The sequence below is a fragment of the Vicugna pacos genome, chromosome 3 (assembly GCF_048564905.1).
Source record: "Vicugna pacos chromosome 3, VicPac4, whole genome shotgun sequence".
In the NCBI taxonomy this organism is placed as follows: domain Eukaryota; kingdom Metazoa; phylum Chordata; class Mammalia; order Artiodactyla; family Camelidae; genus Vicugna; species Vicugna pacos.
In genome coordinates this window covers 15,215,612-15,358,805 of record NC_132989.1, presented here as the reverse complement: position 1 = coordinate 15,358,805, position 143,194 = coordinate 15,215,612, and the positions used below count along the sequence as shown (strand labels likewise).

The following is a 143,194-nucleotide window of genomic DNA, read 5'->3' as shown; positions in this document are numbered from 1 at the left end:
GACATGGTTCCAGGGTTCCATAAGTGCTAAGTGGCTACAGCAGGAAGCAAGCATCAACCCCGCACCCGGGCCAACAATTTCCCTATATACAAGCTTGGATAGAGGAGTGTCCAACCTGGTCCTCCAGTTCCTGGAAGATTCCCAGCTGCCTGGGCTGAGAAGAAGGCCTGGGAGACTTCATCCAGCAGTACTGATCCTGTTACACCTACCAACATGCTGGAGGTGCCTTCTCCTGCCTCCTGGTGGGCCCCGAGGGACTTGGCACCCCTGGCTCAGTGGAGAGGTTTAATTTCCTGCTTTATGAAGAAAAGTTCCTGAAGGAAAAAGGTTCCCTCAGGCTCCCTGAGAGCTGCGTCTCTCAAAGCAGGCAGTAAGAAGGGCACCCCAAGATTGCTCCAGGATGTGGTCCAATGATACAGACAAAGGAGGTGAAAAGGATTCCTCTGGTCCTGAAAGAAAAGCCACCCACCCTGAGGGAGCTGGAGGGAGCCAGAGGGAGGCCATCTGGCTGTAGGGGATCACATGCCTCCAGCCCTCCCGCGGGCCTGGCCAGCAGCCTGAGCAACCAAGCTTATTGCTGAGAAAAGGCAGTGGCCTAAGAGGGGACTCAGGCCTGTCCCTGAAGTTCAGACCTAGACAGCCCCTCTCGGGGTCATGGGAGCAGGCAAAGTGGAAACCAACCTAGCAGGGAGGGGATAGGTCCAGACTTGCTAATTTTTCATGGAATGTGGGGATGGCATCCAAGCGGACTCACTCTGGGAACAATCAAGGGCCTGTCAATTGCACTCCAACCTGTGGGAGGCTGGAAGGAACCACAGCTACATTAACTTAAAGTCTGCCCCCTCTGACCCAAGCCATTTACCACTCTGACATTCCAAAGTGTGTGTTTCCTTTATCTGCTCATCCCAGACCAATTTCTGACAGAGGGGCATGCACATCTGCTTGCATACCTCCAGTGACAAGGACCTCACCACTTCATCAGGCAGCTCTATGTCCTTGGTCAACTTGGATTGTTAGGTAGTCCTTCTCCTGTTGGAATGAAAGCCCTGTCATTTTCCTTGGTTCCTTTGCTGCCCACAGAGATTTACAAACAGTGGTCCTGGCTTCCTCGGGCTCCTCTCCTCCAGACTAAACATGCTCGGGGCCCCCAGTGGGCCTCAGAGACTGAATGTAAGCTTGTTTCCCTTGCTGTGCAATCAAGGCTTGATTTTAAAACCCTTTCACATCTTTGGGGTCAGTACCCTCTTTGAGAACCTAATAAAAGCAGTCAACCATCTCCATGGAAAATAACACACTCCCACACAAAATGTTACCTACTACTTTAGAGGGTCTGTGGACTCTGAGGACCCTTTCTTTAATGCATGTCAGTTTCTAGAAAGTGGTTGGCCTTTAGTACTGATTTATGTATTCAATAAATGTTTACAGAGGGCCTACCATGTGCCAAGCACTGTTTCCAGTGCCCAGGATGGAGAGGTGAATAAAACAAATCCCAGCTCCAAGAATTTACAATCTGGAGCAGGAGACAGACACAAACAAATCAGCCACCACTTGATCAATTTTATATCATGATAAATTCAAGGAAGAAAATGAAACAGAATGGTACGATGAGAAGTGGCAGGATTAGGGGATCTGATGACAGGAAGACAGTGGGGACAGTAGGGTTGGGGGGGTCAGGCAGAAGCAAGGATGGATGTCAAGAATCTAAGGCAGGAGGAGTGTAAGGAGGCCAGGGGGGCTGCAGCCCAAAGTGGAGGAGTGGGGTGAGACGGGGTCGAGGGGCACAGAGCCAGGCCAAGTGGGGCCCTGTGGGCCATGTGAAGAGTTTGGGTCTCACCTAAGTGCAGTGAGTGAAACACAGCCAGTTATGTGTTTCAAAGCTCACTCAAACAGGCAGGAGAATCAAAATGTATTCCCCTTTCTTATTTTCTTATATCTGCAAAAAGAAATCCTGGAAGAATACAAAAGAACTTAGTAAGAGTGCTTACCTAGAAAAGCAAGATTTCTCAATATTTACACGTTATATTGTTTTGACATTTGAATGACATTGTGGCTGCCATAGCAAATAATAACAAACTGGGGGGCCTAAAACAAATCCAAAATAGTTCTAGAGGTCAGAAATCCAAAATCAAGGTGTTGGCAGGGCCATGTTACCTCTGAAGATGCTTGGGAGGTTTCTGTTCCTTGCATCTTCCATCTTATGGGGGCTCCAAGCATTCCTTGGCTCATGGCTCCTTCACTCTCTGCTCTGTGTTACCGCCTTCTCTTCTGTCTGTCAAATCTCCCCTATGTGTCTCTTGTAAGGACATTTATCATTGAATCAGGGCCCACTTAGATAATCCAGGATGATGACTTTATCTCAAGATCCTTAACTTAACCACATGTACAGAGACCCTTTTTTCAAATAAGGTCATATACACAGATTCCGGGAATTAGCATGTGGACTGATCTTTGGAGTCGCCACTGTTCAACCCACCACAATACCTATTCCATAAGATCAAAGTGAACATTAAAACTTTGTTGTAGCTCTGGGATGGCAAAGGGACTGAGGGTGACAGACAGAAGAGAGGAAGGAGGTGGAGGGAGGTGGGTATGTGTGGGAGCGAAGACCCAAAGGACTCCATTCCATGTAGGATGGAAGCGGAAAGCAGCTCTCACCCCACCCTCCGCCCTGGGTATGGCTTGAGCAAAGGGCAGACTTTGGTGCCCACACTGAGGCTGGAAAGACTGGAGGACAAGGGGGTTCCAGGGAGGTGGGAAGTGAGACTGGGTGGGAAAAACTGTAGACATTTAAAGGTAGAAGTTACCATGTGGGTAGCTGGATTTATATGTAGTGAGGCCTACAAAAGCTTTTAAGGGAATGGGAGCATCAGGTGGACAAAAAGCCCAGGCTGCAGAAAACCCATCACCAACCTCCTGTTGAAAGCTCAACATCCACTGATGCAAGCCGGGGCCGCCACATCACAGAGGTGGCTGTGACTCATCTTGGGAAATCTAGGTTTCTCCCATCCTACACTTATGCAACCAATTCTCTGACTCTAAATGCAAGACTTCTCGTTTCCAATGCAAATTTCAGGATCCCTATGGCTCACCTTTCCACGGAATTCTGCCCCCAAACCAAACAGGACAGCATGCATCATATGATCCCAATTTCGTGGGGGAGAAATCGACTCTCTTTAGGTGTGTCTGTAACGATAGCTAATCTTCACTGAGGCATTATGCTGAGCACTGCAGACTTTATTCCACTTAATTCTCTCCATGATACTTTGATGTAGGTGTTATCATTATTGCCTTCTTACAGAGAAAGATAATGAGGCTCAGAGAGGTAAAGTAACTTGCCCACGGTCACCCAACTAGTAACTGTTAGGGCTGGGACTTGCACCCTGGCAGCCTTGGCTTTTGTGTCTATAATCATTACTGCCCCTCCTCATTCTTGCCCTCTTGTGGATATAAATGCATATAAACAGTTGATGGAAATACCTACAAAGCTGTTAATAGCATTTGGTTCTGAGATGGGTGTGAAAGGAGTACACATTACATTGTTCTGCCTTGCTTTGAATTGTCTTCAAAGAACAGGATTTTTCAATTTAAAAATATGCATCTGTTTACTTTTCAAAAGAAAAATCTGGAAGAACATACTTCAAAATGTCAACAGCAGTTACATCTGGGGAGCACAAACAGGAAACTGTCTACCTTCTACACTAACAGTTCGCTGTTGTTTGAACTTTATACAATGGGCGTTTACTGCTTTTGTAAGCAGAAAAAGGTAATTAAGACAAAAAAAAAAAGAAAAAGAAGGATATAGAGGAGGAAGGTGACTCAGCAGCTCTTCTGGGATCCCCAGCAGCTCCTGACAGAGGCCCCGCCTACCTTCACAGGCCCATTTCCCACTTCTGCCCCACCCCACCTACTTTGCACATCCTAACCAGAAAAACCTTTTCCCCTGCCAGCCGGTAGTATCTGTCCTGCCCCTGCCCCTCCCGGCCTCTAAACCAGGCCTCTGGCGATCCCAGTCGCACAGAACAACAATATCCCCTCATCCTCCATCAGCAGCTCTGTAGTTTATGAAATGTCTTCCCATGCCAGCTCCCGTTTTATGCTCCTGACGACTGTGTGAGGTGGATATTCTCATGCTGATTGTACAGATGTGGAAGCTGCAGCTCAGCAAAGCTCAGCTCCTTGCCCAAGGTCACATGGTGAGTCTGGGATTGTGCCTGGGCCCAGATTCCCAGGCCAGGCCTCTCCAATGCTGCATCAGTACAAGTTCACATCAGGGACTTGAGTTCTAGGACCTAAAGCCGACCTGCTGAATCTTGTTTAGACGCCTGACAGAGCAGCAGTACTCCTGTTCTTTACAGAACTATCCCTGCAGGCTTCCTGGCATGCTTGGCCACAGCTGGGCACCTGAGGCTCACCGGAGCCTTGCCCTGCACTGCCCAGGCCCTGGTGCTGAGCCTGAAGTGAGGGCAGAATGGAAGGGTCTTTGGGCCCAGATGGAGGAGGGTGGGGAAAAAAGGGCAGACAGCCAGCATGCTTATAAGGCAGGAGCAGGCAAACCCTGCAGTCTAGGGCAGCCGGTCATGGGCTGCGGTGGGATCCTGGATATGACTTTGATCAAATCGCTTAGTATCTCTGGGCCTCGGTTTCCTCATCTGGAAAGTGGGCATTATAGTAGCCTCACCTTAGAAAGCAGTTGTGAGGACAAAATGAGGAATCCCTGTAATGCACGGAACACAGTGTCTGGACAGAATACATGCTGACCAAATGCTTCTTATCATTTTTAACAAGAGTGAATTGGTTTGCCCCCAACCAACTTAGTTCTTTTTGGTGAACATTTACTGAGAGTCCACTTATTTAGCCCACTGAGGTCCTGGGCTAAGCACTGAGGACAAAGAGATAAAAATTGACACAGCTCCAGCTCACTTAGCTCATGCACTGTCAGAGGAAACTGGCCCAGAAGGAAGTAGATCGGTCCTGTTGGCCTGCAGCATGAAGGGATAATGTCTGGAATGGCACTGGGGCAGGATGGTGTGTGGCCTTGAATGCCAGAGTAATCTGAGAACTTCGCTTGTCTGCCTGGGAGCCACGGAAGGTCTTGGAGCAACAGAGTGGCTGACCCAGTTACCTCACTTAGACATGAAATCTTAGCACCAATGACCCCACAGGGCTTCTGAGCTGTCACCAACCAAGGCAGGCACAATGGGGAAAGGGACAGCAGAAGAGAGAGGGGCATGGAGGCCGACCCTGGGGTGGGGACAATCTGGGCTGGAGTGAGGGTTGCAAGCGGACTGGGTGAGGCCACATAGAGAGGTCAGGGAGGGGTTCAGTCCTGGAGGAAGTAGCCAGGGAGGAATCCATTTGACTCCAGTAAAGTTAACTCCAGCAGAGTTAACGGGCCTATTTGGGGAGTGGGGCTGATCAATGGGACGGTCTCTCAGGTGGTTTTGCTTTCTCTCTGCTTTTCTATGTTTTCCCTTTTCCTACAATGAGCAACTAGAAGAGAAGGGAGCAGCATCATTGTCTGGAAGTCCTGGGATGGGGACCAGGTGGCGCTGTCTCACAGAGGGACAGCTGGAGTGAGACTCCTAGGGGAGCTCCAGGGTCTAGTGAAAGAGACTTGCAGGTGCAGAACGGCCTTTGACAACTCTGGCCTCTCTGAACCTTGGTGTCTTCCTTTGGAGAGGTAATGACGCCATGGTGGAGGCAGTGGGTGGGGTGGAGATGACTGGGGCACCTCCATGCCCTCTGGCTCACGGGCGTGTCTGTGTCAGCAGCATCATCCGCCCAGGTGTGGGCCAGCTCAGCACAATCAGGCAGGACCAGCCTGGGTGCCCAGCAGAGGCAGGCTGGCTTCCAGACCCTCACCGCCCACCTCCCCAATCTGAGCCACTTGCCCCAATGTGGGGACAACCTACTTCTCCTAGGGCAGCCCCAGTCAACTGAGAAAGTCTGACTCAGGTTGAGCAGGAAAAGGCCAGGACTCGTTCCCGGATGAAGCTAAGGCAGAAAAAACCCTGGGCACCTGGCGAGCTCGGTATGCTTCCTGCATATGCAACCAGTTCACTGTGTTCCCTCCTCAGGGCCTCAGTTTCCTCTTTGACTACTGAGCCAATCCATGAATTCATTTTCTCTTGGTAGGACATCTACTGAGTGTCAGACCTGCAGGAAGCATCAAGGAGACAACCCAGATCCCAGGCCTTGGGGAGCGTCCAGCCCGGCCCCCCTGTGCCCTGTTGGCAGCAAAGCTGGATGGAAGCTGCTCTACGTGGGGTACGGATGTGAATGTGGGGCTGGCGTCCTTTTGCGCCAGTCGGCGGGAGATGACCAGAAGAGGGCGGCAGAGAGCGGGATCCCTGAGCGAGGGAGCCGTGACCTTGGCAGTCCGAAAAGGCGGAGGCCTGGGGATTTTCAGCCTCACTGCTGTCCGGAAAAAGTTTCACAAGGGCCTCTGGCGCAGCAGCATTCTCTGGGCCGTGGGCCCCGGCCCAGCCAACACCCCATCACTCTCCTGTCCCAGAAGGACCCGTTTTAGGGCATCCTTGGGTCTGCCGCGGGCAGTGCAGGGATGAGGCCGGAATGACCAGCTGTGACCTGCGAGGGGGAAAGAGGAGGGGAGAAGGGATGACGGCGGAGAAGGGATGACGGCAGAGAAGGGCCAGGGAGGGCCCTGCACTAGGATCTTTAGTCAGGGCGGAGTCACATGTCATAGGGCGGGGGGGGGGGGGGGGGCGGTCCTCAGAGCCCTGTGCACCTAGCAAAGTCTTTGACTAGGTTTTCTAAAGATGGGCTGGTGTTGTGAGGGTGGTAGACTTACACACACACACACACACACACACACACACACACATTACCTAATCACACTCATACACACTTTCACACCCACACATGTGAATGCACATCCATTTCCACCCAGCTGGCACACTCACAAGCACTCTCACACTTGTATACACACACACTCACACACATTCATACACTTAATCACATGCTAGCACACACCCGTTTTTCACACGACTCTCACAGGTACTCACATACATGTCTTACATATATTCAGTCACACACACTCACATTTCTACCTATTCATACACTCACACACCCTCATACATTTGCACACCTGAGGGCCTCCCCGGAGAAGAGTAGGTGGAGTCAGGGGACAGTCTGCCAGCTCTGATCCCTCCTGCTGTGTTCCAGGGATAATCCCAGCTCTCAGGCATCTGTGACCCGCTGCCTCCCACCCACTTCCATAAAGGATTTGAGATGATTTGGAAGATTAAATCCCAAATAAAACAGGATAATGAAAAAGAAAAATAGGCAGGCTGAAGCAATAAAGCATAACCCTTGCTTCTCCAGACTCGGGGTCGTCTAACCTTGTAGGGACCCAGTGATCTGTGATTTCAAAGCTCTAGCAGTCCAGCCCTGCCTGTTTCTAACCATCCCTCTGCACTTGCTCTTGCAGGCTCCTCTCTGCCCCCAGCTTGCCTCTCAGAGACTGTGGAAGGGCTTACTCCCTGCTAGCATGGCCAACTCTGCCTGCGGTGGCTGGGTGAGCCCCCCTTGCCACTCCCCAAAGGTGGCTGGGCCAAAGGCTATTAGAATGACTACCTGTCGAATAGTGTTTCCCATCCACCTTCAGTCATCCTCCTGAACTGAAACCTCGGCTTTGGCCTTTTTCCCCCCTCAAGGTGAGTTCCCAGCCACCCAGGGCCCCCCAGCACTGAAGCAGAGTTCCTCTCCTCATTGTCCTAGAGTCTCAGTCCTCAGCCTCCACTCATCTGACCGTTAGCCCCAACTCTTCCCTCCACCAGGTCTCAGTAATGCCTTCATTCAAACAAGACACCCGGTGACACATCCTGAGATTCCAAAGTTGCTGGAATGGAGTGGACGTTTCAGTCAGCTATTACTGCATAACAAGCCAACTCAAAACTTAATGGCTTAAAACAGCAATTTATTTCTAATAATCCTGTGGTTTGGCTGGATTCATCTGGGTGGTTCTGCTCTACACGGTGTTGGCTAGGACCACTCAGGCTGCCGCATTCTGCTATATCCAGCTGGACTGCCTTCAGGCATGACTGGATCCAGAGGCTCAAGTAATGACATCAGGAACATACGACACTCCCCATCCTCTGCCCTGCTTGGCTGGGGCTAGAATGTCCAGGATGGCTTCCGTCCCATGTTTAGTGCCTCCACTGTGGTGACTAGGACACCAGGGGCTGGCTAGACCTCCTCTCTCACATGGTTTCTCCAGGAAAATAGCCAGACTTCTTTATACAACAGCTCAGAGCCTAAGAGACAAAAGCAAAAGCTGCCAGACCTCTTAAGACCTAAGACTGGAACTAGCACAGCATCAGTGCAACCAAGTTCTATCAGTCAAAGAAAATCATGAAACAAACCGAGATTCATGGTTCAAGGGGAGAAAAATGGATTTCACCACCCAGTGGGAAGAGGCGCACAGGTGTGCGGGGATGAGAGAAATCTGTGGCAAGCACTTCTGCAGACTCTCCGCCACAGCGGGCATACTCACTCAGCTCCCAGCATGTCTGCTATGAGAGAAGCCTAGCAGCAGGTATGTCAGGCAACTGCGATAACTTAATGTTGTTAATCACAAAATTCTTATCTCCATTTCCAGGCAGAATTGCATTTTGGTTGGCACATTATTGGGGATTATTTCATTTGTAAGTGATGGGAACCTAGCTCAAACTGGCTTAAGAAAGAAAAAAAAAGAGACAGAGGATATATTGACTCATATACTGGGAAATTTAGGGAAATACTGGGAAATTCAGGGATGGACTGGGTTCAGAGTCTCAGTTCATGTCATCAGGAATGTATTACACTTTCCATTCCCTGCTCTGTTGTCCTCTGCGTTGGCCTCATTCCCACACTCTCAAGCACGCTCTTTCTGCAGGGTGCAAAAATGACCACCAATAACTTCAGATTTGCATCTTATCAACTTAACACTCACAAGAAGATATGCTTCTCCTCAGTAATTTCAGTGAACATCACAGGCGTGTCCTATGATGGCCCAGAGGAGAACGTGACCTAATCTGGGACCCAGTCACTGTGACCCCAATTAGCCAGGCCTGCATATTGTGCCCACCCCCTGGAAGAGAAGAAAAGGTGGAGTCAGCCCCACCAGAACTACGTGGACTGAAAGCTGGTGTGGGGGTGGGGGGCCTCCAAAGAAAAGGAGGTGATTTAACCAAAAGGAGGAAGAGGAGTCATAATGCTAAGGCAGCAAACACAACAGAAGGCCACTGCGTTATCTGATGTGTTAACAGAGAAAGAAAATCATGTGAACTCAGCTGGAGATAAGCATTTTCCTGATTCTGAATTCCAGAAAGGATCCCTTCGCACAAACAGGTAAATCCAGGGCATTTCCTGACATAGTGCACTGCAGCTTCCCTCCATTTTGGGATAGATATGGAAACATCCTTCAAGTGCTCATTTAGTAGGTTGCCCACCTGTGAAAGCTGAGAACAGAACATTTCATTGCCCCAAGGAAAGGCAATTCTGTAGGCTGCAGAGGTCATGGCTTCCCTGAGAGGCTTCCAAATATCAGGGATGGTGCTCAGTCAGCATGGAGAACAGAGAGGCAGTCTCCTCTCTAATATAGCATTTCTGTGAGCCTTCCCTGCCTTCCCTTAGCAGTCTCATCCTGTTCCACTCAGATATCCACTCTGGGTCAAAAGCAAGGGTTCAGACCTTGGGTAGAGGGTGATAGAGGGTCAAGAATCACAAACTCATGGACTTTTAGAGCTGAAGGAGATAGGAAGCACCATCCTGATTACTCCTTAACATTAATTCTCTCCTTCCACAGGTGGACTTATTAGGGGGAACCATGACTACCCAGTATAAAGACTACGTTTCCCATCCTCCTTTGCCACTAGACATGGCCAAGTGACTAAGTTCTGGCCAGTGAGATATGGCTTCTGAGAGTCTTCCTCTGCCCTTTCCATCTTTGTCCCTTCACCTTTCTGATTCTGTTTCTACTTCCATCTTGCTTCCTGGAATGTGGGAATGACGGCCACCATTTTGTACCAATGTAGATGAGGGCCATACCATGGGAAGGTGGGTGTGAACCAGAGGGTTAAGCAGAGTAGAACCACCACACCAGCCTTAGACCCATCTTTATACTTTCATGGGAGAGAGAAATAAGTGTCCATATTGTGTAAGCCACAGTTTTGAACTTGTGTTTCCTGTAGTCAGATCTGAACCTAATTGATGACATTATCTCTTCCAACTTTCCCATATCCTTCACCACCACCCCCCGCCATACCATCTCCCATCCATTGCTTAAAGGATATTTGTACAGCTCACACAATTACTACCTGTCAAGATCATTTCATCTTTGGAATTGAATTGTTAGGAATGTGTTAGAAACTTCTTCCCCATCTTCTTTCATTCAGTCTGCATACAGCCAAGTTCTCTCCCTTAGGACGGTCAACCAGAGTTCTGCTGACAGAGCTCAGGGCACCCAGGGCTTCCCTTACTGGCTCTCTCCCTTCCTTGCAAGGCCTGCCTTCTTCCAGTGCATCCCTTGTGCCATTTCCCAGAGCCCCATGGGACAAGAGACTTAATGTCCACAGCTCCTTGGCACATGGGTGAGGATTTGCAAGGATCTTTTGGATCTGTGGTGCAATGTATTATATACCAATGCAGCTTGAGACACTTGAAATACTTGTTAAGAATGCTTCACATTTGCCTAGCAGCTTACATACTTTCTCTCACACTCTTATTTTATTACTATTATTTGTAATAATAATAATAATAATGTCCTCTTTACAGAAATTTAAAGGAATACAAAAAATGTAGCATGAAATTCCAAATTAAAAATAGGAGCAGAAGGAAAAAGAAAAAGAGGACTGGATTATAAAATATAATCAGACCAATAGTTATAAATTATATATGCACAGGGCATAACTAGATACTTTGCTGCCATTTATTAAGGATGTATTCTTCATAAACCACTGAAATAAGCAGGGGACACTATGTAATTAAATCCTTGCAAGTTAGATATTTCGGCTAATTTGCGGATGATAACAGTGAGCCTCGGGGAGGGAGATCAAGGGCACTTTCTAAGGTCCCAGGGCCTCTAATGGTAGAGTCAGTTCCTTGACTATATGTCCCCCACCAGTCTTGCCTCCTCACTCCTTGAGACAGTCTGGCTCTGCAGCCTGAGTGTTCTTCCATGGTGACACTGGCACCATCTCCTCCTCCACACCTCTACTTAAATGTCACCGCCTGGGCAAGGACTTCCCTGACCCTCCATCTCTTGCCTCTCTGATAGCTTGTTAGCAGGGGGTCTGCTTTTCACCACGATTACATGTTTTTTCAACTGTCTCCCTCACTGAGGCCAGAGATTGCATCTGTCTTGTTTGCTGCTGGACTGTCAGTACCTCAAACAAAGCCTGGCACATTCAGGCACTGAAACCTTACTGAATGAACTATCACCCATGATTCCCATCAGATCACCCTGCCTTCCCAGGACATCTCATGGAGGCCCTGACCTGGGCCTGAAGGGTCTGTCAGAGCTTCTTACCTCATCACATCTCTGCATGATAGAAAGGGGAAACTGAGGCCAGAGAAGGCCGGGAACTTGTCAGGGGCATCACAGTGGTTAGACACGTAGCTGGGGGAGAGAGGGTCCTGGTTCCAAGCCGAGGGCCAGACATCAGTGGGTGGCCCCAGCTGGTACAGGTTTAACTATGAAACAATAAAGTGAGACAGGAGAGCCCTGAAATGTGGCTGGTAGGAGGGGCTGCCCAGAACAATGTGGCCAGCCTTGGGAGGAGACAGAGAGGCCTGCTGGCCTGCCTGGGAAGGAATCCAGTAGGGGCCTTGCTCAGTTTCCTCCCAGCACAGGGGGAAGTAAACACATTCCTCGGCTGTGCCGGCATACCCCCCTCCCTGGCTCCAGCTGCCCCACCAGCTGCCAGGGCCTCAGGTCCCTGGCCAGTGGTCTGTTGCCCTAGGGAGGGGAGGGTCCAGAGAAGCTGCATGACTCACCCAGGGTCAGAGCAGTGTGTGGTGGCTGGTACCCTTTGCCAAGCTGCCTCCTGCCCCAGCGCATAATGGTGAGAAGGATATAGTGTCCCTCTCCCCACCCCAATCCTGTGTTGGGCTGTGCAGAAGCCCAGGGACAGCTGAGCTAGCTCCCAGCCAGGCTGAGCCTCTCTCTGCATCTGGTCCCCTCCACCAGCTGGGACAGTGAGGAGTGCACTGGGGACCCTTGACAGGGCAGGAATGGCCTATGTGAGCACCGGGGTTCTGCGTCCCTACTGTACAGATGGGCAAGGACTTGCTCCAGGCACCACAGCCAGATTGTGACTAAGCCAAGATCAGAATCCAGGTCTTGTGGACAATGGCGTCATGTCATTGAAACCATGAGGATGGCTGCCGCCTCCCAGCCCCTTCAGCCCCTACCCCACCCTCCCTTGTCCCTTCAGCTCTGTCTGGCCCTCTGCACGTGCTGATTCTTCTGCCCAGAATTCCCTCCTTGAACTCTCTTGACTGGGCACGCCCCTACCTGTACTTCAGAACCATTCTGTGCTTCCCTGCCAACCAGACCGCCGGCCTAGGGCAGGGTGGGCCCTGCAGCAGCAGCAGCAGCTGTCATCGGATGCCAGCGCCAGGGCTGCAGTCTCAGCAGCTGAGACTGCCTGGTTCTCGGAGGCAGCCAGGGATGATTCATGGGGAGCGGGAAGACGGGAAGGCTTGGGTGTCACCCTATGTAATAAATCTGAGTGTCATGGAAAAGGGCCTGGGATCCAGATTGGGAGATCTGGCCCTGGCCTGCTTCTGTCTTCAAGCCCTAGGACCTGGAGGGGGTTCTTCAACCCCTCGGGGAGACGTCATAGAAGGTCTGAGCCTGGGTCTGGAGTTGGAGCAACAGGGCAATCTTTATCTCTTCTGCCAGCTCCAATCGATCAACAGTAGCTGTAGGGCACTGTGGCGGGGATGATTCAGAGGAAGGGAGTTTGGGAGTAGACCCGCCATTTATTTCATGCTCCTGGGCTGGGATGTCTCTTAGGGCCCTCCCTCCCTAATGAACACACTCCTGTGGTCAGAATCAGCAGCTGTTCAGCTCTGGCAGAGCCTCAGGACAGGCAGCAGGGCTGGGTCACAGCACTCTGCTGGGCCTCCAGTCAACACACACACACACACACACACACACACAAACACACGAGATAGGGGCCCTTCTTAGGCAAAGGGCTCTGGCTGTGGGCTCCAGCCCTCTCCCTTCTGTTGGCCCCAGATAAACATTCCTTCCAGCTTTGCCTCCTGAGCTGCTGCTGGCTTATTCCGGTCAGATCAGCACAGAACAGACCTCAGCAGAGCATCAGGCTAAGCTGTTCCCTGCCTGCTGCGGGGAAGGACTGAGGGTGGTGGGGCTAGAGGAAGAGGGGAGGAGGGCTGGGAGGCTGAGGTCCAGTCCCTGGGCTGATAAGCAGCCTTGGACATTGCCCTGAGAAGGATTTCCTACTGTTGCTTCCTTCTTCCTCATACACGTGTCTCCAGTCCCTCCTCCAGCGCCCTAGCGTCTGGTCACTGTTAAGGACTCAGAGGCCTTTTGTAGGTCAGAGAGCAGGGTTTGAAGTCCTGCTTGCTATATGGCCTTGGGCTGGTCTGTGCCTTAGTTTTCTCATCTGTAAAATGGGGGGAAGTGCACCAAATTCATTCTGATAGGGGATGCCTAAGGAATTGTACTGGGTTGAATAGTGTCCCTTTACAATTTACAACCACTGGCAGCTGTGAATGTGACCTTATTTGGGAATAGGGTCTTGGCAGATGTAATCAAGGTTCTTCCCTTGAGGTCATACTGGATTAGGGTGGGCCGTAAACCTAATATGACTAGAGTCCTTATGGAAAATTTGGACACAGAGACAAAACACAGACACCCACAGAGCAAAGGCTGTGTGAAGACCGAGACAGAGATGGAGGTGATGCTGCCGTGAGCCAACAAACGCCAGAAGCTGCCAGAGGCCGGAAGCAGCGAGGAAGGATTCTCCCCCTAGAGCCTTTGGAAGAAGCATGGCCCAACTGACGCCTTCATTTTGGACTTTTGGCCTCGGGAGTTGTGAAGAAATAAATTTCTGTTGTTTTAAGCCACGGGTTGGTGGTAATTTGTTACAGCAGCCCTAGGAAATGGACACAGGGATTTCCATAAGCGTGTACCCGCCACACCATGGCCACTCAGCAGAAGGAAGCCCCACAGCTGCTCCGGTGGTGGTAGTGTTTCTTCCTCCCACCCCCAGCCCTGAATGCCTCCCTCCCCTGGAGCACAGGCTTGGCCACTGCCAGGCCTGGCCAGGACATGAGAGCCAGCTGGGCGGGAGGGTTGAAGCAGGACTGGACATGCAGGGGCAGATGTCAGTCTCACCAAGGCTGGCGAGATCAGGCCCAGAAGAGACCAGTTTCCCCACAACATGGAGGCCCAGGGTGGGCAGGAGCCCTCAGCGGCCACTGAATTCTAGATTTCAGGCTTGGCGAGTGCTGGGGCCAAATCTCTTGGTACCCTCAGCGCCTGGCACAGGGCCTGACATTCAGTAGCCCTTACTTTGTGCCAGGCCTTATTCTCAGTGTTTACCTTTATCCCAGTGGTGTCATCCCTGCCCCCATTTCACAGCTGAGGAAGCTGAGGCACAGGGAATTTACATGATTTGCCCAAAGTCATGCTGACGGTAAGTGGCAAATCCAGGTGATTGGCTAGAGAGCCCAGGCTCTTATCTGCTCATTATCAAGGTTTATTGAAGTCGTGAAAGACTAAAACCAGGCTGCAGCCAATGATGAATTCACACAGGTTGTCTTAAGCCCCAATTCCATCCCTTCCCGAGATGGAGAGCTTTACTAGGCCCTGAAAGTGAGGGCAGGTGTCACAGGGCAGGTGCTGTGCCCGTCGTGGCCCAGGAATCCGTCTGGTGTGAGTTCTACTTGCAGTTGGCTGTCACTGTGACCAATTCCACCCATGACCTTGCTGACCTGCCCTCCGGAGCCCACCCGGACAGCCCAGCCCTTGGGGAAGGAGAAGCCCCTTTGGCCAGAATCTGAATCTGTAGGTTATAGGGAACTGATTGTGGATAAACCGGCAAGCATGGCTTTTGCCCCTACACACCCTGGCCTAGGGTGACTCCCAGCACTGACGTGTCAGCTGCAGGAACTGGCGGTGTCACTCCCGGGTGCATCACTGACCCTCCCGCGGCTTCTCTCCTCCCTGCAATTCTGTTTGTAGATCCGCTTCGGTTTTTGTGGCGGAAACTGTTCTGCTCTTTGCCTTCGATTTACATTCCCTAGGAGATCTACTCGGTCCAGTTCATTTTCCCGCCGGGCTACTCAAAGGCTGGCGAATCACCCTACAGACTGGGCCCCCAGCCCCCAAGTGCAGTCTAATCGGCTGTAACCAGGAAAGTGCAGTCACACAGCACCAACATGACTGCTCCTAAGAAGGCGGCTCGGGGAGTGGCAGGCACGCTGAGGCTGGCTTGGACAAGGTCCTCCCAGATGGCTGTGCCCTCAGCTGTCTCCTTCACGCCTCAGCTCCCTTGATAGCCTGGAGAGCCCAGCTCCCTCTTATAGTCTCCCTGCAACCCCAGGAAGGGTCTCTGAACTAATCCACAGACAAGAGCCAGGATGTTAACCTGGAGCAAACCCACCACTCTTTCCTTTCCAACCATGGCCAGTGTTACCAATGGATCATAGCGTTACCTGTTCACTGAGCTGAGTGCTGAATCAGACTCACTCAGAATCGACAGTGCCCTCCAGGAAGCCATCGCCAAGCTGACATGAAAGAACTAGACTGGATGGGGTGATCTCTAGAGTTGCTTTGGGTGCTGGCGTGGCCTGAGTCAGCGCTCCTACCTAACACAGCACGCAGCCTGGGAGGGGCCTGAAATCAGTGGTCAGTGGTCCTGAGGAAGAGATCTTAATTACTGATAGCTCTTAGGATACTGGCATTATCCAGGCTTGTGAAGGGACGCCCAGGCCAAGGTCAAGGCAGGGGGTAAGACACTGACTCAGTGGCTCTGGGTTTGAAGTTTGTCACCTGATCTCCTTTTGTCTCTGTCTCTGTGAGTCAAACAGGCAGGCAGCATCCCCCACATCACACAGGTGCGCCTCAGGCAGTTCATTGAGACCTGCCCAGTGCTCTGAGAAGATGCCAAAGCATCAACCCTGGCTTGGGATGGGGGCAGGGAAGGGGAGGAGGGTCAGGCTGCCCCAGGGGGCTGCCCCAAAGACACAGGGACTGTCTGAGGAGGCATCCACTCTTTGTCTGGGGGAGACACCCATTATGTCAGATGGGGACCTCTATGAAATTGCAGGACTTCTCAGAGCCTTAAATGTTCATGTGGTCTGTGCATGAACAAGAGCAGGTCAGAGTGTGCATGGCTTCCTCAAATTATTGGACTTATTTTGACAGTTGGACTACATAGACGTTAAAAATTCGCCCACAGTGGGAGTGCATAGCTCAAGTGGTAGAGTGTGTGCTTAGCATGCACAAGGTCCTGGGTTCAATCCCCAGTACCTCCATTAAAATAAGTAAATAAATAATTACTTCCTCCCTTCCAAAAAAAGATGGAAAAAAAATTCTCCCACCTGTGGAAGGTGGCAGAAAACAGAAAAGAGTGAAGTGGGCTAGGCATAAGGAGAATGGGCCACAGTTAGAAAGATCCTAAGTGAAGAGCTTAGGGCTAAGTCAGGGTGAGGACCCTCAGCTGCTTCTAATTTTTCCACACAAGAGCCCAGTGCTGCCAGATTCTCCAGTTTTTCAAAAGAAAACAAAAATCCACATTTTAATGTGAATTTTACTTTTAAATTGTGGTAACTAATTCAGAACACTCATTTTCACTTGCGGCATTTGATTTGTGTGTGTTTCATATCCCTGGAGAAAGAATCTCAGGTTTTTTCCTCCAATATTTTCCACAAGCTTCCTTCATGAGCAGGGCTGAATATGTCAGCTCCCCAAAACCAAACTGCGGGTTCTCTCGCCCTTTGGCCCGAGCTCGATGTTGTGCCGGGCTTCTGGGGTGCTGTGTCACTGTGCTCAGATGCCTGTGAGGACTAGAGAGGCTTTCCCAGAGCCACGCTCTGCCAGGTGCTCACGCACCAGTGCCACTCGCTTTGTCACCATAGAAACCAGGCAGTTTCTGACCAGCCCAGAGCATGGATTCTCTTCTCGGTCTTCTCAGAATCCTGAGTGATGAGCCAGGATGCACACACATACCCTTGTGGCAGTGGCTCCAGGAAATGACATGGTAGGAGGGTAACATGGGGCCAGCACAGGGAGTGCTGGACAATTCAAATATTTCATAGCATTTTCAATAAATCAAATGTGAGCAGGCTGACAAGTGTGGCTGTGGGCCGGGCACCGTGGATCTAGCTTGGACCAGCTGTGGAACTCAGTGCAGGAAACCTTCTTTAGAGAGACTGCCCAATGCAGGGCTGGGTGGGCTGCAGGGTCCAGACACCAGACACACCTCCAGGCCGGGCAGGCCCTTTGAGAAAGAGCATACCTGAAGGCATCAGAGGGTGTCAGGAGAGCCTGGTGCCAGGTAAACACACAGCATCAGGCAGCAGTCAGTCGGGAGCCTGCAACCCAGGGGGCCTCGTTCCTTGGGAGGCCTGGTCCTGGTAAACTGGAGCACCGGGTTGACCCTGGGCAGGGGAGGGCCCGCGTTACAGCCAGCGCTGCATCCCTTCCCAGGCCGGTCAGCGCTGTGGCCAGTGCTCAGAGTGGGGCTGGGTGGGGCGAGGGCAGGAGGGGAGTGGGGCCTGCGCCTGGTCAGGCAGCACGCATATTAAAACCACACCATCCCTTGACTGCCTTCTTCCCATGATGAGTCATGGCTCTGGCACAACTTCCTTCCACTGTGTTCTTAACACCATCTTTAAAAATTAGTCAAAGAGGAGGCATTTCTGGTGAATGTGCTCAGGAAAAGGGCCCAGTTACACCCAGTGTGTGAGAATGGGAGAGCAGAGAGGGCTGGGGCGGGAAGCAAGTTCCTAGACAAAATTACAAAAGCATAAATCCCACCTCTGTTGGTTACCAGCTGTGTGACCTCAGGGACGGTAATCTGCCTCTCTGATCCCCAATGTCCTCATCTGCAGAATGGGAGAGTAATAGTAGCTGCCTCCTAGAGCTGTGAGGTTTAAGCTGATAAAGTGTGTGAAAAGCTGTGCCCCTGGTACACAGTAATCACTCAGTAAGTACCTACTGTCATTTGAGGTAGGAAAGAAAATCCAGGATTTTATCACTGGAAAGGAACAGTTAGTTTACATGTGGGGAGATATGAGGCCCCAAAGAGGCAAAGCATTCTAATGCGAGTCCAGGATGAGCCAAGACCAAGTCTGCCAAGTTCAGCCCCTCCACCACACCCCATCTGGGGAACAAGCTAAACCCAGAAACATTGGCTCCTGGAAAACCCCACTCTTTCTGGCACCCAGAGGAAGGCCTCTGCACCCCATCCTGCTGGCAGCTATTCAGAGCCCCGGATGCTGGCAAAGCCCTGGCCTTGAACATTGGAGAATTGACAGGGGCCCCCTTTTCTTCCAGCCTCCTACTACAGAGGCTGCAAAAGCCGAAAGCCGGCTCCCCCAGCCTCCCTTGGACTCAGTCAAGTTCACCCAGGGATTTGTGGCAGAGCCAGGGGGCACCCAGGCCTGCTAGCTGGCTGCCCCAGCTCTGCCTCTCTGTACAGGACAGAGACATCATTCTCGCCACACCATGTTTATTCTCAGGATTTGCTCAGGGTCATTCCTATAACAGTTATTAAAACAGCCACTAACACTGTGCCCTTGGTCTGTGCCAGGGGCTGTGCCAGGTGAGGGTTTTTTTTAATTGCCACTACTTTATAAGGTAAGGCTGTAATATCATTATTTCCCCAGTCAGTGAACGAAGAAAACAGAATTTGAACACTGGTGTACCTGGTCCCTCTTCACCACATCTCCACACCCTCTAGACAAAAAGACCCTTTCCTTTCCTGGCTGGGCCCATGCTGTTCTGTGCTGTGGCCTTGGCAGGGTCCTCACCTCCACCAGAGGTCTGTTAAGGACTTTGAAGAGTAAAGAGAGGACATGTGGACACGGGCTATTCTGGTGGCTCCTTCATCCTCAAGCCAGATGCCCCCATACATGTCAGGCCTCTGCCCCTCCACCCTGCAGCCTTGGGTCTGTATTGGCAGCTCCTTTCCCCAGCCACTGACTTCCTTCTTCAGGCCTTAAGGCAACAGAGAGCTGAGCTTGGGTGTGAAACCTCCTGCTGCTATAGGAGCGGACACCCATGGTGGGGGGACGGCGGTAGGGGGCTTCTGCTCAAATGTCAGGGAACAAACAGCCCCTTGGGAACTCTGCTGATCCCACCTCAGTTCCCTAGCTCTCTCTAAAGCCCTGGCAGACTCAAGTTTCAGTTTCCTGTTTGCAACATGTGAATAAAAACAGTCCCCACCTGTGATAGTTTGTTAGGGCTATTGTAACAAACAAACTGGGTGGCTTAAACAACAAAAGTGTATCTTTCTGGAGGCTGAGTCTGAAATCCAGGTGTCAGCAGGGTAGGTTCCTTCTGAGGGCTGTGGGGAGAATCAGATCCAGGCCTATCAATTAGCTTCTGGGGTTTGCTGGCAGTCTTTGACCTTCCTTGGTTTTTAGACTCATCACCCTGATCTCTGCCTTCATTTTCACATGCCCTTCTCCGTGTGTGCTGTCTCTGTGTCCAAATTCCTCCTCTTTCATGAGAACACCAGTTGTACTGGATGAGGGCCCAATCTAATGACCTCATCTTAACGTCATCATCTGTAGTGACTCTCTTTCCAAACAAGGTCACATTCACAGATACTGGGAGTTAGGATTTCAGCATCTTTGGAGGAAAGACACAATTCAACCCACACCACCATCTCACAAATCTGTTGATTGGATTAAATGAACTAAGGCATGAAGCGCCTGCCACAGAGTCATCACTCAACGAAAGTTCGTTATTATCATATTATTTGCTGCACAGTGGCTGCCAGCGTGCTGCAGCGTGTCCTGCAGGGTGACTGCCGCAGGGACAGTGAGAGAGCCCTGGTATATGGCTCTGAATTTCACTGCAAGGAGGACGCTGAGGAAGGAGGGGCTAAGCACTCGCTGACAGTGCTGAGATCTCTCACCAACAAGGACAGCCACAGTTCCTAAGCCACTCCGTGTCCCACTTAATCTGTGACTGAGAGACTGTCACTTGTCACCCATATCAAATACTACTGCTCTTGTTATCAGTCCTTCGTGATGGTTCCTAGGTCATCATGGGTGGCGGGTGGAGTGACTAAACGCTCCCAATGCACCCTTGACAGAGCCATGGCGTGTGCCACGCTGCTGTGTCGTGGCCAGGCTGGTAGTCCCAGAGGCTGAGTCATGGAGTGACGTTAGGAACCCCACAAGACGCCCAGGCCCCCTCTGTGGGGCTGGGTCTTACGTGTGGCTGCGTTGGTGCAGACGGCAGCTCTCTAGCTGGGAGGCAACAGCTCCTTGTGGGTAGGTGTGAGTGGCCTAGGCGTCTCCGTTCAGGAAAGCAGATTGAATCTCAATTTGGGGCCAGCCTCCTGCACTTAAGCTACCTCTTCACTTAGCACTTTGTGAAGCTCAAGTTCAAAGTCCTATGGGAAAGGTCTGATAATGGATCTTATCCAGAGAGGATACAAAGCTTTCATTATGATGCTTGTAAATGTATATGTGCGTTTCCTCGTGTTTCTTCTGGATTCCGGTTGCTCCCCTGTGCCCATTTATAAAAGTGCTTTGAAAGTTGGGGAAATTGAGGCCTCAGCAGGCAGCCCAGTAGAGGTGAGGCGAGATGGCCAGGAAATAGCTACGGATTGGCCTATTGGGCAAAGATGCCAATAAAGACCATTGTGGAGGAGTGTCTGGTGGTATAAAGCCATAATAAAAAAGGACCAGCATTTATCAAGCATCTACAATGCCCTGAGCACCAGACTCATGGTCATTTTCTTTAATATTCACAGAAATGCCACAGTCAGTAGTATAATTATATCTGCATTATACAGATGAAGAAAAGAAATGAAGGCCTGGGGATTTGCCCAAGTTCACATTGCCAAGAAGTGATGGATGAGCATTTTGAACCCAGGCCTGATTCCAAGGCCCAAGCCCTTGCCTGTGAAGCTGGTCTGCCTTCCATGGCCTGTGATGAAGTCTCCAAGTCTGGAGCCGAGCAACCGAGTCTCTCTCCAACCTGTGTATTCATGAAAAGCCACAGACCAGAGGGATAAGCGAGTGTAGGGCTCCCCGTGTCCTTTGTGAGGCTGAAGAAAGAACTGGTCCAGATCATGTAATCCACACTCAAGAAGATGTGACAAGGAATACATACAGCAATAAAAAAAAAAGAAAAGCAAACGCCTGACAGGACAATGCAGGGAAACCTCACAGACAATGTTGGGCAAAAGAAGACAGTCACAGAAGTGCACATGCTGTATGATTCTATTTAAGTGAAGTTCTAAAACGGACGAAGCCGATCCTACGGTGACAAGGTCAGGAGGGTGAGGACCTTTGGGGAAGCCTCCCATGGTGACAGAAATGGCTCAGATCTTGAATTGTGTGGCAGTTACCCAGGTGGGCATATATGTAAAAATTCATCAAGCTGCATGCTAAAGATTTGAGCCTTTTATAGTACTTCCAATAAATATGAAAGATGCAAAGAAAGTGGAGAAAATGTAGTCAAGAATGACAATTGGGACCAAAGGGGTGGATTAAGCTCTCTCTAAAATATAAAAGAAGCATGTTTAGAGGAGGTGGCTGGGAGGAGGTGACTGCACCTGGTGGTTTTAACAGCCAAGATCCTGGCGCACAGCTTGGTCCCTTCTCTCTTACAAAAGGTCACATCTGGCACTTCCCAGGATTTCCAAAGCTGGGAGGGGATTTCCCATAGCTGGGAGGGGACTTCCTCTGCCCAGGAGGGCAAAATAGCATATGTCACTGTTTTAATTCATTTATGCATCCCCTCATTTATCCTTTCAGCGTTCAGAGGTGTTTGTGGAGGGCCTGCTGTGGGCAGAGCATGGTACTACATCCCAGGGATACAGCAGTGAAGACAGACAAAACATCTGCTCTCGTGTTGCCATCATCCTATCTGGGACTGAGATGACTGTTACTTTAAAATGATAAGTAAAATATCCAGTAGGTTAGCTGGAGAAAAATAAAACAGAGAGAGAGGGGTCTGAGGAGTGAAGAGCAGGTTGAATCTGCAAAGAGCGCGGTCGGGGAAGGCCGCCTCCCTGAGAAGCTGACATTCCAGCAAAGATGAGAAGGAGGACTCTGGGGGACATACAAATGCCCCAGACTGGTGGGCATGTCCTGGTGAGAGGGAAGCAGTGAGGTGTCCGGGTGACTGGAGGGGAGGCTGAGGGAGAGCCACATGGATGAGATCAGGGAAGTGACAGACGGCGTGAGTGTAGGGCTTGTGTAGACCTGGGCCTTACCCAGACTGAGGTGGGGTTTTGAACAGAGGGCTGACATGACCTGGCTGGGTATTTGTGAAGGCGGACTGGGCTGCTGCTGCTGCTGCGCTGGGAAGTCTGCATCTCTGCAGGGGGGCCACGGAGAGGCAAGTCCTGAGGCTCACTCACTGCCCTGCGCCTCTGCCCTCCTACCTGGGTTTCTCCGGATGGGCAATGACCGCCTTCCAGGGCAGTGGAGAGAAGGGGAAAGGCCTTGTGCCCCGCACTGTGTGTGAGGCCACCAGAACAGGGCAAGTGGGTGAGGAGCAGCGCCAAGCCTCTCTGGACAAGGAGTGCGAAGGGCTTCCAAGAATGCAGAATACAGGCAAGGACGGTTTCCTTGTGAGTGTGCTGGAGGCTTTCCAAGGAGGCAAAGGTTGCCTGGCAAGGCTCATCAGAAGCTCCTGACTGTAGCGAGAAGGAGAGACGAGGGAGAGACTGTGAAACCATGTCAGGCAGGGCGGCACCCTCCTCTCTCGGAAAACTGCTGACCTCACCTCCCTTCCCCGGGTGGGGGTGAGAGCCCGCTGGCTGTGGGGGCGGCGCTCCTCGGCCTGGGGGAGGGGCGGAGAGCGAGGGCGGGGACGGGGAGGCTGGAGTGGAGGGAGGAGCCCCCGCACTTGTAGGCCCAGCTCTCCCACAGCCTGCTGTGGGCTCCTGTACCTCCGGCTCCCAGTCTGGGCTGTTCTTCCTCCTTCACAACTACCGGGCTGGGCCAGGGGCTCCTGGCTCTCTTTCATTCTACACTGTATCCAGAGAGCCCGCGGAGCGCCCGGTCTCTACACTGGGCTTGGGCCTTGGGAGCTCAGTCCACGAGTCTCCAAGACCTGAGACTCGGGTCACCCGCTGGCTTCTTACCTCCTCCTCCAGGGGTGCAGCGTGAGGCTGACGACTGCTTGTGGGTGTGTCCCGGGTGGTAGGCTGCTGCTTTGCCTTGTCCTCATTGCCCATGTCACCTCCCCAAGGAAATGTGCCAAAACTTGCACCTGAAAACACAATATAGCGCTGCCTTCCAGTGCTTTGAAGGCACCCCTACCTCTGAAAATACATTTACGGGCTCCCTGTGTCCTAAAGTGTAAAAAGCTGTCTCTGGAATCGGGTCTTCTTGACCCCCTACACTTGAAGAAACCTTCCTTCACGCCTCCTTCCCCTGCCCCACCTCACTCGGCGCGGTGAATTTCTCGGTTGCCTCCTCAGCTCTCAGGAGGACATCACTTTCCAGCCTCAGCCCCTTGGTTCAGCTTTGCCTGGAATGCCTCCAACTCCATTGGCTAGACATTTGCAGAGATCTTTATCCTGAATTGTGTTTTTACAAAACATTATTGAATTCTCATGAAAACCTCAGGGGACAGATATCATCTCCCTCTTTAGAGCTGCGAGGCTGAGTGATTTGCCTAAAGTCACACAGCCAGTAGGTGGTGGGGCTGGAAGCTACACCCAGATGTCCTGAGACTCCAGCACTGAGCTCTTAACCACTAACACTGCTTCTCCCAGCTCCTGTGTGCATGGTCTCTGCTCTGGATGGACCACAGCTGTCTGAGAACAGGGCCTGGGCCTCCTCAGCCACTTCAGTTTGGGCCATTGTTGTCCAGCACATCTTTCCCTTGCTCCACCTGGAGCATTCCCTATTATCCACCTCAGGGCTGGGAGTGGAGGCTCTTCCCGGCAGTCACCCTGGGGCAGAACTGGCTCTCCCAGGTGTCCCCAGCCTTCCCTCCACTAGGCAGGTTGGGCTGCCCAGACATGCAGCTACCATGACTCACCCCATGAAGAGCTGTGGAAACCAGCGGGCTGAGTCCGAGCTGGCAAAGCAGCCTGTCCGCCCACTTTCCCTAGCAGCCCAGGCCTCAGCAGTGTGGCTCTTGGCTTTTCCCATTTGGATGATGGGCTTAAGGAGATAATGCTTTAACTCTCTAGGTCTGCTCACCAGTTGGAGCTCCATCTTCCTCTATCAAAATCCACATAATCTATGTTCCGTGAGATCATGAGAAAGATTTCCTTGGGAACTAGGCCGCAAATTTTGGGACTACCTTCCCCTTGGATATCAATATCGGTTGCTAACATTTGTCAACAGCTGTCAACAGCTGTCAACAGCTGATTGTATGCTTGGTACTGTTCTAAACATAGCAAACAAAACTTTTGCTTTTCCCTTGACCCTAGGTAGGCAGATAAGACAGGGCAAAAAATTGTATCCAATTGTTTACATGCAGGAATTGAGTGTCAGGGTGGAGGAAGGCGGTAACATGGGTCACTGTCAATGATAAAGTGAAGTCTAGTAACTGTGGTCTGTGGTCTTCGGTCTCCACCAGCTTCCTGGCTATTTCCAAGGCATCAAGCTGCCTCCTAGCAGCAAATAGGATTTTGTTTCTGTTTCAGAGCAAAGGTTAATGCAAGAGAAAGTTACCAACATACACAGCATTGATGTTGTGACTTCATCTTTATTGGAAATGGGAGCAAGACAAGGAGAGGGTCTTGGAGAAAACTGAGATAATTAATGTGGTCAGAAAGAGGCATGGATCCAAGTAGGGCCAGACACAAAAGCAAAGTTAATGCCCTGAGCTAAAATGCTAACAGAGGCAAGTTGGGGCCAGCACCGCCCAATTTTCTAGAGTGGTTTAGGGAATTAGGTAGAGCCTGCTGGTTCCCTACCTTGTTTAAGAGCTGACTGTACATGGCTCAAAAAGCTGACACTGAAAGCTTCCAACCAACTTGTCTTTTAAAAAGCACATCACTTTGAACCCAGGAGGTGAATGTGGTGGGCTGGCTTTCAGAGAGGCCTTCTCTCTGTTGATGTTTTTAAGAGCAGCACCATCATTTTAGATCACGGAGTTGATTTGCTAATTATACTAGGTGAGTCTTTGTCCTGCAGAGATAGTCAGCTCAGGGAGAGGGGTTGTTAGAGTGGGAGGCCGAAAACAATCCTGATACTCAGCTCAAGGAAGTTTCAAGAACCAGATCCAGAGATTCAAGCCTGAAGAGGGAAAGGAGTAAGGCGAGAGCCAGAAGAAAACTACTGGTGGCCCCTTGTGGGCTTAGGAGCCTAAGGCCTTGACGGCAGCCCTACCCCAAGAAGCTTCTACTCTCATGGGCCTTCAAACAGTGGGCATACAGTGCTCTTCCTTCAGGGAATCAGCTTTATACAAAAGAGGTTGCCATGGTACAACATTGAAGGAAGGTCTAATGGAATTGTTCACTGATTTTCAGTAAAAGATCTCTGAGTGATTTGGACATATATCTTGGAAAGAAGGCAAAGAATTAAGTGACAATGTAATAACAAAACTTCTTCTGGTTTCACATAATTATGTGAACAAGACTTCTAAACTAATACATGAATTAAAATGAAAAACAGGGATAGCATTGATGGTGATTCCTGTCTCAATCTAAGAATAAATAACATTTATCAATGTATATATGAACATGCATTTTAAAAAACCCATCTCAATAACTAAAATTTAACTCTTAATATTCAAATGGTTATCAGAACTTGTAATACATTTATGTGGCTTTGATCAATTAGGTCTAAAAACTGTAACAGCAACTCTAGACAGAAGATATAGCACTTCCAAGTTTCATGGTCACAAGAAATTAAAAATGGAAATTAAGTGCATATCTTTGTTTCAAAGAAATATAATATGGCAATCATTAAAAGACAGTAAGGCATGAAAATGAATTGCATGTATAATCAATTAAACCCTGTGGGGAAAACAGACTGGAAATAGGAGTTCAAGGAGAAAAGGGAATGGTGTAGAATTTCTGACTGGAATTTGTCCATGTGTTTTTTTTTTCAAAGGACAATGGTGAGCAGAGCTGCTCCGGAAGGGTGTGGGCCCTAGTTCGTCATTAAATGCCACCAGCTTCCTAGAGTTGTGTGAATTGAACAAGTGGCCAGATAGGAGGAGAAAGTGGAAGGTATTTCTAACACAAGAAGTACATGAAGACATGATGGCACAGTGAGTCCTGGGAACTGAGTGTATCTGGGGTGTAGGGTGTTGGGATGGAGACTGGAGCTGAGGATAGAAGCCAAGAGATGAGGTTGAATAGCTTGGTAAGCAGGGGACAAACCATGGAGTTTCATCATTATCCTGAAATAAGGGTGGCACATTCAGGAAGAATGAAGGGGAGAATGTATTGGAGAAATTAGATTGAAGGCAAGAAGACTATATTAGAGGCTACTGCAAGAGTTCAGAGAGGCTTTAAAGGCCAAATTTAGGGAGAACCAGTGAGGAGCAGATGAGTGAAGGATGGCTCCCCAGGTGTCCTGCTTGGGAGCTTCCATTCTTCAAGACAGAGAGAGAATTATAGGAGGAAAAGAAGGTTTAAGGAGGCAACATAGTAGCTTCATTTGTAGACATGGTGAGTCAATCAAGATACTTAGCTAACCATTGCAATGCATGAGGATCTTGGAGCTCAGGTTGCAAAAAAGCCAGAGGTGAGAGTTTAATCACACACTGTATGTGGCAAATCACTAGGCACACAATGTTAACAAAGCAACAAACCACCTTAAGTATGGGTTCTGAAGCTCGCTATTAAACAGACCCAAATTAAGTTTTCAAGTCATCTTTGAGGGCCTTTGGAAAGCAGAATGGATAGCAGGTTCTTGAGCAAAAGGCAAGCATAAAAAGGCACTTCAGTTTTCCAAGATTACAGAGAAATATATACAAGATCTTGTGGTAGCTCACAGCGAAAAAAAATGTGACAATGAATATATGTATGTTCATGTATAACTGAAAAATTGTGATCTACACTGGAATTTGACACAACATTGTAAAATGACTATAACTCAATTTTAAAAATGTTAAAAAAAAAAAGCACTTCAGTTTTTAAGTCCACTTGAAGGGTCAGCACTGTTTGGAGTAAGAAAAAGAATTAAAATTTTCCAATTTAGGTAGGCCTGCAACCCTGACCTTTTGAAAACATACTTAAACACAACACACACATACACAAGCCCAGGATCAAGTATCAAGTAACTATAAAATTCCTTTCACAGTTAGGGAGGAGATTACAATTTTCAAAGAAGCTGAATCTGGGAAGCTTTTGCTAGTCTCTTTTGGGGGTAGTAATGATTAATGGTGGAGCCATTTAAAAGCATTGAATCTAAAATCACCAGCAGGTTCACAGCAGCACTATTTACAATAGCCAAGACATGGAAGTAACCTAAATGTCCATCAACAGATGATTGAATAAAGATGTGGTATATGTATATAATGGACTACTACTCAGACATAAAAAAGAATAAAATAATGCCATTTGCAGCAAAATGGATGGACCTGGAGATTGTCATACTGAGTGAAGTAAGCCAGAAAAAGGAATACCATATGATATGACTTATGTGTGGACTCGAAAAAAATGACACAACTTATTTACAAAACAGAAACAGACTCACAGACATAGAAAACAAACATGATTACTAGGGGAGGGGGAAAGGTGGGGAGGGATAAATTGGGAGTTTAGGATTTCTAGATGCTAACTACTATATATAAAATAGGGTAACAACAAAGTCCTACTGTATAGCACAGGGAATTATTTTCACTATCTTATAATAGCCTATAATGAAAAGGAATATGAAAAGGAATATACATATATGTATAAATCACTATACTGTACACCAGAAATTAACACAACATTGTAAACTGATTATACATCAATTAAAAAAAAAGAAAAAAGAAAACCACCAGCAGCTAGGCAAAAAATAATTTTTTGTTTGCATAGGTCCAAGATAGATGTGGCCTAGCAACAGAACTTGAAAAAGAGATAATGTTTAGATTTTAACTGACCATAAAATCCATACTACTGCTGAAAGCTAATATTATCCTGGTCTGTATTAATATTCAACAGCGGTTTTACTGGTCACTTTCTTGTACTAGATTCCATGAACAAGGGGAAAAAGTTATGGCTTCTGCCCTAAAAGAAACTTTTCTAGCAGGGTAGATACATACTCTTTTCTTCCTTGTTCCTATGTCAACATGGAGCGAGAGTGCCCCAAGGGTCAAACAGCTGCTGGTCATTTATGGGAAAATTGCAACACTAAACCCTCAGCAGATAGACAGATTTCTTGCTGTGTTTACACATTTCCTAGCAACAGTGACTTCATGGCTTATTTTCCTATGTGACAAGCCCTGAAAGAGGTGAGGAGTCTGTGCCAGAGAGCCATCAGTTTATTGGCTCCAGGCTCTGCGGTCCTGGAAGATCTAGCCTGAAAACCTGAGGGTATAAAGAGCCAGAGGACATTCTGACACACCCAACTTTCTCTACAACAGCACCTGCAAACAATTTGTGCTCCAAAGTTTATAAGCCTCCTTTGCAGACAGATTGGGCCTGACTAGTTTTAGCCAATGGTCTGTGAAAAGAAAAAGCAATACATGTTAATCCCATGAGGCCATTCAATGCTGGTGTGCCTCCAGCATCTTTCCCCTGCTGCTTCAACCTGGGAGGCTGAGATGGAAGACTCCTCCACTCATATTAAGGAGAAATTTATTTTGCCTTGCTGTTTTCTTATTTATTTTGTGTAAAGAAATTATTCTACAGTTTGTTTGTTGCAGGAATCAACATAAAGTACCTTGACTGGTAATATAGCTTCCTTCTTGACATCTCCACATGACACATGACTTTCTGGATGCCCTCCTCTGTGACTGCTCTCCATTTTTCTTCAGTAATTCATCATTCTTTATCTTTGTATTGCCCCAGAGTTCTGTGTTCAAACCTCTTCACATCCAGATCAAAACTGAGTCTGGAAAAACTCACTGAGTCCTGGAGTTTCAACTATCACCTGTGTAGTGGCCACTCCCAAAGCAACATCTCTGGCTTGGGGCACTTCTGGCCCCACGCCTTTGTTACTGAAAATGTGTGTTGAGGGCAGGGAGGTGTGACACAGGATTCACCAATAACTAGTTTAGACAGAAAGTGAAGTCCTGTTAAGATACAGAAATCAGATCTCTCGCCTATTCTTTTTTTTTTTTTTGCCTTTTTTGGGGTGAGGGGGAGTTAATTAGCTTTATTTACTTAATTTTAATGGAGGTACTGAGGATGGACCCCAGGACCTGTTGCATGCTAAGCACACACTCTAGCACTGAGCTATACCTGCCCCATATTTTTAAAAAAAACTTCCAACTTAAAAGGGTTCTACGTCAATCATTTAAAAAGTAATTTTAACTCAAGTTGAGAGTCACAAACTAGGATAAAGAAATTTGATGAGCTTTGTAATCTGGAACCAGGAGTATGCTCATAAACCAATTGGGGGTGGTGGCTAAGCCCTGGTATATAGGATTTTCCAATTTCCCACCACAGCTTATTTTGAGTTACCAACACGTCACCAAATGTGGAGTTGGGAGGAGATGCACAGCTTTCATGAGCTAAGAGAATGTTTCAGCTTTCCATCATCTGCGACCAATCATTCACCTATATATGGTGTTTGACTTCATTCCACACTCACAACCACCAGCAGGTAACAATCTAGAGTTTATTTATAATCATAAATTTTTATAGATGAGAAAACAAAATGAAATCATAGGTCTCTTCTGGTTCACTCTAGCACCCATCTGGTGTCACTCTTTTGCCAGTGTTAAACTTTAGTGAGTATGAGAATACTCAAGGGGCTTCTTAAAACACAGATAGCTGGGCTCCATCCCCCAGAGTTCCATTAAGCAGGTTGGTAGCAGAGCATGAAAATTCACATTTCTAGCAAGTTCCCAGATGCTGCTGCTGGTTCTGGAACTCTACTTAGGAGAGTCACTGCCCTGTGCCTGGAGTCGCAGCTTAGCGACAAGAGGACTCAGCTAGGTTCCTTTTCTAGCTCTGGCACTAATAAGTTCTGTAACCTTAGACAGGTATTATTCCAAAGGAAGATCAGAGCTTCAAGATTCAATGACCATATTGTACGCTTTCCATGTCTTGCTGTTTTCTTATCCACCTTAGCCTGTTACCAGTCCATATACACTACCTGGAGACAAAAAAGCACAAGGGTGGGTATCTCCAGATTTTGCAAGCAGCAAAATCCCCTCTACAAGATTTAATATTCTCCTGGGTGACAATGCATGGAATAAAATAAATGTATGGTATTTTTCTTCCTGATGTCCAGTTATAACACATTTTCCTCTAAAGACAGAAACCGTGGACAAGTGGCATTTTAGGACACATTACATTGTATCTCATAGAGGCAGATTATCAGCCTTAAAATCCAACAAACACGTGCTTTAATATGTAATAGAACTCAAGGAGTCCTAACCACCACCAATCTATGATGCTGTTACTGAAGCAATGGTTAGGGTTGGATGGTGCAAGTGGACAAGGAAGATACTCTATTGTTGGGACTGCAGTCTGCGCTGAAAACTGTCCTGTCCTCTGCTCCCTGCCCAACACTCCTTAAAGTTTTTATGCTTGCTGTTTGCATTTTCTCACAACTTATCCTCCTCCTCTGCCCCTACCACTTAAGGTCATTTATCTTATCATTCTCAGATCTCCTCCTTGATGGCAGTGCAAGGGCTTGTAGACCTATACAATTGTCTGGATAGGGACATGGCTGCATGGGACTTTTCCTCCTACACTCCATACTTCCATATTATTCAAATTTTGTGAAAAATTAGTCATGATTTAGGTATTACTCAGGTATTCTCATCCTTTAACATGCAGTTCAAGAGATCATCTTCTCTAATTTCCATCTGCTCCACTAGCAATGAATCCATTTTGATAACATCCCATATTGCATATAGCCTCATGTGAACTGTCACCCCTGAATCCCTGGGGACCACCACAGTGCCTGGCATTTAAAAGACTCCTTAATTGCTAATCTACCTGCAAGTAAAATTAATCTCTATTACTGTTTGTATAGAATTTGCACTTTTGTACACAGGCTAAAAAAAAAAATCATGCACGCCATCACAAAATTCAAGGTAACACATTTCACTGTTCTGCAGGAGTCAGGATAGTCAAGCATATTAAAACTGTCCAAAGTATTTACCTTTGTGTTTTTTGGTGGCCACACACACACACACACAATCTAGATGCTAATTTATTAGTTTTACTGTGTCTAAATCTAGACTAAAACATTAGACTAAGCATGTTAGCACAGTACAAACCAGTTCTGCAATTAATAAAAACATATTTACTTAGCAACTGTTGAGAGCAGTTTCTAAAAATACCCACCTACCCCCTTCCAACCCTAAAAATCTAACGCAGCACTTCATCACCAAGATTTGTGCCACTGTTCATTGGCAGAGAACCAGCAGATGACTGCCTGACATCCCACAGAAATTGTTTCCAATGGTTACTTCAGTTATTTCTTCTCTGAATCAGTAACACTGCAGACTTACAATGGTAATGTTGAGAAAAATGCCACATTTTCCTAAGACATTCTACTCCATATATGATGCTATAAAAGTACTATTGTACTGGAGAGGCAGATATCTCAGTGAATATTCTAGTATATAACCTACCTATATAAACCTGGTTACATGCAACTACTCCAAAAGTATAAATGAAGTAGTCACAACCACAAGCAAAAATAACTTGATCAAATTTGATTTTTATCCAGCAGAAAGCAATTTTACTAATGTATCCTATGGTTGTATTAGATATGGATAACAGGTCTTAAGTCCATCCAATACCAACAATTTTAATCAACAGGTTTAAACTGACTGAAACTAATGTCAATTTTTAATAAGACTGCTCAGTAGCAAAACTAGCAGATACTTTCCTTTCTTGTCAACATACAGATGAGGTACTTAGTGATAACTAGGTAGAGACTGGCTGGTAAGTGAAGTATTTAAAAAATCACTCTGGCTTAATGGCAGGTGCCACTAGGAAGGACAGTTTTTTTAAATGTCAACAGTATTGTTTGGTCTGGGTTTTGGACCAAAAAACCCAGTCTTGGTTTTGGGAACTTGAATACATATGTACTGTACATCTTTTTGGCCTCACGTCCATCAACTGATCTCTGAGACCAAAGAAAAGTAAGCTTTAGTATTTGGTCCTAAATGTAGATTCTATTAACACCAAATAGTTATGTGGACGACTTGTTTATGAAAACCTTCCTATCACATCATTTTGAATTTTAATTCCTCCAAGGCTACCATCCTATTCAGTACTTTGTTGTTTAAGACACATGGGCAATATAAACAGTTTTAAAGGGGGAATAGTTAGTTCTCACTTAGGAAACCAAGAGAACAGGGAGAAGTACCTCCTCCAACCCTGTGCTTTGTTATCTCAAAAGTGAAATGGAGATGACACTTACCTAATGGGAAGCTGTGACAATTTAGGTAGAAACAGGTGAAGTGCTTGTAAAAGTGCCTGGCAAAAAATCACTCAATAACTAACATTATCAATCTCTGGGTTTGAAGTGGTGAAACACAGGGAGGGACACCACGGTTTAACAGTATGAAAAACTAAAGGAAATCAGGTTTAGGTTCTGGCTCTGCAAAACTTACTGTCTTGACTGAGGTAGTCCCACACTTTCCCCAGTTATCCCATTCCACACTTTCCTCCAGTTACCCAATGGGAATAACAGTAACTTCTGCATGATTATTAAGAGGATTGAGATGATGTACATAATCTTGAAAACTGTAAAATTCGACATGAATTCACATTCTGCAAGACTTCTATGAAAACACTGTTCCCATTTTAGAAACTTGAATACCATCTCTCTACTTTCCAACTGAGAATAAGGGTCAAAAATGTTAAAAATATTTTCAAGTGTTCAGGCACTCAGTAAAGTAGGGAGACACTTTTAAGACAATGTAAATGTTCTGCAAGTCAAAGTTTGACTTTTTAAATGAATCATTACTTTTACCTTTATTAGCTGACTTTCTACTTTAGCTTTCCCATCTCTTCATTTTTGTATCAGTATGGAAATCGTGTTCTTATTTAGTGAGTTATGTTGCTATTGATATTCTGATAATGTAACTGATAGATTTGGCCAGTAAAAACCTTCAAGTGGCTCCTGTGTCCTTCTGACACGTAACCATCACTTTTCAAGGTTTCCTTCCTTTCTGGCACATCAGAATGTTCCAGGTTCATCTTGTACCTTCTCTGCCTCAGCCCTGAAGTCAGACATTTCTCCAAGGAGCCATAGTTCCCTTTAGTATTTAGAAATCAAGATCTAGGTGTTAGGCGTGCTCACTGCTACTGTAGTATCATGGACTCTAGGCCCTCAGTGGACACAGTTGGGAAGTAAATAAAACGTTACACAGACACAGACACGTGTTATGAAAGACAAAGGGTGAAGAACTGTTTCAAACTACAGGACACTACACAGAAACAAAGAACAATAAATGACCCTTGTTTTGGATCTGTGACAGAGCTTGAAAAAAAATGTTATGAAAGACATTAGGCTGATGAAACTGAACTAGAACTAGAAAGTCAGGTCAATATTAAAATTTCCGATTTTGATAATTGCATAATGGTTGATATTAAGAGCATGTCTTAATTCTTAGGAAACCTACACTAAAATACTTAGGTGTAAAAGGTTATGATTCTCAGGGAGGAGCATATAGCTTATTGGTAGAGTGCACGCTTAGCACGCAGGTCCTGGGTTCAATCCCCAGTACCTCCATTAAAACAAATAAGCAAATAAGTAAACCTAATTACCTCCACCCAAAACAAAAAAATATATATATATTTTAAAAGGCCATGATTCTCAAATGGCTTTAAAGAGCAAATGTACATACAGTAAAGGGGGCAAACTGTTGAATCAACTGTTTAATCTGTGTAAAGAGAATAAGGGGATCACTAAACTTTTCTTGTACTTTTGTTTTAAATAACGAGTTACAAAAAGAAAAAGCTTAAAAGCACACTGTCACCTAAAGGACTATACAAAACACAGGTCATTTCTAATAGGGGCCTTGCACTAAGATGATCTAGTATTAAGTTCCTGTTTGTCTTGTTAGTTTGAACAATGATAAATGAGCAATTTACTGTTTCATCAATGAAATGTTTTTATCCTGAGTACGAAGAGTTTTAAAATGATGTGTTAACATTTTGGATAGTATCAAAGAAATGTGGATATAAAACACCTAGATTTTACTATAAGCAAGTCATTTTTAAAGGTTAGTAAAGTAGGTTCACAGAGCTGCTTAATTTCACCTTAAAATGGGGTAATCTTTTTCCACTTCCTCCAAATGATATGGTAACCATGTTGAACTGAAATTCAGATATCAACCATATAAATTTCCCTAAAATGCAACCCGAGTCTTATAAACTTCAGGAAATAAAATGCTTCTGTTATTTTTCATTCAAAATAAAGTATATTCAGCAGATTTCACCCTCTGTCCTCTTTTCAGTACCAATGGGTGATCTAACCCTCTCTCACAACTTTTAATTCTATATTCCAATGGATTCTAAAGATCTCTTTGCTTGGACTCTCTGGATAGGTTAGTCTCTTATTCAGTCACAAGTTTTCCACAATGCTTTTCCTTTTGTGGAATGATCCTGGTCTCCGACAACAGCTTAAATGGGTTCCCTACCTCTAATACATCCCTCAATCAATACTTTGTGATCCTCCCAAAGAGCACCTCCAATATTGTCCACTCTTTCCAATGGTTCTGTAGCTATTTTATTCTCTGCCACACTTAGACCCATCTGTTATTTCAGAGCTTTCCTTTGCTGCTCTCATGTTAAGATATTTGCTCCCACATTAGTTTAGACTTCTAGCCTACTCTTCCAAAAACCTTAGACAACTCCAAGAGGATGTCCTTGCTAAGTCTTCCCATAGCATCCAAATGCTTATTCTTTACCAATGGTTACTTTGGGACACAAAATTGTGATCTCCTCTACTGCACTGTGAGTTAACATGGAATTATCTTAGTCACCTTTTAATTCCCTGTGGCTGGCGCAGCTCCTGACAATCAAGTCAAGCTGGAATGCACATTGTGATGTTAAAATAGTTAAAATCCTTTCTTCAAACTTGTCCATACACAAATATTTACCTATGAAAAGTGTACATGACTGGAGTGATAAATAGGCCAGATTAAATAGAAAAACTGACTTTAAAATAACTGATTTATATGCCCTTGTTGGCCTCCTCACGATGAAGGACATTGACCTATTGGTCTCCTACAGACTTTCTCCACCTCCATTCTACTCATCTACTCATGCAGAAGTCATCTGAGTCGGGTGCTTTCACTCAGGTTTTGGGTGGTATTGACACCAAGTAACTCAACATTGCTCCCATACTAAAAATAATCACTAATATTACAAACATTTCTTAATTTCAATCCAGATGGATGCACATGAAAGGCAGTAGGTAGGAGTTCCTCAAAAAAAATTTTAAGGGATCTGATTTGGTAACAGGTGTAACAAACCAACTCACCCCATCAAGATGAAAAGGAACAGAGACCAAACAACTGAACTGTGTGAATTTCCGGGCCTCTCCAACTTGCCACACCTTCATTGTAGAATTCTAGCCACCTTGGGTTCAATAGCCTCAACCAACAGACACAATGTATTTGACCAACAACTTGAAACCTCTCTTGGGGCAGCTAGCTTCTCTAGCAGCTCTGAAATTGCTCAACATTTTCACTACATAATCGTGTATGTCCTGAAAACTGACCTAACAGGTCGTTTGAGAAAACAAATCATTTCACTTCAACAATATACTGTCTGACGATTAAATACAGAATGCACAACCTCATTACTGTTACACTTGACTCACTGACATCTCTGGCCATTTCAATGGTTAGCAACGCACTAAAAGTTTGTCAATAAATAAACTTCTACTCCTGAAGGAGCAGTAGAGGGAGTGTGCTTTTTTTTGAGGGAGGAGATCCTCAAAATATTGTGAGCAATGGTAACATGGTTATAGTCTCACAAAATCTCCCTTTAAAGGAGACAGCACATCTGAGATACATAAATTCTTATAGTTGCTTGTAACATTTTACTATACCTCACATAGACCTATTCACCCATTAGTCACATGGTTATCAATATTTAGAAACCGACGAGAAAAACAAAAATACCACTAAGTATCAGTCTGGCTCGGTATCAACTGCCTCAGACTACTGTTGAATTTTTAGAAGCTGAAAATACCTAGGCCACCCCCTCTTAAAATTCCCATGGTTCACTGTAGTCAAGTTACAAGAACTTATTCTCGGTATTTCAGCAAATGTTAGGGAAAACTAGCTCAGTCACTGGCTTGGATTCTAAAATCCTTTTGCTAGTTATTATAATAATGGAATTAAGCTTGTAATTATTAAAGGATAACCTGCTCAAAACATTTAATAGTATTGGAAGGATTAGTAAAAGTAGGAAAATCTTGTAATACTTGTTGATGGAAAATAACAGTAAAAGCAACCCTCCAAAATTCCACTTTGTAGGTCATAGGAGCATGAGCACAACCGTATGGGAGGAGATAACCAGTCTCTCCCTTCATATATATTCTTTTTTATTTTCTTGTTATACCTTCCCAAAACAGAGACATTCAACAGTAGTTAGAATGGCCATCTCCCAACATTTAAAAAAACTGCACCCCCCAATGGGTGAACAAAGTAAAGAGTAGTAACCTAGAGTTCAGCTGAGTAAGCCACTGTGGAGCCTTAAGTGGTGAGGTCTTCCAAATTTCAGAGTGATGTGTCTTCAACTTGTATCATCATTTTACTGGAAAAACATAATTTAATTTTGGTGAAATGAGATTCATCTCCCGACAGGATTAGTAACAGCATTCACCGAATTTCACATTCTTCTTTTGTGAACTGTGAAGAAAATGAATGGTAGCTAGAAGATCATTGGGATTCCAGCTCCAGCTGCAGATGGAATGACAATATACCAGGACAAAAACACCTATTATTTTGATTTACAAAGCTAACAGCAGTTTTAAATCTGCAACTTAATTACAGACCAACTACACCACAACCTTTTCAAATGGCAAAAATACAAAAAAGTTAAGTGTTACAAAAATATTTCAGAAAAAGTGCATAGTCTAAGTGCATAGTAAATAAAAGCACTGAAAAATATCTTGCTAGAGGGAGTTCAGCTTGGAAAAGTTATTACCAGAGCTAAACATTTTTATTTTACACAAACTATACTCAAAAATAGCTTTATGAGACTGATTTCTGGCTAAAAGTATCAAAGGGTTTATTAGTCAAAGAAACAAATACCTTAACTGACATGGGTGGATAGAAAGGAAACAAAGAAGCTGCCTACCCCAAAGTTCATACTCACTAGGATTTCTGCAGTATGATGGTGCTAATATATCCGTTAATGGCAGAATGTGGTAACCATTTAATGAATTATTGCTAATGTAGTTTTCAAAAAAATCAACAAAAAAACAAATTAAAACTGACAATCTGACCAAACGTGTCAATTTACAGTTTCAAGGTTATTTTATAAAATATCTACATTTACACGATAGGCTCCTGGCGGCAGCATTTTCAGACAAAAGTTCTTTTAATTTATCGTGACATGCTATAAATGAATAAATTACACTAAAGAATTAAGTTTTTCTTTCTCTTGGGTCAGAAAGAGAAAAGAGCTGCATATAAAATTGAGAGAGGAAGTGCAGATAACTTATAGAAATGGGTAAGGGCCAGGGAGGGTCAGCAATCACATGAACCTCACATGGTGTAATGCTCTCCAAGGTTAGGAGTCTATCTGCTCAAAGCCAATTAACAAGAAATTTAAAGAAAAGCTTCACTTTATAGTTAAACCCTTTAACGCTTTCATTCTTATTCAAAATCAGTCCAGCTGTTTGTTAGCCTGAGGCTGCAAGAGTTACAATACCAAGTACTGGCTAGCGACCAAGTCCTGGCAGTTGCAGCCGCAGCAGTGAGTACTGTGTCTGTAAGTCATTAAAAAAAGAAAAATGACAGAATGCCTTTCCCCTACAGGAAAAAAAAATTTTTTTAAATAAAAAAATCCGAGGAAAAGTTGTAACACTAAATCTAAAATGATTTGCAAAGAAATACTATGTAACAAATGGCTTGAAGTAGTCTATTAAAAAATTAGGGAGATTTTGATTTGTGAGTCAGCAAGGCATTTTTTTTGTTGTTTTTAAAAAAAATCTCATTTCCTTACAGAAACAGTTTTTAGTTTTTAATGAACTTGTAAACAAAAAAGCTCCCATTTCAAAATAAAAACAAAATCCCAGATCATATAGATGTTTACAGTGATTACATTTATCTAAGCAACATACATACATGTTCAGTTGTAAGATGTTAACTAAATTTCTGTGACAAATATGCTTTTTTTTTTAATACCAAGAACATTATAGAGTTAATGCAGAGTCCTAAGGATAATCTAGTAGTCACTAAATTTTTCTTAAGTCTTCACTTTAGATGCTGTTATTTCTAGCACAGGTAAGCAGGCAGAGTCTTTCATATGCTCAAACACTGGAATCTTTGGTTGCTACCATATCAGCTGGCTTGCAAACAAGAAGCCAACCATTTTAAGAATGTTTTAAGTGAACAACTTGCAAACCCCAGGATGGATAAACCCTAAGAACACACAATTGTGAGCATTTACAACCATCACAACTGTGGCTGAAGACTGTTCATGCCGTTCTTCTGAAAGGAGATCTCAAAGCAGTATAGTTCAAAACAAAAGATTTTAACAAAAAATTGGCATATGCACAATTTCTCCACCAATTTGTGTGTCAACCATTTAGTTTACTTTTCCACTTGAAAAAATGCAATAGAAAACTGGACACCATGTTTCACTATCTCAGTTAATATTCACAATTACAGCGGCTACAACTCAGGACACAGCATCACCAATGCTGCCCAGAGCCAGTTTATACTGAAATTAAGTTCTTTACACCAAGTAAATGGTTGTCCACAACCACTGGCTAGTGTACATATGAACTAAAATTTCTAGATTTGGGGAGAAACAAATGCTGCTCCGATCATCTGCTCTGCTTCTTCTGTTCCTCGATTCATGCTTAGAAACCTATTTAAAAAAATTAAAACAGAAAAGAGAATGTTAAAACTCCAACTTAAAAAATTTCCTCAACCACACCTAAAGTAGGAAAATTACTTTAAGAATGACAACTCATGTTATTTTTATCTGCTTGAAAATCACTAGGTCAATTTTTATAAACAAGAAACTTTTCTGTTCTAGATGCTTCTAGACAGGAGTAGTGTACCGTGAACTAAAGCCTTCCAGTCCAGCATACAATTCTCAAGGTAGAGAACTATAGGTAATTCCAATGAGCCTGTTTGGTTTACTTCTGTATTTCTAGAACCTAGAACACATTATGTGTTCAAATATTTCTCAAATAAAAAATAAAATTACTTTATCAACTAGAAAGCACAGTTTTAAATATACCATGAACAGGAAATTTTCTGTACATTATTTCTAATACAAATGAGGAACAATAGACTTTAGTAATAAATGTATTCAAGGCATAATTATCGAGTTATTCCACTGAACACACATCTGATAAGATTTCTACACAGAAACCTTAGATCTTTAAAAATTCTTTACTTCTCTCAGTTATATTAAAAAGACTAGGTTTTATCACTGATTCAAAAATGTAAACAAGTGAGGTTTTTTGGGATTTTCTTCAAGCTTCCCCCTTATAAACACACCTTTCCCACAAATTAGACCTTAGGGTTTCCACATAAGGGCAGGTTTGAGTACAAGTCTGCTTCAGATAAATAATGGCTGCATGTTCTATCCACAGCTAAAGGCAATCAGAGAAAATACGACTCTCTATTAACTACAAGCTTTATCTGTGGCTAAAGGTAGAGAAAATATGCCTGTCTCTCAATATCCTGAAAATCTCATCAACATCTCTCACCTACAGTCCTTCTTTAAGGTTTCAATGCCCCTAGGTCCAACCCCTTCTCTTAAAGCCAACCTAATTTACAGCTCATTTTAGCCCACTCTGATTGCTCACTTCCTTTCGCACAAACCACATTTTTGTCAATCAGAAGATGCTTCTTTTCTTGTACTTCAACATTTGCCAGACTATCTCCAACGTGCTTTGTGGGAAAAATACTTCTGTAATTTACTTCTCAAGCATTTATGCCTTGGTTTTTTCAAAGATAATACCAAACAATTACAGATCATTTCTTGGTAAATATTCTCCCACTTGTTAACTAGGAGGTTTTTCATTTAAGGGCAGAAAGTCATCTTTGTTTATTTAGAAAATATAGTGTGACAAGCCTCGAGAACAAAGATGTGAGTATCGAACTTCTCTATCTCTCCATAGTGCCTAACAGGGTAGATGCAAAATAGATCTTTGTTGCCTGACCAAGTAAAGCAAAGGCCAAAAATGAAAGATAATGAAATTTTCTGAAAATGTACTTTACCACAGGAATATTACCTATTTGATGCATATTATTAAATAGGATTAACAACACAAGCACAAAGAGATTGTCAAATCAACCTGAATTAAAATTTAAAAATCTAACCATATCCTACAACTTAGTTCCAATGTTAAGATACAAGAGTATTTTAAAACAAATTAAAACTATGGATTAGCTAAATAACAATGACTTTATCCCAATGAGCAATTGGTTCCAAGTACTGCACATAAGAATAACTTATACATATATGTATTATATACACACACACATACACACGTAAGAATGTTTTCACAACTCTTAAACTCTTGGACTTTCTTTTCCCATAGCTTTCTTATACATTATACTGAATTATTTAATTATAGATATCTCCTACTTGTCAAAATTTCACCTTATCCCACTTCACTTTATACAAAAGACCTACATTATTACCTGTTTCACTAACTGGAAATCCAAAGGATACTTGATTTTAAGAAAGAAAGTAAAAAACGAACATAGTGTTCAGTGTTTTATAGCAAGTCATTACAGAGGTAGCATGTGCCCTGAGTAGTGAGTGGCACTGCCAAGTTCCTTCCCTGGGAAATACCCTCAGCCTCAAGGGGCCCACAGCTTGGAACAGTGTCTGTGAGCATCTGTGCGTTACCTTGATTTATTGGCAAGAGGTATCCTAAGGTAATTATTTCTTCACTTTACAGCATTTTAGCTTACAAAAAATTTCACTGGAATGCTCTATTTTCAGATAGCAGGGGAAACTTGTACTATATTGAATATCCAAACAGCTTTAAAATGGAAACCACTGTCATTAACAAACTAAAAGAAAACATGTTACATTTTCAGTTAAATATTAGAAAACTTTTGTCTTTAATATGGATAAAAGTTTTATCTAGGTAAGAATTATATCTGTTCATCTTTTAATCTGATACTTGAAGAACTATTGGGTCAATTAATGATTACAGTTGTTTAGGGGCTCATTAAAAGCTAGCCTAACAATATTCCTCGTAGAGAAGAGCGTCAAATCCAGAATTAACTCTTCAGATTGGCCAATGGTAGGATACTCCACCCAGAGATCAGTGTATCTCCAATGAATCAGTCCTAAAATGTTACTGATGTTTAAGAAAAATCTCAATAGAAGCATTCAGCAGGCATTCAGTATTCAATCTTCAAGTACTAAGCATTCTCTTCTCCAGTGTGCATCAGTCCTTGGCTTGTCTTGTAGTTCAGGTGGTGTCTCCTGGCTTCTAAAAGTCCAAAAACCCATCTTCACCGCAACAGTTAAAATAAGGAATGACTCCTTTTGTTCCTAAAAAAGAGAGGGGGAAAAAGTTAAAACAGGGTTGGAGGATTAATGTGACAAATTTAGGAGTTAATAGCTACATTTAAGTTTCTTTTCAAATCTGCAAAAAGAAAAGAAACGTTTATTTTCATACAACTAACCTGGAGATTCTATCCCTCAATCTGAAATCTGTAAAGTATGCATCTGCTCCTATTTGTGAATTAACTTCAGACGAATTTGATTTTTTTCAATAGAACCACAAACTCGTTCACAGAGATATTTACACAAAGTAAAGCTGGAAAGTCTGTGATGGACTTTTAAAATTTAGGCTCTTTTGCACAATATAAGGCATTAACTTTTAGAAATTAATTTTGACTAATATTCACATTCACTATGCAATGCCATTTATATTAAGTAAGTTTTCCTATAATATGCTAGTGTGGTTTTTTTTTTTTGGTTGCATAGAATCAGAATCAAGCTTGGAGAATTTTGAATCAGGTGGGCAGTATAAATGTTGATGAAAAACAAAAAAACTAGACTAACTCTTCCTTTTCCACAGTAACTAAAAATGTATCAAGTTGGGAAAAGATAAAGGAAAGAGATTTTATTTTTACAAATAAGATTAATGACAATTTAAGTACAGCGGGTACACATCATCTCTAAACTGCATTAAAAATAGACTGATGATCTGGTTTCTTTTGTCTTCCCTTTTACAGAATACATCCTGCTACAGATTTCTGAGGTTGTTCAATTTTAAAATACCTGTTACAAATGATTCCTTCCCCAACTGGTAGATGGTCTGCATTATACACCAGAGTCACAGCAACACTGTACTCTTCTAGGTCTTCTGATGGTTGTTGTTAATCTGACAAGTCGAAAAGTCTGATAGGTCCAGCAAGCCTTGGATATGTGGGCTTCAGATGACCACAAATCAACTCTTGAGCCCATCTTCATTTCCTGTTGGGTTATTTGGTTCTTTTCTCTCCAGCTTTATTGTCCACAGTGAAAAAAAGCTGACAAAAATTTCAGCAAGCAGATGCAGCTCCCTGGCACTTCTTTGGATTGAGAGTATTCAGAGCAGATCAGTCTCTCCAGATATTTCAAGGTCTTCCCCTGTGATTTGGGTTACATTGCTGAATGACCAGCCACGATCCTAGCAGCAATTGGTGAAGCCAGAAAAAGTTAAGCTAGACATAAATGGTAGGTGAAGCCCAGTAAATACTGGAAGGTAATTCAAGGAAGACCATGGACATGGTAGGATAATGTGATGGAAAAATACTTCTAATCTATTAAATGCCAATAACTTGACATCCATGTATATTATGATACATCTATGCTTAGTACTGATGGCTGAAATAGTGAACAGATGGGTTGAGATACTGAGAATAGAATCATGTGAAGATCCAACTTTGGCTCTACTACCTTCTGAAATTCTCCCCATCTCTGCCACACTCAACTAAAGAAATGGTGAACTTAAATGGATTCTAAGTATCCTAAAAATATTTCCTTTACTACTTCTTAAATTTCTTGAAAAGTACCTCCAGATAATCACATACAGTTGAACAAAAGAAAGTGAAAATGCATTTGGAAGTATCAGATGTAAAACTTTAATATTTCTCTTTAATGTGTATAAAAACAGTAATTAGTCTTGTGGTACCTGAACACTTAAATATAGTACTGATGATGGTGGGCATTAGGAGTGATGTCTTGTTCCTTAGTCTTTTGATGGGCTTCAGAATGGAATATTTCAAAAGATCTTTTCTTGAGAAAAGTAAACAGAAGTCTATTACATGTAAGAAGCCCATCTAAGCTGGACAAGTTGGACTTTAAAGTCTTTGCACATTCTTGCAAACTGTTAAGACAATTTATAGCTTTTCATGGAAGAAACATCAGGTATATAGATTTCCCCCCCAAAAATCTTATAAAACATATTAGTAAATGTCACTATTGAGGGAAATGATTTCCCCTCAGGAACTGATGTTCCTGCAAATTATAGAGATCTACCCTCTGAAGATTCTTCTAAGAAACTGAATTCTCTGATGTGGAAGCCCCTGAAAGTATAACTTGCAAATAACAAATCATATGATGTATTTTAAAAGCACTTCTAAAATCTTACCTAGAAAAATGTACTATTTTTTTTCTGCCACCCCCAAACCTGCTATGCTTTCATGGCTTTATATATGGTGGATTTTGTGTAAGTTTTGTTTAGGGCGCTAAGTTCTATGTCCAAAATAAAACAAGTCAGATTAAAATTTTGTTGTTTGTATTCTGTGGAGTGGCAAGTTTTAATAGCAAGCAATACTTTGTTTGGAGTCAAAACACAGCACTTAGAAATGCATTTCTGAAAGTAAATAATATGTAGTATGTTTATGAAAAATCTAATTCTTCAAAATGTTACAAGTCTGTGTTTATGTGATAATTTGTATAACTCTTGTATCTAATAATGCTATAAATTTTTTGTAAGATTTTAAGTTGCTTTTATGAAAAATAACTACAATACAAAAGAAGGATTAAACTTAAGTTTAATTACAGTTTCTTCCAAGGAAACATACTAACTCAGTGGATCCAACTTCTCATCTTTAAGACCTGGATAAAGCAGGACAAAAATTCTGCTTGTTTATTGAGTAAAACACACACAGTAAACTAACAATGGAACTAGCTCAAAACAAGGTAATTTTTTCTGAAGGCTGCCGAATGCCTGAAGTAAAATATTCTAGGTCAGATTAGATTTCAATCTAATTTTCAGTTCCAGAAACTGTAACTTGTGATGATCCTATTATCCCAGTCAGCTTTAGGAAAAAATTGGTTTCATTTTGTGAGAAAAAGCAAATACACTGTAGATGTCAAGTGTAGTAAGTTCTCAGTTTTGAGACTCTATGTGGTCTTACCTAAACGGTAGGACCATTTCTCAGCAATACTAGCTACCTACCTCATTAAGAACTTGTTGATACTAGGATTAGTTGCACAATGATTAAAACACTCAGAAGAGACAATTACGTCCCAGCTATGATGCAGAGGCAGAACACTGGGCAAACATTAGTGTTTGCTATCCTGAGCTCAAATTTCATCATCTAAGAACCCCACTACATTAAACCTTCAACAGTGAATCCTTCCCAAATACAGAAACATGATATCTCAACTTCATTCCTAATGGATGAGCTGCTGGGATGAGGATGACATCAGTTAATTACATTTCTTGAAAAGTATCCTGAGATTAGAGTTTCTTTTTAAATAACAGAATTTTAAAAATTCAATACTAAAAACATGGACCAAAGAAGAACAAGTTCAGACTAGAGCAGTCATTCAGAAATTAAGTAACTAGAAACAAAAAACAAACCGTACCTGCCCACCACTTCCAGGAGGCAGGCAGGTATCAGGAGGTAAGCCCCAGAAGGGGGAAAAGAAAAACGAAAGAATAACAGGAGTCAAACTGTACGGCAGCAGTGGAAAGAAATGGCACCGTGCACTAACAATTCTACTCCTTAGTAGCACTAAGAGTGCCACAGACAGAAAGAAAGGAAATAGGTAGCAGCTCAATGGTCTTTGCCCCGTTTGCCCCCAACCCCACAATTCGCAAGGACTAACTGCAGAATTCAGTTCCACAGTGGATCCCTGAATATTTGCATAATATAAAAAATAAAGTCAAAAGAAAAGAATCATTTTGAAATTAACATCTGTAGCTGAATAGCAACTAAAACAGGTTTATTTTTGTGACTAGACAAGATGTGTCAAGCTTTTCAGTTACTTGAGCATGTAAGAGAATAAATGAGGTGCTCTGCAACTGAGAAGATAGACACTGTGGGGGCAATGCCAGACTCACCTCCTGAAATTAGATCATATTCACAATTTTCCATTTTAAATGCTAATGCATTAACATGCAGAAAAATTCTTAAAACTGTTAGTCTGAAAGTCAAAATACCATGGCTAACCAGATTCATTATCAAAAATCAACAAGTGTTAGGTCTAGGATTTTGGATTGATTGATTATACCATATTCCCAACACCAAATGTTTATTTTGGAAAGGGTTAATGAATGAGTAAAAAAGATGCAGTTGTTAAAAATGACCCAAAATCCCAAGAGAAATGATATAATATACACACATATATGTATATACAATACATATACATATATATATGAACAAGGACATTTGGGTTTAAAGTTAGTAGTCAAATTTTCCAAGGACGTCTTTTTTTAAAAACAAAGAGCCAAATTCTTATGTATTTTAAAACCACCTCCTCGATCTAACACTGTTAGAAATGAATAATTACCCAATTTTGTGTTCAATTTTTTTCCCCTGTAACGTCACTTGGTTCTTGGCTACTAACCTTTCATGTTACTCTTGGTTTTGTCAGTTTGCTTGCCTGTGGGGGTTTGGGCCTGCTGACCCTGCCCACTTGAAGAGGCTGCCTGCTGTGCTGCTTTCTGCTTTAACATTGTCCAATCAAATGTGTAGTCATATTGGTGATTCAGGGTCCTGGAAAATACAAAATTATATACATCAATCCATTAGTAACAGGGTCCAGTTTAATACTGTACTGAACTTTCAAAACAATGAGAGCATTTTTCAGGGAAATGAAATCTTTTAGGTGTGGTAGCTTTTAAGAGATTTCTTTCCCTATAGATGACTGTTAAGTCTACTTTCTACATGTTATGATTGGAGAGAAATGATGTCACCACTTTGGTCTGCTGTATTCAAGAAGAATAAATCCTTCCCCCTTTCAAAAAGAAGCTGCCTTTAAACTTTCCTGAAAGGAGCAGGGGAGTGGGAATGAAAACATGAGCAACTAAAACCAAGTCAAGCTATTAATTATCCAGGGGGATAATGAGAATAGGAGGTACCTTCTAAAAATAATACGGAGTAGACATAGGACTGCAAGTCTGTGAAAGAGACATCTACGCTGGTGGCTTGGAAAGACTTTGCTGGAATTACAGATTACCTCTAATTCTTCTCTTCCAACTAAGATTCTGAGCTACATATACTCTATTTTCTACATATATAGTTTGTTCCAAGACCATGTGTGGGCTGCACCTAGGGATCCCAAAGTTTGGGCCTGCCCCTACGCTGTCATAAACTCTGTAACCGTCTGATACTTCAACTGCTCTTCAGCTAGAATTGAATAGAGTTCTCTATCAAGTTGGGGAGTCCCAAGTGCCACCAACAGCCACTTTTATCTAATGTGAATTGTGTAACTATTGTGGAAAACATACTCTACTTTGAGTCTGATTCAACAGTTTCTCCATCCCAAACTGAAATATTTCAACGACATTTGGAAATGGAAAAATGTCAAAACTTACAGGTTAACATTTTATTCATAAGGATTAGACATAATTTTACTTGCTACTTGTCAGAATAGATAATGTTGGGTGGATTTAACTAATTTCCCTCGCTGGAGTTTATAGTTTTAAAAACCTACCTGAAAAGAATGCGGAATAGCTGCCTCAGGTACATGTAATCCGGGGCTTCTTCAAAGCGCAGCCCACGACAATAGTTTAAGTACATGGCAAATTCTGCAGGAAACCCCTACAAGTTTAAGAGTTAAAACACAAGTAAAAAAAAACAAATTTATTTAAGACAGAAAAAAAGAGGTATTTAAATACAAGTGAAAACTGTATTTGAGGATGTTTTACTACTTTGTTGGAAGATCTGAGAACTTAAAAAAACTATACTATGACTTGGTATTCACATAAGTTTAACAAAATTTTATCGTCCTGAGCACCTTTTTATGTACAATATCTTTTAATACTGGTAGAAGAAAATAAGTATCCTTTTCCTGTATCATGTTTTTAAATAATCCAGATATCCCACTTGTTAATCTATTATTTTATGAGTATCTAATAATTGGATGGTAACAATGAACAAATGACAAAACGGAAGCCAGCAATGTTCTTTGCTAGAACAAGGTAAGTAATGGGTACTCCATTCTGAAATTACTTTTCTTTTTTAATAGTAGTAGAGAAATATATATACACAGAAAAATCAAATCACCAAGAGTGCAATCATACAAAGCAACTGCTATTATGATATAGATCAATCCAATGTCCTACAAACAGACCAGGCTTGTCTTTTCTTTTTCCCATAACTGTTACTAAATTCCATTCATAAAAGCCTGCTTTTTCCCATTAACAGATTGCAAGCATTCTTCTAGGTTATTTCCAACCTCTTCACGAACTTCAAAAACACTGCATATTATTTGATCTAGCAAATATATCATAATTAACCTGTTCCCTATAATTGGACATTTAGGGGATTCCAATTTTTCTCTATTATAAACAACACTAATAAGTACATCCATGGGCATGAACTTTTTCCTTGTCTGGTTTCTTAGGAAAGATTCTTGAGGATTTATATAAACATTTTTAAGGCTGTAGATATTGGTCACCAAAGGACTTCGCCCTCAGGAATGTAGAAATAAATTATTAAAACAAAAATCCATACAACTCCTCCCCTTGAGTGTATGTGAATTGTTAAGGGAGGTGAGTTAAAAGATGCAGTCTCTTCCCACAATCTTATGCTTTTGAGAAATTTTTCACATCCAGAAGGTAGAATGTATACACCTGCAACATTTATTTTTATTGATTGCATTGATGCAAATAGATTTAATTTTTACAAAATACTTTCATACTGTTTCATTTTTCAGGGGACAGCTAAAACTAAAATACCGTACATTTTTATTGTTTAAAAAACACTTAATAAGACTTTTAAATTCTGAATATATATTCATGGTCTGTATTGATGATAAGCAGCATTTAGCAAACGAACTTGCTTTTACACGTATTACAAACAGAGTTAATGACAACTGAAGAACTGAAGGTCAAATAGTGAATTTTATGCGCAGTCACATGAAAACAGGCAAAACCTTGACAAAATCACCAACACCACTTAACGTTACACATATGAAATAAGAAGTGCCTCGGGACCGTGAGATTAAAAACAATCCCACTACTTAAAGTAATACCTAATACTGCCATGTTCACTGTGCCTGGAATCAATTTTATGTTTCTAATTCAGAAATACATAGTATACAATTTTTAAGATCAAAATTAAGATGTAGCCCACAAGTAGAGAATGTACCAAATCCTCCCTTTCTTTTCCTGTAAAAATGGCTGAATTTCCCGATAAGGCAATGAATCTTTGGAAGTAAGTAGTGTAAGAAAATACAATGTTTTGCTTCCTAAAGTGTAAGATTTTTAAGTTATTTGGGTGGAGAGGACAATTAACATGAATATTTTATTCATTAACTTAAAACATATTTCATAATTTAAAACAAATCCCAAAGAGCCCCAAAAGATCATATTCTCCCAAACCATCCCCTCTTTTCCTGTAGGTGTGTAGGAAAAGAGAAAGCAAATTTGTGGATGCATAAAAACATCACCATATCCCCCCTTCCACAAAGTACTATTTCAATTCATGCCGATTTCTCCCTTCTATCGCCCAACTATATAATTTTGGTTTTGTAATCATTTCAGGTATGCAACTGTCACAAAGATGACCAGCGGTCTTCTTTCTATGAAAGGGACCATGATAATCCATCATGACAACAAGTATCTTTCCATTCTCAACTCACATGCCTCTCTATAAAGTTTGAGATTTCAGAGAAATGAACCTCATTCATCTATGATGCCATCTATACTGTCAAACACTTGCTATATTTCGACTGTTCTGATCTGCCTGCCTTTGTTTCCCTAACTCCTTGATATTCCAATTGTGGATATCCTTTCTTCTCTAGAACCAGTTTAGGGATAAGGGGAGTATTTCTTACTTTAATTTTCTCATGGATTGATATGGTTCTATTAGAAAAATTTGCCTGCCTTCTTATTTTTCCTCCAATTTCGAACAGATTAGATTTTAGGGCTCAAACAAACCAGAAACATAAAACAATTATTTAAAATGACTCATATGTTCAAGCTATTCTTAGAGATATCTAGATCATCAAAAATTAAATTTGAAATAATAAAATAGCTACCTAATAGGGTGCTTAGCTTCTGGAGCACAGAAGTAAAATGTTCCCTTTTTGGGGATCACTCATATTTAAAAAAAAACCAAAAAACTCATCATGTACACTGACCTTACATAAAACTTCAACAGGCGTGGACATCTTCTTTTCACTAATTTTTTCATATTTTTGCTTCTTTGTTGCAGCCTGTGGAAAATGAATTAAACCACACAGACATACTCAACACTACTGAGAAGAACCTTATTAGTTTAACACACTAGACATAAAAGTAAAATTTGATATTCAAGAGAAATCATAGCCTAGAATAAAAAAGAATTCCAAGTATAATGCATCTAAATTTTTCTTTTCCTAAACTGTTAACTTTTCACATGACTTCCTACTTTAAGAACGTTTTTAGTTATTAGGAAAGGGTGAGTCTAACAGGAACATCAAGATGTATGATTTAAGTAAAAACGGGTAGAGTTAAACTTGAAATGAGATTTTGGGGGGAAAAAGGGGGGGGAGAAATAAGATTTCTTAACCCACATTCAACAACAGGGCAAAGATATAAGCAGATCAATACCATCCCTCCAAAAAAAGTGCCCATGATTTAGTGACATTTATAATTGATGTTAAGTCAAAGTGTTTCTGCAACAAAGTATTCATACTGGATAATGTTACCTACACAACACTGAACTCAGATACTCAATAAATATAGGGACCATTTTCCTTTAAAGGACCAATAAAATATCAAATAGCCATTAAATTCTAGAACATAGTACTTCATCATTAACACACAAATACTCACAAAAGTAATGGTAAAACTAATTAATAGCAAGAAGTAAAATGTTAAGATAACTAAATAATACAGCTAGAATTACTAGATAAACCAGTTCCACTATACATAAAAGTATAGATTGTCAGCATAATGGCAATACATCAAAATGAGACAGTCTCCACTCTTCTTAGCCCATGTCAAGCTCTATCCCAAAAAGTTACTGGTTACCCATGGGGTACCTGCTTATTGTTGCAAAGGAAACTGTTCTTCAGGTGTGACAGTGGTAGTCTATTATTTCCTACTGAATTTCCTATTGAAGTAATCAGGTTTAATTTTCCCAATAAAAGGTAAAGATAAAGTTATTCACTCTCAGAAAACCTCATACTTGGAAGGGACCTTAAAGGTCATCTCCAATATATATTTGTATTATTAAAACAAAACCAAAACACTGGTAACGTCAGTTTGGCTTACCTTTAGTCCTTGCCATGGCAGGCTGGTTCTATTAAAATACATCAAAACATATCCTAATGACTCCATGTCATCTCGGCGACTAGAGAAAGAAAACGTAAGTTTGTAAGCTGGAATTACTGTAAAGAACATGTGAAAGTAAGTCAGGTACACAAGAACAAATATTCCCAAGCAAGGACAGAGACTAATTTGGTGTCTAGTGAAAAACTTACTTAGTTTATGGGTTACTTCTAAACAAAATTTTCTTATAGGATCCAAAACTATAAAACACAACATCATCCAGATATTTAATTTTTAAGAAAAACGAAAAGAATTTAGCCATATAATTTTCTAAATGAGGTTACTAATAAAGATGGAAGAACCACGTATCAGGACACACAAGTTTTGCAGAAGCTCACAAAGATAATTTAGGGATGCTGAAATAAATTAATATTTTAAAGCTAATTAAACAACTTTATGAATATATAAATGAACATACACTTATATTTACACACACACACACACACACATTCAGACAGAAACATGTATTTAAGGATTGGTAATACACTGGCTTACAGAAGATGTGAAATTATAGTTTAATTCAAGGTATTCAGATACTCATGGTTATTTCCTAAGCTTAAAACTCTTCTCATGAAGTCCCCTAATCTGAAAGCATGTAATATGTCATTTCTATGCTTGTTTTAAGAAAACAAAAACAAAAACAAGACTGATGAAAGATGAAGGTAGATGAAAAACTAGAACCCAGGTCAAAAAATAGAAAGCATAGAAATTATGACAATGTTTAAATCAAATCCTATTAATTTATGTAGGACTAGAAGAGTAGAACAGAAGCTAGTCCACCAATACCCTTTTGGTTCACTAGGGTAACATTTTCCTTGTAAAAAAAAAAAAACCAATACATTGTTCCCCAAAACTCAACTTGCATCACTAAAATATAAAAAGCCCAAGATCAGTATTAAGAAAATAAGAACTGTCTTCAGCTGTAAAAATAAACATAAAGTTGCATTTATCCTTTAACTTTCCATCATGTAATATTTTCTCCCCAAGAGACAACCTTCCAAAAAAAAAAAAGAGGCCTCATTTAATTGGCTTCTCTTTATTGTCTCAACCAGCAGATAAAAAGGATTAATGAGCATTCTTCAAATCTTCAGCCAAGAGACATCTTTAAAAATTTTAAGAATCTAATTAAAATATTTCTAAAACCTGTTAATGGTTTTTGCTATGAATTTGATAAAAGTTCAATTTTCAAACTCACCTCTGTTCAATACCAAGATGTGCATTGATGCTAGCATATCGAGCAGTGCCAGTGAGATTTTTATCTTCTCTGTAAGGTATGTGTTGCCTAGTCCTGTTGTCTCTGTACTTTTTGGCCAAACCAAAATCAATAAGGAATAACTTTAAAAGAAAATAAAGAGACATTAGGTTTCCAACCTTGTTCAATTAAACTGCTTCTTATTCATTAAATGGCATCTCTATTCTACTTTGTTCAATTGTATCAAAATAAAACATCATAAGTAGAACAGATAATGAACAAACTCAACACTCCAATCGTCTTTTACTAGTCCGTATCAAAAAAGCAAGATAAAAAAAGTTAAATGGTTGATCCTTGTCAGCGGAACAATTTCATAGGCTCAGTTCATTACACACTCAGGAGCCTGTCTTCAGAATTTCTAAAGTAGTGGGGAAATGTATGCATGGCTTGAATAGCAGAGTTGTTGACAGGTGTGCTGTGTGCCATAATGAAGCTGACATCCTGTTACTACTAGTAAACAAGCATGGGATTTTAAAAACTAAATGTAAAAAACTATCTGGAACTCTTCCATTTAACAAGGGCCACTCCCTAGTATGCAAACAGAATGTTGGTTATCTAAAGTAAGACAACTCTGGAAGTTTGATACTGACAACAAAACCAAGATTTTTATTTACTAAAAATAAGCATTTATAAAATAAGCATGCATTTCATTTCCAACTGACATTTAGTTATGCACATGGTAAGTTTAAACTTCTAGAAAACATAACAAGTTGATCTAAAATCTTAAAAAAAGTACTTCAGTATTTATTTAAATCAAGTGGCTTACAACAGTTTAAATGAGCTAACTAAAAACCAAACTAGATAAACAAACAAAAACACCAAACTAGCATTTTAGAACAAAATAATACTTAGAGCTATCTCATTTATATGGTACACAGGGAATAAGATACTCATTTTTAATATAGCTAATTGTTAAAAGCAATTCAGGTTTACTCTCCATGATTAAAACCTTTACAAGAGGAAGAAAAAAACCAAACAAAAGTATTCTTAAACAAAACAACAAAAAAACCCACAAAATAAGCCAAAACAAAACAAAACAACAAAAAACTACCCCAAACCCAAAATATATTCATATTTACCTACTTTCTAAAGCAAAATAAGCTTAACTTAAAATTTTAGACTTTTTCATTAATCACTTACTATGGGTTATATCTATAAAGTTTATCAAGCAAAGCAGGTCTCTGTGCCCTTATACTACATAGCCCTACACTATTTTTTTCTAGTTATACCTAAATTTTGTAGTTCTTCTCATTAGGGCGACACAAGGTCCCTTATGCCGAAGGTTACAGTCTGAGATGCGCTGGGAAACCTGATCACCTAGACTGTTAGGGTTTACATCAAAAAATAAATTAAGCAAGTTACTGATTTAGGTGAAAAAGATATGACCAAGTGCTTCTTTTAGGAGGATGAAAAATAACTAAGATACTGTCTTAGTTATCTGTTGAATGGCAAAGACTGAGGTTTGAGCTTCTATAAACCATGGTAACAATGAAATACTTATTTCTCTTGGTCTACTACAAAAGAATGAAGACTAAAGTTTTAGTAAAATGTAACTGGATGAGAGCTCTCTAGTATGATTAAACTCACTTTTAAAAACCCACTTCTTAAGTAACTGAGTTATTATAAAATAGAAATATGAAAGTAAATGTTATAAAACACTAAGAGAAATAAAGCTCATACTCTTGTTTCTTTTGGTATGAAAATTAGCTCAGTATACAAATATTAAAATGAGCAAAATACACTGTTAGGTGAAACAAAAAAAAGTATGACTAAGTTCAACAGATTCACACTGAAAAGCGAACAAAGGAAAACAAATATAAAAGGACATCCAGCGTTATGGTACTTTAAAATGACCCTTAAGAAATTATGTGGGTTATAAATGAAAAGTGATTCGGACATAGACTCTTCTCTAAGGGTTATTTTCTAGGATTGCTTCCTTTACTACCCCTAAAATGGAGGAGAAAAATAATAGGAACAACTTTGACATGATTATGTCTGACGGTAACATTCATGTCTAAAGCTACTTTTAGTAGCTCCATTTGCAACTCAGTAATCATTTTATCACAATTAAAAGACTACTTTATAAAAATTAGGTGTTCACTAGAGAGTTCTTTTCTTATACAACTCTAAAGGAAGAAATCTAACTTATTAAGAAAATAAAAAATGTAGACACTATTTTCCTTATGTATCTCAATTTTTAATATCAAAGCAAAAAACAACAAAGCAAACAAATTTTAAATTTCCTTATAAAAACTGAAAATAAGCCAGGAAAAGTAATGCTACTGCTAAACAAAGGTATCCATTTTAAGAGCAAACAACCAAAAGGAAAATTACTTAAAATAAAAAAATTTTAAATCTCTTGATAGTACATTATCTTCTAGCACCTATCAGGCTTCCTTAGTAACTCTTTACATTTTGAATTTAAAATAAATAAAACATATAATGAAAGTGTAATGAAACCATGTAATACCAAGGATATAAGCAAACAGCTACAAATATGCAAAGGTAAAACCAAACAAGGAAAAATCAGTATTCAATAAGTAGTAAAACAATATATTCTTATAGATTTGCAGATGCAAAGAGAAGTCTAATCTCTTTGGTATGTCAAGTTGCTTTTCTATGAATTTTAACTACATGTTCTAAGCAAAATTTGTGCCTGTTTTAAAGAATGCAGCATATTCTTCAAAGGCATGTAGAAATGAGTTAACGTTGGCTATACTGAGATAACTCTACTTATCAGAGGTGCACTTCAGAAACATTACTGCCAATTTTAGTTTTTGGCATTTGAAGCAGTTTTTCTCTTAACCAGGGGTCACATTTCCCTGTCCTTCCAAAAAATTCACAAGGTCACTTTTTCTCATAATCCAGATAAACTATATGTAAAGAGTATGACCAATTCAATACAATTTTATGGAAATTATTAAATGATTATGTTATACTTATATTTTAAGTAAAAATGTGCAAATGTATGGATAAGTAGAAACAGGGCAGTACAGATGCTTTACAGTGTACCTAATTACCCACCATGCTACACCTCTCTGCCCAACCAAGATCTAGGCACCACAGTTGGTATTTGTGAATAAAAATAAAATTGAATTTCTGAAACCTTTCTAGCAGCAGGAGAATGTAGTCCTTGAAATAATACTGGGCAGTATAGAAATGGATGAAATGATTACCCAGATGATGTATGTGATTTAATTAAGGAACTATAAAGTATGCTCACACATCAAATGCATCTTTGATTGCTCATGCCAATACTTCCTCAGTATATACTAAATTGAATGATAAAAATTCTTTTGTTTAGGAGCTTCAAAATTTACAAACCTAAATGTGTTTTTTTAAAGCTATTTTCCCTTATCTGGAAATTAATATAGTAATAAAGCTATATAAATCCTATAAAACTAAAATAAAATGTGAAGAGTTCTGCTTACATTAAAAAAAAATTAGAAAATTATTGAAATGTTTATCTAGCCTGCTAACACTAAATCAGGTTATGCATTTGTTTAATATATCTTATGTGCTACTAATGGGAATTGATAAGTGCTTCAATTATATTACCATTATTAGATATATATTAGAATACAATGTATTCCAGTTCCAGAACATATAATGCTCTTTAAGCATTTTTTGCCACTTGGTTGAAGGTGAGAGAATTCACATTGAGGTAAATCAATTCTGGAAACACTAGATCTGAAATCTGATCTACACTTACCTGAAGATCATTAGGGAAGGGGAAGATAGCTGAGGCAGAATACATTCATCACACAGCACTGATGCAACTGAATTTAGATGTATATAATTTCATGCATTAAGTTCTGCAACTCCAAATACATTTTAAAAAACTAAACAGTCTACTTCAAGTTTACCATTAGGTAAAGAATTTCAATACACCAACATATTTCTTCATGTGGATGTTAGAGATCTAAACATAACCCTGTTTTCATTTAGGTTTTCTCTAAACTTTGGAAGCTTTAAGCAAAAGCCACAAAGAAACATCTTAGTAATGTTATATGTTTGCCAAGTATGTCTGAATAATGCCAACGTAAGAGGTGCTTGCGTAAGATCTACATTCTCCAGAATTAAAACAAAACAAAAATAATCAAAATAAAACAATAAAAAAGAAAAGCACATGAATTTGGGATTGAGGTTGGAATAGGAGACAGTTTCAGACCTGGTTTAATCCTGAGAAAGATGGGTCCTGAGAAGTACTAACAGTCATGCTTCTTTTCCTCTTCCCCACTGGAGATTCTAAACACTAAACAGACAATAGAGGGTGGCAGTGCATCAAACAGTATTGCTTACATTGCAACAATGGCCGGCGCAGACAGGCAACACCGAGGCATTAGAGAAAGAACAGGGTAGCCAAATGCCATCCTTCTTCCACCAAGCACTGTAGCTTCTCAGTTTTCCAAATAAGAATCACATGCTTAAGAACATTTGAATTCTTTACTCAGGTTTTTAATGCCACTATATTGTGTCACTGCCTGAAACAGGGATAGCAATGGTGACATTTGGCTCTTTAATTTTTTAATCAAAAATGGGGAATTTGGATCTGTAATCTTTGGTACCACAATCTGCCCTTCCCCCAAAAAAATATTGTACAAGGGAAAAAATCTTCAGTAAGGAAGAGGTAGAAGGCATTTAGTCACCTTAAAATTTATTTTCATAAGCATGCAGGGCTGATTACTGGAAGAGATGAGTAAATTCACTAAGACTGGAGTGACTACTCCTAAATATCAAATTCAGAACAATTTTCCAAATAAGAAATTTGACTTTAAAAATCAACCTCAAAAGCACCCCCTCCACTCTTTCCCACAAACAGAAAACTACTGGAACGAGCTACCAAGAATCCAGTCTCATACAATTGGCATTTTTTAAACTACAATACAGAAAACACTAAAAACCAACTACATAAACAAACACTAATCCAAAATGTTCAAGAACAACATTTAGAATCTGAACCTTAGGTAAACACTGCATTTTTACCACTGGGTCTCTCTCAATCTGTATGGCAGCAAAGCAGCTTCACAATATTCTTTACTATCTCTAAAAGAGGACACAAGATTCTATAAAGGTTTACGTATCACTAAGCAATTTGGACTTCTAACACAACTATGTGATTAATAAGCTATTTTTAAAGGAGGGGGGAGCAAAGAGGAATTATCTAGGCCATCATTAAATTTAAAACAAAAACCATGTACTGCAATGTCAACATGCAGAACACGGATCACATGATAATGGATCTTTAGCAGAAAGAAAATGGGAAGGAAAAGGGCTTGGGAAATGGTCAAAATATTAGGGTCAGCTAACAAAAGTGCCCCCCAAAATTAAGACCAGTAATTTTTTTTTCTATTAAATTACCAGGTTATACAATGAAAATTAAGAACCTGGATGCTTCAAAAAGAGAAGCCACATAATATTAAAACAAAAAGATGCAATTTGGGAATGGCAAGAAAGGTTATATGTAGATTTAAACACCTTTTATTATTTAAAGCTAAGCTTTCAACAACAAAAAAACCCCTTAGATTTCCTAAAACTTGGTCAGAACAACATTAATGTCTCACACATTAACAAATAACACCAGTTCTAATGGTAATGGCTCTAAGTTGGCATTCATACAGGCAAACAAAGGTAAACATTTATAGCTAGACCTAAAAACACCAAACATTCCCTAATGGTTTAATAAAACACATGGGAATAATCCTTCCAAAAACAAAACAAAAAAACACAAAAAACCCCAAAAAGCCCCCAAGTTGTCCTGAAGTTGACAAATTTCTATCAGATCATCAGATCACAACATGCTTAGTGCATTGCCAATGCTGCCTGTCTGCCCGAGCTCAACATTGAAATCGGTAAAGCAATTCACTCAGTAAAACTAATCATTGCAGAAAAAAATTCAACATAATTAGTTTCTAACTGCAATCATACGTCACTAGCTAAAACCCAATGACCCAATAAATTCAATCATTCTGGGACCTCCCCTCAATAATGTATGAATATTCATTTCACTTGTCTCTATTTTCCTTAAAAAGGGGAGAAGAGGGGTGGAGAACTCACCCAACTTGGCATCCAAATAAAAACTGTAAACTACTTTTGAAGCACGCCCCAAATTATCCTTTTGAATACACAAATCCAAGGACTGAAGAATTCTCATTATCAACCATGCTCAGTCAGCAAATGTTAACGCCATGGTGACAGATATGTCAGTGGTTTCCACACTGGCACAAGCACATGTATTACAAAAACCCACACTTCAGAGACAAAGGTTAAAATCTAATTTTTAGCATTCAGGAAGAAAAGTTCATGGGTTTTTTTTTTTTTTGACATTTGAATGAATGAAAAAGATACAACTTTTGAATAGTTAAATGATATACATGATTTACATTTCATTATAAAGCCCTTGGAATTTTATATTTCCACATAGATAACTAATCTTGGTTAAGTTGGAGAGAATTTATTTCAAGTTACTAAGTTAATAGAGTATTTCAAGTTACTAAGTTAATAGATTATCCTTTTAGCACAATCTTTTAAACCAATTACCAATAGCAAATTCAACTTACTATGACTTTATAAAGACTGAAAAGTTCACCAAAGCAATTCTTCAAGTTTTTTACTCTTTGTGCTGTCATGCAAAGAACATTTGACTAACCTTATTACAGTGACGCCCAATACCCATTAGGAAGTTATCTGGTTTAATGTCTCTGTGTATAAAATTCTTTGTATGCACATATTCAATTCTACTGATCATCTGGAAAAAAGAGGGGAGAGAGAATCAAGTAAGTGATTTGAATTAAGAGACGAAAGAAAGCAACATTACTTCTCAACTATTTCAACAAGTCAATTATTTTTCAAGATCACAGGTATTTTATTAATTTTATTTAGCGTTCACAAAGATAGTGCTAGACAAAATTAAACAGAAGGGGCAACCAGGCTCTCCATTTCTCTCTAGATTGATGGTGATCTAAGAATAAACCTGCCATGTCCTTTGGGCTTATTCTTTCCATATTAATGATTATAAACAAGACAGTACCTAACCTGATAGGAAGAACTGATGTTTGTAATTTTTTATTCACAAAAGCAGTAAAATTTAAAATTGTTTCAGTTGTAATAAATTTATTATAAAGTAAAAACCAATCTTACGCCCCCTGAGGTACCTGTGTTAAAAAAGCCTAGTATTAGCCAGATCTATTTCCAAGCTCTTATATACGTACGTACAAGTTCACATAATTTGAGAGTAGTTGTTATATAAGCTATAAGTTATTGTTATTGCTTTAAACTGATATAAAAGTATTCTACTCACTTTATTCTTGTTCCCTTATTTTTACATATCTCAAACACTCCTGAAAGTTGGTAGCGTACAATGTAAGTACGTAACTTTTATATCAACAGGACATATACAAGCTGAGTTTCCTTCCTGCATGTTTTTTGGACTCTCCCATGATTTTCCTTCATACTACAATCATATTAAAAAACTGAAAAGGAAACATGCCATTCTAACAAGCTTTTCTTAATTTCTTGGAATCTGCCAAGTCAAATGGTATGGTTTTAGCACTGCTTTTAATGGCTACACATATTCTGTGGTATAGATGGAAGTATTCCCCAATTATCCCCTAACTCACAGTACTCCCAATGTTTGCCTTATTTTCCCATTGTAAACAATAACGTTATTAATATATTCCAACATATCCTTATCTACTAGTGCTTTTATTTCTATGGGCTATGAATCCTGTAAGATTACATGGGGAGTCACTGGGTTGAAGGGTACGTGTTTTTTTCATTTTGATGGGTGCTACAGGACTGCCCTTCAGAATAGGCTATAGCAACTCACTTTCCCAGCAGCATTTTTTTCCTACTAGCAAAGTTATTTTAGTTCTTTCTAAATCTTGCCAATTTGACAGGTATTGATCTCACTTGAATTTTCCTAACAATTTGGTAATCTACTTATTTTTACTGACCATTTGGATTTAGTACTATTCTATGAACTGTCAATCTACAGCCTTTGTCCATTATTATTTTGGCTTGTCCTTTTCTTGTCAATTTTAAAGAATTCTTTGCATATAATTGACAGTCTTTAATCAGTCATTTATTATGTAAATAGATTTAAATTGTGAAAAATATCTTCACTATGGCATCTTCTGTAATAGTTTTAATTTTCAAATTATCAAATATGTCTCCCTTTTCTGTAAAAGTTACAAGCTGAATTTGAAAATGTTTCTCATATCCAAAGGCTGCCAACATTATCCTTCTACCCATATGTTCTTGCTCATCTCAGTAGTATATGTCAGGATTCCATTTTATTTATTTATTAATTAAAAAAAATTGAAGTACAGTCAACTACAATGTGTCAATTTCTGGTGTACAGCACAATGTCCCAGTCATGCATATACATACATATATGTTTTCATATTTTTTTATTAAAGGTTAGTACAAGATATTTAACATAGTTCCCTGTGCTATACAGAACTTTTTTTTAAATCTATTTTTATATATAGTGGCTAACATTTGTAAATCTCAAACTCCAGAGCTTTTATCACCATGGATATACAGATTCTAAACCTTACTCCTCTACACCTTGGCAAATGCCTTTTAAAGCCAAATCATGATCTGTGGCTTGAACTATACAATGTCCAAATATCACTCTTTTAGGTACAACAGCAACTTGTATATTAAAGAAGTAAAACACATTTGGCTCACTTTATGTATATATTTGTCCTAGCTAAGTAAAATATATCATTACACTATGACTATTCACTTACTGGTTTAAGGTCAGGCACAAGATAGTTAACGGCACAAACTACAGACTACTTCAAGTGTTGTTTGTCATCTACAGAGCAAGACTTAGCTGTGACTTCCTTAAAACAAATGCTTTCTTGCAACTCCCTTCCATGAATTACATTCTTTTTCTGATGATACCAGTGTATCCAATATAAACTTCTATGATAGAACCTTTCCATTTCTCTCCACTAGACTCTATGCTCCTAGAGGGAAGATACTAGTTCTCACTCTTCTTTGTATCCAAGTAGAGTGAGTGGCAGGCCCCAAACAAATGCTCACTGTATGAATGCATGTTACTGAACCTACAGAATATAAACTTTCGTTAAGATTCATTCATGTTAGTTAAAACATTATTGAAAGGTTTTTTAACTGTTTAATGTTTGAATTTTTAACGTGCCACAAATAGAACACTGTAATTTGCTAATATTTGCTTGAGCCACTCAGAGTTTTTCCGTTGAGCTTAGGCAGTAACAGTTGCTGATTAAGAAAATAAGCACTACTTTCTAACCCCTTGACTTTATTATTATTTTTTAATACTTTGAATTTATACTTTGTAAAACTCTACCTCAAATGCCAATTCTGTTCATCACCTCACTTAAATTTATTATGACATTCAATCTAAATTTTAATAATGTCAATCTCTTCCACAGCATTTTTATAAATACATTTAGTTTAACTTGAAGCACGTCCAACATTTTCTTGCCCTTCAAGGTATCGTGACCAAAATTTTAAAATTATAAATTCCTTGACATTTACCTATTATCTTTTACTGTATTAGGTTTCCTCAAGGCTTGTTACTGACCCCATTCCCCTATTTTAAAATTCTTTAAAACTAATTTTCTTCATCTCCTTTAGATTAAAAAAAATCTGAGCTCTGGCTTTAAATAATTTAATCAACCCTCCAGCATGAATCTAATTCATGACATTAAAATTTCCGCAGTGCTGCTTAAATATTACCAATGGCTAAGAATCCTTTACTGCAAGAAACATCTACTTGGTCAAAAATTCTTCCTTAAGTTATTTCAGTACCTTATTTTCCTCAAAAAATACACCTTTCATAAGGGTTCCACATATAATACATAGCATTCAATTTGTTTAATTTAACCAAAATTTCAACATACATATTTATGGATACATATATACACTCCAAATCCTTTCTTCAAAATCTTACAAGGAAAACTGCTACATTCAACACTAAAACAAATACACTCCGTCTGATGGAAGCACCTTAAAAACTACCAGTCTACAGGTAAGTAATAAACCAGTATAATCCATTTTCGTCCCATATCCATAGGAAAACATCTACAAGTAATATCAGAGTAATACACTTGAATAAGTACATCTTATTATCTGTATCTTTTTTTGCTGATATAATGCTTAAATAGTGACACACAAGATTATAATAGTCTAGCTTACATACATTTAAATTATAGTCAAATAGTGTTGAACAATAGTATTTCTCAATTTTTATTCTCATAAAAATTTCACATACCTGGTCAGCTAACATAAGTACAGTTTTCATTGTGAACCTTCTTGAACAGAAATTGAAGAGGTCTTCGAGGCTGGGTCCAAGAAGATCCATGACTAGCACATTGTAGTCTTTTTCCTGACCATACCACCTAACAAAAGGGGGAAACGAAAAGGAAGGGCATTATAAAAAGTCAGTATCACGAAATATTAAAAATTTTTAAGTAAGAATAAGACAGTTTTTCCTCTCTGGTTAGGCTTTACTTAAAGTTAAGTTTTCCTCTGTGCAGTCAATGAACCCACTAACTCACTAACTGACCACATTGCCCAACACAAAATAAGGGTAAAGAGTGACCTCATTGTTCTATTAAGTTAGGACTTGTGTGGCAGACTTAACACTCCTCTTATCAGGGCAGGTTAATTCTATACCCAACTGCCACTGATGCCTGTGACTTTGGGCAAGTTCCTTAATTTCATCTGGTCTACTTTCTAACTGGAGAAATGAAGGAGATTACATAGCCATTCCAAAACATTTCAAAAAGCAGAGATATCTTTTATTGTAACTGTTTCATTTCCTACCAAGTTTTATTAATAAAGTTTTTTGCTTAATTTCAGATTACAGAATCTGAACAGTATTACCACAAAGATGACATCTGCTTTTTATGGAGGAATCACGCTTTTAATTATCCCATGTTACATTACTGCAGATAAACATACCACTTGTATCCAATAATTTTAGGCATATCAACTGCTAATTTCAGAGACTTCAATCCAAGGACTGGGAATCACTGCAATAAATGATTTCAAGTTTCTATATGCCTCTAAGTCTGGTAGGGGTAATTTTCTAAAAACGAGCACTACTATTTTTATTTCAAACTAATCTAGATTATGAATTCAGCTTGAAAAGAAAACTGGCCATTATTTAAAATATTAAAAAAAAGCAGAAACAAACAAACAAAAACAAAAAAAAGGTGTGGGGGAGTATTTTACAGCTAGACTGGAATGATTTTTTTTGTTAACTCTAGTTAAGACTGATACCAGGATTTACCATTTGAAAAGTTTATTTAAAAAATTTTCAAAACAGGGGAAAAGAGCTTAAAAAATATATATGTGTTAAAAGCATTAGTAAGTATTGGTCTAGTGGGAACCTGTCTACTGCTTTTCACTCCTTTTTAAAAATTTTGCTGTAATGCAGGTTTTTAGTTGATATGAAAGAAAACCAAGACTGAAACTAGCTAATATGGGTTTAATATCTTAATAATTATATTTTTCTAAAAAATGCAAGCATGGCCCCATATTCAGATACAACGAATATACTCCCTGGAATCTTACGTAAAGATCATAAAGGGACTAGGCTTAAAAAGTTCACATTCCTTGCTACATTTTTGCTTCAACTGTTCCAGAGGACTATTTCCTAACATGACACATGAGTAACTATCATCAAACACATAAAAAGGTATTCATTCTCACACTGACTTTGTTAAAAAAAAAAATTAAAAAAAAGGTAGGTAAAGACTTTCTGTTTAACCTTATAGAGACTGTCCCCACTAGCCTAAGAAAAGCAACAGATTTGTCAATGGTAGAGCTGGGCTGTGCTTATTGCACCTAAAACTGTGTTCAAAGCTGCTTTAATTTTCCCTTTTCTAACCTTATTTTCCATATAGGAATTCAATACCCTTCACATTCATTCAAACATTTACTTCAAAGAAAAGCTCACGGTGGTGGGTTTTTTGTGGGGTGGGTGTGTAGGTGGGTGAAGATGGATAAAACATAACAAATAATAATATTAAAAGATAAGTGATTAACAAAGTGAAAAGGTTATGTTCTTTCCTGGAATTTCCTCTGTTTATTCTGTTTTCCTTCCTTTTTTTTCGTCTTCCTTTACTTAACGGCAGAGGCAGATCTGTGCTAGGAAGCTGGCAGGAACCAGCCTTTGCCATTTTAAATGTCCAATCGTTAAGTGTTAGAGAGGATTTTTTATGTAAATCTAATTTATCTAGGTTTTAAAGGAAAAAAGACTCTATACAAGAACACCAACTCCAGAAAGAGCTAAGGCAATGACAGGAAGTCACAAGAAGTCAAAGGCAAAAGGGAAAGCATAAATCAACTCTCTTAAGATTACAAGCCATGTCTACACAAGCAGATGTGCATCAATGGCTACGTAACAAAACTACAATAAACAAGTAAAATTTACAACCACCCGTGTCCAAATACAAACCGGAAATATAAAAGGCACAAATTTACACTTCTTCATGTAATTATACAATTTCACAATGCACTTTATGAGAAGTCATCTGCAAATTAAGCCTTTAACAGAATACTCTAAGTCAAGCTAATGGGCACTTCTATCCTTATTTGTTTACTTAAGAGATTTAGACAGACCCACTATTTGCAACGTCGAAAAGAAAAACAGTCCATAAAGAAAAAAACCTGCTAAAACATAAATGTTTCAAAGGCATTTCCTCTATGGAACAACTATCCATTTCTAAAATAATTAGGATTTTTGCTTAGAGATTGGTACTATAGCTCCTTAAACCTAAGTGACAGGTGTTTCTATCTTTCATACTTCCTTTTGATCTCAAGGAATAGATAGCTTTATTTCTCTAAAGCTAACACCTCATTCCCTCCCCATCTGTGCTTTCCATCCAGATATTATTACACACAGATTAGGAGCCAGAAACAGTCTTCTGCTTATCCAAATCCTACTTTTAGTCAGTTCTACCTTCACTTCCAGGTTTTCCACTTCTATTTTGAGAGCTTCTAACTCCCCATTTCAATTTTGAATGCCAAAGAAATCTTCCTTAAGTAGCCTATCCTACAGTGTTTTCCCATTTCACGGAATTCCCATAGCCACTGACTACTGCTTGGATCCAAGATCCAACCCCTTAACAATACAATATTCAAGTAGTTACTTTGGTATTTCTCACTCTATACCTGGTAAGATAGAGCTTAATGTTCAGTCCTCACAGAACCTAGGTAATGAGCAAGTACTAATCTGATTCTGAGAGCATTTAAGTTTGCAGATTAATTTGAAACATAGCAACATGAAAATTTCACTTCTGTTCTTCACTTTGAGGTGCCTTCAGCCTAAAAACTTAGGTTTTATCTTTAGACATTTTTTTAATGTGAGCAACAATGTGTTGGTACTAAGTACCCTGTGGTAAAGTAATGTACGCACTGTAGGTAGCTCAGATTCCTGTAAGATTGGGGAAAAACAAAAAACTGGTTTGACTTGGAGCTTTCTTGATTTGGAGTGATCATGATTTGGAGCTATTCCTCCTAACAGTTTCAAAACATAGAAGAATCAAGTAATTTAACGGACAGAAGAAAAAAAAATGCAGGAGACTCAATTTCCCTTTGTTTCAAATCAATGCCTTTAGACTTAGTGTTGCCTGGCCAATCAAGGAAGTAGGCTGAAGAATGAGCCTGCAATTTAGAAAACCATCATTACTTAGAACATAAAAAAAGGGTACCTTAAGGTCTGAAGAAGATGCTAGAAAAGGCAAAGCAAATCTCTCTGCTTTCATTTCCTTTCCTCTAAACCCATATCCAAACAAATTCTAATTAAAACATGAAGGCACACACAAAAAGCACACATCTAAGATGATACTGGTACAAGTTATTGGTGCTGACAAAAAAAGATGCTAACAGAATTCAGAAAAATGAGGTAAGTGGGAATTGACTACAGGTTAATTGTATGCATCATTCTAACTGGGCTATGGGATGCTGGAATAGCTGGTAAAACATTTTGGGGTGTCTGTGAAGGTGTCTCAAGAGGTGATTAGCATTTCAGTAACAGACTAAGTAAAGATCACCCCACACCCAAAGTGGGGCCAGGGCTGGGGTCCTGAATAGAACAGAAAGACAGAGGAAGAGAAAATGTACTCTGCTAGAGCTGAGACAGCCATCTTCTCCTCCCCTGGACATCCATGCTCCTGTTCAGACATCAGGACTCAAACCAGGACCTAAATTAGCTTCCCTGGTTCTCAGGCCTTCAGGCTTGACTAGAACTACTGCTGGTTTTCCTGGGCCCCTAGCTTGCAAGATCACACATCATGGGACTTTTTAGCCTGTATAATCACCTGAGCCAATCCCTCATAATAAATGTCTTCCTGTGTATCTATAAGCAGATCTTGATTTATTGTTCTTTACAGATATCACGTTTTACATATTCAAGTTTTGTGGCAACCCTGTGTCCAACAGTGTATTGGCACCATTTTCCAACAGTATCTGCTCACTTTGTGTCTGTCACATTTTGGTAATTCTCACAATATTTCAAACCTTTTCATTATTATTGTATTTGTTATGGTCATCTGTGATCAGTGATTTTTATGTTTGATGTTACTACTGCAGAAAGATCACAACTTGCTGAAAGCTCAAATTATGGTTAGGACTTACTACACTATAGCGTAAACATAACTTTATGCACTGGGAAACCAAAAAGTTTGTGTAACTTTGCTTTACTGTGGTGATCTGGAACTGAACCTGTAATACATTCAAGGTCTGCCTGTATATATAATCCATCAGTGCTGTGTCTCTGGAGAATCCTAACACAATACAGCCATTTTTTGGTCTTATTCACAATGCCATATTCCTAGCATCCAGCATAATGCCTTACATGCAGCAAATGCTCAGTAACATTTGCTGAATTAAAAAATAAAAAGCTGTATCAGAGGTTTTAACAGGCTAGGGCATGCTTGATGTGGCAAGGAAAACAATGCAAGGAATACGAAAAACTTCACGCACTGAAAGTATAAGGTCATCAGGAAGCATCTACTTACCTTCGATTCAAATAAACCAAATAATTATAAAATTTTAAAAGTGATAGTTTTAAGAGGTAAATATCTTTTCCTATGACATTTACCTTTTCATCTTTAGGTTAGTAATGTCAAGAGTCCCTACTAAATGACTAAAGTGTAAACACTGAATCAGTGCTATAACATATCCATTTTCATAGCATCTAAATTCTCAAAAATACTGTATCTTAATCTCTTGCCAACTCACCGTCATCCAATCTTTATGTTCCTTTTAATGAGGGTAGAAATTAAGGACCTGGTCTAGTACAATCTTGCTAAACCTAAGAACTAGCTCAAATTCCCCCTTTAGGTTGTCATTGCTAACAGTTCCAGCTATCCTATCTTTTTTGTCTAAATTCTTTTTAATGTTCCTACACATTAATATTTATGTGTATCATCCTTAACAGTATAATTTTGCCCTTCACGATATTCTTAAAATTATAGACAGCTCTTTCCATCCTTCAAAACCATCCAAATTACTATGGGCCAAAAAAAATTACCAACAGGCAATTCTTGTTTATCTTTTCCTAAACCCTCTTCCTTTCCTGCTTCTTATTGTAATCATGCCATGTTGACTTCCTTTCCTTTCTTTGTTTTTGGTGTATGTGTTGGGGTTAACAATTCATTTACAACAGTTAAGAAAGGCACTTCTTACTCCCGCTGTCCTCCTAAATCACCAGATTCCAAAAGTAGGCTACCTTCAACCACAACACAATCTCATGAGTCTCAATTTAAATTCCTGAGTCTCAAAAGTCACCAGTCCTCCTGGTACTGCATTCACTTGTTGATTACTTCTGGAAGCTGCAGGCCACCTGTGAATTTGAGTCTTAAGACACTATAACCCCTTCAACCTAAAATTGTTAATACTTATTAAGCTCCATCTTATTAACAGCATTCATCATGAAAACAGGACTGTAATGTACCAGGTTTGACTATGTTCTGATTCATGGTAACTCTTCAGCTCTTCTGAAGAACTAGACACCAGACTAAATGTGGGTCACCTGATTTTTGATTAATTTTTGGTATATGAGATGGCTGTGTAACTCTTTTTCTCCTCAAGCTTCCCTGCCCATATTTGCTCTGACATTTGTAGCCTTCATTGCACTCTGAATAGAAGACACCTAGAATTTCATGATCTTAACATCCTTTCTCTTGCCATCAAAAACTTAAGAGCATCAATCTATTTCCCTCTCTTCTTATTTCACATTTAAAATACATTCAGATTTTATAAGGTCAGTAACACAAAATTTTTATTCATAATCCTTTTGGTTTACAACTTGCAGAAATACCTTTGAAATGGTTTGGGATCGGATCATTTTTGCTAGGTAATCCTGCTATTTGGCTACTTCAGAGAACTGGAAAATTAGGTTTAGTAGACAGTATATGTTTTCTATAGAATACAAGCAATTAAAACCAGAAACACAAATACCAAATGGACCCATTTCTCCATACTGATTTAGACATGAAGTAACTAAGAAAAGAACCATAGTTTTAGCTATGGGTATGGTGATCAGAGTAATAATTCTGATAATGTGATGATTTCAAGAAATTTTAGATACTAATTCAATCTTTTACTTCACTGACTTTCCCAGAACTGTTCAAATCTTTTAAAACTGGCTGCTTTTCCCACCCTTACAATTTTACCCTCCTGGGGAGGGAATTAACAAGCACGTAAGTAATTTAAAATTGAACATGACTGGGTGGAGGGTATATCTCAGTGGTAGAGCACATGCCCAGCACACTCCACAGCCCATTATCCCAACTCTCCTCTTGCCTTGATTAACTTTGAACTTCCACCAAGGGTTTCAGTTCTCACTTCTCAATTTACTTTCTCCAATATCACTTCTATGCTGATTCTTACTCTTATCTATCCCCAATCCTAATTCCCTGGCCTAGGTTTAACTATACAAGAACCAAACTTGGGATACACTGTCACCTTAAACTCAACATGTCCAAAGCTACAACTATTTAACCTACTTAGTATCAAACCCATGCCTTTTCTGACTTCCTAATTTAAACTTCAAATTCTCAAGGCTAAAGCAACTTACCTCTATTCCATAAGAAGAGAAAATGTGGGAAAACATACATTAAAATGTTAGACCAAGAAAATAATGGAAATCAAACTATCCCTTAGTACACTATTTAGAGATCAAACAGTTTCCTTCAGGGTAATTTCTACACTACAGTGATCACTTATATTACAAATCTAATAGAACAAATAATTTTGGTTGGATGGAACATTTCCTCTCCCCCCCCACTCTACATTAACTAATTTGCTTAGCAAAACATTTAAAATAGATCGATTCTAGGTTTTAAAAAATTAACTCAAATTTCTCTACTTTAGCAAATGAACACAATGAGAAAACAGAATGATTCCAAAGTCTGATATAACCTTTTAAAAATAGAAGTGGGGGGGTAGGCTATAGCTCAATGGTAGAATGTGTGCTTAGTATGCAAGAAGTCCTGGGTTCAATCTCCAGTACCTCCACTAAATACATACATAAATATATACACAAGCACGTAAACAAGCCTAGTTACCTCCCCCTACCCAAAACATATAAACAAGCAAGCAAACAAACAAAAAACCACACACACCCTCAAAACAAAGTAGAGGTAATAGAAGAAAGAACACGAGGTCTGGGCTTAAAATGTTCCGTAAGACATAGGAAAGGGAATGTAGAAGAGGCAATATAAGCTTCTAGAAAGGAAAGGTCTGATCTTAAAGAAAAAAAAGCAATGAATATACACACGAATACCTATCCATAAATTTAAATTCTAGGCAAACCTGAACTAATGATACAGAACCATGCTATATATACTTACAAATAGAAGCCCTTCAGTGACTGGACACTTAAGAAGTGGCCCACTAAACCAGTAGTTGGGCTTAAGAATGGGAAGCTGGCTAAACTCACAGTATATCTAATACAGTGCAAAGAATACTGAACCAGCAGCCAAAAACACAGGTTCTAGCTCTGGCTTTGCCATTTTCTTGTTCTCTGGCTCCGTAAAAGCTATTTTTGCTCACTGGTCAAACATTCTTAATGAAACTTATCTACATATCAAGAGGTACTGTAATAATCATGGGATTGTAAAAGTACTTTTGTAAACTGCAAAGCATTACACAAATACAAGGATTACTTTCACTACAAAAAGCAGTTGCCCAACAATTATGAAATGACAACAATAAAGACAATAGCCATTTCCTACAATAGTCAAAGCCTTCTCAGCAAAATAATTGCTAACTACCCCTACAGCTCAATACAATGGAGTGTCAAAACCTCAGCACAGTACTTCTCAAAGCGTTGTTCTCTGGTCTTCCTTTAGCAGAAATCATCTGAGGTTTGTGTTAAAAATACAGACTCTTGGGCCCCATTCCAGAACCCGTCAAACAAATCTGGGGATGAGGTGGTAAAACCTACATTTTTAACAAGCTCTTTAGGTAATTATTATGCATGGTTGATGTTTGAGAAATGCTAACTAAGGAAGATTCAAAGGGAGACCTAATTGGGTCCCTGCTGACCTGTCCAATCAAGGCAATCTCTGGATGGCTCAGAATGCTGTTTGGGGCTCAAACTCAGTAAACTATCCCAACGATATTAAGGAAATGTTCACGTCCTCACACAGTTTGAGATTTAGGCATCTTTGCTCCTAACTGTCAGCAAGAGACAAATTCGCAACTATATGTCAGATATATGGTATAAGCTCAAAAAAGAATGTTAAGTCTCACAAAATTTTTGTCTATTCACTGAAAGGTGTGCAGTATCTAAAACCACGTGGTATATAGTAGGCAGGCACTCAAATACATATATTTGACTGAATGAAATGTTTGCTTATGCTCTAGAAAGTACTACACAGGTACTGTAAAGTATGTTAAATTCACCAAGACATTCTCCAAAAACAGAGCTTTAGTTTTTAAAGAAGCTAACATCACACTCCCTTTTTAAAGAAGGATACAAAGTATTAACATTACAGAGGTTCAAAAACTGGAACTCTGGGATTTCAGTAAGTGGAGCTCACTGTAAAAATGCCAATCAAATGAGAAGAGTCAAAAGCAAAACAACCTAACCTGAATATGTAGTGAAAGAACAGCACAGTAAAGGAATGAAAAAGGGAAGAATGGTATTTACATAAAGGTATAAAATTCACCCTGGTAAGAAGGATTTCATTTTACTGTTACCAAGGACAGCATATTAGACACATCTAGTATGTCTTAAAGATTTGGAAAATTTGGAACTGAGAATAAAATTTACAAAAACTTCATGATACTGAAGAAGGTAATGTTTCTTAAGCTGCAAAGAAAAATTAAAAAATAAAAGATACTGTTAAAAAAAAAGCTTCATTGACACAACATTGTAAAATGATTATAAATCAATAAAAAATGTTAAAAACAAACAAACAAAAAAAACTTCATGCTACTTCCCAATAAACAAAGTAGCTTTAAATCAGGTCTCACACTCCCCTTTCCACAGAAGCCACCTTAAGGACAGAATAGTCTGGCAGTGCAGGGAAATGTAACTACTCAGAGGAGCTTCCATATGAGCTGAAATACAGAACAGCCTCAATTAAAAAAATTAATTTGTAAACCTCTCCACTGTACACTTAATGAAGGCACAAATGAAACATATGATATATGCTATGTATGCTTAGTCAGTGTCACCATCTTGTCTCCCTTAAAAAAAATTCTGCAGTACAAAAACTGCAACTTTGAACCAAAAGGAATTTCAAAAGGCCAATTCACCACTGAGATGCTAATAAATACTTAAGCTAACAAATGTCCACATTAGCAAGGCTTTACCGTGAAATTAATGGACATTAGTATTTTATGATATGGTAGTATCTTTACATCAGAGTTCAAAGCTAAATGAATTGATTCAGCCATATTTCCATTTGTAAATTGGCTCCCAGCTATTCAGTTCAGCTGAATTCACTTCAGAAACACTTAAGTACTATAGAGATAAGTATTTCCATTAGAACTAAGGAACTATGCATGCACCATGCACTCCTAAAATTCTATAAATGTGCAGGTTCCTTAACTTTCCACAGAGTTCCTTTGAAAAAGTAAATACACAGAGAAAATATGAGCAGAATTTCCTTATTATGAATACTTAGCAGCTTTTTACCCAACACTTCGCTAAGAAACATGAAACACATTTCCATCAGCATGAGGAAGTTCTTTCCCTCAAAGAGTTTCTAGAAGGCTTTCTCGCAGGACTGCAGATGAGACATGAACAGGAAAATGATTTCACGTACTGGTTTTAGATACTTTTCAGAAATCAAAGCATTTGATTGTATGGGATTACAGTATCCCAACCAATACCAAGTTTCCTGGTATAGGATTTCCTGAATGCAACTCCTAATTCATATGAGGTAGTAAGTTAAGAATCCAGCCGTATCAAGTTGTGCTAGGAAAAGATGGAGATCGGTGGATATGGACAGGGAACGACTATAATTAATCTCTGAAATATGGTGCAATACAATGGTCCTTCAACTTGGCTACACATCAGAATCACCTAGGGACATTTTATAACTCATGGTATCTAAGTCACACCTCCAAAACCAATTAAATCAAAATTTTGAGATTAGGAGCCAGGTGTCAATTTTTTTTTTAAAAGTTCTCTGCATGAATCCAATGTGCAGCAAAGTTTGAGAACCACTGATACAGTTGAAAGAGACATTAAGACCTATGCAAATAACACATTAGCTGTATGACTTTAGGCAAATTAACCATTGTGACTTACACTTTATATAAAACCCCAACTCACTGGGTTGTTGCAATGATTAAATGAGACCATGTGCAATGCCTGGATAGTGGTTGACTTTTTTTTCTTATACGCAGATGGGGAAAAAAATGTTTAGCTACACTAAATTCAAGCTACTACCCACTTATTTCAAAGCACATATCAATGTTACGAATAAAAGGCAACAATGATGTTAAAACAAATTGTCATTGCATCATAGAATGTTAAGAGGTATCTTTTATTCTACAGATCCCATCAATTCATATAATGCATTACAAAAAACCTTTTAAGACCTAATTTGTATTACAAAATCTCTTTTAGAAATGAAAGCTGAGAAACGTAGATCAAAACTACAATGAGGTATCACCTCACACCAGCCAGAATGGCCACCATTAAAGTCTACAAACAATAAATGCTGGAGAGGGTGTGGAGAAAAGGGAATCCTCCTACACTTGTTGATGGGAGTGTAGATTGGTGCAACCACTATGGAGGACAGTAATGGAGGTTCCTTAAAAAACTAAAAATACTTACCATGTGATCCAGCAATCCCATCCCAGGGCACATACCCAGAGAAAACTGTAATTCAGAAGGATACACGCACCCCAATGTTCACACAGCAAATGACTGGATAAAGAAGATGTGTATGTGTATATAAAAATGGAATGGAATACTACACGCAATGGAATACTACTCAGCCATTAAAAAATAAAACGATGCCATTTGCAGCAACATGGATGGATCTGGACATCGTCATTCTAAGTGGAGTGGGCTGGAAAGAGAAAGAAAAATGCCACATGGAATCTTAAAAAAAAAAAAAAGACACAAATGAACTACTTATGATTTATAACTTATATGATTGATTTCTTGAATATGTTTAAGCACATTTGACTGTCCTCTGACTGTCCTTTATGATTAGATTACTGTATTCTGTTGATTCTTCTTCTGTGGTTGGCTTTATTACTTTGATAATCATGTCAGTTTAAAAGCTAAAGCTCTAAACTGTTCTTAGAAACAATGATCAGTACATATATGTAAACTAAAAAAGTATGTGCAATACATTGTATATATGTATTAATATGCAATATATTGTATATGTGCAGTCAAACTGTAGTAATTCTACCTAACAAAACTGAAAAATTAAAGAAGAAATCAAAGCTGACATTCCTGATAGAATTCAGCCTAAGTTCAAATCTAGATGACATCACTGACAGAACTTTTAATTCTTGACTCTCAATATAATGTTCTTTTGAGTTCCCTTTATATTCAAGATCAGAATGTAGGGTCCAGCTAAACCTTTTCCTACAGCATTTCCTAAGTCCCCATTAAACAACATACCCCAGCAATGAGTTTCAGACAAGGAAAAGGCAGTATTCTAAAAAAAGAAAATAAGGTAAAGATAACAATCACCACTGAGTATTCACCATTCTCACCTGATCATTTTATTAGGTAAGTTCTAGTATAGTTCATGGTGATAAGAGTACTAACTTATAGTCTTACATACAGCCAAATCAACATCAAAGAAAAATAATATATAACTATGATTCAAAAGATCAACTTTTATACATATATATATAAAACCTATACTGTCACGGAATGTATCTTATCAAGGATTAGCAGCACTAAAAAAAAAAAAATCAAACATTCTTTTATGTCAACAGGGAGTGTGAGTTACACCAGTAAACCCATTTGTCAAAACTGATTCAATGGCACATTGATCTATATACTCTACTGTATGAAAATTACATCTCATAAAAAAAATCCCATTAAGACAGGCATCAGCCTCTGTTAATGTACTAGTCATTCAGAATGTTATTTCTAGTCATTCACAATTTCAAGAGCCACCTGAAATTGTACTGGAAACAAAAACAGTGACAAAAAGCATCATTTAAACTAAGTATTCATTTATACTATGAAAGCTATTAAGGTACTCATTTAACTCAAGAAAATTTGTTAAAACTCAAGGGCTGATGTTAAGAATATAACAGAATAAGCTTAATTAAATTTATAACATTTGCTTCAAATTCTAGTTTTCTCTTGTATAGACCTCTTGACATTAAATTTCCTTACTAAGTATGACCTATCATGAGAAAGCCTTACTAAAAGAGACTTTAGGTATAGCTTAAGTATTCTCTGAAACAAAAAGACCTAGCTATAAAAATGACCAATGCCAAGATAGTAAAATCCATGCACTATATAGAATGGTTTACAAGTATTTACTCAATTTTAAACACAAATAATGTCCAACAAAAGTTCTCATCCGGCAATCCATGGATTCAAAAGGGAGAGTAAGAATTATAAGCATCTAATTAAATATAATACAAACAATAGCTTACTTACAAGGATCAGTTTCTTTGTATGACACCAAATGCCATAAAAGTAAAGGAGGCAAAATATGGCTCTGCAATATCAAATAAAAAGCTGTAGGGTATTGTGAGTAGACATAATTTGACCTTGACATAAAGGTGAAAATGGCTCACAGGAAAATTGGGAGTTAGGAGACTTCTAGAAACTCCTCTGACACTTAATAGTCTAATTTGTATCATGAGGTGTTGGGCTGTCATCTCTCAGGTTTCACAAAGCTCAAAATGCTATCTAAGCACCATCACATTATTACATTACTAGAAATCCTGCACAAGACAAAATAAGTACCTTTAGTATGCTCTATGAATTAAAATCGTGTTTCTCATGTATCCAATGATCTGTAATATTACCTCTCAAATAACAACATACCTAATGTAGATGTCATCTTTCTTCTCTGATAACAGCATGAGAACTTAATTTACAGGATATACGCTCAGTGCCAAAAGGTAAGATTAAAATTTAAGCTGCTTTTAACACTGAAGAGTAAGGATTAACTAGTACTTTTTATCTCCTAGAATATTTGACCTTCAGACAGGGCAAAAAAGAAAAAGTGGTTAAATAAACAAGGGAACAAAAATTCTCCTATGCCATCTCATCTTCTTTATTCATGTTTTCCTCTAAAAATATATTCCATTAATTTACTTCCTCCTAACTGGTAGCCCATTTATCCATTGGAGACAGCATTTTTAAGGTCCTGAGTGGTATCTCACTACTAAAATAACATTCAACAGTAAGATCTAGACAAAACATCAAACTATGATGAAATACTTTCTAGCTACGATCATCTGAAAACAAATCTTAAGATTCAAAGCTGGAAGTTCTAAGATCAACGAGGCCAGTGACTTATGTAACTAGGGAAACTTGATCAAACAAAATCCTACCCAAAAGCTCAGCATGCGAAACTTTTTCCAGCAGAAGAAAAGGAAATCCTAAACTTTTCTGTCCAGCATTCTCCTTTCCTACTCCAATAAAATTAGAAAATTACCAACTTGGTAAAATCCTCTTTTTATTTCAAAGATAAGGAAACTGATATGCCCAAAGAGGTTAAGGGGCTGACTGACCCCAGATCACATAGTCAAAACCACATGGCAGATTTAGAGCTTGGTTATAACAGAAATGCTTCTTTAGAGAACAATTTAATTCACTTCAAAGTGACACAAAGAAAGGGAGGGTTGTAATAGAAATTTTAAAAGAGCTCCCAGATGTTAATTCACAAGACCTAAGGTCTTTTAGTTTCTTAAAAATATCAAGAGACTGAATGCCATCCTCTCATTCTTGCTCTTTACACTGGATGCTACGCTTCTGTGTAACAACAGATCCCTTAGTAAGGTCCTCATTTACTAAGGATCTGATATGGGAGGTATGCTACACATGCCAGGTAATTTTCAGCCATTGTTTTCAGGTATCTCATAGTATCTTTAAGAAAATGGTGGTAGGGAGGGTTGATTGGGGGAGGAGGTGGATATGAGGCGTACATACAGCAAAATCTAAAACTTTAAATTTACTGTCAACATTTCCAACGCTCTGGGTAATACACTGCCTTATTTAATCTAACTAAAGAGTCAATTTTATGCAATGCTTACCAAGTAAATGTTTATTGAGTGTATACTGTATATAGTTGATGTGGAAATAGTGAGGAACAAACTGAGCTGAGAGGAAGATGTTACTACCTCAAATAAAGAGAGCTTTTACAAGTCTTTTTTATTTTCTCTACTTCAGCGGAAAAACAATTCTCACACTTTATTTTAATACCAATGACCCACCTTTGTTTCGTCCTGGGACTATACCACTCCTAAAACAAATTTACTTTTCCCCCACCTTTATCCAATTACTACATTCTGTCTTGGAGACTACTCCCAGAAGCCACATTCTACTCCTGGATGTCTTCCCCAACCAGTTCACCAAGCTATCTTCCTTAGAGCCAGATCCTGAAATCCCATCTCCTCTCCCTAGAAGCCTTAACTAGACAGTCAGGTTAATCTCTTCTTAGCTCCACCCACAGCTTAAAACCACAACTCTCTGCATTTAATATTTTACAATTTTGCTCACAAGTTAATTTCATTAATATATGTGCTTATACAGTATATTAACTATTGCTACCCTCTGTTGGTGTATATCAGTTGCCCTTAAATAAAATCTACCAGATAAAGGTGCGTGTATTTAATTTGGGTTTAGCAGTGAAAATGCCAGATGGTTAATGCTTTTTGAAAATGATTTCAGATATATTAAATTCAATCTGATCAGTGAAATTTAGAAAACCCCTGACCGTGGATGAATCTCAAAAGCATTATGCTAAGTTAGAGAAGCCAGACACAAAAGACCTCATACTTTATGATTGCATTTACATGTAATTCTAGGAAAACCTAGTGATGGAAAGCAAATCAGTGGTGGCCAGGGTGAAGAGATGAAATTAAACGCAAAGGAATTTTAATTTTAGACTAATGCAACTGACATGTTTTTATCTTGTGAAGAGAAAAGCAAGATATTTTAAACAAGATTTTCATTCTTCCACAATCACAAATTAATTTCCCACACAGCAGTTTTTTCTCTTAAGGGATGAAAAATCATTAAAAATCAAATTGGATCATCTCAGAATTCACGTTAGTTTTTACCTCATGGGATACACCTGGAATTTCCTTTCAAATAATTTGTTATCACTTCCAACCAATAAAAGATGTATTATTTAACTTCTTCATTAAAAACGTCTATGAGCATTGGAAATTTTTTAAGAATAGTGTTACTTTGGTTTTTTTCACATCAGAATTAACGTAATATAATCCAGTCCATAATTCAAGATTTGAGGAACACAGGCAGGAATAAGCTACAGTAAATACCATTCCAGTTAATTCTCAACTGTCTCTGCATCTTTTTGCAAAATTTATTTTTGATTAATTGTTGGAAAATGGCTGGGTTTCCACCTATATTTTAGTCTATTTTAGGAAGAGACTCTTCAATCTCAAAAGTCAAACTATTCTAAAAATCCTTTAATCATTTAAAAGAACCCAATGTCTTCATCTGGTCATCTTTTATTCTCATTACTGTTACTATTTGCCTTCACCAATGTCCCATCTCCAAAAGAGGCCTCAATATTCTAAATGTGAGCAATTACTGAGGAAGTTAACTCAACAGGTTAAAGTTACAGATCAAACTGTGGTTACATGATTAAGTTCTCTTTTAATACAACTGAGTATCAATTTCAAAATAGTGCTGCTCCAACTGCCTTTGCCATTACCTATAAAAATTTAGTACAGACTGAAAAGTAGCCAATATTATTATTCTCAAAAGAGTAACACTTTTGAAAGGACTATGAAGTATTTTGCATAGTATAACTTAATTTCACATCGCATCTGCTGCAGAGATCACAGACTGTCATTATGCCATCTCCATCCTTGAACCCCACCGCTGCCTGCAGCTTTATTCTTGGCTTTTCAAAGGTTCAGTCACTCAAGGCTAAAGAGGGAATCAAAGAAGCATAACTTATGAACCTAAGCAGAGAAAAGGGTAGGAATATGTGGTTGAGTCACGTCGTTCCGCCATTTTCTAAGCGGAGGAGGAAGACATGTTGGAACAAAAACACAACAAAAGAGCAGCCATTTCCCAAGCCAGCTCCAATAGCAACCCGAACTGGCCGAGCCCGGTCACTTCGGCACCTTCAAATCCACTTCACTGGACAAAACCAAGAACATCAGAGGTGTCCACGTAAAACAAGCCGCGGGCAACGCTTCCGCGTTGGGATCAAAGATGACCCGCACACTAAACTGCAAATGAAAACCTCAGGAAGAATGATGGACGCTAAATGGAGGAGAAAGTAACAAACTGAAATTCTAAACTAAGTTGGCAAACCAAAATTTACTCTGATTGTGATGACTTACGGTTCTTAGGAAACCCAGGTTAACTCAAATGTCAAGAGCCGATTGAGCTGGTCGTATTAGCGGCCTCTTACACATCTCCCCCACTTCCCTCAGAGGATCGTCAATTTGCTTATGGATTCTTACCGTATGTGGGGGATGCCGACCCCACCTTGAAGAATCTTATAGAGTTTGCTCTCGTACAGCAACTGGGGATGCCTGGCCTTCTGAGATTCTAGCTTCACTGCCACTTCCTGCAGGGGAAAGAGGGGATGATGGCATCAACATCCCTATGGATTCAATGTCACTTGGGAAAGGAGGGGGAGACATTAGTGAAGCTCCTACTCGCGACTATAAGGTGGAAGCGAGAGGCTGGGAAGAGAAAGGTCTCTTTGTAATTATAAAACGAAGCAACCAGCCTCAAAGTCCTCTTCAGGGGGTAGTGACGAAAGCGGCACGTCCTCTAAAATGCAGGAAAAGGATTCATCCAGAAAACGTAATGAGAGGTTAACGAAGGAGCCAGGCGATCGGAAGCTGCCCTAACTGAAACAAAAACCCCAGTAGAATTAAAGAATATATAAAGAAAAACACTGGGATCAGAGAAATAGGATTTTGCCGTCACCACCTTAAACGACGGTTTAAAAAGTTCGATTAAGGTATATTTTTAACAAGCTGGGAAACTTCACAGTATACCCAACCTTTCTCTCGGATTCTTTCCCTAAAAGGGAAAGAGAGGGGAGGAGGTTCCTAAGCCAGGAAAACTGGCTCCCTCTGGACTTCTGGGTGCATGCGTGCGGTGGGAAAAGGCCCGAACAGTTTGGGGATGGGGGTGGGGGGCGGTGAGGACAGGCGCGGCGTTGTCGTGAACCCCACCCCAGGTGGTTACCTCGCCGTTGGTGATGTTGATCGCCAGGTAAATGTCCCCGAAGGAGCCAGACCCGATCTTCCGTACCAGTTTATATTTTCCTCCGACAATGAATTCGGCCTTGGAGCCGCTGCTGCTCGCCATCCTGAGAGACGAAGATGGAGGCTGGGGCTAAGCCCCGACACCTCTAAGGGGAGGACGAAGGCCGCTAGAGCTCGTCCACCGAGCAAGGCTGCTGAGGGCGGCCGGAAATGGAAAACGTTGGCTTTCTCGGCGCTACAGGGACTAGGATCGGCCAAACGGAACCTGATCACCGCCGCTGTCAGGTTTCTTTTTGCCAGGCCGCAGATTGTTGAGGGGGTTCTGACGGTTACCAGTCTAGGCCACTTCTTTCTCGGCGGACGCCGCTGCCTCGTTTTCGCGGCGACGTCGCGGGCTGGAAAAGAGGCGCGGTGAGTTAGGGCGGCGATACCGCTGCCACCACTGCCGCCGGCTCCCGCCCGGAGAGACCCCTGTCACTCCGCCGACGCCGCCATCTTGTTACTCCGGCTCCAGCCAACACAAAATGCCCCCAGTCCCCGGGAGCCGCTTCTTCACGGCGCAGAGCACTCTGGGAAAAGGATCGCGGGCGCTAGCCCCGGAGGGTCGACAGCAACAGGGAGGGCGGAACCGGATCCGTGAGAGTCGCGGCCCACGCTCCGAGCGTCACCCCGTCACCGCCCAAATGCGCATGCGTACTGTAACCCTGCGGACTGCACAGGCGTGCGGTGGCCTCTCCTCACCCCCGCCCCGGGCTCATTTCCACTTCCGGTCGTCGGTTGTACCACGGTTAACTACCTGTTAGTCACTTCAGACCGGTCCGGTTTCTGAGAGGCTGCGCGGCCTCAGGCCTCGAGAGCATGTTAGGGAGGAGTCACCTTCATTTTTCGTGGAGGTTGGAAGCGTCAGGCCTCCTTGGGAGTCGGGTATTGACCTTTGCTCTTTGTTTGAGGCGGTTTTTAACATTTTGATCTTTACTGGGCGACCCCCCCAACCGGCCTATTACAGCCCATTTCTGTTTTGAACGAGGCTGTCGCCTCTGGTGGAGAGAAAACGAAAAGCAGTCCTATGTGGGCTGCGTTTGTTTAGGGCCCCCTGTTTTAAGCGGAGTCTAGTTACTTAGTCTTAATTTTAGAGTTCTGCGCTTTATGGAGTGCTAGGGTCCCTCTTTCTACAGGAGGGGAAAAGAGGGAAAGCAGGAATTAACCCTGTTGCTCTGTCTTTGTGTTGTGTCCCTACTGATGATACTTGATCCCCAAAGAAAACAATATCCGAGTTATAATGTTAGTGGCGCATATATATAGTCAACAGGAAATAAGGCCTACAGTCGTGAAAAAACTGCACATAATGAAAGTTGTTATCCTCCCCCCCAAAAAATCCTTGAAAAATCCTATCTTAGTAGTGTTGAAAACTGCAGTTTTGACCCTAAAAACGTAAGAGTAGAAACAACTATTACAAAATAAAAATGACAACGTTTAAAACTTTACACAGTAAATTTTTTTTTTTTACTAAAAATTGATTAAAGAGTCAAATCTTGACCACATTTTGGTTTACAAAATTTCACCTGGAAAAGTTGGGCTTAGTAATGATGATCACAAAAGGAAGCTCCGTATTCATCGTCACCTGCAATATGAATCAAACCCTGATGAATAAGTCACAGCCTCAGTAGTCAAAATTTAAATAAAAAATCCACCCCAAATAAAATAATTTCACTGAAACAGAAAAAAACCTACAGGCTTAACTGCCACTGAAAGCTGATCAGATAGTAATGGGGTTCATCCTGGAAGATAACTAGAATTCCTTTATGTTACTACTCTATTTTTAACTTAAATGTTTGTATTCATAAAGCTCTAACCTAAAAGTCTTGAATTTGAAAACAGGAAAAGAGAATTGCTCTAAGATTTAGCTTGAAGGTTTGAAATTTTGAGGCACTATCAAAACCCAGGCTGCCTGACTTACAAGTCAGCACTGTTAGACATTCTCCTTTGGTGACTCGAAAGCATGTCTGGCTTACTTCAAATTCTCTTCTGTTAAATTTTGTTCTTTAAAAAAAAAAGTCAAGTGTAATCCTCTTGAAGTTTATAAGTTCCCAGAGATAGCTTCTATTCTGCTGATTTTCTACCACAGCCATCCAAATTTTAATGGATTCCTCAGCCTAAGAAATTCTCCATGGGGTATACATTTAAAGGGATTTTTTTTTTTTTGGATGTAGTGAGGATATATATGCTCAACTGGGGGCTGAGGGTAACAGTGGGCTATGTGCATGGTGTGGACTAGATTAGGGCTTCCCAGAGGTCCGTGTGTGGACAGTGGACAAGTCTAACAAAGTTTTCCCATGAAATACTACAAAACTGCAGTATAATGCTTTTTTTCTTTAATTTATCTAATTTCAAATTATACTTTATTCTGAGATTATATCTTCCTACATGTGTGTTGTTAAAGTGTCCTTTTATAAAATGGTCCTAATGGTGGATGGTGGTTTTATTGATGTCCTTGTTTGGCAAAATTAGAAGTTGATGCTTTATGTCTGCCTTTTTTTCTCCCCATATTTTGTAAGCTTTTGAAATGCCATACTTTGGGACTTACTAGTCTAAATAACTTTTAGAAGCCCTTTCAACTCTGAGAGTCTTTGATTTTATGTGTATATTTGGCGTGTTTCATTTGTTTCCTGCTTGCTGTAGTCAGTATTACAGCATTGACAATATCCAGCAAAATGTACTAAAATGCTGTATGAGTTTTTGTAATCTTTTAAAATGTGATTTCAGTTGATTCCATCATAATATTTAAATTTATCAGATTTAAGAAGGGCAATAGTTGGGGGGTTTTTTGATGTAGGAAATGAAGTTTTTAGGCATTGGCTATGAATTCAGCTTTCTCCTTAAAATCATGTATTATCTGTAGTAACTTTCAGCCTCAGTAATTGAAGGATTACCTGTTTTGGGTGCTATTTTAGTTATGAATCATTCTTGTACTTTTGAGTCAGCAGCAGCTTTAGTGTAACAGAAGGCATCTTCTAAAATGTGCCAAAATGCCATTCCCGACTCCTGGATCAGATGAATTCACCAAAAATATAATTTAAAGTATAGAATAAATATTTTAGATCTTGAATGTAATTTAGAAATCATCTAGTTCAATAATCATATTTTTAAATGCTTTGCAATCTGTATAGTGCTTTCACACACAGCAGTTGTGCCTGACTAGGACAAAGTGTCTTGCCCAAGATCTTACAGATCTTAGTGGCAAAGAAAAGACTAGAACCTCAATCTCTAACTAAAAGAAAGAGAAAAAGAAAAGTGTGTAAGACAAATTGGGACAATCTTGCCCCAGTGATTAATTCTGTTTTCGAAGAGAGGTCAAGATGAATTGAAAACTTTTTTTTCAAATCACAGTATTTACCCAAGGTAAGGTTACTGGTAGCCAGAGTGTGTTTTGAGTAAAATTATAAGGACAAGCACAAGAAGTATAGCTGGATGAAGTAAGGAGGAAAATAAAAACACAAGGGTGGCCTGCCCATCTCTGGAGTCCTTTGGTACAAATAAGTGGAAAAATGGAATACCTTAGAACATGACAAACTCTCAGGTGTTGTTTGACTGTTATAGAGCTTTGTGCATAATCAGTGTCAGATATGTGAATTAGTGGAGTGTTTGAAACAGGAGAACATTAGAAATGTGCTATTCATCAGAGTGATAATCCATTTAGTCTTTTTTCCAGTCTAAAAGAGTGACACCAATTTCTATGTCCCTTTCATGTCTCAGTTCCTGTTCTCTCCCTCTGCGTTGTTTACAGGGTTTTTTGAAAGTATATTGCTGAATCTATGATAGCAACTTCAAACACTTTTGAGACATTCTTAAGTAAGCAAACATTTCTTAGTTTTTATGGAGTCGTTAACCATGAATGTATTTCAATTAATCTAACTCTGAACATATCTGTGTTTTTTTTTACCCGTATGGCTTCAAGATCTAAAGATTGATTAAGTTTCATATATATATATCACCTAATGATCTTTTAATAATCATGTACACATATAAAATGCCGATTGTTTTGTCCTTATAAAACTGACAAAATTTTAGAAAATTTAGATAAATCAGAAAAAAAGAAAAAAATCTCTTAGAGGTAATTACCAAATGTTAACAATTTGTTGTATATAAATGTTCAGTCTTTTTTTTTCTATGCATATTATGTGTGTATTTGTATGTGTTGGGTATATCTATCAGTATGTGTATGTGTGTGCACATGTATTTATTTTATTTCTTGAAATTTGCCACAAGTAGTCTTAGTGGGCATTCAGAATTGAGATCTGTTTTTTCACTTAATGATTTGTTTAAGACATGTTTCCATATGATTAAGTAATCTTCCGAAGTATCATTTTTAATGTCTACATATTAAATATGTATCATATTGACAGAACAACATTTAATCAATCCCAATGGAGTATTTTAGTTATTTCCAAAGTTTTGCTAGTATAAATGAATATACTAGCTTTAATGAATAATTCTGTAGCTAAACCTTTGCCCATATTCAAAATTAATTGGTTAGAATATGTTTCTAGAAATGCTGCTGGACTTAAAATCCCTGTATCATAAACAACAACTTCTGTTTTGGTACAGTCTGTGATGATTAAGCCCTATTCATGGACTACCCTTCTCATTACTTATCTATACAGATTTATCTTTACAAATTTAAATCCTTGTCCTTTCATTCTGTTCTAGAAAGGGGTTTTTGGATTTTCTTTTTTGACCAGCCAGTTTTGTAAAAACCCAATCATTTTAATTAGAAGAGATCTTTTTTTTGCAAGTCCCCTGTTCCCTTCCCCACCCATTTCAAAATCTCAAGAATTTTGCAACTGTGTGGTTTATAAGGAAGTGCTCATGAGACTGAAAGTGTCCCTTTTATGAACATTGTTAACAAGACACTTTAGCTGACCATTGGTAAAGCAATTGTATTCTATAGATACTCAGATTTAGTTGAAGGAGGAGGGAAAATCAGTTTCCTGTGAGAGAGAATGGGGATTAAAGGACCCTCAAAATTAAGAATATAGTTAATCAAGTATGAAAAACAGAATAATCTCATATATGTTCACATCTCCCATATTTTGCATGAGTTCAACTATTCCCGCAGAAATAAAAGTGTATTCCCACAAAAATAAATGTACAGGGTCTTAGAGATGGGGAAGAATCCAAATTGTCATTGTTCCCAAACTGAGGTCAATCCAAATTTACTATAGAAATCTTTTAAATGCTTGAGTTAAGCATTTCAGTGTACTTTGTTAAATGAGAAAGTATCATTTGTCACCTGTATGAATGCAATATTACTGTCTACATTTAGAGTAGCAGAGGACTAAGGAGTTTTCCTAACTTTAAGCAAGAGCCCATGGAAGCAATACTAGAGTAGTGGACATTTATTTTACTCTTAAAAAGTAGTTTGAAGTGGGATAGGAGAAACCAAATTATCCTTTCATTTGAGTGTTTATTTAAAGGCTGGGTTAAGAAAATGTATCCTAACCTAAGTATTCAGAAAAACTGAATTTTAATTATGACTGTACTGGGGGATTGGGAGGGTAGAGGTTCAAGTAGTAGAGTGCATGCTTAGCATGCACGAGGTCCTGGGTTCAATCCCCAGTACCTCTAAAAATAAATAAATAAATAAACCTAATTATCTCCCTCCCCACCTAAAAGCAAATAAATAAAAAATTTTTTTTGAAAATTGTGACACTACCTGAAAAACTTTTTCTAAGCTTCAATGTTGTAATCTTTTAAAAGAGAAGTCAGATTCTAAAGTTCTTTCTAGCTTTAAAAACATTGCACAATTTACTGAAGATGAGTCTTGTATTTTGAAGTAGAAGGAAGAAATTAACATGCTCTTTTCCTTTTATAGCTTCCTAAAATTCAGATAATACATAAAATTCTGATGGGCAGATCCTCACTCATTCTCCTTAATGCTTAATTGTCAGGAAAATCAGATTTTATAACCGTGAAACATAGCAATAGATAGGTAGTTAGAAATCAGAATAGACTCCCAAATTAGAAACAATTGGGAATTATCTTTTTAAAATATTTAAGAAACGCAGTAATTATTGCTTAGTTTTGGGTATAGCTTTCCCTGGAGCTGGGGGAGGGGCCTCACTTAAATGACCTCTATCAGTCCCTTTTAGTTTAAAAACTCCTTGCTTAGATTCTGATACAGGGAAAGCATGAAATGGTGCTTACTCTTCATTGCAGTCTTATTCTTGGCAAGGAAAGAGATTCAACAGTGAAAATCAAGCAAAGCTTGTTCCGTATCCTCTTCTAATACTGCTTCTGCTAACCCCATCCCTCCCTCCCAGAGTTCCTTTGAAATAGTGCCTGAGGCTTTAACTCATTTGTCTGCAGTGAACATTCTGCAGTGTAATAATTAAGTGACAGAGATGTGTCCTGACAGGGAGGAAATTCAAATCATTGATGTTCCATGTACTCATTGAATACCTTACCAAAGCCAGGACTTGAAAGGCAACATAAAAGTTGAAATGCCTGGGTTTCCCCTGTGTTCCCCACTTAACCCCCCTTGTCTTGCTGTGGTCAGTCTGTCTGACCTGGCAGTATTTAGATAACCAAATTATATGTTAAATTTTCTATTTTAATCACATGAACTATTAAAATTCCTGGAAATGCAGTGTCATGCATTGGCATTTGGGGATATTTCTGTATACTATTTTTATTTGGAAGGATTTTATTAGTGTTTTGGTGTTTCTGCAATTTCTATGTCCCTTTCTTTTCTCAACCTCTGTTCTCTTTCCCTGCATTGTTCATTAGCAAGGGCATGAAACTCTGTGCCCGGTGACTCATTATTACTCAGTATAGTAATCTACTCTTTGTGAGACTAAATTTGGAAGATGCTTAAGTTGCCATGCCTGAGGAGAACAGGTCCTAAGAACACATCTGGTTAACTCTCAGCTGTCCATGCTAATGCCAGGAAGCACTGATACTGATCACAGAAATTGGAATAGCTGCACCATTTGATCCTGGGCAAACCCACACCACTGCAAAAAGACTTTCTACTGTGAACAGAGTTCTGGGCCTGATTGGGGGAAAACAAAAGAACTCTGGATTGTAGGCCCCTAATCCACAGAGCAAAAAAGTCAGATTTATATTTACATAGCCTTTATAGCTCATAAAACAATTTGTAAAGCCCTAACTCTTTTCAGGACCAATTTTAGAGATAGGTAAAGCATCTTGTTATATTTATCTTATGTGTGAGGAAGCTGAAGCTCTGGAGAAGTGTGGTGACTTACCAGACAACACTAGCTTCTGAGAACACCCCAAGATCCATACCACTGTTCTGTGTGTGCCTGTTCACTCTCACAGTTAGTGTGTCCTGTCCAGACCCTCGGTCCCTGCTCCAAATCTGGTTAGGGAGCATACTAGCAGCCATTACCTCAGTAGACCTACTTTTGACTAAAATCATCCCTTTCCAACTGGTTGATCCAGCCCATTTGCAGCTCAATTGATCTCTCAGTGTCAAAAGTTCTGTAACTTGATGCTCAAGCAGGATCTGAGTTCTGACTTCCAGATGTGTCTGAACTCCCACATTTTTGAGGGCTGACACCCATCTCCTCCAAGTCCATATCTCAAACTCAGTAGTCCCTGGCTCTATAGCTGGTTCCTTGATCCTGGCTACCTAGTTATTTACCTCCATTCTCCTTCCCTACCAGCCATCCCTCCTAGACAATGCTGCTTACTCTCACCTCCCCAGGGTTAATTACTTCTGCCTCTCTCCCTTTCAGATTCTAAAGCCCAACTGACCTCTTGAAATGTTAGCTACCTATCAGATTTTACAGACCCTCCTTACTTCCTACCAGCTCCCTGAAACTGATCTGAACTCCTAAGATTGCTTCTTATCTGTGTACTTCAAGGCGAGGCAAATGATAGACATAAGACCCTTTCTACTTACCTTCCAGTGCTTTCTAGCCTATATGAAACTCGTATTTTTTATATTTTCTTTTGTTGCTTAGAATTTCAAATTCTATTGACCTTCTTAGCTGATATTTTCTTCCACACGACGTCATTGATTACCTTAGCTTCTGCCTCATTGAAATAGGATATGTGAAAGTACTTTGTTTAAGCCATAAACCTCATACAAATGTACCCTGCCGCTGTTATTAGTCCCATTCAAGCCAGGGGTGACTTCTTCTAACTTTTCTGGTGGAGGAAGACAGGCTGTCAGCTGAGATAGAAACTGTACAATTATTGTCCAAAACCAAAAATAAGACAAGAGTATCAACTCTGACACTACCACAACTGATTTTTTTACGTAGGTGATTCCTTTTGACAAGGTCACCGCTATAGGCTTTTAAGATGTGTCATCGGAGACAGAAATAAAATATTATAGGCTATTCTAAAGGCCTCAGAACTTTTCTTCTAGTCAACCTGAAGAAGTTTTCAGATGGCATCTACTTTGATTGATTTTCCCATGCCAAAGTAATAACTACTTTTCAGTGTTTATACAGCATTGTACACAGTGTTATTCTTACCTATATTATGTTATGTTAAAAAAAGGAAAAGATTTCATGGAAAAAGTGACTTTTGTTTTAAATTTTTAGATAGGGCAACTGAGGCCCTGAGATCTTAGTTGGCTTGCTCAACTGCACTAAGTTAGAGGTGCATTCTGTACTTGAATTCAGATTTTTATTTTGACTCCAAAGAACCTGCTTTTTCATTTCTCCAGTCCGTACATCTCACAACTGTAAAACACTGCTAATTTATTTCAAGATTAAGTGAAGATATAAAAACAGACGTCCACTTGATAGATCACAGAATATGCCACAAAAGGGTATGTTAAAGAACCCATGCCAGATCATGGTTTTCAATAATTACACAATGCTGCCATCTTGTGGATGTCCTTATATGCTGTTGCATTAGCTGGCTTCTGTAGCCTAGCATCATGCTGGGCCGGAATACGTGTTAAATGTCTAGGAAAGGGCTGGAGTTGGGGAACTTAGAATAACATTTGAGGGGTTAAGCAAGTGTCAGGAGTTTGAGCAAACCTACTGTGCCTTCTGAACAAAATCAAGCATTGGATTATTTCTTGTTAACAATACTTGAATGCTATGATATAAAGTCAATGCATCTTATGTTACATGATAAGAAGAGAAGAATGAAAACAAGGATACATATCCATATGGCTATGTATATATACATAGCCATATGTTAACCAATTACTCCAGCATCACTGGTTGGCAAAACTTTCCTTTCTCCCTGTCTTAGTCAGCTCGAGATGCTACAACAAAATAGCATAGATAGACTTGGTATCCTAAAGAACAGAAATTTGTTTTCTCACAGTTCTGGAGGCTGGAAGTCTGAGATGAGTGTTCCAGAAAGGTCAAGTTCTGGTGAAGGCCTTCTTCCAGGTTGCAGACTTTTTGTATTCTTACATGGCAGAGAGCAGTTACAGGTTATCAAAAAGAGTAAACATCATCCAAGGACTTTGTATCCTCTCTGAGGAGAGAGTGTTTTCAGTTGTATACAAGATAGTTGTGTCATGTTAGGTGGAAGCAATTGTGGTTTAAGGAGTTGCATATTGGTGCCAAGTTGCTAAAGGATGGACTTGTGATAGTAAATTTTATGTGTCATCTTGGCTGGGCTGTAGTGCCCAGATATTTGGTCAAACATTATTCTGGATGTTTCTGTGAAGGTATTTTTGGATGAGATTAACTTTTAAATCAGTAGACTTTGAGTAAAGCAGTATACTTTTCATAATGTGGGTGGGCCTCATCCAATCATTTGAAAGTCTGAATAGGACAAAGACTGACCTCTCAAAAGCAAGAAGGAATTCTTCTAGCAGACAGCCTTTGGAACCCTTTGGAACTCTTCCCTGAGTCTCATCCTGCCAGTCTACCTTGCAGATTTTGAACTTATCAAGCTTCCACAATTACATGAGCTAATTCCTTAAAATAAACCTCTCTCTCCCTCCTTCCCTCCCTCTCTCTATGTACACACACACACACACACACACACACATCCTGTTGGTTCTTTTTCTCTGGAGAACTCTAATACATTTTCTCACTTTATTCAGGTCACTGCTAAAATATTTTCTCCTTAGAAACACTTTTCGAGACCAAATTATTTAAAATAGCCCCTTACACCCCCCCATACCCAGTTACTCTTAAGCTGTTTACCCTATTTATTTTCCTTCACAATACTTACTAGTATCTAAAATTATATATATATTTTACCCTTGTATTGACTTAGCCTCCTTCACTAGAACACTTGCTCAATGAGACAGGAACTTTTTCTGTCTTGTTCACTAATGTATCCCCAGAACAGTGCCTTCCTCAATAATAGCTGTTGAGTGACTGAATACACCCACCCACCCACACACACACACACACACACACATACACATATATACATATACACACCCACAGATACCCACATGCATATATATACATATAACGTAGGTTTACATATGTACATGTTCAGCATTTGGCTGTGAAACCTGCTTTTTTATTTATTTAACTATCTCCTGCTGATAGTTTTTGGTCTGTTTATAGCTCTTCACTTTGATTTTTTTAAAAAGTCACAAACCGCAACCTTATGCATACATCTTTGTGCATCTGTGTGTGGATTTCTGTGGGATAAATTAATAGAAGTGAAATTTCTAAGTCAAAAATGTTTTGTCAACTCCCACTCTTACAAATTGGTTACACCCTTGCCCACCCAATTGCTTATCCTTAGATGTGAACAGCAAGCCTTTGAGGCTGTACTCCAGGGTGGTAAATGCACACTTCAGGACAGGGAATTAGTTTGCTTTTCTCACTAGACTTCTTTCTCATGCAGCTTCCAAGAAAGCATTGCATTGACTCAGCAGAGGAGATTTCCAACTAGAAAGTGATGAATAAAAATCAAATATTACAATAATTCAGGCAATACTTTAAAAAGCCCTGGCCAAATATTTTGATTGTAGTTTTACTTGGTGGTGTGGGACCAGATTGAAACACAGCAGTTAAAGGGAATTGTTCATAAGGAAGTTTAATCAAAGGCTGGCTCTACTCCCAGCTCTTTTTGACTTCTCCTCAGTCTTTTTTGCTGTCTCCCTTTTCTCTGCCTGCCCCTTGGTTGTGTTTACCAGGCCTTTGTCCTTAACCCTCTTCTTTTATGTCCTTCCTGTTTCCCAGGTGATCTCATTCACTCTTACAGCTTCATGTACAATAGATGTGCTGGTGACCTTCAAATCTATATTGCCAAACCAAGCTTCTCTCTCCCAGAACCTTATATCCATTTTCCCACCAGGCACTTTCACTAGGATAAGCCGCAAGGATCAACTAGTCACAAACTGGTTGTATTACCTTCCCCCAAACCTTTGCTCCAAACCTGTTCCTTCTCTAGGATACTTTTTCTTTAATGAGGGCTACCACTATCCATCTCGTTGCTCAAAACACGAATCTCAGAGTCAGCATAGGCCGTCCATCCTCTCACATCCGATAGGTCATCAAATCAAATTCTATAGTATTTCTTCAACATTTTACTCTTATCCTCCCCTCCTCTACTTGACTATTACTTCAACCTTAACCTGAAGCCTATTATCTCTCCCCTGATGGAAAACTACAACTTTCTAACTGATCTCCCAGCCTTTAGCCTTATATCCTTCTAGGATCTATTTTCCATTCTTTGGACAGAGATTTTTCCTAAAATTCAAATAATATCATGCTATCCCCATTCCTCAGTGACTCCCCCATTGCCTACAGATAAAGTAGAAATTCCTTAGCATGGCATACATGCCTTGCATGATCTGGTGCCTGCCTACCTCTCTAGTCTTATCTATCACTGCAAAGTCCAAAGTATATCATCCAGTCCAGTTACAATGAAGTGATTGCAATTTCTAAAAAACACAAGATAGTTGCATATTGTTATGCCTTTGCATGTAGTCCTTTCTACCTGGCATAACTTTCTGTGCCTGTCTGCTTGGTAAGGATTCTCTTTAAAGACTGAGCAGGTAGGGCCACCTTATCTTTGGCTCTCCAACCTCCCTGTAGAATTGCTTTCTCTCTCCTGCAGCGGATACTGTTGGCTGCCTACCCAAGAGCATTCCACCTTATTTTTCTTCTTTCCCTACAAGACTCTAATTTTGTTAAGGCTATATGGCCATATGCTTCAGAAGAGGGCTGGCCTAATGTTGACTCCTCATCCATCTAAGCCAGTCAGTGATTGAGCTTAGGTATGGTTAGGTAAGGACATGCTATTCTAGTCAATGAAATGGAAGAAGTCTGCTGGAGAGCCTTTTGGAGGGTTTTCTCTCTTGATGAGACACACAGGCAGAGATGGTCTTTTCTTCTAATGGACATTACAGTTTCTGGATGAGTTGGATTTCCGGGCCTAGAACCAGAGGAGTACTGACTAATACAAAGTGTATGGTAAAAGCAAAGCAAGTTCTCCCAGACTGGGCTAACAAATCATGATGGTAACGGGTTTAAACCAGTTGCTAGAACTAACTCATCAGTGATGAGTTCCAACAAAGTAGATTTAGAGGGACTCTCCTAAGCTTCAAAGCTAAGGCTCCACATATTTCTACAGATTAAGAACAGAACTATTCCAGAGCTCAGGGCTGAACCTGTGTGGGGAGGTTGTGGCCTTGCCCTTGGGAAGAGGGTACGAGAAAACCTGGAAGGGAAGAGAGAACAGCTCTGTCCTTAGAAGGGTTATATCTGGAAAGAGCCGAGAACCCACAGAGAAGCCACTGGAAGCCAGGAAAAGAAAGAAATGGGAGAGGTACTAAGTTGCGTTTCTCAATACAAATGATCACACTGGCCCAGAGGGGCATGACACACTGGAAGAAATGCGGACTTCGGAGCCAGACTGCTGAGGCTGCAGTCCCAGTTCTGCCACTTCTAGCAGTGAGGCCCCTGGCAAGCTGCTGAATCTCTCTAAATCTCAGATTTCTCATTTGTAAAAAGAAAATGGTAATACTTTTCTTTTAGGGCTGATAAGCAAGAGTTTCTGGCTTATAATATGGGCTCAATAAAGCAGACACTCTTGTTATAAATATTTTTATATGTTAGTGATAAGGTTACCACACTAGCCTATTATCTGTTAAAAGTTTAAGTCTGCTAAAGACACGGCAACCAGTAATTTCTTGACTTGTCTTTCTGAAAATTTAATATCTCAGAAGATGGAAGAAATGATTTAAGAAACATACATTTGGGCTTAGAATTTTTGTTAAATGGTGATGGGAATCTTTGGAGAGAGCAACTACGTGAGAGACAGTATGGTGCAGCAGTAGACTTGGCTACGCACTCATCATCTATGAGCTGTGTACTCTTAGACAACTTACTTAATCTCTCTGAGCTTCAGCTTCCTCGTCTGTAATGCAAATAATATCTATTATATAGGATGTTTTTCAGGATTAGGAATAATCCATCAAAGATTTCTGGTATATTTTAGGCACTCAGTAAGTAGTACCTATTTTTATTATTATGGTAAATATTAGAATGGTAAAATTTCACAGAGTTAAATGAGAAAAATAGATATGATCTCAAGACCTATCCCAAGAGGTAGGCAGTATTTTTTAAAATGTATCAGAAAAATAAACTGAATTTATTATGCTCATGCCGCTGCCCCTATTATGCTAAGTATACTTTTGGCACAATTTACCTCTTCCTTCTGAACCTTTCTTTGCTCGACTCTGCAGTTGTGATTCCAATAAGAAATAAAAGGAGAGGCTTAGGAAGAAATTATTGGTACTGTAGAGAAGTTCTTTGACTAGCTAAAATTTTAATTGAGTAATAAGTATGAAAGCCACCTCTTCTGGGTTTGAGAGTTCAGCTTGGGTGCTGTGTTAAGTATTTTATACAGATTATACTCTTTAATTCTTTCCTTTTTTGCCTACAAATTATTAGAAGACGACTGTGTAATAGACATTTATCTTATTCCTGGCTGCCCAGCCTCCAAATTGCCTTTATAAGTTTGGGGAACAGGCCACTGTGTGAGGCAGGGCCCAACATCTCACCCATGGAAGCCAAACGGCCCTGGTATCAGCTTTTCCTGATTGGGACCCAGGCATGACTGATTAGCCCACCCCTCAAGGAATGTGATTCTGGAGATAGAAGTCAAAAGGAGAAGGCAATGGGTAAAATTTATTCTGGTGGTGATGGCATTCAGTATCTGGTGATAGTGATGGCAGCTTGGTCAGCTGTGGCACCCAGTCCCCAGAGCACTGCCAGCGTCCAGCAAGGGCATCCTTCCTGTGGCATGGTTTCTTCTGTGGGTCTAGCCACCCAGCCTCCATTGGTGCCTGCCTGTATTCCTCACCTGGTTTTCTAGCCTTTCCATTGATTCTTTGAGCTCCCCAGTACGCTTTCAATAAATTCCTTTTCTGCTTCAGTTAACCAAAATCAGTTTTTGTTGTGTACAACCAAAAGACTCTGGTTAGTATGTAGTCTTTAGGTAATACTCAACCCAGAAAGAGTCTGATGCTGCTGCTTTTAGTACAGATCTATGGATAAAGTCATGGTCAAATTTGCAACTGGTCTGGGAGGTCTGTCTGGGCTCCTTTTAAGCCCATGCACCTCATGGAAAATATCTGCTTCTCCAATCTAAACCACCTATTTCTCTGTCTCCCACAACTTCTTAATTTACACTCACTCATCAACCTAGTCAATAATCACTTATGTGGCACAAGGCAATATGCCAGGCACTGAGAGGAATCCAAAGGTCAATAAGCTATAACCCTGACAGTGTACTTTGAAATTTTGAACCAGGTAAATATATTTTTAAAAAATTGAAAAATTGATCACTCTGTTGAGGGTAGAAATGAAGGGAACTCTTTTTATCTTTGAGTTAGTGTTCACTGGGGACAAGGTGATGTCCATTTCTTTGTAAATGTTCTAGAAATCAATCCCAAAAGGCAATTGGTTTCTCTTGTTAGAAGTTTAAGTCAAAAACACCAAGTAGCTCTCTAGAGCTCTGAGAAAAGATTGCCTCTCCTGAAGTTGACAACTAGGTTGCTGCTTATCAAAATATTTGTGACTAGGATGAGGGGAATTAGTGCCAGTGCATTCAAAATTTAACTCAAGATAATCCAGAGTCCTAAAATAGAATCAGAGAAACATCAGTTTCAAATGAAAACAGCATCCAGCTTGTCTCCTTTTCCTTAAAATAGCAAATAAACACTACTCCAGGGGAAGAGGGACCCCGTCGCCTCCTGGACTGCTAGTAATTTGCCCAAGGGGGTTGTCACTATGTCTGAAAACAACAGAATACTCAACACAAGCAAGGAAGAAGGGCACATATTAGTAATGTAGAGTTAAATAGGTAAAGCAGATGATTCCAGACACCTGGGACAAGGCTAGTGAGACAGACAGACAGACAGACAGACACACACACACACACACACACTTTAAAGGACCATAAACTGAGGTGCTGAACACTCACAAGACCTTTACCCACGAACAAAGTCTAATCTAGAAGTCAGATTTGGTTTGGGGGTAAGGTCTTCATTCCCTGGGTGATTTTGGACAAGTCACTTAACCACTGTAGGACTCACATTCTCTTCAGAATCCCTTCAGAATTGTAAGGAAACTTAGAGACCACCTAAGCCAGTCTTTAACTATTGCATTACTTTTCTTTGAAGCATCCCTAATAAGCGCCTCTGCTTAAATGCTGACTTAAAAAACATTTTTTTTGCCTTAAAAAAATATTTATTTATTTATTTTACTGAAGTACAATCAATTTACAATGTGTCAGTTTCTGGTGCACAGCACAGCACAATGCCCAGTCATGCATATACATACATGTATTCGTTTTCATTAAATGCTGACACAATGCTCACTCTCCTCAGGCAACTGGTGTCATTTTTGAAATGCTTTGATTGTTAGAGAAGTTATTCCTTACATATTTGCAGTTTGTCTCCGTATGTCTTTCCCCATGTTAGTGACCTCTAAGGTCATATGGGTGAAGTCTTATCCATGGACAGCTCTTTAAGAAAGCTCTCAACTTCCTTTGCTTTTCTCATTTACAGACTAAAACCACCCCCTCCTTTCCTATTGTTCTCATCCATCACGTTCAAGGTACAGCATCATTCTGCTCTTCATATTTTTATGTGTGTAGAGTAGTGGTTAAACAGCCCGAGGCCTCAGACGGTCTGAATTTGAGTACTGGTCCTGTCACTTAGTAGCTATGTGACAGTGGGCAAGTTATTTCTCTAGCCTCAGTTTTTCTCTTTAAAATCAGGATGGTAATAATAAGTATACCTATCTCTTAGAGAAGCTGTGAACGAGATAAATGAGAAAATACAAGTAAAATGTTCAGTATAATACCTGGCACTGAGTAAGCAATATTACTACTGCTATCACTAATAATAATAAATAATAAATTCACAGAATGAGAATAAGAATAAATGTTAGAATCGGGGAATTGAGAAAAGTTAGTCTATGCATAACTCCATAAACAACAATTGTTTTCCCTGATATGAAACTTTCCATACTTTTCACAGTAATGATCAGTTTCAAGTGTGTGTTCATTGTCTGACCTGCCCCGAAAGGACAGGAAAATTGTCTGTCTTGTTGAATGCTCAATATTTAGTGCCTAGAACAGTGTCCTGTTTACTACTATGAGTCATAGAAAAGGAAACTAGGGTGCAGGGAGACTGGCAGCTTTATCTAAGATTGCGCAGAGGGCTCCCAGGAGAGCTAGGACAGGAACCCAGAGGTCCTGCGGGCCACTGCATGGCTGCTGCTGCGGCCCCCAGGCTGGGCCGAGCTCCCAGAGAAGCGAGTGGAAAACAACCTGCCTCCAGATGGACAATTAACAAAGGCGGGAGCCGGGGCCGCCCTCTCGCGGCGCACGCACATACGCAGCGTGGGCAGATTGGTGTCTGCCCGCGCCCTTCGTGGGAACAGCGCGCACAAGCTCCCGCGCGGCGGCCGTGTCCGGGACCCCCGCGCCCCTCCAGCCCTGGCTGCGCAGTCACCGGGGCGGCCGAGCTCCCCGCGGGAGCCGGCACCTTGCGCACAGCGCGGTGAGTCCACCGGGGTAACTGGGGCCGGGGAAGGGTGCTGGAAAACAGTTGCTGATCAGATCCGGAAAGGGAGGTGGGGGAGAGCGGGAGCAACAACGCCTGGGTTGCTCAGTAGCTAGCTTTTTGTCTTGAGCCTTAAGGGAATATGAGCAATCTGATCCGTCCGACCCAATCTGGTCAGTTTACAGGTGGGAAACAGGCCCAGAGAGGTAAGCTGGTCTAGTAAAAACTAATTATTTTTCCTTGTATTTCTTTGTTTATCCTTACCTATTTCACTGTAGGATTAGAGGCGACTTTTAATAAGAATCCATACATTAGAACAATGAAATAATACAAACAATGGCTAAAACAAAAACAAAAACAATAACAATAACAAACAACCTTACACATGTAAGTATAATTATAAATAAACAGCTAGGACCAGGGGAAAAGAGAACTGAAATCTGTGGTCCATAGGTGAGCTGCGTTGGCCAACGTCCCTCAGATAAGTAGTGCCAAGGCTGCGACTGGAAGCCAGAACTTCCGGCTCCCGCTCCAGTGCTCCCTGAACAGCGAGCGCCAGAAACTTGGGAATGGCGAAGCTGACAGCCTGCCAAGCCGCTGGCTCTTAACCTTGAAATCACTGACTCCTTAAAAATCTGGGTTCCCTCCCGTGGGTTCACGCATAATCTTGCATACAGTTTCAGATTTGACAGCGGGGTGAAGCGTCCCTGCTGTGAGGAATGACTGAAGTCTGGCATTTAGACTGTGCTCTTTCAGAGCAATTTATTTGCTCTTTTAAAGGGAAGCAGCTGGTAAAAAGAGTAGATTCCTTCTGTGAGTCCGGACAGCGTCCTGATGCCCCTAGCTGCCTGATCTTGGACACATAGTTTCATCTCGCCAAGGCCCAGTTTTCTTTGTAAACCAAAGAAAAGATTGTCTGCCTCCTCTTTCAGGTTATTGTCAGACTGCAAATGAACATTGAGCCCAGTGCCTGGCACTAGTAGATGCTCCATAAGACTGGTACATACAACCCAGTGAGTCAAAGCTGTGCCAGTTAAGAAAGGGTGATAACCTGGCGGAAATTAGGCTTATCCGAAATAAAAGAAAACAAAATTAAAAAATTAAAAACATGCAAGTATAAAGTCAATCCTATTATGACTTACAAAGGACGGCACATACCTTGGTGATAGGAACCTAAACAAGAGTGCACTTGGAATAATGCACTATGCTGAGTATTTGACCCAAGGTCAAATGCTGAAAGTAGAAACTACCAGACATTCTAACCAGGACCATTTATTGGGCCTCACTTGCCACTTTTGAATGGAGCCAGCACCTGTATAGTTGGTATGTATGTATGTATGTATGTATGTATGTATGTATGTATGTGTAGTTGTTTTTAAATGAGAAGAAAGAGAAAGACATACATGGGAACCTGGACACCACCAGCAATGGTGTGCATTTGCCTAGTGATGGAGGCTCAGCTGAGTTTCTGCCAGGGTACAGGAGTTAACTTGGTAGTTGGCTCACATCCCTCTTGGATCAGAGTCTTGCTGTGGTAAACAGTGCCTTGGTTGATTCTGCCCTAGAACAAATAAATGGCTTTTTATTTAACTGATGGTGGGGGTGGGGTGGGGTTGTTTGGGTGCTGTAACTAAAGCAAAATGGTATTTGTTGAGCTTGATTGTCTAAAGCCTGTTGTTTGTTTATTGACAGGCTTAAGCTCTTTAAAATCTGTGGATCCAAAATTGTGAGGAAAGGGCCCGGGGCAGACCTACTTATCTATAAAAAGAACTGCTCTTACCAAATACTGTGTTGTCTTCTTTCTCAACCATTTTAGGCCTTGCAAACAGAGCCAGGGAAATATGGTTTAGGGCAACTAGCTGCTATTTAATTTGGGCTAGGAGACACACTACCTGATTGGTGGTTACATTCCTCTCTGTGTGTTTATAAAGGGGAGTTTTTCCTCAGAAAGAGAGAGTGTATGTATGTGTATGTTTGGCATGTCTCTTCCCCTCTCTTCTTCACCCTCAATCAGTAATTTCTCAACTCAGAGGAGTCCTTTTTCTCCAAGCTTGGTGACTTTGGCAGGTTCCTTAAATTGCTGGTTCTATTGCCTGATTTTGTTTCACAGTAGCTCTGTTAGAAAGGTTTGTTTGTTTTTTTAAATTTGGTTTTTAGATTCCAAACTCTTGGTGCTCCATGGGACAACATAGAGCAAACACCCACTCTCTCGGGCAAAGGCTTTTCCTTATTTGAAGACGACCCATGTACCCCTTCCACGTATCTTCTCCTCCAGACTCGTTGTCTTCATTCCTTCAACTATTCCTTTATAGGATAAGAGTAGGAGCAGAATTTCTCAAGAAATTATCTACAGATCACTTGCATCAGAATCACCTAAGGGCTTATCAAAATGCCCTGTCTGTGACATACTGAATCACAATCTTCATGAGTGGGGGCAAGAATTTGCATACCTAATAAGCGTTCCTGGTGATTCTTACGCACCTCTAGTTATGTGTTTAAGGGAGTGGGAAACTATTAATTATTTATAAATTCCTGTGTTGTTTATCTAGTTATGTAATGAGCAAGAGCCTCTTTTGTAATTTAAACAGACAAATAAGAAACCCATGATGTCCAAAGAAGATATATTGATGGCAAATAAGCTCTTGAGAAGATACTCAAGATCATTAATCACTGGGGAAATGCACATTAAAACCACAAGCAGGTAACATTTCAAAGACGGCTACACCAAGTGTTGTCGAGGTCGTGGAACTCTTACACACTGTTGATAGGAATGTAAAATGGTACAACTACATTTTAAAAGTTTGACATTTTCTTTAAAAGTTAAATATATACTTGTCTTGTGATCGAGACATTCCATTCCTAGGTCCAGCTTTATCGTGATAGAGAAGCTGGAAGCAACCAACTGTTCATTCAGTGCATGGATAAACAAACTGTGGTCTATTTATATAATAGAATACTACTCAACAATAAAAAGTAATGAACGATTGATACATGCTACAACATGGGTGGATCTCAAAATAATTTTGCTTAAAGAAGAAAGCCAGACAAAAAAGTGTGCATACTATATAATACGTTATATAAAATTCAAGGGGAGTTTCTGTCTCTTATCTTACCTCAAACTTTGTGGTGGCTTCCAGGAGTTGTGTATGATCATCTTAGTCTAACTCCATTTGTAAGAGTGTCATTGGCAATTTGGTTGCTTTTCTGCCAGGGTTTATCCATGTCATTCAGTCATTAATTCAATTAATTGAGCACCTACCATGTGCAAGATCTAGAGTAGACCCAAGGTAATTGATGAATAAAAGAAACATGATCCCTGCCCTTATGGAGTTTCTGCTCTATACAACGAACCAGTAAAACAAATAGAATAAGAAACATGATTATTGGGAGAAAGGAGTGGTTCTTTGGAAGGCGAATGGGAGTCAGGGAAGACTTGTCTGGGTTTCAGGCTAAGAAATAAAGCAGTCAGTTTTATGTTTTTCACCACTCTACTCTAGTGCTATGCATCCAGTTCAGGAGAAGGGTGGTGGAGGTTTAGACTCGGGTAGTCTTAGAGGTGGGAAGCACCAAAAGAACTAATGGCTATCCTTAATACTACAGGACAGATCCCAGAGGCTGACGTTGACACTGATCAACATTCTTTGAATTTGGCAGTTTTATCAGTTTTTAGTTTTTGTTACTTTCTTATTGCCTCCCCTCCTCCCCTAGCCTCCATCACCACATCTTATTCCATTACTGCATCTCATTCCTTATTTGTAAGAATGTCATGAGAGACCATCAACACCCTGCTGATCCAGTTACACTAGGCTATAGCATTCCTTTGATCTACTGATCTAGTCCACTTTGGTTAAGGGAATGAGGGTAGTCTGGCATGACCTGTTCTGTTTTTTTGTTAACCTATTCTGGCTCCCTGTTTCCCTTTCTAAGGGCTGATAGACCATCTGTTTTAATCAGGTAGCAGAAACCCAACTCTGAGTGGCTTAGGCCAATGCAGGATGGGGAATGAAAATGTATTATCTCATACCAAGAAAATCCAAAGGGAATCAGCTTCCATCATGGCTGGATTGAGTAATGCCATCAGGGCTCAGTCTCATGGTCTGTCTGTATCTCAGTTTTATTTCTTTGGTGTTAGATGCATTGTCAGTCAGGCTCTGCTTTGTAGTTCTCATTACTTACTATTATCATCATGATTAGCTGTTCTCACCACCTACTTGAATATGATCAGCGAAGTGTCTCATCCAGGGTCATGCCACTCTCTCTATTTTAACAGTAATAGTAACAAAAACAACAGCTACTGTTATTGAGAACTTACCATGTACCAGAAACTTTGCTGGACACTTTACATGGAGTATTTTATGAAATCTTATAATAGCCCTGTAAGGAAGGTTATACAGTTATCCCAGGAACCTGGCTGATTGATTGCAGAATCAGAATTTGAAATAAGGTTTTCTGGCTCCAGAGTCTAGGCTCCTAATCTTCACAGTGCCCCCTGCAGTCACTCTTCAGGGCTAAGAAAAGGAAAGCTAAGCCATCAAATAGTGTACCTGTTTCTGAACCTTTTCTGAACATAAACCTTAAAATTTAGTTGGCAGTGATAGGGGCAGAGCTTTGGAGGTTATTCTTACATTTTTGTCAATCCCATATCATTCTTCTTTTCTTTGTTTTAATTGAAGTATAGTCAGTTTACAGTGTTGGGTCAATTTCCGGCTTATAGCATAATGTTTACATACATATACATAATATATTCCTTTTCATATTCTTTTTCATCATAGGTTACTACAAGATATTGAATACAGTTCCCTGTACTATATGTATAACTTGTTGTTTATCTATTTTATATATAAGTATCTGCAAATCTTGAACTCCTAGTTTATCCCTTCCCACCCCCTTTCCCCTCAATCCCAGATCCTTCTTCATTTTAGAGTTCTGGAATCTCTTTGTATAGGGACCTCCCCTCTGACTTTTGTGAATATCTTTATAAACTAGGCTCATTAGCCAGGATCCCTTTGTGGCCACTTTTGTTTCTATAGGTATTTCCTCCCTTTATTCTTCAACAGGGTCTTTTGCTGTCACGATGCTTGAACTTCATCTTTGACAGTCTTCCCTGAACCCTAATCCCTAGAATCTCAGACAGAGGTTTTACTTCCTTTTAAAATTTTTTCTTAAATGTTTAAATTGACTTCCCTCTAGAACCTGGGGTGGAAGATTGTTGGATGTCCATCTTTTCTTGCCATGACATTTTACATTTTCTTATGAAAGAACTTTAAGATGATGGTCTCACTTTTCCCTGGGATCTACTTACTTCCATTTCTTCATTCTGTTCTTCTGATTGGTCAGAATTAGCTTCAGAGTATCATTGCTGTTGTTACTTCTAACTTCTATTTTGAAAGGCATGAAATTATCAGGATGTCTATAACATTTATTTAGTCCCTCTGCTTTTAGTGAAATGAAACTTGGAGCAAGTAACCAGGTGTTTTAAATGCCCCATCCTTATTGTAGAGCCCTTTTTTCCCTTTTAAATTTGTATACTCAGAATCCAGAAAAATGCTTGGCATGAAATAGCTGCTCCAAATATTTGTTGAATGAACATGTGAATGTCCAAATTTTCCTGTACCAGTATGAAGAGAAGAGAAGAGAAGAGAATGAACTGTTTTATCCTATCCTAGAGTCAGAAGTAGTCACTGCTTAACATTCAGCAGACTTTTTTTTTTTCAGTACCAACTATATGCTAGACCGATTTTAGTTCTTAATTGCCTATCACAGGTCATCAAAGAGGTCTCAGAGCTGAGCATGGGACTATATTGAAAGGCATTATTTTCCCAAATGTATTCTCCAAGACAAGCCTCCTTATCAGACCAGAAGAGGAAATGGAACAAAGGCACCCAGCCTGCTCTCCCAGGCTTTTAAGCTGCATTTGTCCTGAGAGTGTCACAAAGACAGTGGATGACTTAAGCTGTCTAATACTTTGTTTTTGACTTTTTATTCTGAAATAATTATAGGTCAACTGGAAGTTGCAAGAAGAGTACAGAGAGGTTCTTTTCTTTACCAAGTTCCTCCAATGGTTACATCTTATTTAAATACAGCACAATGTTAAAACCAGGAAATTGGCATTGGCATAATATATGTGTATGATTGTTCTGTGCAGTTTTATTACATGTATAGATTTCTGTAACCACTGCCTCAATTATGGTACAGATCTATTCTGTCACCACAAATTTCTCCCTGGTGCTATTCCTTTGTAGTCACACCCACCTGCCCCCAACCCTCATCCCTAACCAGGTGATTATTCTGATCTCTGTCTCTATAATTTTGGATGTTATATAAATGGAATAATACAATATGTAACCTTTCCAGGTTGGGTTTTTTTTTGCAGGCAGCATGATAGCCTCAAGAACCATTCAGTAGTTGCAGTTTATCAGTAGTTCATTCCTTTTTATTTCTGAGTATTCTGTGATATTTGATATGCCACTTTTTTTTTAGCTATCCACCTTTAAATTCACCTATTAAGCAACACTTTGGTTGTTTTCGGTTTTTAGCTATTACCAGTAAAGCTTCTATGAACATTTGGAATATTTGTAAACAGGTTTTTATATAGACATAAGTTTTCTTCCTCTGGAATAGATGCCCTGTGGCGTGATTGCTGGAAAGTATATGTTTAGTTTTTAAAGAAACTGACAAACTATTTTCCAGAGTAGCTGTACCATTTTTACATTCCCATCAGCAACGTATGAGAAATCCAGTTTCTCCATACCCTTGCCAGGACTTCATATTATAAAATATTTTTTGAGTAACAGTTTTATTGAGATATAATTCACCCATTTAAAGTGTACATATCAATGGTTTTTAGTATATTCACTGAATTGTGCAACTATCATCACAGTAAATTTAGAACATTTCACCATTCCCAAAAGAAACCCAGCCACCACATTCCAAACCTCTGTCCCTTCAGCCCTGGAAATTACTAATCTACTTTCTGTTTCTATAGATTTACCTATTCTGGACATTTCATGTAAATAGAATCATAAAATATGTGGTCTTTTGTGACTAACTTCTTTCATTTAGCAAAATGTTTTCAAGATTCTTTCACGTTATAGCACAAATCAGTATTTATTCCTTTTCATTGCCAAATAATATATAATATTTTTAATGAAATAAAAATGTATTTCTTTCCATTATATGGACTATAAACTAAGAGAATAACAAAGTGCTACAGAGATGTTCTGCTAGGCCTGCTTGGAGGTCTAGATTGCAATTAACCTAAGTGCAAATTAACCTAAGTGCTATTTTAAATATTTAGCAGTGCTCTGTGAAGTATTGCTTATGCTTTTTGTTTATTTAGCAACAATTCTGAATGGTGAAACCTGAGTAGTTCTCCTGAAATCCCATCGGGATTTTTCTAGAGAAGCAATGTACTGGGAGATAAATGTCAGCAATTCAGGCCAGGGACAGTTCAGCAAGCCAGTGGCAGTGTTCAGGATCTGGACTAGAGCTGTGCATCAGAAAAATGGGTTTAGGATCTTTCTGAACCCCCTGCCTTCTGAGCAACCTTGCTCTCCCCAGACACCTGTACATACTATCTGATCTGTGGGTCAGTATTCCCAGGACGGAAACTTCTGCTACTAATACATTGAAAAGGGCCATTTATGTGTGCAAATATGTATTTGTATATGCATAAACATTGTGAGACAGAGGAGGACCCAAAGAATGGGTGTTCTTCTAGTCTCCAAGGGCTTAGTGTCTAGCCAGGAAGATGAGGCATAGCTCTAAATAACCCAAGGCCAAATGGGATGCATTCCACTTTTAAATATTAGGAAATATTTTAACCATCCAGAAAAGAACAGAGAACAAAACAACAAATGCTTGTGTTCTTACTACCTGGCTTTGTTTAATTTTAACATTTTTGCCATATTTGCTTCAGTTTTTGTTTTTTTTTTAACAAAACATCTCAGGTACTCAGCGATAAAAAAGAAGGAACTAGGAACTATTGATAACACACAATAGCTTAGATGAATCTCCAGAGAATTATGCTGATTAAATAAAGTCAGCCCCAAAAGGTTGTATACTGTTTGATTCAAATATGCATACTATATGATTTATATACAACTTTGAACTAACAAGACTGTAGAAGTGGAGATAGATTCCTGGTTGCCGAGGGTTAAGGATAGGATAGGGCTGGAACTAAGTGGGTAAAAAAGGCAACACGAAGGATCCTTGAGATGGAACTGTTCTGCATCTTGACTGTGTCAGTGTCAACATCTTGGCTGTGTTACTGTATTAAATAGTTTTGCATGATATTACCATTGGGGAAATTGGGTAAAGGGTATATAGAACCTCTGTATTACTCCTTCCAACTGCATTTAGTATTCATTTTTAACATGGACATTCTTTACTTCTGATCAGTGCCCCCTTTTCTTTAATAATTAAAGCAGATGTGACAATGTATGTTCCATAGGCCACAAACAGGCTGTTTTAGTTAGCATAAAATTTGAGTTAAATCATATATGAGTCAGAATGACTTCCCCATACCTCACTGTATGAAAATTTTTTTCATCACTTGGATTTATTGCTAATAACTTCCATGAAAAATTTAGTATCTGTGCTACATGTGTATGTATCTCTAAACAATATCTAGCATTGTTTTGTATATTTTAAACTTTAAAAAATGGTATCATACTCTGTGTATCCTTCTAGGACTTGTTTATATATGTATTTTCCTCTTTACAGTGTTTGTGAGGATATCCATATTGATACATGAATCTATAGTTTATTCATTTTTGTTGTTGTTCAGCATTCCATTAAATGGCTACACCGCAAGTTATTTGTCCATTTTCCTTGGGACATTTATGTTTTTTTTTTTCTAATTTTCTGTTATTTCAACAGTACTGCAGTGAACTTCTTGTCTACATTTCTTGTGTGTATGTGGAGAAGTCTCTTGAAGGCAGGATATATCTAGGAGAAGAACTCCTTGGCCTGAGAATATGCACACTTTCACCTTCTCTAAATATTGCCAAATTGCTCTTCAGGGTGGTTGCAACAATTTCCATTATCATATCAATATATGAGATTTCCCATTTATCTATTATCTTCCCAACATTTTATTTTTATATTTTGCCAATCTGTTGGGGATGAAATGGTATCTCATTGTGGTTTTAATTATTCACATTTGCCTAGGTACTAGTGAATTGGAAATCTTTCCATTTGTATATTAGCCATTTAAATTTTTTCTTTTGTGTATTACCTGTTCGTGCCTGTATCAGCCAGGTTTTAGTTGGAGATAACACAAATCATTCTGTTCTAATCATTAAAAGAGGGTCTAAGGTGCTTACCAAGTTGGTGGAGGGGCTGGAGAAGCAGGCCACAGAAGGGGCCTCAGGACTGAGTCCCAGAGCAATAATATAGGAAAGGCCCTCCAAAGAAACTGCTAGCCCATAACAATCAGGAAATGAGAGCTGGGGAGCTGCTGTCCCTGCTGCTGGCTTCAAGATTCCACGACTTCAGCCGCAACCTGTTGCCAGAACTACTGACTCCGGCACAATGCAGTACCTCCTTCATCAAATGGATATCTCAAGCACTGCTTCTCTTCCTGCTTAGCTCATTTCCAAATCTGGGCTCACTTGAGACCATCAAATTGGTGGGATCTTAGAATCTTAGTTGCAAGGGAGTCTGGAAAGCTGGGTTTTAGCTCTCCAGTATCAGCATTGCAGCAAGACATAATAGGAGGAGATTAAAATTGACACTGAATGAACCCAGACACTGTTTTTGCAATCATATCCTTTGTCTGGTTTTCTTTTAGATTGCATTGTTTTAATGATTCATAGAAGTTCTTTATATAGTCTAGATATTAAACTTTTTTAGATTATATTAACTACAGATATCTTCTGGTCCAAGGCCTCTCTTTTCCTTTTGATTTTACAATTGTTTATGAACAGAACTTTTCAATATTACTGTCATCAGATGTATCAACTTTTCTTTTGGGGTTTGCACATTTTATATTTTGTTGAAAAAAATCCTTCCCTTCTAGACAATATAAAAATATTTTCCTGTTTCTTCTAAGAATTTAGAGTTTCACATTTAACATTTAGGGCTTTAATCCATCTGTAATGTATTTGGGGTGTTTTGGGGTTTTTTTATAGAGGAGACCAATTGCCCCATGGACTGTCTTTTCCCAGTAACTTATAGTGACACTTATGTCATATATCAAGTTTCCATATTTACTGTGGTCTGTTTCTGGGCTCTCCAACCTGTTCCACTGATCTGTTTTCCCCTATGTCAATACTATACTTTTTAATCATTATGACTTTCAAATAGATCTAGCTGTCTGGTAGGACAAATACCCCTACCTTGTTCTTCAGAGTTCTCTTAGCCTTTTACTTGTCCATATATATTTTAGAATAATTTTATTATGTTCTACTAAAAACAACAACAAAAAAACCCCAAACTCTATTGGGAGTTTTACTGAAATTGTATTGAAGCCATTTGGGCAATTTTTTTTTTTGTCTTTATGATATTGATTCATCCTATCCATGAAAATAGTATATCTCTACTTGTAATTAGTTCTTTGATGTATTTCAATAAAATTTTATGATTTTTTTGTTAAAGTCTTATACATCTTTTGTTAAATCAAGATATTTAAGAAGGAATAAGTATTAAGTATTAATATATTATTAAGTCTTTTTATTATTGTGCTGCTATTTTTCCTTAAATTGCACTTTTATATATTGTTGGTATATATAGGAATATGATAAATTTTTTTCAATGTTGATCTCTAGCAAAATTAAGAGATTCTCACTTTTTCTTGCAGTTAGTGTTTAGTTCACTTCAAAGCTATAAAAGTGTGTAATTTAAAGAGATGGATAGTTCTGCATTTGTCATGAGAAACAGAGACAGATGATTCTATAATGTTTGTCATGAAAAGCAGCTCGTCCTCTTCTCTTTCCTGCTCCAGCCACTGCCAGGCAGTTCCTTATATCATTTTTAGCTGATTACTTTATAGCACACGTGTACCGCTGCTTCTTGAGCTTTCAATTTAGGCATTGTTCTTTGATTTCCTCTATGGAATATGAGGCTTTAGCTTTTTTTCACTCCCTCTCCATCACCCTATCCTCTCAGTACTTAATATGAATTAGATCACTTGCATTATTATATCTGTGGATTCTACTTATAATCGAACCAGGTAGTGACATGTAATTACTTTTATCTTTTCTGCACAGTTACGACAACTCTTGTTTTTGTTGATTGGTTTGTTTTTCAGTTTTGTATGAATTGTCTGTGTAATTATGCCTAAATAAGCACCATATTCTCTACTGATTCAAAAAATCTGTTCTCGAGACATTCTAGTACTATAGCCCAGTTCGTTTGCTGTCTCTCTGTAGCCAACAGTCAAACCTAGGATTTTCTTTCCTCTATCCTGGGGATTTCCTCAGTCCCTCTCACATATTAGATCACCAATTCCTTGTATCTTGTGTCTTTCTGTTTCTTGACATCTTTCTTTTTTTTTAACATTTTTTATTGATTTATAATAATTTCACGATGTTGTGTCAAATTCCAGTGTAGAGCACAATTTTTCAATTAGACATGAACATGTATATATTCATTGTCACATTTTTTTTCTCTGTGAGCTACCATAAAATCTTGTATATATTTCCCTGTGCTATACAGTATAATCTTGTTTATCTATTCTACATTTTGAAATCCCAGTCTATCCCTTCCCACCCTCTACCCCCCTGGTAACCACAAGTCTGTATTCTCTGTCCATGAGTCTTTAGATCCCACATATGAGCGATCTCATATGGTATTTTTCTTTCTCTTTATGGCTTACTTCACTTAGAATGACATTCTCCAGGAGCATCCATGTTGCTGCAAATGGCGTTATGTTGTTGGTTTTTGTGGCTGAATAGTATTCCATTGTATAAATATACCACATCTTCTTTATCGAATCATCTGCTGGTGGACATTTGGGCTGTTTCCATGTCTTGGCTATTGTAAATAGTGCTGCTATGAACATTGGGGTGCATGTGTCATTTTGGAGTAGAGTTCCTTCTGGATATATGCCCAGGAGCGGAATTCCTGGGTCATAGGGTAAGTCTATTCCTAGTCTTTTGAGGAATCTCCATCCTGTTTTCCACAGTGGCTGCACCAAACTACATTCCCACCAGCAGTGCAGAAGGGTTCCCTTTTCTCCACAGCCTCTCCATTGACTTATTTCTTTATTTTGGTGGAACATATTCTCCTACAGTTTCCTGAGGACAGGAATATATAAGACAAATTCTCCAGGCCTTCAAGGTTCTGTAGTTTCTCCTCAATGTGTTTAGATGTAATTTTTTTTTTAACATGCTGCTTGGGACTTGTACTTTCTGGATTTAAGAATTCACAGCTTTTATAAATTCTGGACAGTTCTTAGTCTCATGTCTTCAGATGTTACCTCTCCTCATTCTCTTTGTTCTTTGCTTCTGGAACACAGAGTTGATGCATGACCTCTTTGTTTCAATATCCAGATCCCCTAATTCTCTTTCCTATTTTTCCTGATTTTTTTCTTTCTTTTTAGCAGTCTGGATAATTTCTTAACATCTATCTGCTCCTTTACTATTTCTCTTTATCATAATTGTTTAACTTGTCCATTCAGTTTTTAATTTCAAAGACTAATTTTTAATTTCTGTAAGTTCTACTTGGTGCTTTAAAAAATCATATGGGTATGTATGTATTTATTTATTTATTTATTTTTATTTTCTGGTCCTGTCTGTTTTATAGTTTCTATCTAATAGTTTGATTATCTGATGTTCTTGTGGTCTGATCCTGCTCTTTGTTGTCTCTGATGATGCTCACTTGCAATGAAGTTCTTGTAATTTTGGAATTTATCTCATCTTTAGGATAGGGTTATCTGTTGGAGTACCATGTGGCATAGGTGAAGGATATGTCCTCCTGGAGACATTTTATTTTTCCTATGGGTACTCATAGTAGCATTAGTCCAGGACTTCTTTTTTTTGTTTGTTTATTTCTCAGCATTGGGCTACTTGGACCGCATGTAGAGTGTACATTTGAACCTACAACCCAGTGAAAGCAGGCTTGTTGTTAAGAATTTTCAGAGGGGATCTTTTCCTTCACCCAGAATCCAATCCAAGATGTAGAAGCACCTTTGTCATCTTCTGTGTGGGTGAAGGGACATTTTTTTCTGATTCACCATTTCACTGGCGTGTTTTGAGGGTCCCAGTTCTGTGAAGGAGCTTGTCTCCTGTTCCTGCATGGGCGCTAATGCCCAAGTCCCTGGTTCACTGAGCTCAACAAGTGTCCTCTGCCCACTCCATCCACTTTGGCTAGAGCTGCATCAGCTCAATTGCTTCTGCTCTGATTTTCAGTTCCCCCTGTTTTGGGGGCCCTGCTGATTTCCTTTACTCTCTTGCAAGCCCTGTCATGCAGTGAAAAGGAAGTTTGTTATAGCTGATCTGGCATTTCTAGGTGTTTTGCAGTAGGGAGATTCTTCTTGTTTACAGTATTGCCTTTGTACTTTTTAAAGTTAGAAATAAAGGAGAAAAGTACATCTCACTGGATGAGGAAAGGCCTTAAAGATGGATGTCAGAGGATAGAGACGTGGGAGGGGGCACAACAGGTGCAAAAGCATGAAGGCAGGAAGTGACCATGCAGGAATGGAGAAGAGCACATCACTTTCTTTCACTGGAATGTGTCAGGGAAAAGGAAAATGAGATTCAGCTGGACCATGGAGCAACAGAGAGCTACTAAAGTCTCACAGCAGGGAACAGAAGGATCACAAGCTCTGTTTCAGGAAGTTTATAAACTGGAAGCATGTCCAGGATGAACGGGTGTGGCTGGAAGCAGGTGGGAGAGGGGTTTGGATTTGGAAAGATGTCTCTGGAGGCTGTGGAAATAGCCCAGGTACTAGGTAGTACAGCCTGAGTCGGGGAGTCGGGAAGGAGAGGAGGGAACTACCGGGAGGGAGACTCAGCTAACCAGATGAAGAAATCTGGGTCAAGAGCTGGGGGAAAATAGAAGAAAAGCCAGGCAAGCACATTGTCTGAATCCTGGGAAATGAATTTAAAATGTCAACAATTATCTGAGCTGCATTCTACCTTTTAAGATTGTTCAGATACTGCCCACAAACGCTAATGCACAGTTGGTCTCGACTCTGTATGCAGCTGAAGATGTTTTTAGGTCACTTGATGAAAGGTTGTCTTTGGATTAGAGACAGCATGTCCCAGCAGAGCTTCCAGAAGTGAGTGGGGATGTGTTTGTCTTCTCAGAACCTGCTGACATGACTGATCATGGGGATGATGAGCCATCCTCCAGTACAGGGAGTCCGAACGGGGAAGGTCGGGTCTCTGAGGACAAATCCTTGCTTCATCAAAAGCTGGCAGTCAGGGAACTCATCGACACCGAGGTCTCCTACTTGCACATGCTCCAGCTCTGTGCCTCAGACATCAGGAGCCACCTGCAGCAGGTACGAGGGTGGGGCCACACTTAGCCTGTCTTTATAGCGGCAAACGTAGGTCCCAGCTTCTGAGACCTCACATCTGTTCCTGGAGCAGGCTTGTTGGAGGGGAATGTGTGGTGGATGTGAAGTCACCTGGATGTAAGCCCCAGTACTTCCACTTACTGGCCCAGCAACCTTCAGCAAGGCCTTAAACACCCTAGTACCTTTGTATATTCACCTGTTGAATGTGGGGAGGAATAATCACCTCAGAGAATTAAGTGAGCTAATGGGTAAAATAGCCATTTATTAGGTTTAGAACAGATTGCTTTAAGCGACCTGCATTCTAATTGTCTCATTTGGAGGATGGTAAAAATGGAGAAGTTATCACTATGATGGGTTTCTATTTTAATGTTCTTTTTTTTTGGCATCTTTTTCTTTCCTGATTTCAGAAATAACACAAGCTTTCTCTCTAAATGTTCAAGGATCCCCTAGAATGTAAGCTCCATAAGGGGAGAAACTGTTTAGTTCAATATATCCCAGTTCTTGATACATAAGTAATAGACTTCAATTAGTGTTTATTGAGTAAATGAAATAATCAGGTAGGTAATGTAGAAGATGAAAGTCTTCTTGTATTTCACCCTCCAGAAATTGGGATTTTTCTCTGCAGGCATTAAACAAACATAGTTTGTTACTTACTTTAATAAAAATAAGAGCATACTCTGGATGTTTTTCTAAGTTAGATTTTCCCACTTGATTGTGCCTCCAGGACATCTTTCTATCGATGAACATATATAGATGTCCTGCATACTTTTAAACAGTGGTATGGCTTAATTCATAGGGGCTGGAGTTCAGAGTGTTTCTCAAGGTAATGGTGGTAGATGCCAAGTATGTTAGAGCTGGAAAGAAGTCCAGCTTCCCACCCTTATATGACAGATGGTGAAAATGAGAGAATGAAAATTACAGTTGGCAGCAGATCTAGGATAAAACCCCAGTTCAGCTTTCCTTTTATGCTGAGCGCTCCATCTCGTCCTCTCTTCTTGTAATGAAAATAACTAATTTATAACATTACAAACTCCTTGCAAACATTCCACTGGGACATTCTTGCCAAGAATGATGGGACCCTGATGATGTGAATGTTCTAGACTACCATCAAAGCCTGCAAAAAAAAAGTCACTCTACCCACCTCCCAAGTGACTTCTTATGACTGTTTTTTTCCTTCCAGCTGCCACAGGGAGATCTGGATGTCCTGTTCTCAAACATTGATGATATCATCAAGGTGAACAGCAGATTGCTTCATGATCTGCAGGAAACAGCCTCCAGGGAAGAGGAACAAGTGCAGCTGATTGGTAAGCAAAAGATCAGGAAGCTGTTAGCTGGAGGTTCCTGTGGAATTGTTTTCGGCATGTGGTCACTGCTGTACTGTCTCCAGAGTTCCAGGGAAATGCAGCTTAATTAATCTGTCTTGGTAATCCCTGAAACATTGCATGTTAGAGCTGGCAAGACCCTCAAATAATATCCAGTCCAACCCCATCGCTTTACAGATGGACTGAGGCCCAGAGACAGGAAGGGACATCCTCATGGACACATAATTGGTTAGTGGCATGGCTGAGTCTATAGTATGGACTCTTTCACATTCGTGCATTGAACAATTATCTACTGAGCACCTGCAGTGTGCCAGTCACTGCTGTGTGCCTGGTCACAGCATCAACAAGAGGATTTGATCTTCTGTTCTTATGGATTAACAAATTAGTGAGAAAGACAGATGATACACAGATAAACAGAAGAATTTTCAGTAGTAATTTATAATTTGAAGACTAACAGTTGTACTAACTTTTGAGATAAGAGAAGGCCTCCTGAGGAGGTGACATTTGAACTGAGACCTAAATGTTAGGAATGAGCCATCAGTGAGAAGATCTGGAAAGAGAGTAGAGAGAATAGCTGTGCAAAGGTCCTGAGGCAGGGATGAGCCTGGGATATTTGAAGGACAGGCAGAAAGAACGCTGATGTGTCTCCAGGGGGATTAGTGAGGGGAGAGTGTTTGGAGATGAGATAGAAGAGGCAGAGAAGGACCAGATTGTGCAGGGCCTTCTAGGCCATGGTAAAGAATGTGGATTTTATTCTAAATGTGATGAGAAGTTGTTGGACAACTTTGAGCAGGGAAGTGATATGGTCAGATTTGTTTTTCAAAGATCTCTTAGGCTGGGGTGGATGGTGGATTGTGAGGGGGTGGCAAGGGCAGAAGTAGGGAGACTAGCTGGGGGATTTAATATCACCTAGGTGAGAAATGAAGGTAGATTCCTGATGCTGAAATGGTTAGGATGACCAGAGTATAAAGAAGGAGGAATCAGTGGGTGTAAACCTCTTCCCTATCTTCTGCAATCTCTTCCCATCTGCTGTTCTGGGGCTACTTAACAAAATGTGCAGGGTCAGGGGTTTTCAAATGGAGTCAGGGGACAAGGAGAATGGTGTCAGGCAGAGAAGAGGACAAGGCGAGGGCACTCAGTCCCGTGGCCACCCAAGTCCCTCTGGCCTTCACATCCCCAATCTTCTACCCTTTCTTAGACATGAATGGTGTTGATGAGGATAAAGAGTAACAAATATGCAAACAAATTTTTTGAAAAAGCCCTCTTTCTGAGTGTTCACTGAATGACCAGCACTATTCTGATATATATGTATTAACTCATTTAATCCTCACAACAGTCTGGAAAGGTAGATGCTGTCATCTCATTTTATAGTTGAGGAAACTGAGGCACAAAGAGAGGAAGTAACCTGCTCAAGGTCATCCAGCTAGTGGCAGAGCCAGGATATGCATTGGGGCAGGAGGCCTCTGGAGCCCATGCCTTCCAACTGCTGCACTGAACAGCTCCCTTGCAGTAGAGTGGGATTAAAGTCTGTGTATAGTGTGTTTATTATTCCCTTGAAAATATGATTCTTTTTTAAAACAGCAATGTGAATGAAGTGCTGTTTCCTATAAATGATAGATGAACACAGACACAAAAAAGAACAAGAGTTTTTTAAAGTATTTGGATAGATAAGCTTCAGGCTGCAGACACTCTAAGGGTCTGGGGACTCTGAGGTCAGGCTCTTCTGTTGCTGTAGGTTTGAGGTTTGACCCGATTCCTGTTAGGGTTCCTCGCTTGTCCATTTCTGCCTTCCTGCTTGACCTACTAGGAGTCAAGATGCCACTCTGTCCCCCAAGCATACCTGGTGACATCTCCATTCCCTGCCTTCACTGCTTCACTGCTTCTCTGGTACAGTTTCCAGGTAAAATATAGGATGGCCAATTAAATTTGAATTTCAGAAAAACAGTAATGTTTTAGTAATTCCCGTGTAACATTTGAGACATATTTACACTGAAACATACTTTATTATTTATCTGAAGCTCAAATTTAACTGAGCATCTTGTATTTTCCCTCACTAATTTGGCAAACCTATTCCCTGGAGTTTACAGAGTCTACAGAAAGTAGCCTCCTCATCCTTTACTCCTCATTGTTAGCCAAGAAGAGGCGCAAAGAATCCGCTTGGCTTTTCTTCTCCTAGGTGCAGCTATGTGCTGGATCAAGGCTGCTTCCTACCAGCTCTCTCTGTTCCCTGCCCAGCCCCCAGGCCCTGCTGTAAAGGTCCTTTTCCCAGTCCCATAGCCACAGCATTTTAAAAGATTTTTGGACCTTAGGCATAACTGTTTTTAACAGTTTTCCCCTCCCAAGTGAGGTAGGTTCCCTGTCCTTATGAATGACTCCCAGTGCAACTCAGATATTCACAGGAGTTCCCACATAGGGTCCTGTCACTGGAAGTCATCATGCTCTAGTACAGTGGTTGTCCAAAAGAAATACAATGTGAAGGAGGAACATTATAGCTCAAGTGGTAGAGTGCATGCTTAGCATGCACGAGGTCCTGGCTTCAGTCCTCAGTACCTCCAGTAAAAATATATAAATAAATAGACCTAATTACCTCCCCCCACCAAAAAACCCCACAAATAACCCAACCAACCAAAAAAAAAAAAAAAAGATAAAGAAAAACAAATATAATGACAGTCACAAATTAAATTTAAAAATTTTGAGTAGCTACATTAAAAAAATTAAAGCAGGTGAAATTAATTTTAATGATGTGTCTTACCTAACCCAATATATCCAAAATAATATTTCAACATTTAATCAATGTAAAATTCATTCATGGTACATTTTATTATTATTATTTTTTTGTGTGAAACCTTTGCAATCCCAATGTCTTTTAAGCTGACAGCACATCTCAGTTGGAATTCTTCATATTTCAAGCGCCCAATAGCCACATGTGGCTGTGGCTTGCAGGTCTAGTGTTTTAGAGCAGGGACTGTGGAGTCTGACTGTGAAGGTTCTGCCACCCACAGCTCCTTCATGTCTCTGAGCCTCAGTTTCATGCCTTCTGTGTGAAAATAGTACCCATCTCTGTGCCAGCCATGACTGTGGGTACTTAACATGTAGTAGCCCTTTTCATTCTTCTGACACTGCTATTTGTTGATTATTATTATTATTATTATTACTATTGTAGTCCCCATTTTACTAAAGAAAAATCTGATACTCAGAGAGGTTAAGTAACTTTCCTAAGGTTACACAACTTAACCAGGTAGTCAGGATTTGAACCCAGCTCTTTCAGACTCTAGAGCCTTAGCTCTTGACCATCCTGCCTCCCTTTCTCATTTCTCCCGGCTAGAGATAGAGTGTCCTTTTGATACTGGGAGTAACTTCTTTGCTGCTGTGACTTCTTTTCAGTCTGTGACTAGAAAGACAAGAGGAGAGGAAATAAGTCCTTGGTGCCTGTAGCATTCCTACCTCTCTGACAGCTCTGCTCTAGTTTGCCTTCCTCCACCCTTCAGTTACTAAAACGCCCTTGCCCCTGGCCATACTGGTATGATAGGTTTCTTTGACATTAGTCACATTCCTGCAGAATCACCCTCAAGGAGAATGTGGGAACCACCCTAGGTTTGAGGGCTACGCCCAAACTCTCTCTTAGTGAGATCATCTCTGCAGCTGACTGATCTCCCTGTCACACACCTTCTCCTTAGCTGTGGGTTTTAGGTGATCTTTCCTGGCCACAGTCTCTCTCAGTTTCAGGGCTCTCCTGAGGGAATTCTTTCTGAGAATTGGCTGGACCAGAACTGGGGAAGGGGTTTGGTCCTGGGGTGATAGTCTTGCTGTGGGAGTCTTTGCTGAGAGCTGGACCATGCTGGTCTAGGTGCCATCTGATGTGTCCCATGGAGGGCCTGGTGCATTTCAGAGGTACAACCCACAGCAGTTGGGTCACCTGGGCTTCCTATGGTCTGTGGCTCACTTGCCCTTTTGTGGTTAATAAGTTCTCTTCACCGTCACCACTTGCCCCTAGAGGGATAACCAAATGCTCTTGCCTGAATATTTGTAGTAGCCTTCTAACAGCTATTCTTGTTAACACTTTGGACCCCTGGTTTAATCTCAACATAGTATAGACCTCATAGACTTTATTTATTTATTTATTTTAACATTTTTTATTGATTTATAATCATTTTACAATGTTGTGTCAAATTCCAGTGTACAGCACAATTTTTCAGTTAGACATGAACATATATACATATTCATTGTCACATTTTTTTCTCTGTGAGCTACCATAAGATCTTGTGTATATTTCCCTGTGCTTTACAGTATAATCTTGTTTATCTATTCTACAATTTTAAAATCCAGTCTATCCCTTTCCACCCTCCACCCCCTTGGCAACCACAAGTTTGTATTCTATGTCTATGAGTCTATTTCTGTTTTGTATTTATCCTTTGTTTTTTTGTTTTTGTTTTTTAGATTCCACATATGAGCGATCTCATATGGTATTTTTCTTTCTCTTTCTGGCTTACTTCACTTAGAATGACATTCTCCAGGAGCATCCATGTTGCCGCAAATGGCGTTATGTTGTTGGTTTTTGTGGCTGAATAGTATTCCATTGTATAAATATACCACATCTTCTTTATCCAGTCATCTGCTGGTGGACATTTAGGGTGTTTCCATGTCTTGGCTATTGTAAATAGTGCTGCTATGAACATTGGGGTGCATGTGTCATTTTGGAGTAGGGTTCCTTCTGGATATAAGCCCAGGAGTAGGATTCCTGAGTCATAGGGTAAGTCTATTCCTAGTCTTTTGAGGAATCTCCATCCTGTTTTCCACAGTGGCTGCACCAAACTACATTCCCACCAGCAGTGTAGGAGGATTCCCCTTTCTCCACAGCCTCTCCAGCATTTGTCATTTGTGGATTTTTGAATAGACTTTATTTTTTAGAGCACTTTTAGATTTGCAGAACAACTAAGCAGAAAGTACAGAGCACTCCTATGTACTCTCTCCCCCACCCACAGAGTTTCCCCTGTTACTAACACCTTGCATTAGTGTGGTACCTTTATTATGATTGATGAATGAATATTAATGTATTATTATTGACTCAAGTCCATAGCATACAGTGGGGTTCACTCTGTGTGTTGCTCAGTTCTGTGGGTTTAGACTGATGTATAATGTCAGGTATCTCTTGGTACAGTATCATACATATAGTTTCTCTTCTCCAGAAATCCTCTGTGCTCTGCATTATATTCTGACTTCTGTATGTAGTACAGCATGCTCACAACCGAAAGTTTAGTTTCCATTTGTCACCATGCAGTTGACCCCCTTTACCCATTTTGTGCTCCCCTCAACCCCCTTTACCTTCTACACTTATTAATCGGAATTCTTCTATAAGCAAGAACTGTCCCTTCTCCCCCTTTCATTTCTTTATTCAAATGTTTATTTGTCTAAGTATAAATTCTTGGATATTTTCTTTATTCTATGAGTCAGAATCCAGTATTATAATTTTCTTGCTCAAATTTGACCAACTTTGTCCATCAGGAACTCCTTCAATTTGGCTCCTGTGTCCTTTCAATATGTCTCTAACAATTTGTGAGCACTTTCTTACTTTCTGATACCACAGGATGTTCCAGGCTTAGCTTATATTCTCCCTTCCCCAGCCTTGGAAGTGGCCATTTCTCCTAGTAGCCCTTGTTCCTAGCTTTGGAGAGTAATATTTAGACACCAAGTTCTAGGATCTAGATATGCTCATTGCTCCTGGAGTGTCTTTGCTTCTAGGCCCTCTCTGCTGATAGAGCTAGGAAATATACGCACATATACCAACACACGCATATACACATCTACATCTTTTTCTATCCATCTGTGCTTAGATACTTAAAGTATTTAAAACCGTGAGTTCATACTCAATACCAATTCTAGCCCAGCATCTCAGGGTTCATTCTAATCTTCCCCCTTTTCTTATTTGTTAACATATTTCTGTGACAGGGAGAAATGGCTGCCATTATCTGTAGTATATTTACTTATTTGTTCAAAGTTAGTCCTCACATAAAGTAGTTTCAGAATTATTAACCTGCATCCCTGTGAAAAACAGTTACTTATGTTGATTTCTTCATCCACAGTTATTCATTTGTATAGAGTGAAGTTCATTCCGTATTGTTGGTATATTCCATTTGGGGTTCCCCTTCCACATCCTGCTTGGTCTTAATTATATATTTATTTTAGAAGTATGTGAAACATTATGATGGTTCCAAGGGTCAGAGCTATACAGAAAGGTATATTGAGCAAAGCATTGCTCCCCTCTCATCTCTGCTGCCCCATCCCATTCCCTACTCTTTCCACCCCTTTCCACCTCCTCCAACAAATAACTGATTTCATAAGGTTCTGATTTCAAAATTAGGACCACTTCATAAATTTGCATGTCATTCATGTGCAGGGGCCATGCTAACCTTCTCCATATTGTTCTAACTTTAGTGTAAGTGCTTTTGAAATTGTACATAGGAGTGATCCTTTTAAAACAGAAACCAGATCATGTCACCCTGCTTAGAGCCCTCCACTTGCTTCCTGCCACTTTAGAATAAAATCTGAACACCTTATACCTATGTATACCTCTGCCTTATTTACTTACTTCAAGGCTCTACAAGATCTGGCTTTAGTTTCCAGAAGTTTATTTTCTCTACTTTGTGCTCTTGCTCACTCTGCTCCAGCCACACCTGCCTCGTGTCACCTACATGTCAAGTGCCCACCTGCCTTCAGGCCCTTGCATTTGTTCTTCCCTAAGCCTCGTGCTGCTCTTCCACTAAACATTCCCAGGGCTGGGTCTTCTTGGTCTCTGATAAACATTCACATCTTTATGGAAGCCTTCCCTAGATAAATCTACCACTCTCCAGCTCTTTATATGGCTTTGTTTAGATTTATGGTACTCATCACTACCTGGCATATGTATTTATTTATTGTCTGTCTCCCCACTAGAATATAAACCCCACGAGGCAGGTTCATTATTTTGTTCACAGAACTTAGAAGAGTTCCTGGCACATAGTCAATAAATAAACAGTTGGTAAATTTTTGGTGAATAAAGTTTATCAGATGCTTTGTCTGCATTATTTGATTTAATCCTCATAAAAACCCTTGGAGGTGAGTACTGTTTTTATTCTAATCTATAGATGAGAAAATGGAAGGTTGGAGGGATCACATACTTGCCCTAGGTTACACCAGTGGGAGAGGGTTGGCTGGAGATCTGGCCCTACTTCTCTCTGACCCCAAAGCCCACACTTGTGAGTACCCATGCTGTGCTATAGGGTCTTTGTAAACAGGGGGTTTGGAGTTATACTTGCCGTCCGCGGTAATTGTAAAAATATAACATGAGTGTGTTTTGTAAGCTGTGAAGCACTGTACAAATATGAGAATTATCAAATATTATTGCTGAAATTATAGCTACCATTTATTAAGTACACACAGTACACCAGTCTAAGCTCTACACCATTCTGTCACTTAATCCTTACAGCAGATTTTGAAAGTGAGATGAAGAAATGGAAACTCAGGAATATGAAGTGACTTACCCAAGGTGACAGCGCTGCTTAAGCCTGGCATTCTCACTCCAGAACTGGTGTGCTTAGCTGTGTCACTTACAGCTGTGTCTCTGTCCCAAGCAAGGGGACATACAGACGTGCCTTTGAGAACTTGTTACTTTTTCACTGTCAGGTAACTTATTCCTGGAATTCCAAGAGGACCTGGAGCAAGTCTATAAGGTCTACTGTGCCAACTATGAACAGGCCTTGCTGCTGGTGGAGACCTACCGGAAGGAGCCGGAGCTGCAGCAGGAGATCCAGAGTGTCATTGAGGCAGTGCTGTGAGTAGAATGACCCCCATGCACCCCAAAGTCAGGGGCCTTAAAGGTCGAACCCCTGCTTGGTGCTGGTCACACTGCTTCAGGAGTGTCCCAGTCAGGCTAGGTCAGGCTATGCTGCAGAGACAAACAACTCCCACCTCTCAGTGGCTTCAGACAACAAGATCTGTACTCTTATGCTCCATTGTGGATTATCTTGGGGCTCTTCTGTACGTTATCCTCACTCTGAGACCCAAGCTAACAGCAATTACTGTCTGGAATATTGCCAGTAATTTGACAAAGGAGAAGAGGGGGTCTAACACTGGTAATTACATGCTGTAGACCAGAAATGATAGCCATTGTATCTCATAATTCATGGGCCAGAACTAATCACATGGCTTCATCCAGCCAAGGCAAGGGCTTGCTATCCTGCCGTATCTCTCAAGGTGGAAAAGCAGAAGCATTTGGTGAACAGCGCTCATAACTACCATAGGAAGTGCAGGGAGATGGTGGGAACGGTGTGCTGTAAGCAGCAGTGCCAGGAAGCAGGTTTGTATCACCTGAGGAGGCCTCTCTATAGATGGCTGGAGTCTCATTCCAAGGAAAAGGGTCAGAACTGCCCTGGGGGGCCTCTCAGTTCAGAGCTGGGACCAGTGGCGGAAGCTCCAAGTAGATACATGTAGAGAAAAAATTTTTTTTAATTAAAAGTTTGAACAGCTACATTGTTCAAAAGCTTTAAAACATACTGAATTTATACAGTTACAAAAAAATCTTCTCAACTCTGTCTTTTCTTATACCCAGTTATGCCTATGTAAGCAAATACAAATTCATACCTTATTTTCCTACCTTTTTAGTGGAAGTTTGTTTTAGTTTTTACTTACAATATATCTTGGAGGTCTTTCTATTTCAATACATACATGTATGATTCTTTAAACAGCTGCATGGTTTTCTACCATGTGGCCATTCCACAGTTCATTTAACTAGTCTCTATTAATGGACTTTGGTTTGTTTCTATTCTTTTGATAGTATAGATAGTGCTACAGTGATTATTCATGAACATATGTTATTTCACTCAGGTGCAAGTATTTCTGTAAGGTAGATTTCCAGAGGTAGAGTTGCTTACTCAATGGAAGTATGTATTGATAAGTTTTGTAATACTGCAAAATTTCCCTCGGGAGAGGCTATTCCAATTGACATTCCCATGAGCAATGTACGAGGGTGTCTGTTTCTCCATAGCCACACCAGCAGAGTGTGTTATTAAATTATAGAATATTTCTCACCAAGATAGGTGGAAAATTGCATCTTAGTATGGTTTCATTTTGCATTTATCTTATGTTGATAAGTTGATCATCTTTTTGTATATCTAAGAGTCATTTATATTTCCTTGCCTGTGAATTATTCTGCCTCTTTTCTGTTTTAGAAAAGCTTATATCGTCCTAGGACAAGCTCACCAAATGGAAATAAATGAAGGCTATTTTCTAGAAATCAGAATAATGTGGGAGGAACAAAAGTTTTTATTATTATTTTATCTTACTTAGACTTTTCCTTTATACCCAAGAGAAAGACAGTGGAGATTTAGGTCTTTGAAGTTGACATTATCTCATATATTCTTTTTTTAATATGTATTTTTATTGAAGTACAGTCAATTTACAATGTGTATCAATTTCTGGTGTACAGTATAATGCTTCAGTCATACATGGACATACATATATTCATTTTCATATTCTTTTCAACCATAAGTTACTACAAAATATTGAATATAGTTCTTTGTGCTATACAGTATGAACTTGTTGTTTTATCTATTTTATATATATTAGTATCTGCAAATCTTGAACTCCCAATTTATCCCTCCCCTCCCCTGCAACATCTCATATATTCTTATAATCTCATAGCTTCCTGCTCCTTGTCCTTCTTCTCTCCCTTATCTTATCCTTAGCCCCCTGAAGCCTCCTTTTCAAGTATCTAGCCCTTCCCTGCCTCCAAAAAAAACCTACACTCATATTCTCCTTTGATTCTTTTGATCCCATCATGGATCTTACAAATTTAAGCTTTTGCAAGGGTCACTGAATACATTTCTTCAGATGTGAGGCAGATAACAGAAATGAGGGAAGCAAGATGCCAGATATAGTACAAAAGGGAGTAGTGGAGACTGTGGCGAACCAGAGCCAGCAGACCCTGTATAGAGTGCAGTTGCAGCCCAGCCTCAGCTGAGTGTTGCTGTGTTGCATAGCTGTTGCTGTAATGAACATAGTGGTTTAACATATAAAACACCCCCAAAATATGTTTAAAGCAAACATTTCTTTAGGTCACACTTCTGCACGTTAGCAGTTTAGCTAGGCTCAGTAAATGATTCTTCTTTTCCTGTCTGAAAACCCTCACGTGTCTGTGATCAGCGAGGGGTCAGCTTTGCTGATGTTGGCTGGGCGCTCTTACGTATCTGGACGCAGGGGCTGACTCAGCTTTGTCTTTTGAGGTCTTGGCTGGGAATTGGCATGCTGTGCCAGACTCAAGTGATGGAGAAGGAGACCCCACTTCTTGATGTGAGAAGCTCCAAAGTCATATTCAAAGGATATAGATGCAGATAGTAAAATAACCATTTTTTGTAAACCATCTGTCTCAGTTGCCATGCAGAAATATGATTCCACTGTGGCCAGATCCTCTGATCTTTCAAGACAAACCAGAAACTTTGATGTAAGTCTCCCAAGTGTTAAATGTTGGTATGTAGTTCAGACATGTAGAAACACTGTACAGGGGCCCTGGTTGGCACAGAGGCTGCTATTTGTTACATCTTCTGCACTCTGGTCTTCCCAGCCAGGTGAATCCAAGCTTTTCTCATAGACTTTGGTGCCAGGCTGCCTGGCAGTGGATTAGGCTCTGCCCCTATTCACCTGGGAAGAGCCATTTTGTGTCTCAGAGCCTAGTTTCCCTACATGTAGAGTGGGAGTAATAATAGCAGCTCATGGAGACATAAACTCATTGCATGCAAGTGATACTCAGTAAAGCCCAGCCACTATACTTATCTTGGCTAGGCAAGGATTATGCTTCTCTGATATCACACTGTGATTTTCAGCTCTGTTGGTCCCATTTTTACTACAAACATTAGACACATTTATTATCCTGAGATATATTCTGGAAAGAAGATACATATCTTCTACCTGTATACGTGACTGAAGCAAACCAGTATAATAGCTTAACCAAAATGTAAAGGAGAAATAAAAGGAAAATAATTTCTAATAAAGAAATATATATTTCAGTGTACAAATGCTTGGGCACCTCTACACTGGAAGATACAATGAAACAATCAGATGCTTGCATCTACTTATAATAAATAATTTTGGATTTAAGCAAAGAAAAGTCAAAAGCCATTCTGTACAGGAAGTACAGAAAAAGTAAAGAACAGAGAATATGTGTACCTTGGAATAAGAACGAGCAGTGATATGAAACTTGACTTCCTTGTGTATGATAAGAGAAAGAAAGAACATGATTAAAGTAGGGATAATATTACATACTTGGGAGGCAGAGAAATAAGGAAGTATGATGCTCTTGCAAATGATCTGGGTCTTATTTGCAAAAGGTGGTGTCATAGTAATTCCAAGGGTAATGATATGAGACTGGATGGAGTCCAAGTGTCACAAAAATTCTTAAATTGCAGCCCATTTCAAGGCATTCATTCAGTCCTTGAATGTTGAGAGGGACATATGAGACAAAGAACAATTCCGCACAGTGTAGGACTGTCCTTGTAGGATATCCTGCAGCCCTGGTCCCTGCCCACTAAATGCCTACAGCACCCTGGAGCCTACAAGTTTTCAGTATGTCCTCAATGATCCTCTGATCTAATATTGTGGCAGGAATGACATTCTTTCTGTCATCTAAATTTTATTCTGTGTATTTATGGACAGACAGGACATAGACTTCCCATGGGAAAGTGTAGTTGTTGGATGGATGGATGGATGGATGGATAGATAGATGATAGATAGATAGATAGATAGATAGATAGATAGATAGATAGATAGATAGATAGAATGGATGAATGGATGGATGGATGCATTTTTAAGGGACTCCTACTATACATGCTGTTCTAGAACTTGCTTTTTCACTTAACCATGGCCATAAATATCTTTTCATGACAGTATGAATTGTTCTACCATGTTCTTTTTAATGGCTGCATAGAGTTCCTTTCCAGGGCAGCTCATAGTCTGTGGTTTACTTGACCATTCCCCTATTAATGGATATTTGGGTTATTTCCAAAATTGTACTATCGTAAATAGAGTTGCTGAGTAACTTCTACCTTTATCTTTGCTCACTTGAGTTGATATTTCTGTGGGTAGATTTTTATAGTGTGATTGATAGAATAAAGAGTTTGTACATTTCGCAAATTGTCAAACTTCTCTTCAAAAAGATCCCACCAACTGATACTCCCACCAGGAGAATGTAAGAGGGCTGGTTTCCCCATACTCACCCAGCTCTGGCTATTATCCTTCAATTTTTGTTGTCTACCTGAAAGGCTACATAAAGAGTGTTTTCCAAATTACCTTGGAAAGGCTGTAAATGCAAGAGACTGCCGTAATTAGGCAATGACTCCTTGGTATTTTTGGAGAAGAGATGTAATCATTTCCTTGAAGGCCCCACTCCCCTCTGATTTGTGAGGTGACAGGTGTCCCCGTGAGTAAGCCCAGAGGACAGAGTTCTGCAAATTCTGGTGACTGTTTCCACCTAACCTGCCCACACTAGGAAACTCTGGATGAGAGCAGATGGTCAGCGCAGGTGTGTCCTGACAGGTAATCCCACCATGCACCCCCATCCCCTGCAGCTAATGAGGGCGCTCCCACCTGCTGTTTCTAGCCTCATGGCTGATCTTCCCTGGACATTTGGTCTGGAGATTCTTCCGTAGGAAGAAAAACAAGAGGCAAGAGTACCGTGGAGAGGAGGCCAGATAATGATTGTAAACAGCATTTCTGAGTCTTCTTGGAGGAGGCATGCTTAGACATTGAATTTGAAACCCTCGTGGGTTTCTCAGAAAGTGGGTCTGAGGGCTACTGTTCATGATCAAGGAAAAACTGTTGAAATCTCTTCCCAGATGCCATTGACTTGGGCATTCTTTCTGCAAATTCCAGACATTGTCAAAAAGGGGACTAGAAATAGTTATCCTTGTATCAAATGGTACATCTGGAAGGGACCGTGACACTATTAGTTCCTTTGTTTTGTTTTACATTTTCCTTTTTTAAATAAAAATGTTCAAGCCTATAGAAAAATAGAATAATGTTATGAATACCCACATACCCACCACCTGAAGTTAATAAGTATTAGTGTTTGCTGTTTGCCTCATATAATCTTATGTTAAACAATTTAAAGGAAATTACAGATATTACAGCTTTTTACCCTTAAATACCGTAAGTGCATCTTTAAACATTAAGTTCCTGAGATCTTAAAAGCTTTTCTTTTATAAAGCAACAGAACCATTTTATTAAATGAAATATCATGTGGATGTCCAACATACACAGTTGTGCTTGGAACATACATATCCAAGTGGAGATCTCACGTAGACAGTTGACTGCGTGAGTCTGGAGCTCTGGAGAGAAGCTGAAAGTAGAGATCTGGGTTTGGGATGTGTTTAAAGCCATAGGACTAAATGAGATCAGGAAGAGAGTGAGTGGAGAGAGAGGGAGACGGGGAGGCCCTGGGGCACTCTGGCATTGGAGAGAAGTGAGCAGAGGAGGCCAAGAGAGTGTCCTGTGGAGTGAGACAAAGAGCATCTCTGGGACCAAAAAAGAACGTGCTCTGAGAAAGAGGGAGCGGTCAGCTTTGAATTCTGTTGAGAGACCAAGTAAGCTGATGGAAGGGAACTGACCATTGGATTTAGTACAGATGGGGAACCAAGGCCCAGAAATGGGTAAAGTGAGAACTAGCAGCACCATCTAACGTCTAGACCTCACACATTACAAATATGGAAACCGAGGACCACAGAAGGAGGGTGTCTTGCCTGAGATCACACAGTGAGTTAAATGGCAGAGCTGGGACTAGAGACAGAGCCCCCCTGAGTCCCGAGGGGTGAACTTTGCCTACCTAACACTAGCCTTCTCCCTCAGGCCGCAAGCTGGATCCTCAGGCCTCAGTTTTTTGCTGGTAATCCCTTTTCAGAGGATTACCAAATACCCATTGCTGCTGCAGAAAATTCTGGAGAACACACTTCCTGATGCCAGTGCCTATGCTGTCCTTCAGAGGGCTACCTCTGCCCTCCAGGACGTGATCACCAACATCAATGAGTACAAGAGGCGCAAAGAAGTGGGTAAGGACTTAGGTCACTTAGGGGATGGGTACGTGAGTAAAAATGCTTCTAGTTACAAAAAACTCATCTCCAACTGGCTTCACCAGTAAAGAAAATATAGCAGCTCATGTAACCCACAAATCTACAGGTAAGATGGGCTTTAGGTAGGGTTTGATCAGGGTGCTGGCTTCATTTCGTAATTCTCTTGTCGCTGCATTTACTCTGTGTCACCTTCCTCTTCAGGTTAGCTTCCCTCATAGTAGTAAATGGCTATTGCTATTCTAAGACTCACATCTGCACACCGCACCTTCCAGGATAAAATGGGACCATTCTCCTCCTAGCTGTAATACTTAAATTGGAGCTTTACTCTGATAGGACTCATGTGGGTCATGTGCTCACCAATTGCCATGGCTAGAGGAATGCCTTGGGTTATGTGCCCTTCTTTGAACCAATCTCTGTGTCCAGGGGATGGGATTATATGAATTGGCTTATGCTGACAGCACCCACCCCTTGAACTAAAGTGAATTAAACCACATGGCTGTGCAGGTTGTTAAAACAGAAAGGTCTGGAAATTGCAGTAGTGTCCTAAGTAGAAGAAAAGCTCAACTGCACAACTGAGACAGTATAGTAATGACAATTTAGTTAATGTTTACTGAGGGGTAACTATGGCACATTTTTTCATTCATTATCTTGTTTGATCCTAACAATAGCTCTGAGGTTGGCACTATTAGCCCCATTTCACAGTTGGGTAAAATGAGAGTTTAAGTCATTTGCTCTGGGTCACAGAGCTGGTAAAAGGCCAGAGCCAGGTTTCAAACTCAGGTGCGGGGTCAGGTGACAGATCAGTTGAAGGCCCTGAGCCATAAGTGGGAAAGCGTGGTTCCAACCTGACCTGGAACTGAGGGACTTTAGGCAAATCACCTCTCACTTGACTTCTTCTTTAGAAAGCACATTCACATCGTTATTTTATGTGATCCTCCCAGTGATCCTGTGAGGTGGCAAGCCTCACTGACAAATGAGGAAACTGAGGCTCAAGAAGTCAGGAAGCTCTTCAGCCAGGGCTCTCACCTCAGAGTGAGGGCTCTGAGCCCAGTGCTTTTCTTCTGCGACTCGCTATTCTAATAGGTGCGACCCTGACATTTGGAAAGTAGGCCCAAGCAGGTGCCTAGCTGGGTATGTCAGGGGCCCTTGCTTTCCTGGGTTGGCTCTGGTCCATGTGCCTTCCTTCTCCTCTGTTAATGCAGCCTCCAAGTACACCAAGGTGGAGCAGCTGAGCCTCCGGGAGCGACTGGCCCGCATCAACACACACACCCTCTCCAAGAAGACCACCCGGCTGAGCCAGCTGCTGAAGCAGGAGGCAGGGCTCGTATCCAAGGTGAGCACGGGTGGGAGGAAGGGTACCGTCCCAACCATCCCAAGGGACAAGACTGTGCAGTGGTGGGGCAGGGGTCTTAGACTCCCTTCAGAGATGAGGAAACGGAGGCTGAGGGAGTGAACTTCCCAGCATTGCGTAGCCAGGAAGAGGCAGAGTTGGCACCCCCACTTAATTCTGAAGAGACAGGGTAGGGCTTTCTCCACTGCATCTTGTGTTGCTCTTTCTCTGGGGCCTGTTTATATAGATCAGGGAGCTAATATCTGAGTCTGGGCAAGAAACCAGCCTTAAACAGCTTCTAGTAGCAGCTCAGGTTGACTGTGTACTTTCTCTGAACCAGGCATTAATTGATCCACACAGTGAAGTAGGTATTCATATTATCCTCATGTTGCAGAGGAGGAAACATGCTCAGAAAAGGTAAAACCCTTGCCTTAGTTCACACAGCCAGGAAGTAAGTGAACCAGGACTCATAGGCTCAAGTGTCTTATTCCATGGTCTGAATGCAGCATCACTAAGCTGCACTCACTGCTTCTAATCATCCCACTCGGTTTTGGGTCTAGAGGAACTGCCTCTGAAGGATGAGTCTGTGGAAAGGTGGTCCCCACTGAGGATTTGCAACAGGGGTATGGGGTGTACACTGCCCCCATTTGGATGTTCTCAGCCTTCACAAGCATAACTTCATTCTCAGACAGAAGACAAGGAATTTGATGACTTAGAAGAGAGGTTCCACTGGGTGTCGCTCTGTGTGACTGAGCTGAAGAACAACGTGGCTGCTTACCTAGATAACCTGGAGGTGAGGATCCTGTGGTTAATAATGGGTGGGGCGGGGCTGAGCTTCACGGGCAGGAGGCATGCAGGGCCCATTGAACAAACTAATAAAGGCACCAGTTGCAAAAACCTAAAGGAAGATCATCCAGTTGCTTGCCTCAGGCCAGAAGAGGGGCCACATGCAAGCACCCCTCAGCTTACAGGTCATCTGACTGGGGCAACTTCTGAGCCCGTTGAGTTCTCAGAGGGTGAGGTTCCCACTGGGCAGGGTCAAAATTCACTGGAATCAGAGCCCTCTGGAGGGATGCTCTTAGACCAGGGTGACAAACTTGGGTGCTCAAAGGGACCAGGCAGGTAATATTATTGAGTAAAGTGTGCAAGTATACAAAACTTAACATCTGTTTATGAGACTTTTTTGGTAGAGTTCAATATATGGTAATATTTGGAGTTTGAATGACCAAATGAACGAATGAATGAGTAAAATCTAAGGAGGCAGCTCTTCCTTGGCTCAGGGGAGTTGTTGCTGTGTGGGAATGTGAACCCACTGCAGCCAGTCCTTCTGATTTTAAGGAAAAAAGAAAACTAACAATTTTAGGTGAAATCTCATGATGTGACCACGTGAGCAATTAATTAAATAAAAATTTAAATGTTATGCAGGCCTAAGAAAATATATTTCTGCAAGCCAAATTCAGCCCACAGAGACACTAGTTTGCATTTCCATCCAGCACATCTCTCTCCTTACGCCAAAATTCCCCCTTCATTCTTGTCAGCATTGCTGACTCATTCCAACCGCTTAATCCCTCTTACGTGGTTTTGTTCTCAGTCACATCCATTTGCGCAAAGCAGCTCAGTCAGGTCATAGAAGGCTCTTTGGGTAATAGGATTTGGGGTGGCGTTATTGGAAGTATGTGAAAGGAGGGAGATCATAGTTACGTGGCCTCTGTGTGAGGCACATCCCTTGCTTGTTCCGGCTCATCCTGGACCCCCCAAGTGGAAAGATATGAATAGCACAGTGAGCCAGAAGGGGAAGACCCTCAGAGAAAGAATGGAGGGGCCTTGAGAGAGAGAGAGAAACCAGAGGCCCATGAGAGAAACATCTGGCTTTGCAGAGGAAAACAGATATTTGGAAGCATTAAGGCTGCGTTTCCTTAAATGCAGGATTTACACGACAGGTACAGTGTTGACATGGAATCCCATAGTAAGCAAATGACTCTCTCTTTTAATCCTCAGAGTCCAGGAAAAGCCTCTTTGGCTGGCATGTCTATAACAATCAGGCTGAGCAAGTCTTGGGCTGGGAGCCTGTAGCAGGCTATGATGCCCAGTCAGAGCTTAATAACATTGTTTTTATAGCAATTATTCTTACATGCTTATTTATGACAATTATTACTGGTTTTCCCTTTATGGGAGTACCATAAGATTTTTTTTTAAATGCATTGATTTAAATAGGAATGCTTAGTTGATTTAAGAAAAAGTATCAATAGAACACATGGAATATGGATGTGGCAAAAAATCACCAAGGGGGTATGCAGATGTACGAAGTTGGGAGAGCATTGGAATAGAGAGAAAGATGTTGGCTCAGTGTAAGGGAGAACTTTCTGATCAGCCAAGTTGTGCAAGGTTAGAATCGATTGTGCAGATGCATAGTGGAGGTATGCAGGCAGCCTGGGCAACCTCTCCTGGGCTGTGGTGGAGGGGGATTCAGGTGTGAGATGACCACGACGCGCTGTGATTGGCTGTCTCGTTTGACCCCATCCAGGCTTTCCTCCGCTTCCGGCCTCAGGAATATGATTTGGACATTCCTGGGGCCCCTGTGGTGCAGTACCGTTACCTGGCAAGAGACCTGCAGCTCCAGGCCTTCCCCGACTTTGTGAGTGGAACTTCTCCTTCCTTTGTTAGGCAGGTGGCCAAGCCCGTAAGAATAATATTTAGAAGTCAGGCTCTTTCCATGATTGTCACATCCATAACGGCTCTGGGCAGTCAGCAGGGCAGAGATTATTATTAGTGTGTTTTACTGATAGAAATAGCCCCAACTAACATTTATTGAGCCTTGCTATTGGCCAGGCACTGTGTTAAACTCTTTACATTCTTTACCTCATTTAATCCTCACAATCCAGCGTACAGGGTATGTGCTGTTAGTAGCCCCATTCTGCAGATGAGAGCTTGAGACTCAGAGGGGGCGACCTTCCTAGATTTTCAGATGGTCAGTAGGAAGCTGGGATCTAAGCCACAAGGACTATGCTTTTGACCACCACTCCATAAAAATCTTTTTTAAGGTTTGTGCACAGTAACCATATTAAGAAGTGACACTTCTGTAAGCTTGTTACATACATTGGCCCCATTTTTCAGATGGGCATGTCGAGGCCCAGAAAGATTAGGTAATATGCTAGAGGTCACAGCTGGTCTGTAGGAGTGGGACTGGAGCCCAGTCCTGCCTACCTCCAAAGCCCCTTCTCCCTGTGCTGCCCTCTGCCACCTCTTTCCCCTACTCCCAAGCTCACCTCTCCCCACAGAAGCAGCGTCTGGAAGGTCTGGTGTGGCAGCCACTATGCAGCCTGACCAAAACCCTGGCTGGCCCTCAGAACCTGATCAAGAAGCGTCTGGACAAACTATTGGACTTTGAGAGGGTGGAAGAGAAGCTGCTGGAGGTGGGCAGCATGACCTACGAGGAGGAGATGGCCCGGCACACGTACCAGGCCCTCAACTCCCTGCTGGTGGCCGAGCTCCCACAGTTTAACCAGCTGGCCATGCAGTGGCTGGGCCAGATCCTGTGCACATTTGTGACCCTCCAGAGGGACCTTGCAGAGCAAGTGCTACAGAGGGCAGAGGGCACCTTGGCCCAGGTGAGTACTCTGGGACTGGGGCAACTCCGGGGAATAGCCAGGGGAGGCCTCACAGCACCTTCAGCCAGATGTTTGCATGGGCTGGAATGGGGTGAGGTTTGGGCCTTTCAAACAGGTGCTTTGGAGGAGGCTATGGGGACCTTCTGGAACTTTCTCCTCCCTGTTCTCCCTCCATTAATGGATAAGACCATGAAAGCAAGGATAGAACTGCGACTCCAGACTTTCCCAGGCTCTGGACCTCAGAAGCAGAGGAGGCTCTGCTCGGAAAATAGCAGACCTTGCGGCCAGTCCCCAGAATGTATGAGAGGTTGGTGACAGAGACAGGGTCTCTTCTACACATCAGGAGTAATTGTTTCAAGCTGGTGTTCCTGCCACTGTTACTAATTGTAGTAGCTGCCTCCTTGTGAACATTTACTGTGCTCTGGTAAGTGTATTTACTGAGTACCTTCCATGTATTATCTCACTTAATCCTCACAGTAATCCTACAGAGGAGGTGTTATTGTTATCCTCATTTCAAAAGGAAGCTGAGGGCACAGAGAGGTTAAGCAGCTTGTTCAAGGCCACACAGCTAGTAGTGCAATTTGAATCATGGCAGTTCAACTCCAGAGCCTGGGTTCTGAACCGTAATTCCTGTAAGAGGAGCCGTCTGCTGAAAGCATAAATAGGTCACAATGAGGTTTAGACAAACCTCCAAATGCAAACTTTGATTTTAGAATTTTGAAGACTGGGGTTAGTATAGGAAAGAGTACTTAGTTAACTGCTTTTAAAGCTGTCTCTGATGTTGATACCAGAGCTAAATGGCCTGTGAGTCTCAGCCCTAGAGCAATTTCAGTATTCCTCATACTGCATGCTGTCTCCTGTGCTTCCCATTTCCCAGCTCAACTTTCCCCATCCAGTTTGTTTCATGAAAATTCCTCCAAAATTTACCCCACTGTCACTGCCTTTCCAGCCCATAGTCCCGCTCTATGACTGTAGCCTCAACTTCCAGCCCAGTGCTTCTGAATGTGACCACAGTCCTTTTGCACAGACTCCTTCCTCGGCCTAGAATGCCCCTCCCTGTCACCCCCATGCCTTTCACACTGCCTGGCATAAGGTAAGACTTCCACAAATATGCGACAGATGAACGAGTCTCTCCATGAAGCTCTCAGAATCCCTCCTCCCCTGATGGGGAGAACCCATCTCACCATCCTCTGTTCCAGCAACATTTATCAGAGACTTCCTCCTGCTGGGATGTTGGATGAAGCTGTTTCCCTTCTTTGAGGAGAGCCAGAACTATGGGCTTTTCTTCCTTTTGGCCCTCACAACATTTAGTACAGAGTTCTGTCTCAGACACTCTTTTTGAATGAAGCCTGAACCACCTGCACTTCTCTTTCCTGAAGGCAGAGGGTAAATCTGATTAGATGATCTTTTCATTCTCCTCCTACCTTCTAGTGCTGTCTGCAGGGTGGCCAGACCTCCTTGTGTATTGACTGAGACATGCAGGGCTGGGGAGTGTTCTAGGATGCAGTAACGGGGGGGGGGGTAACTTTATAAGAACAGAAAGAGGGCATTTCTTGGTTGGTCCTATATACAGAATGTTAGGGCCTGTCAATGACTGATGCCAGCTTCCTTGTCAGTGTTCCCTTGCCCATTCAGCTGGACCAGTCCTGTGGAGCCTGGGAAAGGCCAACATAGTAGAACTCAATCTGTCTGCATCCTGTGGATGGGGGAAAGGCGCTAAGTTAGAACCAAGAGCTGCAACTTTGCTGACAATCAGAGAGGACATGTCTCTGTTGGCTCTGGGGCCTTCCTTACTCCAAGGCTGTCTGATGGGAATACAGAAGATGCCTAACAGAGCCAAGGTCTCAGGATGGAGCATCACTCAGAACTCCTCAGGTTCCAGACCAGCTTAGACATAAAGAAGAACATACTGACTTCATAACTGGAAGGCCCAGGAGGGTGTCAAGTCAGGCCTGGTTGCATTCAGTACAAACAGTGTTTTCAGGGGACTGACTTTCACTCCATCTCCCAGCTGTTTTCCTCTCCAGGTTAGCTTTATTGTCAAGGAGGCCTTTTCTGCATGGTGGGAGAAGGCGGCTCCCAACAGCTCCAAGTATGTACCGTTACATCTCAGAATCTAAAGGAAGAGTCACCCTCTTGTTCTCAGCTTTCATGCACTAAATCTCATAGGAGGATTCCAACTGGCCTTGCTTGGGTCCATTGTCTAGTCCCTGACCAATCACAGTGGATAGGAGAGGGGATTCCCTGACGGCCAGTCCTGTGGCCAGATCACCAGGAGGGGCAATACCACTGGACCCCCATAGAGGGACACTTTCTTAAAGGAAAGTGGGGCAGTAGCCAGTCTGAAACAACAGATAATCAAATAACATCCTAACACATCTGGGGCTAGAGTGTGGCTGTCAGCATCTCCCTGTCCCCTCTCTCCCCTCACCCAAGGAAAGCTCTGATGACATTGTCTGTCCCCACACAGCTGCCCCACCACCACATGGCTGAGCCAGCCTTCAGGAAGCTGGTGGAGGATGCACTGGGCCAGGCTGGTCACCAGCTTCGTTCCTTTCAAGAGAACTTCGAGAAGGTGCTGCCACCTCCTACCACACAAGTAAGTGTCTCTCACCTGCCAGTAGGGGTAAGGTCAACACCCTATTTCCTTTCCCTTTTCTTTTCCCAGTGTTCCCTGTTACTCCGGGAACATGTTGCCTTTCTGTCTGTCTTTCCTCTGTGAGCTGGGGGTGGGGTTCACACACACACGCATGCATGCACGCACGTGCTCTTCATGGCCAGTAAGCATAAGAGCAGAACAGAAGGTTTAGGTCAAGAATAAGAAATTTTAATATTAAGTAAAAGCAGACATGATAATGGATGAGTGCCATTAACATCCTGAAACCTGGAACTTCTTCAAATTTTTCTTCAAAATTTACCTTGTTTTCTCATCACCTTCTCATAGGACCTGCACTCAGAATGAATAAAAAGTTTGAATAAGAAGTCATATAAGTGTTCTTTTTGCTATGGAATTTTTAATTGCAAAAGACAGTATTTTAGCTGTGTTATGGTTTACAAAACTTTGGCCGTCCAAAGGCTTTTTTTTCAGCCAAGTATTTTTGTCTAAAATTGCGGTCCACTTGAAGAATATATAGACGATCATGTATATTTTTTAAAGTAACTGAAGTAGATGAAGGGAGAAGGAGTTCCCAGAGTATGATGAAAACTCAGTTTGAGAAAACTGAACCTGTGTGTTCAGTCGCATGTGAGATGTGAAGTGAAGGGTCCGGAGAAAGCTCCAAGAGTCCCCAGAAGGCAGAAGGGGGCCCCAGAGACACAGACGAACAGAAAAGGAGCCCGGCAGAGCTGGGCAGATACGGTGGGCTTCGCACCTGAGCTGAGTGCAGAGGACGTCAGAGACCATTAAAGATGTTGTGAGCTCCAAGCGGAGGTGGAGTCCCCCTGGGGCCACCGCTGTCCCCACTTGCTTGCCCACGCTGAGACGCCTCCGCAGAGGACTGATCGGGGCTGCCGCACAGGCCCTGCAGCTTGGGGAGAGGAAAGGTGCAGAAAAGGAAGAACAGAGCGGCCGCTCAAATGAGTCATAGAAACGCTTATCTTTTTCTGCTTAAGACAAAATAGCATTTCTCTTATTGGAAAAGCACTCCATGCCCAACTGTAGAAAAAGAGAGAAGATGCAGAAAAATAAGAACAAGAAACAAGTGGGAACATCACAGTCCCAGTGTGCGTTGCAGATTGATAGGAAAAGAGACCCGCCTCGTCCCCTTCTCCCCTCCCACCCACCGCGGTAACACACACACCTATAAATTTCTGAGTTATTTGGCTAAGGGTGCAGAACCCACAGAAGTGAGGTGACCACCCAGGACAGGAGCAGTCCCAGTGAGATCTTTACAGGCCTCCTCCGGTCCCCCCCAGGGAGTGCTGCTGTTCTCTGCACAGGTAGGGGCAGAGATTTGAGAAAGAAGGCAAGTGTTTGCTACTCATGTTAACATCACCATTCTGGAAAAAAAAAAAACTACCCTGTCTCTACACTTCCATTGAAGGGCCTGTTTGGGAACCTTGGGTTCTTCTGGTCTTTGATCCTGACTCCGGAATCCGTTGGAGGAGGGGTAATGGCAGAGTCTGGGCCCAAATGCCCCTGAAAAGCATCTCTGCCTACCTCCCTACACTCAGCACCTCCCCACCCGGAAATAACCATATAGAACATGGTGAATATATATATGTCCATAGGTATCTATACAGTGAGAGAAAATATGTAATAAATCTATATTCAACATTTTTAGTTTCTTCTTTGCTTTTCAAAAAGGGGACAATCATCTGAGTCCCTTCTTGTTGATACTTTTGCTGGAAGCAGTGAATGAAAAAACAAAGGCAATGCCAGGAGATTTTTGGATGCGCTGAACGTGCACTGAATCATTCTCCCCAGCTAGGTGGCAATTTCCATCAGGGAAAGACTCTCTCCTCTGTTTCTGCTGTGCCATTCACAAAGCTTACTGTGCCTCGTGCACAGTAGGGTCTCAATAAATACCTACAAACTCAAAACCCATGGAATAAAAGACTGCATTCCCTTTGTTCACATGTGTGTGCTGGCGGTTTAAGATGCCAGGTGAGTAAGGCCTGGTGCCCACATGAACCTCATAGTCTTGCTCATTGGGGTTGAAAGACATGTGTAAGGCATTTTTCTGTGGGACTGCTTAGTTTGATGCCCTGGGCAGAGTTTAGGGCTCAGTCCTGGAGTTCTGTAACTGAGAAGTTCAGAAGCTGAATTAGAATTTTAGAAAACCCCAGAAGTTTAGACCAGGGAGGTATTTTAGAAGTTAAATTAGACATTTCTTTCGAGATGCATTTGGGTATTAAGAGCATTGTTTTTCATCCAGTCCAGCCATCTGTTAGTGAGGAGACTGTTGCCCCACTGGGGATGGGCTGATTGGCGGCAGAGGTGGGGTTCCTGGCTGTGAGCACGTGGGCCAACATTGACACCAGCTTTGACATGCCAGCTCAAACACTCGTGTCCGTCTCTCCCAGCCACTCCTGCCCGGGGCTGAACGCCAAGTGCAGGCTCTCCTGAGCAAGTATGGTCTGGGAAAGCTGTACCAGGTGACAAGCAACATCAGTGGGGCTGGGGCTCTGGACCTGACACTGCCTCGGGGTCACATCGTGGCCCTCCTTCAAAACAAGGACACCAAAGGCAACAGTGGCCGTTGGCTGGTGGACACCGGAGGTAAGTAGGACTTTGTGAGCCCTTCCCCTACTCAGGGAAAACCTCCCAATGGGAGCCAGTGGGGAGACACAGCACTCTTGTAGGCCAAAGTCTAGCTGAGCAAAGACAGGATGAGAACGAACACAGGTGAACGTGGAGGGCTTAGGGTGCAGCTGGCTTAGTGTGTTGCACGAAATGCCAAAAAGAAATTTAGTCTTACGTTGCAACATCTGTCATCGAGCACCTATTATGTGCTGGGCGCTGTGTAAGGAAGACAAAGACCATACCTTGGGGACCACATAGATCGTTGGTGTAGACAGAGATATGGGGAAAGAACTTCAGCATCACCTTGAAAGATGGAGATATGCAGAAAAAGGATGTTTGGATCTCTGCTGTGTGGACAGACATCTGATTTCCAGAATGAGGGAGGTGTCATCCTGCCCCCTCTGCACTGGTCACACCCCTGGGTATGCTGCTCAGGGTCCCAGGAGGGAGCAGGTCTGGAGGCAAGGGGTACCATGAACCCAAGAGAAGGTGGCCCAGCAGAGTGTCTTCCACAGAGGGGCATGTGACCCACAAGATGAAGGCTACACAGGATTATTGGGAGGGGGTCTACAGATAGTTTTTCACCCTTCAGACAGTTTATTATAATTCAGTACTTTAATGTGTATTAGAAAAAATATAACTAGTACAGAAACACCTGATTTTATTCACAATTATATTGTACAACACTAAGTTTTAAAAAGTAAGCTTATTAAAAAATTAAGAAGATGATACAAATCTGACAAAAATCATGAAAAACAGTCTCCTGACTCAAGTTGAAAAATAGCTGAATGGGATGAAAACAAAGCCCCTGGGGTCATGAGGACCAGGTTTGGCTCCCAACTCCAGCATTTTACTGACTACGTGATCCTGGAGGAGTTATGGAGCCTCTCTGAGCTCGGTTGGCTTGGCCATAAAATGGAGATAACAATTCTAATCTCGAGAGTTGATGTGAAGACTGGATAATCAGATGCCTGTTTTGGTACTGAGCAAGCCCTGGAGAAGTGACGGCCATTCACGTTGACAGCAGTTAGAACACTAGTGGAATAGCTCCTACAGGAGACGGAGCTGGGAGCACTTGGAGAAGAGAAGGGCAGTTTCTGCCTCCTGGGAAAGGCTGTCCTGGGGTGAGGAAGCAGCACTGGTTGGAAAGGGGACCCGTGGTGCCAGCACCAGGAAAATAGTTTCCCCACCAGTCTGAGGAAGAACTTTTTATCTCTGCCAGAGCTGTTCAAAATGGTGTGGGCTGCCTCTGCAGGGGATGAGCTCCCTGTCACTGGGGATGAGCAAGCAAAAGCTGGAAACAGTGAGTGTGGGGTGGAGTGGGTAGGTTTGTGAAGTTCCTAGATGACCTCTTGAGGTCCACTTTAGTGCAAGAAGCTATATTGGAAGTAGTCATGTCCATGAATGATAGTGACTTCCTCTACCACTAAAAGGAATGGGGAAGGCGATCTGCAGCCAGATAATGTTCTGCATGTCCTACAGGACATCGAGGGTACGTGCCAGCTGGGAAACTGGAGCTGTACCGTGTGGTCCCCAGTGAGGAAGACCTCAGAGGGCAAACACGGCCTCACGAGAACTCCCGACATCTGACACCAGAGCCCACCCCAGCCCCAGTCCCCTCTGTCCCAACCATGACCCAGGTGAGTCTGGGAGAGGGGTGGGGGTCATGGCCACCTGGACTAGGGCTTTGATTTTCCTCCTGTCTGGGGGAGCTACCACTCTGTGAGGCCAGGGTCTGATCATCCCTGCCATGTCAACAGCAGAGAGCTGACCCCTCGCTCCCTATCAGCAGAGCAAGTAGGATTCATTTGTTCATTCATTCATGCATTCATTCCTGCATTCAATATTCACAGGCACTGTGCTAGATGAATGATAAAAATGATGAAAAGACAACCTTGGCCCTTGCCTTCCTCAAATTTATAATCTGGGGATGGGGAAAACAGCAATTAATAATCATATGAATAAAGGTGTCGCTCAACCTCCTGTTTCTCCTCCAAGCTGGGAAACTGACCTGGGCAGATGACACCCTTTGATCTGGGGAGGGAGTACCAATTCCTCTGCTCAGTGAGATGGCAGCAGTGGACTGAGAGCCCCCCTTCTGACCTTCTGAGGTCAGACAGGCCTGGCTGCCCTGCTGTGTGATTTCATTTGAATAAGTTCCTTGACTTCTCTGAGTCTCAATTTCCTTTTCTGAAAAATGGGGCAAATGGAATTGCAGAATTGTGGAAATCAAAACCAGGCAGAGAGCATGCCACATAGTAGGTATTAGTGGAAGCAGTGGGAGTAGCCATTGTCTTTGGACAGAGGATGTATGTGGGAGGCGATGACTGCCCAGCAATCAACTGAAGCGAGGGGTGGGGGTGGGGGAAGGGAAGAGGATAAATAGCTTCTCTGGTTCAGTTTGTTTGTCCTCCCACCCTGACCACTTCTGTGTCACTCTCCATGTGTTTCAGGTGGTGGCAGTGTATCCCTTTGTGGCCAGAAGCAGCCATGAAGTGAGTCTACAGGCAGGCCAGCGGGTGACTGTCCTGGAGGCCCAGGACAAGAAGGGGAACCCAGAATGGAGCCTTGTGGAAGTGAACGGACAGAGGGGCTACGTACCTTCCAGCTTCCTTGCCAGGGCCCCAAGCCCAGCTCCGTGGGGCTGGAGTCTGCCCTCTTAGGGTTCCCTCCTTGGAGCCCATGTTCCAAGAGGCTTAGAGGCTGTGACCCCAAAAGGGTAAAGCAAAGAGAAGGCAGAGGTTTAAGGAGAGATCAAGCCACGGTGGGGTGAAGGGCACCCAGAAAGCAGCCAGAAGAGGTGGGTGGGCCTTACAGAGTGCCTGGCGTGGGCATGAAGTGCTCCCATCAGGACAGCTCATTCTGTCTGCGTGAAGAGGGTGTTCCAACCTGGAGTCACAGCACCCTGGGTGCCAGGTCACAGCCGATCGGCTAGGACTTGCTATAGCCTATGGCCAGTCTTACCTGTGCCCATGTCTGGGCATGCCCACAGGAGTGGGTCATCCAGGTGAACATAACCTGTGTGCTGTATGGTTACAGGGAGGGGCCCTGGAGAGTCCAGAACTGCCTGGCCTGACAGTATACTTCCTACCTGTCCTCAGATACCTGAGCTTTTATTTTTCCATGCTGGGAGCTGAGTTATCATGGGCAGTAAACCCCTGACAACCCTCTCTAGTTGGGATCGAGGGCTTGTTGGGCAGTTGAGGGGTTCTCAGGAGGCTCTTGGCTGGGCCAGGGAGTGGGTGTGAGCAAGTCACAGTTCTGGAATGCGTGTAGGCAAATGCAGAGGCTGTTCCAAGGAAGAGGGAATTTTCCAGGTGTGTCAGATGGGATGTACCCTGCTGCTGGGTTCTCTGGACTAGGGGACAAGGGGGCATGCAAATCACAGAGGAAACTCTGTGAAGCAGGTAATTAAAGGCCTGGTGGGTGGGTAATGACTTGGTTTCCTGTTTCTGGAAGAAGGGGAGGCCAGGGGAACCCCCGGTGGTTTCAGGAGGCTGCTGAGGGCCTTGAGGCAACAGTGGAGGTTACGTTAGTTGGCTGCAGGACCTCAGACATAGGGCGCAACCTCAGTTTTCCCATCCATAAAGTTCGTACTCACAGGCTTGTGGTGAGAATGCCATCATACAAAGGATGTGGAAGCTCCTTGCAAATCGTGAAGTGTGATATAAATGTAAATTGCCAGGGGTAGCAGGATGTGCCAGAAGTGGTCTCAGGATGTCCCCAGCCATCAGTTGACCATTCCCCATGCCCATGGCCAAGGCCAACATTGTTAATCAATGTGGTAGCCTTTCCCATAAACCAAGGATCTCTCTCAGTGCTGCATGCTAGGTCACCAGACTCTTAAACTTCGTGAGGTCAAACTTACTGTCATCCTTTTCTAGAACCTAGAAAGCAAAGCCCCTCAAAACAGTTCTTTTTCAAGGAAGACTGACTCGGTGGGGAAAATTTGAGTGCAGCCACTGTTGGATCATTATCTCTAGGTTGTCTCTTTGGGCTCAGATAAATTGCAGGATTCATAGGAGAGGGAAAAGTTGTCCAGTGTGACTTTAAAAACCAATTACAAATTTCGGAACCAATCCAAGTTAGAGTACGTGTGAAAACAGGTGGCAATTTAGATTTAATTCCAAGAACATCTCTGTATTATTATAACTGTAGTGCCTAAAACTGTTAGCTCTGGTTTTTGGAGAGCCTTTAAGAAGTGTATACATGTCTGTGTCAGACAGTCTGTAACTTACCTCCTCTGGGCTTGTGAAAGCGTGAAGGCTGCATACATAATGCAGGAGAAACTCAGTCCCCACAATCCCTCTCCCAGGACCAAATTCACTCTCTAAAATGCTCATGACTCATTTTCCTTTGTCTTTCCTGCTCAGATTTCTGATAAAAATAGGAAACACAGGGGAGCAGATAATAAAATAGGAAGTCCAGCCATGGTTCCACAATACTTACAAGAGCCTTCTGTGTGCTAGTACCCTAGCTTGGGGTCTTCTCAACGTGGCTGCCCACAGCAGTCACCAGGACAGCTTTCAACTAGGACTGAGGCCAGGATCCCACCCAGAGATGCTGTTATAATTGGTCTGAGGTGTGGCCCAGGCCTCAGGAATTCAGAAAGCTCCCCAAGTATTTCTAGTGTGTGGCCAGGGTTGGCGACCTCTGCCCTAGACACACAGTGGTGGGCAAGACAGACCTGGGGTCAGAAATGGCCACAAGCTGTGAGCTAGGGTGTGCCCCAGCTGGTCTTTGTACTTGCTCACATGTTTCAGACAGGCAGCTTGAGAGGTGGTTTGAAATAGGACAGCCTGTCCTGTCAGATCCCAGAATGTATATTTATTAAGTGCCATTAAAAGGGGCCTGAACAAAATTGGATGTTCTTGTAGGTATAAGGGAGAAAACTGAAATAACTTGGAACCAAATCTATCTCATGAAGGGAAAATAAAAATGTATTCAGTAGCACATGGGTTATGGTTTCTCATACATCAGGGGATGAGATTAAAAATTACTGAAGGGTGAGAAAATGCATATTGAGAAGATGGAGAATGGCCTGAATTTTCTCCAGGGGACTCTGTGTAATGTGCCTTTCTTTCCCCCCAAATGCCTAGAACCATTCCACTGTGTCTTATTTATTTCAGTGCTGGGCTGTCACATACTAGACTTGCTAAGATGTTTGCCTGTGAATTGAACAAGACTTTCAGGAACTGAAGACAGATTCACAAGGGTGCTCCTTGCTCCCTGCAATGGAGTGAGACTTCTTTAATCTTTTGGGCCCCAGCCTAGTTTTAGACTTGAGGACAAGATTACAATATCAAAGGAAAGATGAGTGAATTCTTGGTTAATATGTTAGACTCTAGCTTGGTGAGTAACTGATGTGAACTACTGGGAATAAAGGGCTTCAAAGATGAAAATGTTTCTGGAATGTGTATGACTCTAACCATTGTATAGTCACATGCCACAGTGTGATGTTTGTTCATTGGACACTTGCTATGCATAAAAATGGCACCTCATTCATTCATGTGTTCATTTAATGAGTATCTACTGTATATCTCTGGTGCCTCTAGGAGTTGGCCTTAGCTGCCAAGGCTGCAGTGAAACATCAGACAGACCAGGGCTGTGCCGTTTCAAAGCCCACAGTCTGATGAGGGAGGCAGACAAGGCAACAGTCAGTGACACGCAGTGTAAGTGTTAGGGTAGCAACAGGCGCCATCATAGTCCAGGAGAGGGACCAGCTCCTGACTCAGACCTGGTGGCTAAGGAGGGCTTCCTGGAAGAAGTGATAGCCAAACTGAGGCCTGATGGGCAGGTTAGAT

The 143,194-nt window shown here is 41.0% G+C and overlaps 2 protein-coding genes and 1 non-coding gene across 13 annotated transcripts; 1 reads left to right on the top strand and 2 right to left on the bottom strand.

Moving 5' to 3' along the window:
• Positions 1-36,811: 36,811 nt before the first annotated feature.
• On the bottom strand, positions 36,812-80,983 carry CSNK1A1 (casein kinase 1 alpha 1). Of its 9 annotated transcripts, none has more exons than XM_072954990.1 (11): positions 80,325-80,981; positions 79,586-79,692; positions 62,721-62,847; positions 59,103-59,201; positions 56,625-56,708; positions 52,397-52,536; positions 51,145-51,223; positions 50,028-50,102; positions 47,376-47,482; positions 46,287-46,435; positions 36,812-39,326 (listed from the first exon to the last, which is right to left on the bottom strand). In XM_072954990.1, the coding sequence occupies exons 1-11, from the start codon at positions 80,445-80,447 to the stop codon at positions 39,319-39,321; spliced, it is 1,098 nt and encodes a 365-aa protein (XP_072811091.1). In that variant the 5' UTR covers positions 80,448-80,981; the 3' UTR covers positions 36,812-39,318. The 9 variants fall into 9 exon arrangements, with proteins under 9 accessions (XP_072811091.1, XP_072811106.1, XP_072811118.1 ...); XM_072955005.1 differs by having other exon boundaries at positions 46,323-46,435; XM_072954987.1 differs by lacking the exon at positions 36,812-39,326 and adding an exon at positions 44,466-44,546 and having other exon boundaries at positions 80,325-80,983.
• A 151-nt stretch (positions 80,984-81,134) lies between these two features.
• On the top strand, positions 81,135-142,895 carry ARHGEF37 (Rho guanine nucleotide exchange factor 37). Of its 3 annotated transcripts, XM_015239396.3 has the most exons (14): positions 96,980-97,328; positions 99,920-100,032; positions 111,584-111,780; positions 112,976-113,099; positions 120,777-120,924; positions 126,987-127,186; positions 128,410-128,540; positions 129,226-129,330; positions 131,062-131,172; positions 131,816-132,145; positions 134,616-134,744; positions 137,171-137,366; positions 138,873-139,030; positions 139,844-142,895. In XM_015239396.3, exons 3-14 carry the CDS (start codon positions 111,595-111,597, stop codon positions 140,051-140,053), a joined length of 2,028 nt encoding a protein of 675 aa, XP_015094882.1. In that variant the 5' UTR covers positions 96,980-97,328; positions 99,920-100,032; positions 111,584-111,594; the 3' UTR covers positions 140,054-142,895. The 3 variants fall into 3 exon arrangements, with proteins under 3 accessions (XP_031527279.1, XP_015094882.1, XP_006204520.1); XM_031671419.2 differs by lacking the exons at positions 96,980-97,328; positions 99,920-100,032 and adding an exon at positions 81,135-81,268; XM_006204458.4 differs by lacking the exon at positions 99,920-100,032 and having other exon boundaries at positions 96,981-97,328.
• Positions 119,467-119,572, bottom strand: LOC116277931 (U6 spliceosomal RNA). Its single transcript, XR_004187362.1, has one exon. It is a non-coding gene; the product is annotated as a U6 spliceosomal RNA (small nuclear RNA).
• Positions 142,896-143,194: the final 299 nt, after the last annotated feature.

What these genes read in the sequence shown, in the direction of transcription:
- CSNK1A1 (XM_072954987.1), bottom strand. Translation starts at nt 80,447, where the DNA reads ATGGCGAGCAGCAGCGGCTCCAAGGCCGAATTCATTGTCGGAGGAAAA. An exon ending in TTGGGCGTCACTGTAATAAG is followed by an intron (nt 56,709 to 59,102) that starts GTTAGTCAAATG and finishes TTGTCTGTTTAG; the next exon opens with TGTTTAGAATCTCCAGTGGG. An exon ending in AACCAAGAGTAACATGAAAG is followed by an intron (nt 44,547 to 46,286) that starts GTTAGTAGCCAA and finishes TGCTTTATCCAG; the next exon opens with GTCTTAAAGATGAGAAGTTG.
- ARHGEF37 (XM_031671419.2), top strand. Translation starts at nt 111,595, where the DNA reads ATGACTGATCATGGGGATGATGAGCCATCCTCCAGTACAGGGAGTCCG. An exon ending in CAAGAGGCGCAAAGAAGTGG is followed by an intron (nt 127,187 to 128,409) that starts GTAAGGACTTAG and finishes CTGTTAATGCAG; the next exon opens with CCTCCAAGTACACCAAGGTG. An exon ending in TTGGCTGGTGGACACCGGAG is followed by an intron (nt 137,367 to 138,872) that starts GTAAGTAGGACT and finishes CATGTCCTACAG; the next exon opens with GACATCGAGGGTACGTGCCA.